The 144179-nt window shown below is 34.8% G+C and overlaps 3 protein-coding genes across 4 annotated transcripts; 1 reads left to right on the top strand and 2 right to left on the bottom strand.

Moving 5' to 3' along the window:
• The first annotated feature begins 62414 nt into the window (after nucleotides 1-62414).
• On the top strand, nucleotides 62415-96682 carry LOC107876731 (ubiquitin C-terminal hydrolase 12-like). 2 transcript variants are annotated; one of them, XM_047397164.1, is made up of 31 exons: nucleotides 62415-62763; nucleotides 62836-62916; nucleotides 63005-63034; nucleotides 63104-63124; nucleotides 63564-63686; nucleotides 64895-64972; nucleotides 65096-65184; nucleotides 65558-65666; nucleotides 65747-65815; nucleotides 65961-66071; nucleotides 74963-75043; nucleotides 75142-75261; nucleotides 75678-75800; nucleotides 76839-76916; nucleotides 77035-77123; nucleotides 77522-77630; nucleotides 77714-77782; nucleotides 77929-78039; nucleotides 78796-78873; nucleotides 78950-79069; nucleotides 79488-79610; nucleotides 80588-80665; nucleotides 80786-80874; nucleotides 81274-81382; nucleotides 81464-81532; nucleotides 82369-82479; nucleotides 83536-83602; nucleotides 83943-84087; nucleotides 84180-84337; nucleotides 95868-96037; nucleotides 96353-96682. In XM_047397164.1, exons 2-30 carry the CDS (start codon nucleotides 62836-62838, stop codon nucleotides 96014-96016), a joined length of 2787 nt encoding a protein of 928 aa, XP_047253120.1. In that variant the 5' UTR covers nucleotides 62415-62763; the 3' UTR covers nucleotides 96017-96037; nucleotides 96353-96682. The 2 variants fall into 2 exon arrangements, with proteins under 2 accessions (XP_047253120.1, XP_047253119.1); XM_047397163.1 differs by having other exon boundaries at nucleotides 63005-63124.
• A 9702-nt stretch (nucleotides 96683-106384) lies between these two features.
• LOC107878241 (putative late blight resistance protein homolog R1A-10) lies at nucleotides 106385-112202 on the bottom strand. The gene is made up of 3 exons (XM_016725160.2): nucleotides 112070-112202; nucleotides 108388-111109; nucleotides 106385-107804 (listed from the first exon to the last, which is right to left on the bottom strand). Exons 2-3 carry the CDS (start codon nucleotides 111078-111080, stop codon nucleotides 107672-107674), a joined length of 2826 nt encoding a protein of 941 aa, XP_016580646.2. The 5' UTR covers nucleotides 111081-111109; nucleotides 112070-112202; the 3' UTR covers nucleotides 106385-107671.
• Nucleotides 112203-136438: 24236 nt separating this feature from the next.
• LOC124887170 (zinc finger MYM-type protein 1-like) lies at nucleotides 136439-137067 on the bottom strand. The gene is made up of 2 exons (XM_047396355.1): nucleotides 136914-137067; nucleotides 136439-136854 (listed from the first exon to the last, which is right to left on the bottom strand). The coding sequence occupies exons 1-2, from the start codon at nucleotides 137065-137067 to the stop codon at nucleotides 136439-136441; spliced, it is 570 nt and encodes a 189-aa protein (XP_047252311.1).
• Nucleotides 137068-144179: the final 7112 nt, after the last annotated feature.

The raw sequence follows: 144179 nt of genomic DNA, 5'->3' as shown, positions 1-144179 counted from the left end.
TTGCAATATATGGGTAATATGATGTAATATATTATTAATTTGTTGTGACATACAGATCAGTTATTGTGACAGAAAGATCATCTATTGCATAAGTTGTTTGTGTTAACATGTAACCCAACTAACTACAAATTATTATATGATTTAAATGTATATGTCTTTTTTTATAGGTTGTGCATTCATGTATTGTGCCTACTGAGCAAGAGTTGGGGATGACTTCTTTTATTACTCTATGTCTTATTGATACAATAGCAGACCCAATGGTGGAGTTAATAAAGATGGAATTAGCTGGAGAAAAATCCATAAGAAGAGCAGTTAGGAAAGGTCAGCCTAATGTTGAGGCTCTTCATGACCAACCCACTGTAACAAATTTGGGTGCTTCTTCTAGGGGTGTTACTGGTGGAGTTGTTGATGTTGATGGCAGGCATGCTGATACTACTACTAGTCATGATATTGAGCATGTTGATGCTTTAGAAAAAATAAATATGTTTGAAAACATCCCTTTCACGGGTCCCTCTCACCCATACACAGGTCCCACTCACCCTTACATCGGTCCCTCGCATCCCTCTTTACCCTCATGATCTTGTTGTAAATGGGAAGAGTGCAAGAACAACTAGGATAAACTCATTGAGAAATTAAAGGATATCACTAAAGCTGTTGAGGAATTGAAATCCAAGAGGGGTGTCAAACCATCCAAAAAGGTGAGGGAGCCATACACTCATACAGTGGTGGTTGGGAGGAAGAAAAGAGCAATTATCCAAGTACTCTCCAATCAGAAATCCATAAAAATTGCAACTCCCCCCTCTCCAAAAGTTGTTAAAGTTCAGGAGCCATTCAAGAAGGTGGACATATACGCGGAACGTGGCGCCAACGAGAAGAGGGATCTGCGATAGGCCAAGAATTCCAAGCAAGGCGCACAAGATTACCCTATCCATTTTTTTTCCACCCAAGACTTTAGAAGTATGACAGATATGCTTATACAGTACGTGGATAGAGTAAGTTTACTTTTCCTAACCTAGCCTTCTAATCTACTCTATAAATAAGAAGCTATGCAATAGATGTATCAGCTGTTGCAACATATGTGTATTCTGGTTCAACTTGTGATGGTTCCACTGCAATATATTATCTATCTCTTATATAAGTTTAGATGGGTAATCTATGAATAGATTCAGAGAAACCTCTGCAACAGATGGACCATCCATTGTATCTTTCCACTATGTTTTCCTTGTTTATAGTTACTAACCTATTTAAAAATTGACTTCTTATATTAGAGTATGTTGAAGAAATTCTCTGCCTTATGAGGGGCAGGCTATTAGCGTACCCAAAAGCTTATGATGTAGTCGATAGGATAACAGACCTCGAGTTCTACAAAAATCTTAAGGATAGGTACGCTGATATCAATAAGCTAGCTTCAACTCCCGGTGGCGCAGGATTTGATTCGTTACTTTTTGGGTTCCAATGGGATGAAGAAATGATAAAATTTGTGAGAGGGGAAAGTCCAAATATACATGGCAAGAGCTGAACCGAGACAAAGAGGATTCTCGGAGTCATAAACATGGATGACATACATTATTGGGATGTTGAGATACTATTCAAGGAGGGAAAGATCAAGGTTTATGACTGTAACTTACCTACCTTGAACGAGGCCAATTTTTTTATCCACATGCAACCATTGTTAGAGTTGTTCCCCATCTTGTTGAGGCAGAGTAAGCTGATGGATCGTTTGCCAACAAAAGTGTTGATGAAGCAACTATAGGATTTTAAAGGTCGAAACAAGGACATAGACCTTTTAAAAAATAAAACCGATGCTGTTTGCGGGTCGCACGCTCTTGCACATATCGAATGTTTGTTGACCGACACAAAAATAGTTGAGCCAATAAATTTTCTATGCAACAACATTGTGGCAAACATGCAAGAAGTCTGGGCTTATGGGGTACTAATTGGACACTTGGAGCCTGTGAAATAATAATTTTTTATTTCAAGCCACTTCACTTTACATACTTTACATACATGTAGTGGCAATTTTTTTTGTCTGATGAAAGTTGAATTTATTACAATACAATAGACTGTCCATCTGTTGTAAAATATATTCTATCTATTCTGACAGATAGTTTATCTATTGCAATAGGTTGGTCATCTGTTGTATTATGCTGATGTTTCTATCTAAGTCTTATCTGTTGCAACATTGGGAAGACTTGTTTGATAATTTCCAACAGATGACCTAGATGTTGCAACATATGTCTAAATCTATTTGATATTTTCCAACAATTATGTTGAATATCCATGTGCTCAACAACACCAAACCAGTAGCAAATACAAATACACCACCATGAAAATTTCAGCAATTAGGCTTGAATATCCATGTGCCCAACAACACTAAACCAGTAGCAATAACGCCAATAATGTAGTATCTTCTTTCTCGATTTTTTTCTCTTCAAAATCCTTGACTTTCTTTAACAAACCTCAAATTACACGATTTGCTTATGAAGGGTTTCGTTCTTTGTACCAATCAAAGTAATCACATCCACCCAACTTTTACAAAAACAAGACCACAATTACAAAATAATTACAAGTCAATAATTAATCAACTAATTAAATAAAAAAATATTACTTTTGAAATCTTACAAGTAAAAAACCTATGACCTAGATTTTGTTGAGTCCAAAAAGTCTTCAATAAAACTTCATGACCACACTTACAATATTGAAAATATTTATCGCAAAAAACAGTGGAAGATGACCTCGACATTGTCAAAGCTAAGTTGGAAAAAATGAAAAAAATATGTAGAAAAATCAAATACAGATAATTTGAAGAATTTGGATAGAGAAAACAAGATGATGAAGAAGAAGATTTGGGAATTTAGGATTAAATTTTAGGAAGAAGATGAATATATAAGACAATGAGGTAAAAATAACCGTTGGGGGCCAAACCAGATGTCAAGTCAGCAAAAATAAGGGTTCAACGAGTCTTGGCTGCGTGAATTACACGCAAGCTTCCAACAGGGCAAAAAGTGTCAAACTGACACCTTTGATGCCTATTTTACTTTAGGTGTTTAAAATGAACACTGTCTACTTGATGCTTATTTTATTTTAGGTGTTTAAAATAAACACTATCAACGGGTTCTGCCTTTTTTATTTCAAGTCACTTCACTTTACATGTAGTGGTAATTTTTAATGTCTAATGAAAGTTGAATTTTTATAATGCAACATATTGTCCATCTGTTGTATTAGATATTCTACCTGTTCTAACATATAGTTTATTTATTGCAATAGGTTGGTCATCTGTTGCATTATGTCGATGTTTCTATCTAAGTCTATCTGTTGCAATAGTGGGAACACCTGTTTGATAATTTCCAACAGATTACCTACCTGTTGCAACATATGTATAAATATGTTTGATATTTTTCAACTAACATGTCGTCTGTTGCAACAGATATCTTATTTGTTGTAATATTGGAATCTAGTATTCCATTTTACTTAATAAGTTCAAATCAAAGGATAAAATAAAATTCATAGATAAAATAAAATAAATTGAAGCCTTCAGAAATTATAAAAATTAAATCAACAAATAAATGAAATGTAAAAAATTGTTATGGGTACAGATCCCAACAAATAAACCAACAATTTAAGTTTTGATGCCAATAATTCCTAAGAAGGGGTGAGGTTATCACTTTGACAGACTCAAGTTATAAAGATCTACTCAATATGGACACGTTGTTCTTCATCCGGTGCTATGAAATTTGGCGTTGATTGTCGTAGATCTTTAATGTCGCTTGCGTACGATTTCTAATCTTCTTGTTCTTCGTATTTCTATAAAAAAGTAGCATATTGTCAATGTTGTTCAACAATAGCTCTACAGTGACATCCACCTGAAAAGGCAGAATTGGTCAATGCTAATCATGGAGATACAAAAAACGAAAAAGGATAACTCATCTATTTTAGCAAATAAAACAGGTCTTTCTTCTATTTTAAATTGTCCCAAATAGATTATATTTCTGTTGCAATAGATGGATCAACTGCTGGGACAAATTATAACATAAGGAAGACTTGTATGATAATATCCAACGGATGAATCATCTGTTGCAACATATGACTCGTCTGTTTGAAAAAACCAAAATTATAGAAAGTCTTGATTTAATTCGTCCCAACAGATGACCCATCATTGCAGAAGATAGGTCATCTGTTAGTACAAATAAAAGTGGTACGTAGAGCTGTTTGATTTATTAAAATAGTTGTGACATATGTTGTAACAAATATTATATCTGATGCAATAGGTAAGTCAACTATTGCAACAGATGTATATATCTATTTGATAATTTTTAACAGATGTGTCATCTGTTGAAATAGATATGTGTCTATTTGTTAATTGTAACAAATGATATATATTCAACTTCTTCAGCTCGTGCTGCTCTCCTTTGGCCATTGTACATTGCTCAATTGTGCAACACACGAACAGAGGAATTGCAATTTTACTTTCTTTTATGCTTGATAATGCCTTGAAAATTACTTTCCTTCTCTTCTTAGACTTAATCTCTAATGGAGTGGATGGATACAAAATCCTCTTTGATGGAATGAAACCTCTCTTAGATGTCAATTCCTTTACAGAAGTAGTTAGTATTAATTGCATTAATCACTACATCATGTTTTGTCTTGCAGTCTTAACATTTGCATGCAGAACATTCGCTAGGAAATCTGTATAATCAGTATGATCTTACTCATAATGGTTTGTTTTAAAAATTATAAGAGAAGCATCATTAGCACCAACAACAGCACACTACCATCACCAACAGCTCCAGCACCACTAAGACCATTAACAACAACAAGTCCACCCTCCAAAATTGTTTTCTTGTGATGGTTGTTGCTCCAAACAATTCCATTTCTATTTTGTCAATGACCTTAGGGTCCGATAAAGTTTGCACAGACCGTAGAGTAAGAAAAAATGGAATCCTCAACTCTCGATTGATCGACGGATGCGTAATCTAACATAAATCATTGCATATATTAGAATAATGATTAGATCATTCAAAAAAATCATTAATTAAAATAAAAACTTAATTATAATTATACTTACTGCATCCTTCAGGTTGTGAAGAGATCAAGAAATTTTACATTTTTATCAGTTTTGGCCAACAACCATCTCAAGATTTTTGGACAGAAAACTTCTTCCTGGTATTTCACTTGTTGTCTCAAATAAGGAATGGCTTCAAATGCCCAATCCTATAAAATAACGCCAATAAATCAAAACCATCATTGAATAAAAAAATGTATCATATCATAATAAAAGAAATATTTATCATGAAAACCTATGGAAAGTTATATAAGTTGATTGTCTTTGGCATTAACGGAGTCAACAAATATTTAACAGTCATTTTAAAACTTTTGTAACCCCAAGAATAGCTCTTAAATGTCTCAAGATCCTCGGAGATCTTTATTAAACCAATGCTTATGTTGTTGTTAATGTCTCTCGCCCAAAGAATATTATGTACAAACTAAATCAAGCACAATGATTGCTTGTGATTCTTTGAAATTCATCTACCTTTCAACAATTCTATCAAATTTTTGTTTTTGAAGCTTGGACCAACAATGGAAACCAGGTCATCACGATCACACGACTTGCCTTTACATTTTTTAAGTGTGCAGGTTGCTTTTTTTGGTTTAGAATATTATAACCTGAGAAGGAGAATCACATTTTAGTCCAGTAACTATGTCAAACCAAAACAAACAAGAATTCCATAGTAATTCATCCATACCTCATCCATCTTATCTTTATTTTCATACATAAACCTACGCTTGAGAAAATCATATACCATTTTTATTTAAAAACGAGCATTGTTGTCCTCCGACAAATCAAGATATTTCCCAAAGTAGCTGTCCCTGAATAAGCATTTAATTTTTATTCTTGAAGTATTTTTCTGAAAGCACCGAAAGATTTTCCCATGACTGACTTATCCACGAAATTACCCATTAAATTTATGGCACCATTGCACTGTATTCTCACAGGATAACGATCAACGGTGAAGGCTTTGACTAACTCTCCAGTTGAAGGTCTATTAGTATTTGGATCATCTTTTGAAACATTCCTCCTCCCCGTGTTTATCATCTCCTTCTTTTGATTGAGATAACGCTTGTAACGCAAGCTCATAGAGTGGTGGATGTAGCCTAGTTGCTTCATTTGTTTCTTTACTTGGACTTGATTCTGTTTCTATTCTTTTGAGAGCCACATTGTCTAAAATTAAAAGGAACATAAAATAGATTATAGTTGATTAATGCATCATTAAAAAAGGATAATAGTAAATCTAACATGCAAAATAGTAAAATAACAGCTCCAATAGATCACACATTTGTTGTACCAGGTAGGCTATCTGTTACACCAAATAACTAACATGTTGCAACGAACGAGTAATTTATTGCAATAATACAAAATATATCACTCATCTGTTGAGACAAATGAATGGTCTATGCAACAACTCACACATTTGTTAAAATATATGAGTGATATGTTGGAACAGTTAACTAACCTATTGCAATGGATGAGTAATTTGTTGCAACAATACAAAACATATTACGCATTTGTTGAGACAAATGAATGGTATGTGATCTATTGGAATAGTTATCAACGGTCAATATTGTTTAGATTTCTTCCAACAGAAGGATCGTCTATCATGACAAATGAATGATGAGTTGGAAAAATCAAGTCTTGGGCATGTCCTGTTGGAATAGTTGATAGGATTTTATCCAACATGAGGTTCATCTATTACATCAGATGATTAATATGTTACATCAAATTTTTAATTTGATGGTTCGTTTATTGCATCAGATGGTTAATCTGTTGCATCAGATTTTTAAGTCGATGGTTCCTTTATTGCATTCGATGATAAATCTGTTGCATCAGATGGTTAATCTATTGCAATATATGGTTAACCCATTACATTAGATGGTTAATTTGATGTATCATATAGTTAATCTGTTGCATCGGATTTTTAATCTGATGGTTCCTCTGTTATATCAGATGGTTAATTTATTGCATCAGATGGTTAATCTGTTATAATATATGATTAGTTTTTTGCTTCAGATGGTTAGTTTGTCGCATCATATGGTTAATCTATTGCATCAGATTAAAAATCTGATGGTTCCCCTGTTGCATCAGATGGTTAATCTTTTGCATCATATGCTAAATATATTGCATTAAATGGTTAATCTATTGCATTAGATTGTTAGTCTGTTGCAGAAAAAAATAGTAGCATGATTTTGTTCAAAAGAACAACAAAAATATCACCATTTTTACCAAGAACAAAATCAAATTAACCCAACAACGGGCGCAACACGAATAACACCAACATTGTTGTTTTGTTTCTATAAACACAAACAACAAAAATCAAACTTCAAAAAAATATAGCAAACAACAAAATATCATAATTCACCCCAAAAAGAGAAAAGAAGAAATACCAAAAATTAGGATTTTATTCAAACTATATTTCAAATTGAAGCAACAAATATTAAAATTGTTAACCAATAATAGAAGAAAAGTTGGCTCAAGTTCCTCATTTTCTTCAAAATTAAAAAGGTCATAATTTTTTACCTGTGAAAGAAAAAAAGGGACAATGAAGAATTCGAAGCTGTTGTGGCCAAAGAGCAAGATTGTCACGTCGATTGACGATTGAAAATAAAAAAGAAACTCGAAGTCCAACTATTTATCGCCAGAGGTTGGAGTCACCGGGGATTGAAAGGAGAAATTTTCAGAACTATTGGTTGGGAGAAACTGTCTCGAGAGAGAGAGAGAGGAGAGACGGTTGATTTGGAAAGGAGAGGAGTGTGGGTTGATTTGTATTTTTGAAAATATTAGAAAGTTTTGAAAATACTAATCAAGTCCACAATTAACTTAATCAAGTTTTCTAATTATGTTTGACCCTTTAAGTTGGTTAATGTCACCAATCCTTCATTCAAGACTTAAATGACACATTTCCTTCAATTTTCTCTACTTTCTTGGAACTTTACAAACTTGTTTTTACACTTTCAAAGAGTATTAATTATAGGGTAAAATGAGAACATTTTAATCAATTTTATCTTGATTTAGTAAGTTGACAAGTAATTGAAGACATGTATTTTTAGTAAGGTAATCAACTTATATGGGATGAAGGGAGTAGTAATTAGTAGCAAGGATAAAATGAACATAAAATAGTAAATTATCAACTAATTTCTTAAACTGAACAAGTATTTTTGTAAAAATCATTTTCGGGCCCCAACTTTTCTTAAAACTCAAACTTTTTCCTCAACTTTGAACAATAATCACCCTCCCCCTTTTGCCATTTGTAATGTCCATTTTACCATTCTTATATTAAATATTTTTATGGAATACCTCTTTATATTATATATTAGTCAGGTGTACGTGTGTTGCACGTGTGTTTCATGTCGAGCCGTCAATTAATATAAAATATATAAAAAACGATAGTCACGTAAATAAAAGTTTATTTTCAAATGTCACATAACAGATAATAATAACAAAAACAACATATATTAATGTATTAGAAACTACAACAAAACAACATGATTAAACCTAATCTTTACACAAAAATCACAAACATTCATCTACCACTTGTAAATTATAATAAAATAATACGATAATCAAGATATCAGGACAATACAACTAAATCTAACTTTTATGCAAGAATTCCTCGAAGCCCGACTGGACATTCATCTACCACTTATATTAGATAGAAAAAACAACATTGACTAATAGAGTGGAAAGTAAAATAATCGAGATATTAGAATAATATAATTAAATCTAACTTTTTACACAAAAAAATTCTCAAAGTCAAATTGAACACTCTTCTACGAATATAAACTTGAATAAAACAGAAACAACAACAAATGATATGATAATTGAGATATTAGAACTATATGATTAAACCTAGCCTTTACATAAAAATTCATCAAAGCCCAATCAGACACTCGTTCATCTACAATATAGAATCAAAATTGATGAAACGTTATGGATGTTACTTATAAAAGTCCTTATATATATATATATATACACACACACACACACATATATATATACATACATATATATATATATATATATATATATATATATATATTAAAAGTGTGAAGCACTTTAGAAATATTCTTTGAACTTTTTGTCCTTCATTAGAAGTCCTTGTTTTAGACAAAATCATCTTTTCATTATTTTTCCTAATATTTAAGAATTAAAAATTAATTAAATATATTTATGGTAAAACCTTTGCTTATTAGAAATCATCAGAATTTCAATATTTATTCCTAATTAAGAGTTAAAAATTAATTAAATATATTTATGGTAAAATCTTTCCTTATTAGAAGTCATCAAAATTAATGACAACTGATACTTTTTTCAATAGTTTAAGAATTCTAAATCAACTAATTTGATTTTAAAAGGATTTGAAAAATCTAAAAATAAATATAAAATTAAAGAAAAATTTAAGAAGTATCAAATTTTTAAAAGTTTTAAGTATGTAATAAAAATGTAATCAATGATTTCGTAAAGATTTTACTTTAAAATAAAGAAAGATTTTGAATATATATATATATATAAATCAACTAATTTATATTTATATATATATATAATCGTAATACAAATAAGGTTCAAATTGATGCATCTCTCTTAGTCTGTGACAATAAGGGAAAGAGGTACATAAACACAAAAGTGATGACCCATCAACCACTTAGAACTGATAAAACATATTTGTGTATATGTTTATGCTTATATTATTATATTAAAGTTTGAAAGGTTTTTGATAAGTGATTTGAACTTTTACACTTTATTAAAAATCTCCGCACTAGATAATTTTAAATAATCAAACATTACATGTGTGAGGCACATGCGGTTGAACTAGTTGATGTGAAAGTGTTGACTATCATGATTTCTTACCTAGATCAAAATAAGGACTATTTTTAATGTTTATGTACGATTAGAACTTTTTACTGGTGGAATATAAAAATATTATAATTATAAAAAAAAAGAATCCCTTTAAAAGCAAATCATCCTTGTTCTGTTCTATTTTTTTTTTTGGTTTCCCATTCGATGTCTGGTACCTGCATTGGACTCTGACTAATTCAGATTCGTTCCAAGTAGGGAATCACTTGGGGGGTAAGCACTCCTTACCAAGGATTTTTCCATACCTAGAGCTCGAACCCGAGACCTCTGGTTAAGGAAGGAGGAGCCCCATCTGCTGCACCACATCCTTTGGTGTTTCTGTTTGAATTTTATTCCTGAAAAATTGGTCTTTATTACATACTGCATTATTTAATGGACTTCAACTTAAAAAAATATATTAATTAACGGACATTACCCTCTTAAAATGAATAATATAGATACGTTATAGGTATCCTAGCTATTGCATTATTCTTTTTTCCTTTGGATGGCTTTTTCTAAAATACATACATTTCAATAAGTTCCCTACTTCTTTGATAAAGGAAAAAAAGATTCCTACTTGTAATAACCTACTACAACCATTAACCTTTTTTTTTTTCTTCTTCTTCTTCTTCTTACAGTTTTATTTTTATACCATAAATAATTAAATAATAGTGTTTGCAACCAATTTGCATAATGCTGAAAATTAACTGCAAGCAAAAATAAAATAAATAAAAAGAATAATTTTATATAAATGAATTTTACGGGTACAATTCTGTTATTCTCTCCTAAGCTTTTTCGTGGTTCGAGGGCCTTTGTAGCATAATTCTCAAACTTCAAGATGATTCAAGCCTCCTAGAAATGCATTTAGATCTCCAGGAATTGTCGGACAACACTTCGTCTTATCAAGTTGATCTCTGGGCAAAACTCCGTTAGTCAATTCATTGAAGAGTTGTGTAGTCAATGCAGAAGATTCCTCCAATGCTTGTAGAATGACCCCAGAAAATTATGTAACCCTCTTATTTATAGTTGTAGGGGGTAGGCAGTCAAGTGTAAATAACCTCTTCTGCCTCATTCTGATTGGTTCATTCAGTTTTCAAGCTTATCACAAATGTTGCGTGACAAGGTTGCTTGTGATTGGCCAAAAATATGTCATTTGGGACACTTGGCAATGTTTTATTTGCTCTTGAAGTTGACTTGGATTGCCACATCATTTGAGTGAGTGGCCTTGTTTTAATGGTCTTTAATTTGACGGGGATGCCATGTCACTTGACACGTGGCGTGAGTTTGGGCCTCAGTGTGAGATGGACCTTGATGAGGAATAAAATAGGCCTATTATTTTTTATATCCCAAAATAATTTTAGACCCAATAAAATATGGATCGAATTTAAATTTTATATGAATTTGACCCAATAAATTTTACGTGTCTACAGATGCCCATTATTTCAAGGCTCGTTGAGGTGTTTGATTTGTTGGACCTATTAGAGACGAGATTTGAAGTATTTGTGGAGCCCCTTTTTTTGCAAGACGTGAGCATTTTATCAAAATATGACTCATCAAAGTCATCATAATTCGGGTATAATAACGTGAATTCCTTTCTTAGGAGTATAAATTCTGTTAAAACTAAATATATCCAAATAACGTAGGATCTAGGTATTAGTTTTATATCGAATTTTAATAGGATTGAATAATGTTTTATCTCACTTCAAAAAGGATTTGGAATTTAACTTATTTTGGACACTTGGACGTCTCAGTTCTTCATGAAGACAACTTGTTCAGTAGATTTCTTTTTGAAATCAAACTGGGGCCCTTCAGAGTCTATAAAAGGACATCACCACCCCAATAAGTCATTGTAATTCATCCGGAGCCGTAATTCAACTTGCGTTCTTCTTATCTTTTTGTTTTTTTTTCACAATTGAGATTCTGGGCACTTCGGGGCGTTTGTGGGAGAATCTCCATAATGCATCGTGGAGGTGTTTAAATCATGAACGGCTTGTAGTGTTGGAAATTAGACTCATTAGGATACGTTCTACATGAAAACGATGCTCATATTATCTCCAGATCTTCCCAAGTATCCTTTCAAAATCAAGCCTTCAATTCTGTTTCATCACTTTTTATTTGTTTTGTGCAGTCTCACAAAAATTCTCATATCTTGACTTAGGAACATCAAAATCAGGATTTATTTTTTGCGTTGGAAACAAGAATCTTATAGCTATGTATATCGTAGGAATCATAATAAGATTGCATCCGAATCGTCCCAGATATTTCTCCAAAATTGGTTTTCTAATCTTGATTCGCAAGTTTTATCAGTTTTGCACAGTGTCACGATAAATTTCATATTTCGATGTGGAGTATCAAAATTAGAAGGATTTTTTGCATTAGAAAGTAGACTCATAGAGCTATATCTATCTTGGGAATCACAATTAGATTGCATCTGAATCATTCCAGATATTTCCCCAAAATTGATCTTCTAATCTTGGTTTGCTAGTTTTATCAGCTTTGCGTAATGTCACGATAATTCCATACCTTGGCGTGGGAGTATCAAAATCAGAAGCAATTTTTTACATTGGAAAGTAGACTTGTAGATATACGTTATACGTGAAAACCACAGGCATAGAACTTTTATATTTTCTAAGGTAAATTTTTGAAGTTACAGCCTAAATCTTGCGATACTCCTTTTTTCCTTTAGCAGACTTACCATTTAATTTAATTTCTTTGGCAGGTCTTCAAACACAAAGAGGATATCTTCAGTACTTTGATAATATGGTGAACTTCCATGATCAAATAACACCGTATCCTCTACTTGAAATAGAAAATGATGAATGATATTCTCTTACTAGTGTCCTCATCTTGAAATTTCATCCTCCGATAATAGGCGCCTTCCCGCTTGATAGAGGATCGCCTGACATATTCTTTCATCTAGACGAATGGTCGACTAAAGAAGAAATTGACATCCTTGACTTCAATAAGTTCATTAATACTACTTATTTTGTGTTGCATTCATCTACACATGACAAAGAATCTGCTGCTACATATCCCAAAGGCTCGAATAAGGGCCTTGCTATATAGAATTGTCCCCAATCAGGCCTTGGTAAGTTTCGGTATGTTATTTTCTATTGGGAATGGGGATAGGATGTCCTTAGTCGTAGGAAAGAGGTTCTGGAACAAACCAAGATTTACGATGTTGTTTTTGCCTCTTTATTTATGTACGACTTAATGAGAATGTTTTGTAGGCCTTTTGTGAACTTTGGCATTCCTCGACTAATACAATATGTGTCGGTATTGGTGAGATTTCTATTTCATCATGGGATATGCGTATGATTGGGGGCCTTTTAGTACATGGAACTTTCTTTGATGACTTCGTCCCTTCGACCCAAGAATTCACATAAATAGATCAGCAAGGGAAGTCGTTTTTGCCTATAACTTATGCTTACTTATTTTCAGCATTCTATCAGCTTTTAGATAGTGCATCTAAAGAGGTTTCTATCAGTGATTGGGTGAATTTTTTATTCAAAGGACTGGAGCGGTGAAAGGAACCTCCACCACGGGGCCCTAAACAATAAGCTAAACCAAAGTCAAATCACATTCCCAACGGCTACATTGATATATTATTTTTACCTCAAACAGAAGAAGTGAATGTCCCTTTTATTGAGTTAGGCGTGGAAGCGTCTCTTAGAGAAGAGACGAACTTGGTTGCTTTTCTTGCCTTCTCGATTTGCAAGTTTGTTCTTCCAATAAAGAAACTTGACCACATTCGTCCTAACGTCTTTAAGATTGCAAGTCTAATGGCTCATGGGGAGAGGTTTGCACTAGCAATTCTCATTTTGGCTAGTATCTATAGAGGCTTGACAGAGATCTCAACTTCAATAAACTTAGGTGCAGGCAACATAATTTTCCCCACACAATATGTCCGGATGTATTGGTGTGTATTTTAACTCTTACTATCAAGCATGTCATTACAATGGTGCTCGTATATGTAAGATTGTTAGGGGAAAGAATGGCTAGAAACTTTGATCTTTTTGGTGCAAGATGGTTATTTAAGGATGTTGATATCTGTAGGCTCCCCACCTTGGCCATGCGACAACTTAAGGAGTTGTTTATAGCAGACAAGGGAGAATTGTCTAGTTCTTAGAATGATTATTTCATTAGTCTTTATTTGAGATACGTTACCCTCAGGTGTGATGATCACTTTGTCATGGAGCCTTATAATCCCCATACATTCAGCCGACAGTTTGGATTTGTTCAAGACCTTCCTGGAAACTTCATCAAATGACCATATGATGGCACACTAAAAGAATTATCACAACCTTTAGACTCTTGCACCTGTCTTAGTAGTTCTTCAATCGTTAGTATATCACCACGTCCTGAAAGTCCTCTAATGACCCGTAGGTATGCAAATTGGTGGTATATTGGTCGAACAAACCTTTTTGGACAGAATAAAATTATCTTAAAAGTTCCCCTTAGACCATTGGAACAAGGTAAGTCTTCTACTTTATCCCTCATTAAGTTAAAGACGAGCCCGCTGTCTTCTAAGTTTTCACCTTCAAGGGGTAAGTTAGTGAAAATTGGAAAAGGATCAAGTCTTCCTTCATTAAAATTGAATAACACTCCTCCTGTGGCTTCAAACAAGACTCGCAAGTGAAACGACGATTCTACTTTTATTGAGACTAATACTGGAAAGATGTCAACCAAAATAGTACTCAAAGATAAGATTCTGCCTATCCACCTAGTTAATAAAGTTGTAGATGCTAATGGTGACACTATCTCAATGGAAGGAGATCAATACCAACATTGAAAGTGTAAAAGAAAGAAGGTAAAATACCAATCTAGCGAGTTTGTTGATTTGGACATTGCTACTATAGATAGAGAGGCATTTCTGTTAATGACCCTAGCTCCATTATGCCATTGCCTGAACTCGTAGAACAAGTAATATTACTTTCTTTCATTTAAAATAATAATAATAATACCACCTGCTAAAATTTCTGTTTTTGAAGCTGGATCTCCAAGGCATTTCTACCGATACGCTTAATGGCATTTTTATGGCGTTACGAGTCGAAGTTGCCTTGATACATCTTCTACTCCTATCAAAGAAGATTTGATAAATAACACAGAGGTTGTGGCTGCCCAAGCTAAGTTGCCTAAAGTTCATGGACCTTCATTGTGTTTATCGTCCTTTGTTGCCCCAAATTTTGAACCACAAGAGATGATCTCTACTTTTAAGAAGTCTTACATTCTTCAGATGTGTGGTGAATTACATGAATGGCTAACCATGTTCTCCGTTGAATCTTCAGACAACTTTTTAAAGTTGAAAAAGGGTGTGAACATGCTTATGGAGGAACTCAAAGGGATTAACGCCATCAATTTCTCTATTCTAGAAGGCTCTGTTAATACTTTTATAAAAACATTTGAGGAGTATGATGCTATGAAATCATCTTTATCCCTGAAAATAACTAAAAAAGAACCATCAAAAATTGCTCTCTGATGTGCAACAAAGTCGTGTTAATGCAAAAGAGGAAAACACCAAGGCGAGAGAGTGCATGGAGGATCTACAATCAAATCTTGCTAAGTTTGATGAAAAACTGAAGCTCTTGTGTACGAAGAGAGAGAAGACCATTTAATGCATAAAAGAGCAGAAAGAATAGTTGTCTAAAATCCAAGAGAAGATTATCACTTTCGAGGGCGAGCTTCATGCAATTAGAGAGAAACATCTATTATCTAAAGATGAAGTAGAGACACTATCCAAACTGAAAGAGGCGGTTGAGGCGAGTCGTCGGAAAATTCTGGAATTTTAACCTTTTCCATTGTTTAGATATTTTCTTAGGATTTTTTTTATTGCTTATTACGATGTAGTGACATTTTTGCCTTTGGTGCAATAAAAGTGACCTTTAGCTTTCATAGGAATTATTTCTCTTGAAATTCAAATATTGTTGCATCTGTTTTCTTTTTTTAAATGATCAAGCTAGATGAATTTTCCCCCAATCATGAATAAAATTTGGGCTTTGTTGACAACATGTATCAAAATCAAAACTGTTTCCAATTAACCGGAATTAATTGTTTTTGAAGTTAACCATGAATCTGTCCAATTTCATAGTTCTGCGCGGCTACGGTAGAAAATCCATAACTCGACGTACAAGTCTTTGAATTATGAACCATCTTTTTTCTTACAAAGCTAACACAAATAGGTACAACATCTGTAAAAATCAAGACCGTATCCTTTACGGATTTGTATATATTCATCATTGATCTCAGATCAGCTCAGTTCGAAACTTGTTGGTCTCTTTTGCAGCTTTGAGTGGATATAGTAGAAAATTCATAACTTGACGCAGAAGTCTTTGAATTATGAGATGTCTTTTTTGTTGCAAAGATAACAAAAATATCTACAACATATGTAAAAATCAATACCATATCCTTTACGTATTTGTACAAATTCATCATTGAAGTCAGTTTAGTTTGAAACCTGAGGGTCTCTTTCACAGTTTTGAGCGGCTATGGTAGAAAATTCATAACTTGACGCAGAAGCCTTTGAATCACAATCCGTCTTTTTTATTAAAAATATAACACCAAGAAATAACAAATATGTAAAAATCAAGACCATATTCTTTACAGAATTGTACTGATTCATCATTGAGTTCATCTTAGTTCAAAATCTGGCGATCTCTTTCGCAGCTTTGAGTGACTATGGTAGGAAATTCATAACTTGATGTAGGAGTCTTTAAATCATAAGCCGTATTTTTTGTTACAAAGATAACACCAAAATCTACGACATATGTAAAAGTCATGGTCAACACCTTTATGAATTTATTCAGATATGTCGTTGAAGCTCAGTTTAACCTTACTTATTTCTTCACCTTTGCACGTCCGTCGTAAACTAAGTGAAGAAACGTCTAATTCATGTGATATATATGTCACTTCAAGGTGTTATTATCGTTCTCAAGTAATGAAACACCCTTTTCCTTTTTTTTTAAACTCATATGACTGAACTTAGAGTAAAATAAAATACTCTAAGCTGCTTGCGTACCTAAGGAGAATCAAGTCATAACGTAGTTCAGGATGATGAGTTTAATTTTTTTTAAATTTTTTTTGTTCAGTTTCTTAGAGCCGTTCACATTTTAGTTTTTTTCTTTTTTATTCATTTTTTTAGAGCCGTTCACAGTTTAGACTCATGCAGGCCAGGAGTGACATGCGGTTTAAGCTTGTGCATTAAGGAGCATAAGCGACATTTATGGAAAGTACTGCTTCAGGAACTTGCCGTTGATGGACCAAATCTTACACCATCTTGATCGAAGATCTTTTAAGCACTACTTGAATATAATTATTTCATAACATATGGCCTATACCACTTAGACATAAACTTTTCACCGATGTGTTTGCTGAGGATTATGGGTCTTTGAATTGCTAAGACCAAGTCTTCTACTTGAAATGATCGCAGTCACACTATCTTGTTGAAACCTCTAGCAAGTCGAGCTTGATAACACTCCAACTTTTGTTGTGCTTCTAATCTCTTCTCGTCCAATGCCTCTAACTTTGCTAGATGAGGTTAAGCATTACTTTTAGTTGTAACACCTTCTTGGATCGCTATTCGTTAGCGATGGAATTTGTTGTTCTAGTGGAAAGACTGCTTTACATTATACACTAACGAATATGGAGTCGCTTAGGTAGCAGTTCTGTAGGTTGTTCAATATGCCCACAAAGCTTCACCAATTCTCTCATGCCAGTCTCTTTTATTTTTTGCAACTACTTTCTTCAATAGGTTACCAAGTATTTTATTAAAAGCATTGGCAAAACCATTGGCAGTTGCATTGTGCATTGAAGACTTATGCTGCTTAAAATTGAACATCTCGGACAAAGTCCTCATGACTTTTTTGTTGAAGGGTATTCCACTATCAGTAACTATGTATCTTGGTATGCCATACCTAAAGATGATGTTTGACTTGATAAAATCAATGATATTTTCTTTTTTTCCTTCTTTTAGTGGCATGGCTTTAGCCCATCTCGAGAAATAGTCGATAGCAGCTAAGATGTATATTTGGCCTTTTTACGACTTTAGGAGAGGTCCAACAACATCAAGTCCCCACGCGTCGAAAGTCCATGATGATATAGTTGGATGAATATGCTCTGGAGACTGATGTATAGAATTAGCATGGATTTGACATGCTTGACACCCTTTGGCATGCTCTAGAGAGTCTATCACCATTGTTGGCCAGTAGTAGCCTATTATTTTTATGCGAAAATAAACTTTAGGCCCTGATTGGTGTGCTTCACATATGCCAGAATATGCTTCCACCATTGTTTGTTGATCTTTTTCTTTGTTAAGACACCGCAAGAGTAACCCCTCAAAAGAATGATGAAATAAAATCTCCTCATAGAAGATGAACTATGGTGCCCTTCTCCTAATGTCTGCTCTTTTTTGTGGCTCCTCGGGTAGCCTTCCATGTTCGAGATACTCAGTTAGTGTTTTTCTCTAATATTCTTCTTCAACTACACGAACAGATGTATGGAGGCTTTCATCTAATTGTAGATCAACCGGGAATAACCCACCGATGACTCACTTGCACCTTTGTTGGCTCATTCTCTTTGAGTGCCATTGTCGTAGCTAAGTTAGTCAGAGTATCCACCATGTGATTTTCTTCTCTTGGGACGTGGTTTAGGAACACTTAATCAAACCTTTCAAGCAAACAAGTAGCGTATCGATGATATGGTATAAGATTTTCCTTCTTCACCTTATAACTTCCTAAAAGTTGATTTATGATCAACTTAGATTCACCATAGATATCCGATTGTGGAATATTCATATCCAATGCCATTTCAAGTCCAATAATTAAAGCTTGGTACTCTACAATGTCATTGGAATATGTTTCACACAGAAAAACTAAAAATGGCAAGATTAGTCTTTCTGGTGATATCAACACAACGCCTGTCCCATACCATCTTGACGTGTTGATCCATACAAGAGCATTGTCCATGCTGGAAGTTCTTCAGTAAATAATGTGTCTTCATTAGGAAAATCATCTGAAATCTCCCATTCTGCTAGAAGGGGGTGATCAGCGAGAAAATTAGCAAGTGTTTTCCCCTTCAAAGCCTTTTGAGGCGTGTATATGATCTCATATTGGTTAAACAATATAGACCATCTAGCTAGACGTCCTGAGAGAACTGGATGAGTTATTACATACTTCACAGGATTAGCTTGAAATGTTTCAAAATAATGCCTTAATTTCTTTATCGCATAAAGCAAAGCCAAACACATCTTCTCAGTGGGCGTATAATTTAACTCAGCTCCTATCAAAGTTAGACTTAGATAGTACAGTGTATGTTCTCTCTTAGATTTATTATCTTAAGCTAGCAGTGCCCCAAGTGATCGCTCTTATGATGTAATGTAGAATATCAATGGTCTCCCAGGAGTTGGTGCCCCTAATACAGGTGGATTCAACAAGTATCTTTTGATGATTTCAAAAGAATTTCAACATAATTGATACCAATAGAAAGGGGCATCTTTCTTCATTAGATGACTGAAGCGTTGACATAATCCAGCCAAGTTAGAGAAGAACCTCCAAATGAATGCCAAATTCCCTGTAGACTGTGGAGGTCTCTCAAGTTCTTTAGCTCCAGCATTTTTTGAATGACATCAATCTTTGTGGGATCAACATCGATTCCGAGGTGACGTACAATAAAGTAAAGAAACTTTCCTGAGGTAACTCCAAATGTGCATTTGAGTGGGTTCATTTCTAAGTCAAATTTTCTTAACCTCTCAAAAATAATATGAAGATCTTCAAGATGGTCATCCCTACACTTTGTCTTCAGCACCAAGTCGTCGATGTAGCATTCCACCTTCTTATGAAATGTATCATCAAAAATATTTTGCATTGCATGTTGGTAGGTGTCACCCACATTCTTTAGACCAAAAGGCATCACCTTGTAGAAATATACCCCCTTTTGGAGTTTGAAAGGCAGTGCATTCTTCATCTCTTGGAGATATTTTGATTTGGTTATATCTGGAAGACTCATCCATAAATGACATAGCTTCATGTCCATTCATCACATCAACCATGAGCTCTATGATTGGTATCGTAAAATCATCTTTCATACATGCCTTGTTCAAGTCTCAAAAATCAATGCAGACACGTATTAGGCCATTCTTCTTTTTGATAGGTGCAATATTTGAGATCCATGATAGGTATTTCACCTCTTGAATAAATTCATCTTCGATGAGCTTACTGACCTCTACTTTAATTTATGTTACTAACTCAGGGCGAAACACTTATTGTGACTGCTTTATAAGACGTTCCCCCATTTTGATCCCCAATTGATGAATAGCTACTTTAGGACTAAGGACTGGCATTTCTTTGTATGACTTGGCAAAGACATCTTTGTACTCGATCAATAACTTGAAGTAGTCCCTCTCTTTTTGCTGTGTAAGAAGTGCACTAACAAAGGTTGGGCGCAGATTATCCAACATACCTAGGTTTATCTCCTTGAGTTTATCTACAACCGATTGTACTCCATCCTCTAGTTGGGGGGTTCTTCTTGAACATCATCATCGTTTTTATCATGGTACAGATTTTCCTCCACCATTATATGATATGATGTATTGACTTCCTCTGGATCCTCTTTTGTTTCTCCAAGATGTTGGTTGGTGAAAATAGACTTTCTTTTCATGCGTGATGGGAAAGCACTATGAATTTCCTTGTCATCAACATCCCCAGAAAAATATTATTGTTCGTTCTCTAATAATATTTTTCTAGATGATGGTTTTTTTGTGGTTCCTAAGCTAAGAAAGACAGAGGCATTCGCAGCGATGACACCTCTTTCTACACAGTCAGAAGCTCCACTTCCATATTTGCCTCCTAATCTATCAAATTTAGAGACACAAGGTGTTGATTTTCCTATGCTGTCAAACACCGAGGTCTTTTATGGTGTTTTCGTGTCTCACCCTTCTTTTCCCCTTCTGCTGAGAATGGTGAGAATAAGTTAGTTCCTTTACCTTCCTAGCTAAAATTTGAAGAGGTTCTAGAAATTTGAATCCCATCTCAAACTTAAGAATGGAAACGTAATATACTTGCTTTCTCAACTTTATTTGGGATGTTGTTTGAGCTATACTAGTCTGGTCGGATTGGAGAAGTCATAACCTAATTTTTCAAGTAATGTGAAAGACTTTTGATCAAATTGACCTTTTATCTTTTCAACTAAGGTATCATTTCTTGACGACTCAAGAGTAATAGGTTGGATTTGTATGACTGGGACAGTCATACTCTTCTTCAAATCTTGAAACATTTCATGGCTTATTTCTTTTCTTAGATGGAGAACTTGTTAAGTACATGACTCTAGCAAGGGTTATTCCTCTCTTTGACGCTCAAGTGGAATATAGCGAAAGACTAAATGCTTCTTATCTGTCTTTGCTTTCATGTCTCCTTCAGATGATGAGAACTTAGGGTTGATTTTTTCAGTTCTTTCCTTAGACATCTTAACAACACCCGATTGCACCCCTATCTCTTGTTTTGAATTGACCTCAGGTGGGTTAGAGGGCATTGGTTTTTTCATATCTAATTCACAAGAATCCAAGTAGAATTTTCCATCTGCAAAGTACGCCTCTGTCTCAGTGAAAGGATTGATATCCGAATCAACCTTGATTACCTCACTATCCTTCATATACTTCATCCATTGATGCAAAGTAGATGTCACCATTCCATTTTCATGAAATCAGGGGTGTTGATACAAAAATCAGCCAACAATACAAGGAAACAAGATTCAATAACAATATAGAAACAACAATGCCCGCATGGCTTTACTGGAACAAGATGGACAGTAAAAAGATTACAACAAAATAGATAGATAGTTTGACATTCAATATCTAAACATCTAAGAACCCTAACATGTATCAAATAAGAGGACCTTAAGATCAATATATATCTACACCAAACTCTTACTTGGACCAAGAGGAACTCAAGCTCCTTAAGACTCAAGTTTCTAGCCAAAGAACAACATAAGTGAACTACACTAGTTGTAGTTTCGGGTAGCTCACAAGAATAGAGAGGGAGTGAAGTCTCAAAATTTTACAAGTATTAAATAAATGATAATAATGAACAAAAGACTAAAAATAACCCTAATATGTTCTTTTTATATTACATCACAAAATAAGTGCAAAATGACCATCTTGTCCTTGTTCTTGAAGGGAATTTGACCTCAAATTCAATGGTTTTTCATCCTTAACCGTGGCAATGGGAGAAATATCACATAAGTTGAAGGTGTCGTGCACTTGATATTCCAGAGGAAAGTTAATTTTGTATGCATTGTCATTGATCCTTTCAAGCACTTGAAAAGGACCATCACATTTTTACACTCGACATCAACTTGGTTTTCCTTTGTGATGGAAACCGGTCTTTTCTAAGGTGCACCCAAACCCAATCTCCCAATTCAAGAACAAGCCTTCTTCTCCCTTTTTTGGCTCTCTTAGAAATCTTTTGATTCTTCCTCTCAAGTCGTAGCCTCACTTTCTCATGTAATTTTTTCATGGCTTCGGCCCTCTTGCTTCCATCTAAGCTCATCATAAGATCACTTGGAAAAGGTGTTAGATCCAAAGGGGTAAGGAGGTTGAGGTCGTATACACACTCAAAGGGTGTCATACCCATACTTAAATATATAACACAATTTTAAGCAAATTCAACCAAGGGTAGGTGATCCTCCCTAGAAGTCATTTTACCTTTAAGCATTGAACGTAGCATGGAACCCAAGGTTCTATTTACTACTTCCGTTTGGCCATCAGTTTATGGGTGGAAAGAGGTGGAAAATAACAAATTTGTACCAAGTCTATCCCACATCGACCTCCAAAAGTGACTAAGGAACTTACAGTCTCTATCACTTACAATGGCCCTTGGAACACCATGCAATTTGACAATATTTTCAACAAATAAAGAGGCCACACTAGATGCATCTTCACTTTTAGAGCATAGAATGAAGTGTGCCATCTTAGAAAACCAATCAACCACAAAAATAATACTATTCCCTACCTCTTCTAGTCCTTGGAAATTCTAACAGAAAATCCATAGATATATCAAGCTAAGGATGTAAAAGAGTGGGAAGCAGGGTATAAAAACCTTGAGGGAGGAGCCGAGACTTAGAACTCCTAAAATCCATACATTGGCCATAAATTTTAGCAACATCTTTGTGCACCTTAGGCCAATAGAATTGTTCCTCAAGATTTCGAGGGATTTCTCAACCCCAAAGTGTACCATTAGACCACTATCATGTTCTTCTCTTACAAATAGCTCTATCCAAGAACTAAAAGTCACACACAACTATCTTCCTTTAAACAAGTAGTTGTCAAACTTGGAATAAGGATTTGAACCCCCATCCGTAAGCCACTTCTCCCTACCCAATTCTTGGTATTCCCTAAAAATTGGAGTAAAGTGAGGGTCCTTGGGGTACAATGATTTTAGGCTTTCAAATCCCAATAATTTAGAAGACAAGGTTGAAACAAGTACATGTTTCCTAGATAATGCGTTGGCAACCACATTTTCCTTACCCTTTTTGTATTTAGTAACACAAGGAAAGGTTTCTAGGAATTTAATCCACTTATCATGCCATTTGTTGAGCTTGTCTTGGGTCCAAAGGTATTTCAAGAATTCATGGTCCGTTCGTATCCCGAATTCTTTGGGCCAGAAGTAGTGTTTCCAATTACCCAAAGCTCTAATCAAAGCATATAACTTTAGATCATAAGTGGAATAAATTAGTGTAACGCTACGAGTTTGTACCCTGGACGATACACGGTGCTTACGACCTCGAAGGAACACAAGCTAACCCATGATTAATATCTGCTGTGAGCACTGAATAATCACATGGTAATAATAATAATAATATTGAAACAAATGTGAAAATTAGGCTAAAGTTGCCATAAGGTTCACAACTTAAAACAAATACTAAATACTGATAGATGAATATTGAAAACTAAATATCTATCTAAAATTCTCTAATCTGAAAGCCTTTAACTGTCTGAATATGGAGTTGATGGGAAAAACCCCCAACGAACTCCGTCTACTGAATATGTTGAACTACTAAAATATTGAAAGATAACATCGTCCTCATACTATGAGGACTCACCACTAAATCTGCTACTTATAATCCGAGCTGCTAAGTATGGTTAGGAGCCCATGCGTCTGAACCTATGATATAAGACATCATAGTGCAAAAGAAAAGTATACGTCAATACTTTGAATATATTGGTATGCTAAGTGAGGTAGGATGATATGCATGGTTTCATATGCATGAACAATAACTGGTTGAGTAACATGATCATAACTTAATGAGAGTACATGCATGAATACATAAATTGTAATCGAGGTCATGATAACACCGAATACTGAGTTATGAATACTGATTAATTGATATCTGAGTTTACTGAGACTGTATTACTGATAGTAGAATGACTGATAGCAGAATGACTATTTCTAGCAATCCTAATTCTGAAGAACTAAGAAAAGTTCTACACTGAGTTGGATGACTATATCTGATAGTCCTAAATTTGTAGAACTAAACTGAGTTTTGTACTGAGACTGAAACTGAAATTGAAACTATGGGAGGTAGTCATCTAATCGACATGCCCCAAATCTAAGCTAATAGGGGTCCAACGTGTGACCCAGTTGGAATGATGTCAATATCGTGCCATCGGTACTGACATTGGCTATGTGGATCCACTAAATTGGGTACTATATTTCCCCAAAGGACAAAGAGTGTCAAGCCTGAACTGATGGGTGACCCCTGTGAGAAAGTCAAGCCTAAACTGATGGGTGACTTCTCATATCCTATGCTAGTTGCGTAGTTCTAGAGTACAGGGACTGCAACTAACGACTCTACCTATCTGACGGGAAATCCATCATCTCTACACTCGCTCGGTGCTGAATCCTACTCCCAACTAAATAGACACTGAACTGATTTCTAGACTGCACTAGGCTTGACTAAATTGTTACTGATCATGATGTCTAACTGAACTAAGTTCACTGATTTTCATTGACTAACAGAATACTACTGAGTTCTATTAACTGACTGGGTTTACTTGAGGTCTGAACTGAATACTGAACTAAAATTATGACTGATTACTGAGTACTACTATTCATGACACTACTGAGACTATTCTATAACTATTGTATCTCTAGATAAACAGCTAGATTTTCGGGTATTGAATACACCCAGGACTCGATAACATGAAAAGTAAATCATACCATAACTTGAAAAGCATAACCATGTGCACTTGTTCCTAACTCATTCATAGAGACATTTTATCAAACACTTGTAAGATATAAACTTACACATAAGCTAGCATGACATGATTTTTCTCTTTTAGTTCACATGAGCAATTCATCAAGCACTTGGGGAAACATAATCTATGCACATGATACTAAGCAACATGTAGGCATCATAATTTCAAATCCTAATTTACAATTTCAAGGATTCAACATGAATTCACATGATACTACACACATGATAAATAATTTCACATGAAACTTATAATAACCCATGGATTAGAAATTCAATTAACATACAAATCACGAATACATTAAAAATCCAACATGGAATTCGCAAATTCATCTAACTTATAGTTTAAAAGAGTTTCTTGAACTCCAAGGGTGGAAGGAAATCCTTGGATGAACATTTCTCATACCTTGGTACTTGATGTAATGAAGGTTAATGGTGAGTTCTTGAGTCTTAAATTTGAAATCAAAGGCTCTAGGGTTTGTTCTTGAGAGCAATTTGTGATGAATGAATGAATTTTCCCTAGGAATGACTTAATTTCATGTTTTGGGGGATGAATAAGGTGGGAAAATGACCAAATTACCCCTGAGAATGCAGCTTTTTAATTACTAAAAATGTACCCAGCGACACATAAATCGATGCACCGTATCAATGGGGTCAATGCGATGGCCGGTGCAACGTATCGAGTTCGTATCGACTCACTAGAATTTGGCACTGCGAGCTGAGGAAAATATTTATCGACGTGATAGCTGATGCGGTGCATCGAGATCATATCGATCCACTATTTTGCATTTCCAAATGTACCTCAAACGATGTTCAAAAATTCTAAAACTCGTTCGAGAACACCTATTAACGTATCTGATCATGAACCAACCTAGAATTCGATATTTTAAGGTTATAAGGATCGTAAAAATAGGATCGCCAACTTATGAAGGCTAAATAAATTCTAAGTGCAAACACTTAGCTGAAATTTCTAAGTCTGGGACCCCTTTTCTAGCATTAACGGACTGAATTAAGCTTAGGATTTTGTGGGCTCTTACAACATCTCCCCCTTGGGAACATTCATCCTCAAATAAGACTGACTAAGCTGAGAATACTAAGAGATTGAACTTGCTTATCGAGCGTGCATAACTGAAACATGGTCTCATGACTGAATTCTGGAGACGTGACACATGACTGAGTTATGTCATGAAGATATGCATGATATGAGGATGCTATACAACTGGATCGATATCAAATTTATAAGGAAGACCTGAAAATGGAACTGGGTAAGTTCAAGGAAAGACTGTCACCTTGAGCTGAGTCTGAGTTTGAGGAGAAGAGATGAGGATACTTGGCTGCATATCGTCTTCTACTTCCCAAGTAGCTCCCTCAACGGACTGATTCTGCCAAAGAACTTTGACTAGGGGGACTTCTTTGTTCCTCAATCTGCGGATCTGATAATTAAGAATTTCGACTGGAACCTCTTCGTAAGAGAGACTATTCTGAACTTAAACCCTCTATAGGGACTACAACTATTGGCTCACCTAGGCATTTCTTTAGCAAGGAGACATGAAACACTAGATGGATTAAAGTTAAGTCTGAAGGCAACTCAAGCTCGTAGGCTACCTTTCCAAAATAACTAAGAATTCAGTAAGGACCGATATATCGGGGACTGAGTTCCCCCTTCTTACCAAACCTTTTCACTCCTTTCATAAGAGAGATTTTCAAATACATAAAATCCCCAATCTTAAACTTGAGCTCCTTTCTGCCCACATCGGCATACAATTTCTGTCGGCTCTGAGTTGTGTTAAGCCTTTCCCTGATCAACTAAACTTTTTCTAAGGTATTAAATACCAAGTCAGGACCTACCACTGCAGCCTCACCCACTTCAAACCAACCAATGAGAGATCTATATCTCCTCCCGTAGAGTGCCTCAAACAGAGCCATATGAATACTGGAACGGTAACTGTTATTATACGCAAGGGCAAGTGGTCATCCCGACTACCCTTAAAGCCAATAGCACACGCCCATAGCATATCTTTCTAAGTCTAAATGGTCCTTTCTGCTTGCCCATCTATCTAAGGATAGAAGGTTGTACTGAGGTGAACTTGGGTACTAAGACCCTTTTGGAAGGCTTTCCAGAAATAAGAGATAAACTGCTACCTCTATCTGAAATAATGGATAACGAAACTCCGTGTAATCTAACCAACTCTCTAACATAGAGCTTGGCATAATCCTCGGCTAGATAAGAGGTATGGACTGGTAAGAAATAAGCTGACTTAGTCATCCTGTCTACAATAATCCATATGGAATCATGCTGACGACGAGTACGATGCAAACCCATTACAAAGTCCATGTTCATTTCTTCCCATTTCTATGTGGGATTACTAAACTTCTGCATGGACCCGCTAGGCTTTTGGTTCTCAATCTTAACCTGCTAACACGTCGACCACTTGGCTATAAACTCAGCAATGTCTCTCTTCATCCAAATCCACCAATAGACTTCCCACAAGTCGCGATATGTCTTGGTGGCGCCTGGATGAATCGAGTAGCATAAACCATGCGCTTCTGCGAGAATCCGCTGCCTCAAGTCATCTATGCCTGACACACATAGCAGACCCTGGCAACATAACACACCATCTACCCCTTTGGAGAAAACCTCTACTTTTTAATCTTTGACTAACTCTTTCAACTTGACTAGACTGGGAACTCTATCCTGCTTTTCCTTTACCTCTAAAACCAGAGATGATTTTGAACTACTCTGCACCCATATATTACCTTCTGCTGAATTGACTAAGCGAACACCTAGCCGGTCAAGATGATTAACTTTTTGAACTAACTTCTTCTTATCATCTTTCACGTAAGCAACACTGCCCATAGACATCCGACTGAGAGCATGAACGACTATATTGGCCTTGCCCAGATGATATAGAACACTCATGTCGTAGTCTTTCAGCAACTCCAACCACCTTCTTTGACAGAAGTTTAGGTCTTTATAAGAGAACACATACTGCAAGCTCTTATGGTCAGTGAACACATCAACGTGCACTCTATACAAATAGTGCCTCCAAATCTTTAAGGGAAATACTACAACTGCTAACTCAAGCTCATGAGTGGGATAGTTTTTTTCATAGGTCTTAAGCTGTCTAGAGGCATAGGCTATGACCTTACCTCTTTGCATCAAAACATACCCCAAACCAACTCTGGAAGCATCACAGTACACCATAAATCCGTCTGAACCATTTAGTAGAGCCAAAATTGGGGATATAGTGAGTCAAGTCTTCAACTCCTGAAAACTTTTCTCACAAGAATTTGACCAAGGGAATTTGACTTTCTTCCAAGTCAATCTGGACATAGGAGATGCAATAAATGAAAATCCCTCAACAAATCATCGGTAATAGCCAGCTAACCCCAAGAAGCTCCTGATATCTGATGGAGAGATGGGTTTGGGCCAGTTTCTCACTGCTTTGGTATTTTAGGAATCAACCCTAATTCTATCACCGGAAATGATATGGCCAAGGAAAGCTACTGACCTTAGCTAAAATTTGCACTTACTGAATTTGGAGAACTACTGATGGTTTTTGAGAGTCTGTAATACTATTCTGAGATGTTCTGCATAATCATGCTCACTGTAGGAGTAGACAAGAATGTCATCAATGAAGACTATGACAAACATATCCAAGTACTGCTTGAACACATGATTCATCAAGTCCATAAAAGCTGCTGGGGCATTGGTAAGACTAAATGACATGACTAAGAATTCTAAGTGACAATACTGAGCTCTGAAGGCTGTCTTCAAAATATCATATTCTCTGACTCTGAGCTGATGATAACCTGATCTGAAGTCTATCTTAGAAAAGTAACTGGCACCCTGAAGTTGGTCAAATAAGTCATCAATTCTGGGAAGTGGATACTTGTTCTTCACCATGACTTTATTTAGCTGATGGTAGTGAATGCACATTCTGAAAGAACCGTCTTTCTTACGCATGAATAGAACTGGTGCACCCTATAGGGATACACTGGGTCCAATGAATCCCTTATCTAGGAGATCCTATAACTGTTCCTATAACTCCTTAAGTTCTGCTGGAGCTATTCTGTATGGTGGGATAGAGATAGGCTGAGTATCTGGAAGAAGGTCAATTTCAAAGTCAATTTCCCTTTTGGGAGGAACTCCGAGAAGATTTTCAAGAAACACATCTGGGAATTCACATGCTACTGACACTGATTCAAGATTAGCGGTATCTAAACTAGAGTGCTGAACTTGAACAAAATGATAGACACATCTCTTAGATATCATTCTTCTCTCGGTAAGAAACAAGCTGACCCCTAAGTGCTGAAGTACTACCCCTCCACTCGAGGACAGGTTCATTTGGAAACTAAAATTGGACAATTTTATTTCTGCAGTCAACTGAGGCATAGTATGAATAAAGCCAATCCATGTCGAGAATGACATCAAAATCTGTCATCTCTAATTCTACTAAGTCTGCTGAAGTGACTTTTTGAGATACCATAATCGGACAGTTCCTGTATACCCATCGGGCTATGATAGATTTACCCACTGGGGTAGAGACTAAAAAAGCCTCTACTAAAATTTTGGAACTGACTTTGAAGTCAACAGCTATATAAGGAGTCATAAAGGACAAAGAAGCTCCTGGATCTAGTAAAGCATAAATATGTAAATGATAAACTTGTAACGTACCAGTGACCATATCAGGAGAACTTTCCTGATCCTGTCAAGACTGAAGTGCGTATAATCTATTTGGATGCTGACCACTGGTAGCAATGGAAGCGGCACCCTACTGAGTTGGGCGACCGGTTGGAACTGATGACTGATGAGACTGGCCCTGTTGGCGCAACTCCTTACCTTTTTGAGAAATTACCCAACACTCTTGAATTCGATGGCCTAGCTTGCCACACCTGAAGCACACCTCATTGTTAGCTCTACACTCACCCTAATGGTATCTACCACATTTTTGACATAGAGGATTTGTACGGGCACTGTTAACACTACCTTGGGACTTAGAGCCTGGTGCCCTACCCCTATTATCATTTCTAAATTTGGGTACTGGGGCACTGGATGAAGAGGGTGCTGGGGATGAAGACCTATGATAAAACTGAGGACAGTTACCACCTTCTAACCTAGGCTGAGCAAAGTTAAAGCTACCTATTCTAGCTCTTTTGTCCTCTCTCTCTTTCTCTTTATTCTTAGCCTCTTCTATTTGTTGAGCATGGACCATTAGCATAGATATGTTCATCTTCTTAATCAGCATTATGGTCCTACACTCTTTGACCACACTATTAGACACACCTAGAACAAACTTACTCATCTTAGATCTGTTATCTGCTACCACGTGAAGGGCATATCTGTCTAACTGAGTAAACTTGAAAGGATACTCTTGTACTATCATATTGCCCTGCTTCAGATTTATAAACTTCAAAACTCTAGCTTTCCTCAACTCCAATGGGAATAACATATCAAAGAAAGCAGCGACAAACTTCTTTCATTCTATGGGCCCTGTATCTGCGGCCCTTTCTGCCTTCCACTATTTGAACCATGAGTGAGCCACATCCTACAACTGATATACAACTAACTCAACACTCTTACTAGCCATCACCCCTATAATATCTGTAACCTTCTGCACCTAATCAAGAAATTCCTATAGGTCCTCATCTGACTTAGACCCGATAAAAGATGGAGGGTTCATTCGGGTGAAGCAAATTCTAGCTGCAGCAGTATTAGCCATTAGGTTGGCCGAAATGGTAGCTGGCAATTTATTTTGGGTTGCTCCTAAATTGGCTAGAGTGGTAAATACAGCCCTGAATTTCTCATGGGAAACATACTCGTCCAGAGGATCTGCCTGAACAGGCTGAGGGGTTGGCTAATTTCCTGTTCTTCTTTCATTCTTCTTAGGAGGTATGTTCTGTAAACAGAAAGAAGAAAAGGATTAGACTGAGAGTTTAAATTGAGCTTATGCTCACTCACAGGATATGAATACTGAAATAAGGAAAACTTTTCCAAAAATATCTCGTAGCCTCTTGTCCATAAGTGTGGCACGCTACACACCCATGCACAAGACTCTACTTGATGTGGCTTTCAGACTCCCTAGGAATTTATTGAAACTTAGGCTTTGATACCAAGTTTGTAATGCCCCAAATCTGTACCCCGAATGCTACACGGTGCTTATGACCCCGAAGGACCATAGGCTAACCCATGACTGATAGCTGATGTGAGCACTGAATAATCACATGGTAATAATAATAATACTGAAACAAATGTGAAAATTAGGCTGAAGTCGCCATAAGGTTCACAATAGAAAACAAATACTGAATACTAATAGATGAATACTGAAAACTAAATATCTGTCTCAAATACTCTAATCTGAAAGCCTCTAACTATCTGAATATGGAGTTGATGGGACAAGCTCCCAACTAATTCTGTCTACTGAATGTGTTGAACTACTGAAATACTAAAAGACAACATCATCCTCGAACTATGAGGATCCACCACTAAATCTGTTGCTGATAATCTAGGCTACTAAGTATGGTCAGAAGCCCGTGCAACTGAACCTATGAAATAAGACATCATAGTATAAAAAAATTATGTGTTGGTACTTTGAATGTATTGGTATGCTAAGTGACGTAGGCTGATATGCATGGGTTTATATGCATGAACAATAACTGGTTGAGTAACATAATCATAATTGAATGAGAGTACATGAATTAATACATAAACTGTAACTGAGGTCTTGATAACACTGAATACTAAGTTCTGAATACTAATTAATTGATATCTGAGTTTACTAAGAATGTATTACTGATAGCTGAATGACCATTTCTGCAAGTCTTAATTTTGAAGAACTGAGATGAGTTCTACACTGAGTTGGATGATTGTATCTGACAGTTCTGAATCTGTAAAACTGAACTAAGTTCTGTACTGAGACTAAAACTAAAACTAAAACTAAAACTGTGGGGGTAGTCATCTAACCGACATACCCCAAATCTGAGCTGATAGGGGTCCAACCTGTGACCCCAGTTGAAAGGGTGTTAATACCGTGCCACGGGTACTGACACTGCTATATAGATCCACTAAATTAGGTACTGTATTATCCCGAAGGACTAAGGGTGTCAAGCTTGAACTGACGGGTGACCCCTGCGAGAAAGTCAAGCCTAAATTGAAGGGTGACTTCTCGTATCCTATGCTGGCTACATAGTTCTGGAGTACAGGGACTGCTACTAATGACTCTACCTATCTGACGGGAAAGTTGTCATCCCTGCACTCGCTCGGTGTTGAATCCTACTCCCAACTGAATAGTCACTGAACTGATTTCTAAACTGCACTAGGCTTGACTAAATTATTACTGATCACGATGTCGAACTGAACTGAGTTCACTAAGTTCCATTGACTGACGAAATACTACTGAGTTCTATTAACTAACTGGGTTTACTTGAGGTCTGAACTGAATACTGAATGGAAATTGTGACTGATTTCTGAGTGCTACTGTTCATGACACTTCTGAGACTGTTCTATAACTATTGTAGCTCTAGCTAAACAACTAGATTTTTGGGTATTGAATACCCCCAGGACTCAATAGCATAAAAAGTAAAGCATACCATAACTAGAAAAGCATAACCATGTGCACTTGTTCCTAACTCATTCATAGAGACATTTTATCAAACACTTGTAAGATATAAACTTACGCATAAGCTAGCATGACATGATTTTTCCCTTTTAGTTCACATGAGCAATTTATTAAGCACTTGGGGAAATATAACCTATGCACGAGATACTAAGCAACATGTAGGCATTATAATTTCAAATCCCAATTTTCAATTTCAAGGGTTCAACATGAATTCACATGATACTACACACATGAAACTTGTAATAACCCATGGATTAGAAATCCAATTAACATCAAAATCACGAATACATTAAAAATCCAACATGTAATTCACAAAATCATCTAACTTATAGCTTAACAGAGTTTCTTGAACTCCAAGGGTGGAAGGAAACCCTTGGATGAACACTTCACATACCTTGGTACTTGAATTAATGAAGGTCAATGGTGAGTTTTTGAGTCTTGAATTTGAAATCAAAGGCCCTAGGGTTTGTTCTTGAGAGCAATTTGTAATGAATGAATGAATTTTTCGCACTAGGAATGACTTAATTTCATGTTTGTAGGGCTGAATAAGGAGGAAAAAAGACCCAATTACCCCTAAGAATGCGACTTTTTAATTACTGAAAAATGTACCCAGCGACACGCAGATCGACGCGATGGCCAGTGTGACGCATTGAGTTTGCATTGACTCACTAGAATCCTGAGGAAAATATTTATCGACGCGATAGGTGATGCGGCGCGTCGAAATCGCATTGATCCACTATTTTGGATTTCTAAATATGCCTCAAATGATGTTTAAAATTTCCAAAACTTATCCAAGAACACCTATTGACGTTCCTGATCATGAACCAAACTATAATTCAATATCTTAAGGTCGTAAGGATCATAAAAATAGGATTGCCAACTTATGAAAGCTAAATAAATTCTAAGTACAAAACTTAGCTGAAATTTCTAAGTCTAGGATACCTTTTCTAGCATTAACGGACTGAATTAAGCTTAGAATTTTGTGGGGTCTTACATTTAGAGTCGCTCCCTTGAGATTTTCACTCAATTAGGCAATGGGTTTGAGATTTTGCATCAAAAGGGCCCCTATACCTACCTTACTAGCATCACATTTAACTTCAAACATTTTATCAAAGTTGGGTAATTGCAACAAAGGTGCATAGATGAGCATAGCTTTCAAGGCTTCAAAGGCCTTAGCTTGTTCACCACTTCGCTCAAAAGGTTAGTCTTTTCTAATGGCCTCGGTCAAAGAGGCAAAAATGGTGCTAAACCCTTTGACAAACCGCCTATACAAACTAGCCAATCCATGGAAACTTTGGACTTCACTAATGGATTATGGAGTTGGCTAATTTTTAATATCGTATATCTTGGATTCATCTACTTCAACCCCTCTTGAACTAATCTTTCTTCCCTTAGGATCACATTCTGTCAGTTTAGACATTTATTGGCTTTAAGTCACCAACCTTGACACTTGAAACATTGGAACCCTTTAGGATTAGGATACATACGAACTTCTTTCCTTGGAGTATATTTGTGGATTGTTTTGGGATCGAGAAGCCTTGTATTGGCGGGTTGGTCCTTGTTCTTGGGCTAACCCAAGGAATATTAAGTCGTCTCTTTGTTTCTATGCCAACCCAAGGGTGTTTGTCCCTTTTCCTTGTATGTCGACCTCTCTTTTAGTTTTCTTTCTATCTCAAGTGCCACTTGAAAAATGCCATCAATGATATCAAACTTGTGGAGATTCAAGTGAGTGGAGATTTCCTTGCACAACCCAACCTTGAACCTGATGATGTCATGACCAACTTGTTCTCCCTGATGATCAATCTTCAACATGAGTAGTTGGAACTCGTCATAGTAGGCCATAACACTTTTTCTCCCTTGCCTCAAATTATATAGCTTGGAAAGGAGCTTGTTTCTATAGCTCTCGGGTAGGTATCTTTGTCTCATGAGATAGCTCAATCTAAACAAAGGTAGTGGCTGCCCATCAACCAATTCATTACCAAATCGGCTTGACATATTCCCACCAAATGTTAGCATAACCCTCAAAATAAGCCATGGTATAGTACTTTTCTTTTCCTCAGAAAGTTCATTGACTTGGAAGATTTTGTCACAACATGATTCCCACGCAAGGTAGGCCTCGGGGTCACTTTTTTATTTGAATATTGGAAGATTTAATTTGATGGTATTGATGCCTACATCTTTCTCTTGGTGATGATTCACTTATTGGTTCCATGGACCAACTCTTCCCCCATGCCCTTGTTATCCCCTTTGATCTATACGGCCTCCTCTTATCTCTTCCTCCCTTATAAAAGCATCATCATACACTTCATACCCTTCATATTCCTCTCTACCATATTTCTCAAAGTGGACGGATTGGTTTTGGTTAAGTGGAACTTGGTTTCGAGGAATTGGATTTAGTGGCGGTGGTGGTCTTTAGTTGTGTGGAGCTTGGAAAGGAGGGTTTGGATTTAGCGTAGGTAATTGACTACCAAGTTCTTCTTATAGTACTTGAAGATATTGTGAATGAAAAGGCCTATTGAATTCTCGATTTTGGGGGTAGGGAGTAGCTTCGATTACGGCATTTACCGGTGGTTTAAGTGGATTGAGCATTAGATGTGAGGTTTCAGGGGAGAAAGTGTTTTGGTCATGTCCACTTGAAGAAACATGGTAGTGTAGAGGAGGAGTAGGGCGGGAAATCCTTTGAATCTCCACATGTTCCAACCACCCACTCGTGGTTGTCACTTCCCCTTTCAATGTGTTACATCCCCCTTCACCGAAGACACATCCGTTTCTAACTTCCCAAGACTCACTTGTATTTTTTCAAAGTTCGGTTGAGGCCCTCAATAGAAGACATGAGGATATTGGTATCATTGTTGCCCATAGTTAGGGAAGTTGTTCCCTCCATTGCAATGTAGCTAAGAAAACACCTACAAAACAATAACAAGTTAGCTAAAAAATAACCTCACCACTCTCCCACACTTTGGTTACCTCACACTTAGCTCCACAAGTGTTGTAAGTTGTCTAGAAACCCATGAGTATTCAAGGGATGAATATACTCTTGTGCAGAGTATATTCTTGTTTGAAGACTCAAACAATTCTCATAGGACTTTAACCAAGAGTTACAACAAATTCAAAAGATAAAAGCACTCAAGAAAATGTAGACACGAACAACAGATTCAAGGACTAATTGACAACCTAGTAGGAGTTTACTAGTTCGTTTATTAGTTCTAGGATCAATTAACATAACCAAGGATCAACAATTAGAAACCAAGAATCCAAATTTGAGCTTAAAGTTGATGTGTGAACAGTACAATGATGATAAGGCAGTCCACAATTGGCTTCGATTCTACACAAATTTTATTCACCAATTTAGAGTTTTTGTCAATTCACAATTTGGAATGGATGAGATTGGTATTGGAGGGGAAGCACAAGTCTTAGAGATTTTTTCATATTCAAACACAAACAGTGAGACTTTACTTGTACTACTTCCTCAAAACAAGGTCTTCAGAATATGAAAAAGTGGTTGAAAATTGGTAGTCAAGTCTATGAGTGATGTGATCAAATCCTTTAACCAACAAGCTTTACAACTCTATTTGAACCCTTTTTAGATCTATTATGCATTTTATGTTAGTCAATATAGTATAAGATGTGAAGAACAACAAGAACACAACAATAACTTTTCAAAAACAACAACAATTCAACCAACGTTCCACACCAAGATTCAACAACAAGTCACAACACATGGCCAAACTTCAAGTTCACAACAACAACATCAACTATATAAGCTCAAACTTTAGATTTAGACACTTTTAGTGTTAGTGAGAAAGAAAACAACACTATAAACACTCGAGACAAATAAAATACTACTAGATCTAGTCACAACCTTCAGCCAAGACACTTCAAGAACACAATCAATTCTTGGCCAAGATTTAACAACACAATGTTACTACTTTTGGTAAGATCTTCCCAAGATTTGATTTTTTTGGAACAAAATCAAGACTTGATATTTGATACCAAATGATACAAAAATCATCCAACGACACAAGGAAACAAGATTCAATAACAATATAGAAACAACAATGCCCGCATGGCTTTACTGGAACAAGATGGACAGTAAAAAGATTACAACAAAATAGATAGATAGTTTGACATTCAATATCTAAACATCTAAGAACCCTAACATGTATCAAATAAGAGGACCTTAAGATCAATAGATATCTACACCAAACTCTTACTTGGACCAAGAGGAACTCAAGCTCCTTAAGACTCAAGTTTCTAGACAAAGAACAACATAAGTGAACTACACTAGTTGTAGTTTCGGGTAGCTCACAAGAATAGAGAGAGAGTGAAGTCTCAAAATTTTACAAGTATTAAATCAATGATAATAATGAACAAAAGACTAAAAATAACCCTAATATGTTCTTTTTATATTACATCACAAAATAAGTGCAAAATGACCATCTTGTCCTTGTTCTTTGGAGTGTAAGTTTATTACACTTCAAAGTCCCTCTTCACACTTCAAAATATGTAATCTCTTAGAAGAATTAATAACACACTCACGCACGGCCATATTCATGAATATGCCTTGGAGTTTTTGTAACTCCCAAGCTTGACTACGTGTGAATGGTTTTGAGCTTGGTATACCCATATCAGGCATCCAAGAAACAAGTTGTATGAGGTATTGGCGTCTACGGAGTGGATCAAAATGTTTGATTTTATTTTACCAATGGACAATTCTACAAAAATCTTTCTCATGGCTCTCTGCCCTTCTTGATTGAAACCTTAGATTGTTAGATTACTTTTGTATAGTTCATCAATAGAGATTTCAAGCTTTTGAGCACTGTCTTTGGCATGATATTAAATGTTGAACCATCATCGATCAGAATGCGATTGAGATGTCATTCTCAAATAGCTCCTACGATAAAAAAAAGGCCGATTATGCATTTTGGAACCTAACAACAAGTCACCATATGTGAAGGAAATTACAGCAAAACATGGTGCAACTATTGGCTTAACATGACATTCTTGTTCTATTGTTAGATGATGCTCTTGTTTGCTTCCTTGGGTTCTTCTATGCTGGAAATTACATGTGTCACCCTGACTTAGCTATCTTCAAGGATTTTTTTTTGGAAAAAATTCATGCAACGTGATAGGTCTTCGGGCCTTCCGTGATAAGAAACCATTAATCCTCTTGCTATCATTAAACATATAACTTTTTGATGGTCGTAGCTCATCCATATTATCCCCCTTTACTTTTTGCTTAAGAAGTTGTATTCTTGGGACCGCTTGATGTCTTCTTTTCTTATGAGAAACCAGAGTCCAACCTCCATTCTTATCATCTTCAGAATTATCGTCTAGATCTATCGGACCTTCTAAAGTTCTTCTTGGAACATCAATTTCAACTGGCTTGAGTTTCTCGAATCGCAAAGAGACAATGCTTCGCATAGTCTACGACATGGAGCATTTTTGTCGATCGACAATACTAGCATGATTTGCATCCATGGTTTTTTCCATGTCAATGATGATTTTCCCTTCACTACTAGTGTCATGATTTTCTCCTTCAAGACGAAGTATTTCCCCATCGGGTGGCCAATGACGTGATGAAACTTGCAGTACTTGGGATCATTAACCCTATTAATTTCCTTGGGGCCTCATTGATTTAGGAAGATTGATGACTTTCTTGGATAACAACTCATCAAGGATCATAGGTACGTCTGAATCAAAAAATGGATAAGCCTTTACTTCTAACTCTTTTAAAGTTGGGCGACATTTTTCTTCCCTCACCTATTGCCTGGGGGTTTCGTCTTCTTTTACTTTTTACTTTGTCGTGAACTTCACAGAAATCGCTTTCACCCCCATGGATTCTTTAGTCTGGATCTTTGACGTTGCACCTTTCTTGAATTCCTTTTTTTTGTAAGATCAATAAAAGGAAACGTCTTCCCATGACTTGTGATGCTTAACTCCATGCCATGTGCTCGTGTAGCAAGTTTTTCAAATATTCGTGGCTTGATTCCTTGTAGTATGTGTAGAAGGCCCCAATGCATTCCTTGAATGCATATTTCTACAATAGATATTTTAGAAAGGTGGTGGTCTTTGCAGTCTAGACTCAACGATCTCCAATGATTAATGTAATCTACCACAGGCTCCTCCTTTCTTTGCTTAGTGCAAGTCAACTCTATCATACTAACAGTTCGTTAAGTACTGTAAAATCAATTAAGAAATTCCTTTTCAAGCGGCTCCCAACTATCAATTAATTCGTGCTCTAGGTTGATATACCAGTCGAATGTGTTCCCTTTTAATGCACGGATAAATTGTTTTACCAGTAGGTCGCCATTTGTTCCGGCATTGCTATAAATTTCGACAAAGTGGGCAATGTATCGGGTCGGGTTTTCCTTGCCATCAAATTGCTGGAACTTTAGTGGTTGATAGTTCGTTGGCATGGGTAGACAATCAATTCGCCTTGTGTAAGGTTTGGAGTAATAGAACGAACTTTGTGGTACTCCGCCATATTGAGCTCTGATAGAGTTAGTTATCATGTCTTACAATTGTTGAACAAACAAAGCTGTAAATGAAGTAGACTACCTCTCTTTTGAGATTTGGTATTTCTAGGTGACTCATCGACATTCTTATTTTGCAGAGTAAAGCCGGGTGGATAAGCAGGGTCGTGGCTCGATTCTCCAGGGGTGAAGGACTCCAACTTGTTCATCAGTTGAGCGATTTGAAGATCTTTATCCTCAATAGATTTCTTTAAAACTCAATGGTTTGTTCCATTATTGAGAACTTCTTATCCATATCAATTGCGTCAGCCATCAAGGTGTTGACCTTTTTTTAAACTGGAGAATCAGTCGAATCTTCAAATTCATTAAAATTGACGCCAGTCTGAGATAATTCATCACATAGCAAGGATGTCAAATTGCCTCCAAGAGTTGCAGTTTCAGCCACCATATTAGATTTGCTCTTTTTTGCCTTATATAAAGAGGTGAAGTATTCACATCCGTCCCAACCACTGGTCTTAAATTTGCACCGAGTGAGTGGACCAATATGGCTAAGCTCATCTAACAAAGTTCTTGCATGAGGCATCTTTAGTATTTTTAAAGTACAAAGTAGTAGTTGAATTTGATTTGCAGGAAGAAGAGATGGAGAGCAGAACTGGTCCCACTGGGCGTGTCAAAATTTATTTGCAATAAATTTTTGTAGTGCTGAAAATTAACTGCAAGCAAAAATAAAATAAACAAAAAAAATAATTTTATATAAATGAATTTTGTGGGTACAATTTTGTTATTCTCTCGATTCTTCTCTCCTAAGCTTTTCCGTGGTTTGAGGGCCTTTTGTAGTATAATTCTCAAACTTTAGGATGATTCAAGCCTCCTAGAAATGCATTTGGATCTCCAGGAATTGTCGGACAACACTTCGTCTTATCGAGTTGATCTCTAGGAAAAACTCTGTTAGTCAATTCTTTGAAGAGTTGTGTAGTCAATGCAGAAGCTTCCTTCAATGCTTGCAGAATAACCCCAAAAAATTATGTAACCCTCTTATTTATAGTTGTAGGGGGTAGACAGTCTAAGTGTAATAACCTCTTCTACCTCATTCTAATTGGTCCATTCAATATTCAAGTTTATCACAAAAATTATGTGACAAGGTTGCTTGTGATTGGCAAAAACATGTCATTTGGGAAACTTGGAGATGTTTATTGGCTCTTGAACTTGACTTGGATTGCCACATCATTTGAGTATGTGGCCTTGTATTGTTGGTCTTTAATTTGACTGGGATGCCACATCACTTGACATGTGGCGTGAGTTTGGGCCTCAATGTGATATGGATCTTAACGAGGAATAAAATTGGCTTATTATTTTTACAGCCCAAAATAATTTTAGACCCAATAAAATATGGATCAAATTCAAATTTTATATGAATTTGACCCAATAAATTTTACGTGACTCCAAATAAATGATAATTTTATCTACTACAGAGATTTTTAATGAAAGTCAAAAAGTTCAAATCACTTTTCTAAGGGTCTTCATACTTTTAATATATTATAGATTATAGATTATAGATGTAGATATAGACAATTTTTTTTAACGTACATATTTATAACTTTTTTTTTAAGTTCATTAACTTATAAGTAGAATAATATTTTATAAATTTGTCACAAAATTTAAAGTTAATTTTATGATTTTTATTTCAATATTATATGCATTAAACGTGTGTATATGTATGTATATACATGTGCGTATTTTTTTTGTCTTTCCCCATTCTCTTATTCCATGCGTTTTATATTACTTGCCCTTCTGGGTATGACACACCCCTTTAAAAAACTTTAATTAGAGTGTATTTTACTAAACTAATCTTATTAATAACTAGTTTAGCCGCACGAGCCTTGCAAAGATAACTTTTGATTATTTAAAATTAGACGATTTTGTCTATTACAAAGGTTTTTAATGAAGCGAAGAAAGGTTCGAATCATATATTTTATTGTTAGCACATGTATATTTTACCACCAGAAGTTTCAAGTGGTTAATGGATCATTACTTTTGCATTTGTCATGTAGTACCTTTTTTTCTTGTTGTTGGAGGTTAAGAGAGACGCATCGATTTGAACCATATTTATAGTACGACTTTTTTTTCAATATTTATTTTTAAAGTTAATTCCTTAAAAAATCTTTGATTACTTACTTAAAACTCTTACAAATTTGGTATTACTTATATTTTTCTTATTCTAATACTTTCATATTTATTTCTAAACTTTTCAGGTCTTTTTAAAATTACCTTTAGTTGATTTAGAATTCTTAGACTAATGAAAAAGGTATTAATTGTCACTAATTCTAATGACTTCTAATAAGAAAATATTTACTATAATTATTTACTTAGTTTTCAAACTCTTAACTATTAGGAAAATGGTGATAAAATGATTTTATCTAAAGCAGGGACTTTAATGAAGGACAAAAGGCAAATAATATTTCTACGGTCCTTCACACTTTTTATATATTATAGATTATAGATTATAGATATAGATAAATATAAATATAAATATAAATATAAATATAAATATAAATATAAGTATAAGCATAAATATAAATATAAATATAAATATAAATATAAATATAAATATAAATATAAATGTGTATCAAACAGCCATGGTGAGGTGATGGCAATTTATATGCTACTGCCATTCTCTTTCCATAAAAGTTAATTAACGGAAAGAAAAATATATGAAAAGAAAATATATGCTGGTGTCATTTCATTATGTAATTTTCAAGTAAATTTGATAAAACAATTAAGGTGAAGTGTAAAACATTAAAAAAAAAATGCAACGTACACGCGGAGCCCATGAAACAATAAAATTAGGAGTCCTTTTTGCACGTAAAATTTACTTACACTATTCATAATATTTTCTTTCATACTATATATTTTAGGACTTTAAAGTTGCAAATAAGTTAATTTTAAATTATTAATTGCATATGAATCATCAAAAATAAAAATCACAAAATATTTATCAATTAACATTTATCTATTAAGAATACATTGTTAATTATTAACTTTTCAATTAACAGTTATTATCAAGGATATATGATAATTTATTTATCGTAAACTTCAAAAATATACTAAATTTTTAAGAACTTACCTCAAATCACACATAATTCTTTTTTCTTAATCATAGATGCTATCAAGATTTCATTGAATAAGAAAATTCTATATATAAACTTGTTTTCCCCTACATATGTTTTGAAACCTGCAAAAATAAAAACAAAAGAAAGAAGTAAGTGAATTGAAAATCAAATAAATAAGGCAAAATGACCTTCTGGACCACTAGACTATGTCAGTTTTATAAGTTGGACACTTTTACTTACATATTTGTCATCTGCACCCTTGAACCCATCAAAAAGCAATATTTTGCACCCTTTGACCGTTGACTTTGCCTATGTGGCAAGGTCATGGTGATTAGGATAAAGAGAGTGTAGCCACTCGCCTGAGGTGCGAGTGGGGGTCAATTTTTGACCAATTTTACATTAAAATAAGTAAAAAAATAAAAAATATTAATTTTTTTTTAAAAAGAGTCCTTTTTTTTCATCCATCTTTTTAAATTTAAAAATATTTTTAAAAATTTAAAAAATAAAATAAAAATAATTTAAAAATATTTTTAAAAATTTTAAAAAAATAAAAATATATTTTTCCCTCCCCACCCCAGCCCATCCCCAACCCTACACCCCACCCAGCCACATCCCACCTCACCCCCAGCCTACCCACCCTACCCCAACACCCGTCCATCCCTTCCCCACCTCCACCCCGGCCCGTCCTCACCCCCCACACCCTACCCAACCCCATCCCACCCCACCCCAATCTTTCCACCCCACCCTGCCCCATCCCCACCCCCTCACACCTCTCTAGCCCCGTCCAGCCCCTCCCCACCCCACCGCCAGCCCCCATACCTCTCCCAGCCTCATCCCCACCCCAGCCCCTTCCAGCCCCCCCACCCCAACACTCTTCCAGCCCCCCCTCCCCCACACGTTCACTTTTTATTTTTTTATTTTAATTTTTCCTCTCAATTCAATTCTTTTTATTTTTTAATTAAAATTTAAATTTGAAATCTTTTTATTTTTTGGGGATTAAAATTTAAATTTAAATTTAAATTGAAAGTGAGTGATAGTGAATATTGAAAAAAAATAGTGAATTTCGCATGCAAAAATTAAAATTTTTGTGAATTTGTTAAAAATATTCAAATTTAAAAAACAAAAATTTATTATGTTTGTATATATGAATTTGTAGTTAAAAATTTAAATTAGTTGGAGAAGAATTTAAATTATTTGGAATGGATTTGATGTTTAATTTGTGAGAAAAAAATAAAAACATGATTATTCAAATTTTTCTACAATTTATAAATTTTTCTTATTTAATTAAATTAATTTTAATATTTAATTTATTATGTAGCATTTTAAAAATGACTTGGAATTTAATGTAGTATTTTTTATTTATTTTTCAAATGACGTGGCAGATGATGTGGCAGGCGTGGCAACTGACATGACAGCTGGCGTGGAGGAGAGTATGTTACACTCACCAAAAAAGGGTTTAACATGTTGTTTTTTAGTGGGTTCAGGGGTCCAGATGACAAACATGTAAGTGTCCAACTTACAAAACCGACATAGTACAGGGGTCCAGAAGGTCATTTTGCCAATAAAGAAAGACAAAAAGGATGATGGCAATGAACGCAATAATATGACTCGAATCAAAATCAAAATAAGAAGAGAACTAAAAATAGAATAAGCCAATGTTTACGTTTCTTGTAAAATTTGATTGAAAATACTACTTAAATAGAGTTGTAAAAGTTCTTTTTATATAAGGTGAAATTTTAATTGATTTAGAAGTATTAAATATTATGATTTCTTATCTAGTAAGGACTTTAATTAATTTCTAAAATATAAATAATGTATAATTGACTTATTTTTTTAAAAAGTCCCAACCTAAATAATGTATAATATTAACTTAATTAAAAACAATAATCCCAAAACATCTTTGATTTAAAAAAAAAAATCTAAAAAAGGAGACATAAAAAGCATTTTTGTAAAATAAATAAATCAAGTCCTAATTCTACACAAAACAAAAACAATATACATCACAAATAGTAGTAACAGGTATTATACTAATATTTGGGCAACTTTACAAAAACTAAAAATTTAGTTGGTTTCAAACTATTACTTTGCTAAGGGTCTTCACACTTTTAATATATTGTAGATGTAGATGTAAATGTAGCTTTATAGATTTTTGAAATCTTCTTAAAATCAAATTTAGTTGATTCAGAATTCTTAAACTAATGAAAAAAATATCAGTTGTCATTAATTCTGATGACTTCTAATAAGGAACTGTTTTATCATAAATATATTTAATTAATTTACAACTATTAAATATTAGAAAAAATAGTGAAAAGATGATTTTGTCTAAAACAAAAATCTTTAATGAGGGTAAAAATTTCAAATGATATTTTAAGGCCCTTCACACTTTTAATATATTATTGATATTTTGAAACTTTAAATTTGACTACTATTACTTGTAATACTCCGTATTCTCCCCAGTTCAATTCAGCTCAGAACGGGCGCACTAGAGACTTAGGACCTGAAGTTTTAGCTAAGTGTTGGAGACTTAGTCTCATTTTTGGTCTCGAAACTTTATGACTTTATTTTTGACCTTTCCGACCTTGAAATGTAAATTTTTAAGTTGTTTCAGGATCGGGGTAGTCCATAGTACCTCTTGGGTGACTTTCGGAATTTTTGGAGAAGGTTTGGGGCATGTTTAAATGGCCAAAACAGAATGTCAACGCGATATGGACGCGTCGCATTGGTGGTCACATCGAGGAGGGCAACACGTCGCAGTGAGCGATGCACCGTGCCACTTATCTCATCGATGCCCAGTTTTTTGTTGTTAAATGACGGGTCCATGGGGGTATTTGAGGCATTTACCCTCACTGAAATCCACCCAAAACATAATAATTTGAGCCCCAAATAGCATAGATACTTTGTTATTCAACTTTTTCCTCTCTAAGAACAAAACCCTAGCTCTAAGAAATCAAGAACAATTTCATTACTCCTTCTCCAAAAAAGTCAATAATCCAAGCTTTCGGGTTCAAGAACTTCAAGAAAAAGCTTCAAGAACACCATTAGAGATTTAAAAGTTCAAACTTTTACATTCAATTAATCCACCAAGGTATGTGGGGTTATTAACAAGGATACTCCTTTCATTCTTGTGCCCAAAACTAGTTTTAAAGATGAATTTACATGAATTGCAATTAGGGTTCATATCCAAAGTATCTTGTTTTGAGGTTTGGATTTATAAAGTGATTGAAGTATAGAAGTCCACATTTGTCTTGATTTAAAGAATTCTCTTTTATGATTTGAACACCATGAGTATAATTTGAGACATTGATTACAGATTTCCAACTGAGTTTAAGCATGATATTGTGATTTTGATTTCATTATCTTAATATTGTTGAAGTATTTTAAGAAGTATATTGAGCATAATATTTTGCTATGAATTTGCATGAGTTTAAAGCATGGGTTTTAAGCCCTAAGATTAAGTATTGATATTTAAAGAAGACCACGATTTTAAGTCTCTTTGATGATTGTTTACTAAGATTTAAGAAAGAATTGATCTTTTGACCCTAAGCTAAGATAAGGAATCCACATTATTTATATAGTTTGTGATTAAAATAAAGAAGCATAATTGGTTTTCATTATAAACCCTTGTGCTATTTTAAGGTGTATTTCCTAAAGTCTAAGCGAAAGTATGGGAGTAGTATTTAACACCGAGTTGGGTATGATTCCAAGGTCACATGCCCCAGAACTACGTGCCACCATAGGATTAAGATTAAGTGCCCATAGTGGGCTAAGTCAGTGATCACTTGAGATAAGGTTATACTCCTTGGCAAGAGTACGACACCTCTCCCCAACGTGAGGTTTTCCCCTTACGGGAACATTGGATATCATGATAGCTCACATGGTGTATGTCGGTTGGAAGAACCTCCCAAAGTCCCTAAATTCTAAAACAAATTGTCAGAACAGTTTTGAGGAAACTAAGTGTAAAGGCTCACAAATTTACTCAGATATTGTCTTACCTAAGACTTCAGTTATCAGATTTCAACTTTAAGTTTTTACCTTGATAAAGGTGAGCCCTTTTCACTTAGCCTGCATGATTTAAAGAACAGACTTGGAGTACAGTTTTATTGGAACTAAGTGTGGTGGCTCACAAGAATTTCTTTTATACTTTATCACTTATGATCTATCATTTGTCAGTTTTGATCATTCAGGCCAAGGTGAGTCACTCACATTCAGCATGCAGTTATGAAAGTTTATTTGAATTATTGAATTATTATTTTACTTATGCATTCACCCCCATATGCTCAGTATATTCCAAAAGTACTGATCCACATATACGTCTATGTGCTACATTGTTTAATAATGTAGGTTCAGGTGCTCAGCTCCAGCAACGAGATTAATCTCGAGCATCTCTGTTTACGTCCTAATAGTTGGTGAGTCCTCATAGTACGAGGACCCAGTTATTCAGATTTTCAACTTTATGCAGTATTTGATTAGTTGCTTTCAGTTCAGATCAAGTCTGCTGGGGGTCTGTCCCAGTGGCTCTTTAGTTGTTGGCAGCAGAGGCTTGTCAGACTGCTAGTTATATTTCAGATTTCAAGTATTAGTTGTCTAGACTGTTTAGTTAAATACTTTCATACATTATGTTCAGTTAAACTCAACCCAGTTAAGACGGTAAATTCAGTATTTCATATGCCTAAGTTATCTTTATTATGAGATCCAAAATTAGAAGAAGTCTCAAAGGGTTAGCTTGGAGCTACTCGTAGTCCTGAGCACCATGTGACATCTCGGGATCCATTTTCGGGGCGTAACATTACTCTATGTGGTTATATAAAAAAATTTAAAAAATTATTAAAAATTCTCCCGATTTCATAAATTGGACAAAAAATTAAAGAAGATCTTACAGAGCGAGACTTTGCTGCAAAACTCACCATCCATAGCCACACTTTACAATATTACCATTTATAGCCGTTGTATTCAGTTTTACTCAATATATAGCTGCAAAAAAATATGACTACATCGAATACAAGCCAAGAATGATGACGAAAACATCATAACCTTGCATTGTATTTGTATTTACCATTATTTTTTTTATTTCATTTTGTTCTCTTTTTTGATTTTTTTTTACTTTTTTTATTTTTTTTCTATTTTCGTTTTCTTTTTTCTTTTTCGATTCTTTCTTTATTTTTTGTATTTTTTTCTTTTTCATGTTTTTTCTTTTCTTCTTATTTTCTTTTATATTTTTATTTTTTTCCTTAGTTTTGTTTCTTTCTTTTTGTTCTTTTTTTTTTCTATCTCTATCTTCTATTTTTCTTTTCTTTTTTTGTTCTTCTTTTTTCTTTTCGATTCTCTTTTTTTTGTACCTTTTTCTTTTCTTTTCTTTTCTATCTTATATTTGTTGTATTTTCAAAAAATATGACTACTCGAGTACAAGTCACGAATAATAATAAAACTACTATAATTATTTATCGTATTTGTATTCATATCATCATTTATATTTTTTTATCCATTGACACAATTATATTTGTATTGACATTTTATAGTTCACGCTTGTTTGTGTGTGTGTGTATATATATATATATTATATATATATATATATATATATATATATATATATTATAGTTTGCATTTGTATTTGTATTTTATAGTTCGCACTTGTATTTATGTTTTTGTGTTTGCTAGTTCGTACCATCATTTATGTTTTATACAATTCACACTTGTTTTTTAAAGAATTATTTTGTATTTGTATTTTATAATTGACTGGACATTGTATTTATATTTTGTGGTTATATTTTATTTGTATTTGTGTATTATTTTTATCGATGCACTTGTATTTTTAAAAAAGGGACAATACTCACAAAAATACCTGAAATTTGATCGAATTTTTAGTTGAGCATACTGAACTTTGCGAGGGTCCTATTACCCTCTAGACTTTTTAAAAGTGGAATTATTACCCCTCTCTATACCCAGATTTGGCTGCCGAAGGTGTGACACACGCGTCCTTTCTTATCCATTTTCATTATTTTCACCATTACAGACATATTACTCCTACAAACAACATTGGTAATACTACAATACAAATTTCACCATTTTTTCACCAAATTCTTGATTCTTCATTCTTGAAATTTGACTTTTATTTAGTTCATTAAGAAAATCTTTTCCCAAATTTTAAATTCAAATCGAAAATTCCCTTCAATAATTTTATTCAAATCGCAAACAAAGGGTCCCAAAATAACTAAGCATTATCCCTATCAAAGCTCCACATCTCCAATATTTTCTTGGTCCTCTCCTTCATTGCATAAACATGTTCCCTAAGCTTCCAATTCCTCTCCTGCGGATCCTCCACTAATCTCAATATCAAGTTCTCCACAAATTTCATTATGAATCCCATCCTTTCTCCTTTTCCCGATTGATTACAAATCCCAAATCAAACACTAATCATATGTATATAAGTTAAAATACAAATAGATATAATACCTAATAAATCACAATTCATACAGTAAAAGCTCAATTTTGCTAAGGTGGTGGTTGTTGTTGCCGATGGTATTGCTGCCGACGGCAATGGTGGGTTGGTTGGTGGTGGCAATGGTGGATTAATTTTGCTATTTTTGATGGAATTTGAGAATACCCATTTGGTGTGTGTGTGTGTGTGTTGAAATTGGGTAAAATTGATGTAATTGAATTGAGTGTGTTGAAGATGACTCATTTGGTGTAGGTGCATATGTGTGATGAAATTATTTTTAATTCAACAATGGAGCACCAATTTAATTCCATTAAAGAGAAGAAAGAAAGAAGAAAGAAAGAGAAGAGAAAGAATGAAAAATAAATAAAAAATATAAAAATTTTAAAAGTCAACAAATTGAGGGGTTATTTGACAAAAAAAAAAGTTTTTAACGATTTTAATCACTCTCACGCGCTCAAGAGGCGTGATTACATGCACTTGTCAAAGTGGGCTGATATATGCCATTAAAATACAAAAAAAAAAGTCTAGGGGGTAATAGGACCCCTATAAAGTTCAGTATGTTCAACTGGAAATCTGATCAAACTTCAGGTATTTTTGTGAGTATTCTCCCTTTAAAGAAATATTTTGTATTTATATTTGTAAATTGATCGCATATTGTATTTTTATTGGTAATTTTATTTGTTTTATTTTTTTGTATTTGAATTTGTAGTTAACAAGATCATTTGTATTTTTAAACAATTGTAAAAGAATTTTTCTTTTTCTTTCTATGAATACTTGTATTTATAAAATGATAAATTATACAAAATCAAATATTACATTAGCATATCATGATACATGTTTATACAACTTGAACCATATGCATACAAAATGATACTTGCTCATATTTGAAATACAAGTACTAACCATACATTTATATTGAAAGACATATTGCATATTTATATATTTGAAACTCAAACAAATACAATTAATCCATATACTTTTTTTGTATATAAATACAAATGATAAATTATGCATATTCATGGTTAAACTATTCAAAAGAAATAGAAAAAATGGAAAAGAAAAAAGGAAAGAAAAAATGAAGAAAAAAAAACTGAAAAAGAAAAAAGAGGAGAGTAATAAAAAATAGAGAAAGTGAGAAAATAAATGAGAGAGGTTATGAATTATAATTAGCGATAATTAATAGGGAAGAAGAGGCTATAAATTGTAATTAATTGAAACTTAGGCTAAATAAGATAAATAGAGGTCTATGTTTGCTAAGCCATATAATTATCCCATAATTAAACACAATTATTTTTAGTATAGGTTAAGTAATATGAAACAGCGAAGAAGTTGTCTATTATCTATAAAAATAAACAAGTTTTGATGGTCATTAATGAAATATTACATAAATTATAGTTCGAAATAATGAGATAAGACACAAGTATCTCAAACTATAACCGAACTTGGCATGACACACCTAAAATTTACAGAATCTTATTACCACTTAAACTCATTTTTTTCTATATTTTTGTATTCCTTTTATACTGATATGTCAATATAGAAGGAACACAAAATTATTCTATTGGACAACTATTATTGAACCTATGGATTATATGTACTAAGGGGTTGTTTGGTTGGGAAATAATTATTTTAAAATAATTAATTCTGAGATTAGTTATTCCATCATGTATTTGAGATAACTTATCTCATCACTATGATGTAAATGATGAGATAAATAATCCTGATACTAACTAATACCTCCAATCAAAATTAAAATAAAATAATTATTTATTTTATACCAGAAATACTTATTCCTTATACCTTAGGCAAACAACCTCTCACAGAGTATATTTGACTGTTTTAAGGAAAAAGGCATCGTTTCCACTCCAAACTATACAAGAAAAGGCTAAGCCACATCTAAACTATCGAAGTGACCTATTACACACCTAAACTATATAAAAGTGATACTATTACCTCCCCGCGACACCCATGCCCAAGTTGAGTGCACTTCACTTGCCCTCTTGTGATGCCACGTGTCTAATCTAATTTTTCTATTTTATTAAAAACCTAACCCGACCCTATTACTCTTTTGACCCATCTAACCCGACCCAACCCAACTCTAATATTTTACCCTAATCTGATGAAAATGAAAGGTTAAACAAAAAGTCATCTGATGAGAGCAAAAATTGAAACCCGATAGAAGATTCACCTCTCTTTTCTTTTCATTTTTATTTAGCAAATTTAAACTCAATAGAAAATATAAACAATAATTTTGTTGTGTTTTTCGTTGTTGACAAGCAAAAATTATTTTTTATCTCTTTTCAGTTGAAGTTGATTCGATTGATTTCAACGAAGGTGGTACGATCTAGGATAAACACTAAGGGTTACAATCGTTTATGTAGGAACTACTAATTTTTAGTTAAAAGGTTAGCTTTTTTCTTTCCTAAATATAGTAGATCTAGGATTTATTATCATTCCTAAATTAGATCTAGGATTTTTTGAGTTAGGATTTTGCCGTCTTTAATATGTCCACATTAATTTATTTTAGTTTATTTAGATGCTCAATATGTGATAATATAACCCTTGACATTTATAATTGTCCGATTTTACTAGGGTTTTGACTAGGGTTTTGAATTAGGGGTTTTTGCTGTCTTTAATTTATCTTGAAAATTAACGTGTTATAGTTCGTTTATGTGCTTCAATGTATAACAATATGAGCTGTGAGGCTTTGTGATAAATAACCTGTGAGACTTGTAATTGTTGCATAAATACTATAATTTTTTGCTCGTGTACTGTGAGACTTGTATCTTTATTGTGTTTTTGTGCTCAATAATTTCAGGTTTGTAGAATGAGTTTTGAACTGATCACTTTGAGATTTTATCATAGTGGAGAACTTAATAAGGGTAAGGTGAAGGGAAAAAAAGAAAAAAGATATGAGGGTGGACAAGTTACTGAATTTTTAGATATTGATGTAGATAGGCTATCTTTTTTTGAATTTAGGGATTAGGTAAGGTATTTAGGGTATGATTCGGGACAATGCTTATTATATGGTAGACCGCCTATGTGTTCTAATTTAAAATAAATTAGGTCAGACAAGGACACAACTGAGATTTCAAATAAATTGGGTAATGGGCAAATTTTGGAAGCTTTTGTGTGTCACATGGTTGGTGAACCTGAGTTGGCCCCACTTTTTTTGGAATTTGTAAGTGATGGGAAAGGGCATGTGGATGGGGAAAGTTGTGTGTATTTTAATAGATACTGAAAATGACATTGGGAGTGTTGACAGGGCATCTAAAAATAGTGAAGATGTCCTTCCTTTTGACCAACCTACTGTTCATACTTCTTCTCCTCCTACTATTCAACCTACTGCTCATACTTCTTCTCCTCCTACTATTCAACCTACTGCTCATACTTCTTCTCCTCCTACTGTCCAACCTACTACTTATGTCTCTTCTCCTATAGTTGCTACTCCTAGTAGTTCTACTGATACTTCTAGTAGTTCTACTACTGCTCCTACTAATTCTATTGCTACTCCTAGTAATTCTAATGTTGCTCCTAGTAGTTCACATGTTGCACCTTATAAATCTGTCATAGATTCAAATATAGAATCTATTGATGGAGGTGTAGAGATTGGGAGTGATGTAGATAAATATGTAGATGAAGAGTTAAAAGGTCTTAGGAAAGAGAAGACGAAATGAAAGAGAAGAAAGAGGGAAGAGAGACCAGTAATTTTTGAACATGTTAAGTTAGGAACTGGAAGAAAAGGATTAGATACTGCCTATGATTAATCTGTATGTGGTGATAGAAATAATTTGGAGGGTAATTTAGCTTGTCATGAACCTTTTTACCTATCAGATGAAATTGCCAGCTTTGAAACTGATTCAGATGATGTAACTGATGAAAAAGATGAAGTGGAACAGGTTGAACATAGAGATAAGGATAGAAGAAGGAAAACGTTAATAGAGTTATATATAGTTCAGACTGTCAGAAAGTTGTGTGGGAGTTAGGACTAGTTTTTGAAAGTGTTAATGAATTTAGAGTTGCTGTTACTAAATATATTGCAATTGAAAAATGTGTTAATGAACCTACAAGGGTAAGGGTTAGGTATATAACTGGTTGTCCATGGCTTCTTTATGCTAGCATTGATTCTAGGTCCATGCACTTTGTTGTGAAGACCTACAATCTAGTTCATAAGTGTGATCCTATCAACAGGAACAAACTTTGTAATACCAAGTTCTTAGCTAGCCACTTCAATGAGAGGATAAAGGAACAACTAGACATTAGAATTTTTTAGTTTTAGCTGCTTATTAAGAAGGAAATGGATTTACATGTTGGAAGAACAGTGTGTAGGAGAGCCAAAAATAAGGTAATTGTAGAACTAATGGGTGACTATAATCAGGAATTTGAGAGACTTTTAGATTATAGAGATGAGTTGTTAAGATCAAACTCAAGTAGTACATGTGAAGTGAAGCTTCATGATGAAATATTTGAAGATGGTAGAAAAATATTTCAAGGCTTCTATATATGTTTTGATGAAATGAAGAAGTCCTTCCTAGATGGTTGTAGGAAGTGCATTGGCTTGGATGGATATTTTTTAAAAGGAGTGACAAAAGGGTAGTTATTAGTTGTTGTGTGTAAAGATGGTAACAATCAAACGTTTCCACTGGCATGGGCAGTGGTTGAGATTGAAAATAAGCACTTAGAGTTGGTTTATCAGGATTGTAAAAAAAAGATCTTCAGCTGGGAGATGGGACAGATATGACAGTGACAACAGACATGCAAAAGGTAAAAAATTGTTGTTTTTGCTTCTATTTTGTTTTTGTTTATGTTCATGTTGTAACTATTACTGTTTTTATTTTTCTTATAGGGATTAGGAATTGCTATAACTGAATATTTACCATGTGTTGAACATAGAATGTGTGCAAGGCATATCCTTGCAAATTGGTCAAAAGATGCTATATGTATAGGTAATGAGAAAAAAAGATATTTTTTGAGTTGTGCAAGATCTATATTTGAGGCTGAGCTTAGGGACAACATTAGTTATATGAAGATTTTGGAGTGGGGGTAGAGGAAATAAATACTAGATAAGTTGATGTATTTTAATCCAGAGAGATGGAGCAAAGTTTACTTTAACTTTGGAACAAATGTGATGTTATAGACAACAACAAGGCAGAATGTTTTAATGCATGGATATTAGGAGCTAGGCACAAGACAATAATTATAATGTTAGAGGAGATAAGGGTAAAAATGATGAAAAGAGTGGGACAGATGAGGAATTTTTATGATACTTGAATCAGTGACATTTCTCCAATGGCTATGAAAGTACTAAATGATAATACAGCAAGGTTTATGAAGTGCAACATAGAATAAAATTCTAATACAGGGTATGAGGTGTTTGATAGAGGATATAGGCATATTGTGGATCTTCCTAGACAATATTGTAGTTGTAGAGCATGGATGTTGAAGGGTATACCCTGTCCTCATGCAGTGGCTACTCTTCACTACGAAAAATCGGAACCAGTAAACTACATCTCTCACTGGTATAATAGAGAAACTTACATGAACACGTATAGTTTCTTCATTCAACCAGTTTTGAATATGAAGATGTGGCCACAATCACAGAATATCTCTGTTATGCCATCTTCTGTTAGGAAGATGCCAGGTAGGCCTAAAAAGAATAGAAAGAAAGAAGAAGGTGAAACTAAAAAGAAAACTGAAAATATGTCCAAGAGAGGGAATGAGATTTCATGTAGCACTTGCCATAGCGAGTGTTACAACAAAAGAAATGTCCAAAAGGTATAGCTGCTGCTGGAACTAATGCAAATCTCAGCCCAAGTTTATCTACTAGTGCAGTTCCAAGTGTAGGTCCAAGTGCAGTCCCAAGTGCAAGTCCAAGTGCAGCAGCACCTACTGTTGGAAAAGGGAGAGGTTTAACTGGAAGAGGAAGGGGTAGACCACCAAAGAATTCTACAGAAAAGGTATTTTATGTGTGCTATAAACTAATTATGTTTACCTTATACTAAATATCTTTTTTTCTTTGTTTTTAGTGTGCTGGCAGACCAAGAATGGTTAGAATGGGATTACTTCACACACAAAGTAGATGCACAATTCTTAATCTAAATTTACTACTACATTTACTGTTGGTTCCTTTACTATCTAAATTTTATTTACTATAATTTATATAAATGTTAACACTTTCTTCATTTAAGCGGCAGGAAATGCCTAGTGAGAGATTCAAAACTGCCAAGCCTTCAGCAGTTGTGACTGGAATTCTCGGATATACACCAAAAACTGGTGTGAAATAAAAAGAAAAAAAAGCTATGACCTCCAAGCAACTAAAAGAAATGAGAGGAAAAAAAACAAATGAAAACAAGGTCCAAGGCTGCACACTTGAGTCAAGAAAGCTCCAATGTTCAATCTCTATAAGAAGTTGGTGTAGACTGATAGTTTTTCTTGTATAAATGTCAACAGTTGTGACTACATTTAAGATTATGTTTTTGATAATTCACTGATGTTGGCAACTGAGTTGCCAGTTGTGACTGCATTTTAGACTACGTTTTTGGTAGTTTATTGATGTTGGCAGTTGTGACTGCTTTAAGAACAATTTATTGGTGGTAGCTTTGACTATATTTTGTAACTGTAATTAGTTTAACAGTCTGATATTTTTGTAAATATATTTGACAACAAGATGTAATTGCATTCATTTTTGGTTAATGATTATACGGCTGTAAGTTTATTGTTGCTGAAATTTTTATTTGTGCATGTGCAGCAACTGTGACTGCATTTATTAATGTTAAATTTTTATTTGTGTTTGTCCGTAGTTGTGAATGCATTTAGTGTTCTGATATTGCTGAAATTTGTGTTGTGGTGTTGCTGAAATTTGTGTTTGTGCTTGTACAGCAGTTGTGACTGCGTTTATTGTTGTGATGTTGTATACAAATTGCAACACAGAACCACAGAAAACAAAGACAAAACTATCAAGTTCAACCTTGCAATTTCATTACATAATAATTTAATTACACAACCTGGCAGTTTTGCCTAAGGTAACACCTAATAATTGATACAAATTTCAGCCCCTTAAAACATAGCAAAAACAAAGCAACTTAGTGTAACACCCTGCATTTCGGGCTAGAACGAAAACCATCGTTTCTATTCGTAGATGATCCAAAAGCCATAAATCCTATGAAAATTTGGCATGTTCATCAATCTTGTAGTTTGGGAACCTATTTGAGCATGAATTGAGATCATAGAGGTCCCCAAACTCAAGGACGAGTTAAAAGTTTTCCAATCGTTCGAGTTTGAGTGAGCGTCGAAACTTGGGTCAACTTCAATCAAAGATAACTTCTTGTATATGACTAAATGGGTGTCCTACTATATATCAAATGAAAGGTATTTGAGTCTTCTTTCCAACGATACCAATTTATCCAAAATTTGGTAATGGAGTAAAAAGTTATGACCATTTTACAGTGAGCTATCCGTACTGCCCAGGTGCGATGTCGAGGTTTGATGGACCATCGCACATGTGACGGACTGTCTCCCAGACCATCGTAACTGAGGTAGTAAGCCTGTTTTCTAGCCAAAATGTGATGGTATAAAGCGACGGTCCGTCCCAGGTGCGACGGTCCGTTACCCAAGCTGTCGCGGACCTCCGTTTAGCGATCTAAAGCCGTTTTAAAGGGGTTTTGGGGTCTTTTTACACCCTATTTAACCCCAAATTCGATCAATATATTCACCTTAACTCATCATTCATCCATAACATTAAAAACTCCTTCTTCACTCTCAAAATAGGATTAAATTAAGGATTTTCCCAAGAACAAGGAATCAAAAATCAAGCCTTAAGTCCAAGATCTCCAAGAAACAAATCAAGATCCGGGTTTCATCTATTAAGATCTGGGTTCCATCTTTCAGATCTGTTAATCTAAGGTATGTGTTACTACTCTAAAAATCTTAGGCATAAGTTTAAATATTTTATCAAGATTACAGATCCCCAATTACGATTTATGTGAAGTTTCGAAATGATTTTCGAAAAGTATGCATCATGGGACTGTTTTGATGAAAAAAATTATGGTCTTGAATCACTTTTCATGGGAATTGAATTATAACTATACGTGAATACTATCTCATGTATTTTTAAGATTTATTGAGAGCATGAGTATGAATTCCCTCTCTTGTTGCTAACTAAAGTTTATATATTCATTGTGAATGATTTGAAACACATGTTTTAAGATTTGAAAGTGATCTTCTCAAATATCATGGTGTTTGACATGGATTTTATATTTAATGAGAGGGAATTTCTTGTTACACTATATTCTTGCTTTAAGGGTAAAGAATCACATGTGATAGATTAAATTAACATGACCACCATATGTTTTGAATCTTGTAAAGAGAAAGTGTTCTTGAGGTTTCAAAGTGATGACTCTATTGTGATGTTATGAATCTTGGGTAGCCATGTGCATGTTTTGAATATGATGGGTTGTGAATGGATATGTTATTGACTTGCAAGTCGGGGTATGACGATACCCGGTGATAATATGCCCTTAATAGAAAAAGTATGGATATTTCAAAAGTAGGAAACATATTTGTTTCAAAGAACTAAAAGTTAGGCTTAAGAGAGCTAGTAGGTTACCCGAAGAAGGCGTTTGAGTGCAAGGGCTCATCGCTGAGAATCGCATTTGCCGATGCGGGATTTATGATGTTGTATCCTGTATGGAAGGATAATGAAAATACTTAGGACATCTCACATGGGGGGATTCCTACGGTGTGCTCACATGGGGGGTATCACTATCTCCAATCCTGGCGGCTACTTGGATTGGGGGCTTGGCCACCGAGTTAAGGGCGGATCTAATATAGCCCGTGGGATTACAGATTTGCAGGGTGTACTGACTAGCTCAGAAGAATAATAAAGAGTGGGTCAAGGTTGCGAAGAATTGTTTTGAAATTATTAAAGTATGCCCATGTATTTTACTTATGTACATGATCATTATTTTTATGAAAGGCTATCATCTATTTTGTATAAACACATGTATTTTGAGTTATTTCACATACCAGTACATTTGTATTGACCCCCTACCTCCTAGGGTCTAAAGCTCAGTTCAAAGGCCCTGCTAAATAGTAGAGTTTTCAGACAGCAGAGAAGTGTGCAGTTGGTAAGCCTTCTTTATTCCAGAAGGCCTGTGTTTTTCAGATTATGTTATTTATTTTGATTTAGGTCTACTGGGGGCCTTGTCCCAGTTTCAGACAGTTGTAATGTTCAGATGTAGTAGAGATTTCGCAGACTAGTTCAGATGTTGTTTAGTTGATATTGGATTTCATTCTTTATAGTAAATTTGAATCAGAGTATGACCATGTTTTCGTATTAGATTATAATTCTACATTTTCTTTTATTATATGAATATTGTGCATGATTATCAGATCGGATAGAGTAGGATGTCCGGGCCTTCATGGTTCGGGATGTCCGGGCCTTCATGGTTTGGGATGTCCGTCACGGCCAGGCCCTAGTTCGGATCATGACACTTAGTTTAGGGCAGCCTTCTTGGAGCTCCTTTCAAGAACATGAATTGAAATAGAAAACTAACACCCAAAATATATACGTAAATAAGAGTAGTCCAAAGTTGTTTTTCCCTTCTCTTAGACTTAGCCAACTTGATCTTCCATTTCTTCTCATTTGCCTTCATCATCTTCAAGTCATCGTGAAATTGTCCATTTGGAACTCTATTTTGTTCATGTCTATTTTGCTTTCCACAGATTTGGTTGTCCTAGTAGTCTTGTCATCAACTATTTTGTGTTCATAAAATCACAATTTGTCGAAGATTTAACTCTTTCCTCAAACTCCCCAATTCTTTCCAACAATTTAGGAATAACAAATTTGGATCGTTCATCAATAGAATCATCCTTCCAAAGCCAGAAATCGCATGATCTAGTATTCTAATATGAAAGCAATTAGATTCGTATATACTATTCATGATCAATATTTGAAGGGAAAACTCACTTACCCCATAGTAAGGACAAGTCCAATATCGTCTATCCGAATTTCTTGAGGTCCATGAAGTCATCAAAGGCAAAAGATGTCATATTTGCATCGAACCTCATCCAACTCATGATCTTCTTCTTGCTTACAAAGTTTACTAAAACTTATCTTAGCCATTAAAGTACCTTGATTAAGAAAACAAATTTTAAGAGAGGTTGAACAAACACTTAAGGAAGAAAAATTATCAAAATTGCAACAAAATTAAGACAAAATAATCATCAATATAGCAAAAAATCGAATGATTAAAAAGATTTAGTAGTCGTTTGGCCATGAAAATTACTTTTTCCGGAGTTGGAGTTGGAGTTGTGTTTGACCATGTCTTTTTGAAATTTTTTTTTTAGACTTTTGAAAAAATCTTTTTTAAATATAATTTTATGCACTCAACTTTTAAAAATTATCAAAATCACCCAACTACTAATTTACCTACTAACATACAACCAAATGTTGAGAAAATAATTTATATGTCTTCAATTGACAAAATAAATAACAACAAACTAATTATTATGATTGTTATTCTTCTAAAATTTGAATAAAAATATTACAAGCACGAGCTAAATAAGTTTATCTAACCATAATTGATTAAATAGAGAAAAATATATTTTGATAAATATGATTGATAGATATAAATATATTTTATATATTCTTAAATTTGTTGATAAAAATTCTTAATTATTTTCACTTGAATTAATTATTTTATTGAATTTGATCTTTTTAAAAAAATTACGGAATTTAGTTAATAAGAAGGATTTGTGTAAAAATTTAAAGATTGAAGTTATATGTAATAATAATGGGAGTTGAAATTGGAAGTGAAAAAAAGGGAAAACAACAAAAAGTCGTTTTCCATTTTCGAAATTTTATTCCCAAATTGTTTTTCAAAGTTTCATGGCCAAACACCATAATTTTCAACTCCGGAATTTTTTTTCGGAAAAAACGGAAAAATATCCATAGCCAAACGGGCCCTTAGTTACCAATTCTTCAAACAAATAATCTTCAATTTCGATTTTGAAAGACAAATTTAAAAATTAGGGTTCTTAGTTTGGAGCCCCAAATTAGCTTAAATAAGAATGGGATAGATCCGTGGTGTACTTTTAATGTTTTTAACCGTTTATTTTTGTTATTCAAAAGGCTGAATGCGCCTAAAATGAGTATAAGAAACACGCCTAAAATGAATATAAGAAATGCGCTTTAGAATGAGTTTCGCGGGAAGGTAATAATATCACTTTTATATAATTTAGGTGTATAATAGGTCACTTTAATTTAGGTATATAATAGATCACTTTAATAGTTTAAGTGTGACTTAACCTTTTATTGTATAGTTTAGAATGACGATTTCTTTTGTCACTGTTTTAATATGGAAAACGCACCGGGAAATCAAAGGACCATCCAGTTTAATTTAAAACCTTCTCCACTTCCTTTTTCGTCTTCTCCAACTCAACTAAGTTGCCGCCAGTTTACCCTCCCATTTTCCAGCAATGTCTCTCATCACTCCTCCTCCGGTTAATGTAATAATTTTCCTCTTCATCTCTCTATAACTTATGTCTCTGCAATTCCATTTGTTTTTAGCGGTCGTTTGGTAGAGCGCATTAGAAGATAACACATGGATTAGCATTACGTATTCCTAGGACCTTATTTGGTATACTTTTTCAGCATGTATATAACTAATAGGCATAATGCATAAACAGAACCTTTAACTTGACACCAAATTATAACTATGATCTTTTAACTTTATTAATGCACAAGTAGCGCTTTAACTATTTAAAAGCTTGACAAAAAACACTCTAATCCTGGCAAAATGTATGTATACACTCAAAACCACGCGCGTTAGAGTTAGAATTAGAGTGTTTTTTTTGTTCAGTTTTTCTATAGTTAAAAAGAGCCTATTTGTGCACTTACGAAGTTAAAAGGTGATACTTATAATGTGTCTTTTTTATTAGATGGCAACATGTGAGTGAATTACTAATACACGTAGGAGCGATTGAGATTTACGCATGTAAGTTACTGAATTGGAGTGTATTTTTGTTCAGCTTTTATATAGTTAAAAGGCTTACTTGTGCATTGACAAAGTTAAAAGGTCATAGTTATAATTTAGTATCAAGTTTAGTGTCAAGTTAAAGGTCATGTTTATATATTATGCCTAACTAATACATGGAATTAGTAATGCATGTCTGAAGACGGTTGTCCCTCAAAACCTCTTCCACATACTTTCCACTTTGAAATTATGCAATACCTGTTATTTTTAATAGACCAAACCAAACACTGCATAAGAAATCTCACAATAACTAATATCAACATTACTTTTCCTAAAATAGCATTACTAAATATATCATATTCTGTAACATTTTTATACGCCCTACCAAACAATTCCGAATATAGATTTTACTCTACTTTTCATATTTGTTTTTGCTTATAGTAGCTTTTTATTGGTGTTACTTTTGAACATTAATGTGCTGAATATAGTCCAATGTGAATGTTGTGTGTTATTGACCTAAAATTTCTTATACATATCAAATTTTTGTTTTTATTCAGTTTCACTCTGTTTTTGCATATTTTTTTGCTTACAATAGCTTTTTCGGTGTAGTTTTGAAAATAAATGTGCTGAATGTAGTCCATTGTGATTTCTTTCTGAAGTTGACCTACAACTTCTTTTAAAAATGCGATTGTTACTGAATTTATTTTGTTATGTTGCTGTGTGTATTCATTTTGTTTTATGGTTTCTCTTTGGTTTGCGTATTTTTTGTATACAATAGCTTTTCTTGGTGTAGTTTTGAAAGTAAACATGCTAAATATAGTCTGATGTGATCATCAAGGTGCGCAGTTGACCTAAAATTTCTCCTTAAAATGTGATTGTTACTGAATTTATTAGCTGTGTTTTTCTGTGTATTCACTTTGTTCTACAGTTTTACTCTGTTTGGGTATTTTTTGTTTCATTCAAAATTGTTGTGTTTTGTATAGTTTTGAAACTATTGATTTCTTGGATTTATAACTGCTGAATTTATTTGTGTGTTGTTGTGTTCATGTCACGATGCAATTCTTAAAGGCTCTGATCGGCACTTAACGTGCACTTCTTAATAAAACTTATGCAAAAATAATATTAATAGAGAAAGTTAGAACGACAACATCCATGTATACACTGTATCATAGAGCATCTAAGACTGTCCATTCGTAGGGCCGTCTGAAATTCCATAAATTGAAACGTGTATATTCTTTTTTTATATTTGAAAGTTACAAGGAAACAATTATATGCTGTTGGAGTCCTACATCGGTAGGTTAAAGGGTCATTGGTCTCCTTATATGATCTTGGGCAATCCTCCCCTCATGAGCTAGCTTTTGAGGTTGAGTTAGGCCCAAGGTCCATTTCTTTATCATGGTATTAGAGCCAGGCCCACCCAGTTCATTGTTTTCGATGTTGGGCCCCCATCTTATATTGTCTACGCTCCAGATGTCCAACCCTGGGTGTGCGGGGGTGTTGGAGTCCCACATCGGTGGGTTAAAGGGTCCTTGGTCTCTTTATATGATCTTGGGCAATCCTCCCCTCATGAGCTAGCTTTTGAGGTTGAGTAACTCAACCTCAAAAGCTACAACCTCAAAAGCTAGCTCATGAGGGGAGGATTGCGCAAGATCATATAAGGAGACCACAACCTCAAAAGCTAGCTCATGAGGGGAGGATTGCCCAAGATCATATAAAGAGACCAAGGACCCTTTAACCCACCGATGTGGGACTCCAACACCCCCCGCACGCCCAGGGCTGGACATCTAGAGCGTAGACAATATAAGACGGGGGGCCCAACATCGGAAACAATGAACTGGGTGGGCCTGGCTCTGATACCATGATAAAGAAATGGACCTTGGGCCTAACTCAACCTCAAAAGCTAGCTCATGAGGGGAGGATTGCCCAAGATCATATAAGGAGATGAAGGACCCTTTAACCCACCGATGTGAGACTCCAACATATGCCATGTGGATGAGAAGAATATAGTCAAGCATATCGGGGTAGGTTTCTATTCAATACTATTGATTTAGTTTCTTTCATAATAATCTTTTTCATAAACCTCAAAATTTCAGATGAAACTGAAGCAAAAGCAAGAAGAAAAGGAACAAAAGAGAACGGAAAAATCTGAGGCTTGTCTGTACACAATCATCAAGGTTTCTCAACTTTTAATTTTTATTCTTTACTTCTTGCATAGTTATATTTAGAAAATGTTTTAACTGAAATAAGTTATTTCATTTTCAGGTATCTCGTGATGAAGACCTAGGTGAACAAATTGGAAAGGAAATTTATTTTGATCTTGTCGATCATGATAAAGTGCATATATTTCACATTGAGAAACAAATGACATTTACTAAATTCAAGGTACATTTATCATTCTGTTGCATTTCTTTTTCCCATAAATTTGAAAAGCTATAGCTGTCTTGTTCTTACTAAAAATGGCATGCAATAGTGTGTGCATGAGAATGAATTCAGTTTGCCCCTGTTAATAAAGAGGCGTCATGTGAAATTTCATGCTTCTACAACTTGAAACATGGACTTCTAGGTTTTTGTATACTTGTGGTTTATATTGAGTTGAAAGATAAAACTTTGAATTCTGAGTGCTATTGCAGGTAAAATTGAAGGATACAATAAACAATCATAAAAATTGAGAATACGGAGTTCTAGTTGCTAGGGTGTGAGAGTTCACCAACTTATTTGTGCTCTCTCAGCAAACAAGATAAATATATTTGTTATGAATGTCAATGGTCGATTGCTGTAAGTATTAAGTATGGCATGTGTCTAATGGTACTTCTGTTTCCAGGAGGAAGTTGCTAAGGCATTTGGTGTACCAGTGCAGTTTCAACGTTACTGGCTATGGGCAGAACGCAAGAACCATACTTATCGGCCTTATCGTACATTGACAGCTCAAGAAGAAATTCAACCCGTAAGTTCTGTCTGACAACCCTGTCTTTCTGCAATTTACTCTTTGTTTGAGTTATGCTTGAAGTTTTATGATGATGTTCTTTGTATATTCCATATTTTCTTCCACATAAAACTTATTCTCCTTGGCTTATCCCGTCACATGAAAAAAGAATGATCTTAGCATGATATTGGCATTGGCGTGAAGCTATTGGCCATTATCAGAAATTCAATATATATATTGTAAGAGTTTGTAACCGAATTCTGTTGATCCGGGCCTGAAAAGTTTGCGGTGCAACCAATGTTTGTGATTTTTTGTGGGGTATCCTGTATGTTTTTGGGCCTAAGATTTATTTGTACGCACATATTATATAAGTGCATTTAGTGGGCTGTTTCGAGTGTTTTTTATATACACGAATTTGAGACTATCGTCTCCACCTTGTATTCCTCTCCTTCATAGTGAATTTCCTCTGCCTTTGTCCGTGGTTTTTCCCGTCAAGGGTTTCCACGTAAAATCTGTGTTCTTGTTGTTTTTCTTTTGTTTGTGGTTTGCTTATTTTGTCCGATCATAACATATATATATATATACACACACATATAAAATCTTACCTATAGTTTTTTTTTTTTGGACGAAGACAAATCCAACACAAGAAATTATTTGTCTTTGCCCGAAAAAGAGACTTATAGGTAAGTTGACAGTTTCATCCGTTAATTGCTTGTGCTTGATCTGTCTTCGTCTGAAAAAAGAGGGTTATAGGTAAGGTTAAACAATTTTTATGTTTTCAAGAATAACGAAGGTAATATAGTTATGTGGATTCAACTTGGTACTTGTGCTGGTGAGAGAAGTCGTATGGACTTCCTAAAAGTTCTGATTATGTACTTGACATCCTTCAATTTCACCTTACTTAGTAAAATAAGTTTCTTCAGTTGTTAGTGAATAGAACCAATTTTCCTTATCATGTTTGTTCATCCATTGCTGGTCCACAAATCTGATTTTCACTTAACTCTCTCTTTAGCTCCCTCCGTCCCACTCTCCAGACATGCTTTTTGGCTGGACTAAGTACTTGGGATCCATCAAGCCCGATTTTCTTGAATTGTGACAATTGTGGCAAGTACTTTGATCATTTTTGACTGGAAATCTTTCTTCTGCTGTACATGGCTTTTACAATCTGTTAAACAGAGGGAGTGCTTGAAATAACTTGGTGGTAATGATCATCTATGATGTGTTTTCAGGTTGGCCAACTGAGAGAGGTTTCAAACAAAGAGAATAATGCTGAGCTGGAACTATTTCTGGAAGTAGAATTATGTTTGGTAATGCATATTCCTTGCCTACTTGTCTTACCTTTCGGTGATTCACTTGCTGCATGTTTCTTTGTGAGGCTTTAGTTAACATGTTTTACTTTTGGACTTACTTTATTTTGTGTATCCTTCCAGGATTTGCGACCTTTTCCTCCACAAGAGAAGATCAAGGAAGATGTTCTTCTCTTTTTCAAACTGTATGACCCTTTGATAGAGAAGATAAGGTATTACATCTTGCCTCTCTATAGATGGATTACTTTAACTGTAGTAGTGATTTTCATGTTTGAATGTGGAACCTCATTCGTTATAAGGAAACACGACTACATATAGGAATCTCTATTAGGTGCTTTGTACTTTTGACTTTTGTGCAATGAGACTCTGGAGTTAGCATATAAAACATAAAGGGTTAAAAAGAAGTTTAGGTCAATGTTTTGGATTTGATGAGGCCATCATGTTAATAAGAATAGTTCAAAATTTAATGAATTTGAAACTTGAAGTGCTGTTAAAGTCCAATTGCTTGGGGCTGCATGTATGAGAAGCCATGCTGCGGATGAGGTTTTATGGTCTTTCTCCGTTTAAGATCCTTTTTCTTGTTAGATACGTTGGACGACTTTTTGTAAAAGAAAGTGACAAGCCACTGGATGTATTAACAAAGATAAATGAGTTGGCTGGCTTTTCGGCTGATGAAGAAATTGAACTTTTTGAGGTACGTTTTCTTCTTCTCTTGCCATCAATTTTCTTAACTATAAAGATATGATATGTGATTTTCAGGTTTGTTCTTCACAGGAAATAAAATTTGAACCCCATGTGGTGTGTGAAAACATCGACAGTAATATGAGTTTTCGTGAATGTGTGGTATGTGCAATCATTTGCCAGTGACACTTTGGGTGTTTTTTTTTTGCATTTGCTGGGATAGTTGATTTCCTTCAGTAATCTTTGTTTCTTCTGGTGAATTTATTTGCAATGAAAAGATTTATGCTACACTCCTCTGGCTTTGCAGATAGGAGACGGGGATATAATTTGCTTTCAGAAATCTATTCGAAATCAATGCAGTGAACAGTATCGCTTTCCTGAGGTTCCTTTGTATTTGGACTATGTGCTCAATAGACAGGTATGTGCTGCACACTCTTATAGTAGAGTAACGGAAAAGGAACAAGGGTTAGACAAGAAAAGATGGGGAAGAAAGGGAACTGGTTGGTGTTGGAATCTATCCTCATGAGCTAGTTAATTAATAACTAATCAAATAATTAGTTGCTGTGATGCACACTCAGTTAGCTAGAAGAGTTACTGTTACCTTGGATTTTACTGTACATCTTTGAGAGAGTTAGTTTGTTAGTCGGATGGTGAGCTGACAGCTAAGTGGTGTAATTGAGTTGATAGCTGAGAAGCTTCTAGATGATTCTAGAATATGTACCCTCATCTATATATAGATGCTCAGGTGAAACACTACATACACACTACAGTTACTAAAACAGCTTTTCTTCCTCTTTCCTTCTTCTCTGCTAAATGTAGCTTAATTAGTCTATCTTTTCATTCGATAGTTAGTAAGATTTTCACATGTTATCAGAGTGGGTTCATCACAGAAGTTAGAAGGAGAAATCCATGGAGTTCTGGATCTCTGCTATGATGAAATTTTTCAATCTCTGTTCTCAACTTAGTTCTGAATTGATTTTCTTAGCTGGATTCTGAGTATATAATTCCTAGATCTTTCTTACTATTGTAAGCGAATGCAATTGATTGTTATTTGATTTTAGATACATATATCTAGCTGATTGATTGATAGTAGTTCAGAAATGGCACTAAAAATAGATCCTGGTGATCCTTTATTCATAGTAATGTCAGATGTTTCTGGAGCTGTCTTAATTCCAATAAAACTGGTAGGCGTGGAGAATTACAGTGTATGGAGTAGATCGATGAGAGTTGCCCTATTAGGGAAAATGAAGATTGGATTTGTAACTGGAGCATGTAGTAAAGAGATGTATAGAGAAGAGCTACATGAGCAATGGGAAACTTGTAATGCAATAGTATTGTCTTGGTTGATGAGCTCGATTAGTGTAGAACTGCTGAATGGAATTGTTTATGCAACAAATGCTCATGAGGTGTGGGAAGACTTAAAGGAGAGATTTAATAAGGTAAACCATATGAGGTTGTATCAGCTACACAGGGAAATTAATACATTGTCTCAAGGGACTAATTCCGTGGCTACATACTTTACCAATTTGAAAGGTTTGTGGAATGAGTATGATGCAATGGTTCCTACTCCATCATGTGACTATCCAAAGTCGAAAGACTATGCAGATCATCTATCTCAATTGAGACTGATGCAATTTTTAGGTGGTTTAAATAATTCCTATGATCAGGCTAGGAGACAAATTCTATTGAAGGGAGTTACACCTACTCTTAACCAAGTGTATGCTATGGTAGCAGAGGATGAACTTCAGCAACTTGCTTGTGCATCTGTCACAAGTGAAAAATTAGATCCTGTGGCAATGCAGGTCAGCAGAAACTAAGACAGGAATCAGAACTACAAAGGCAAGAAGTGTGATTATTGTCATTTCAATGGACGCACCAGAGAAAATTGTCACAAGTTAATAGAGTATCCTACTGACTAGAAGCAAAAGAGGAAAGTAAATAATAAAAGTGGGGGTTCAAGAGGATTCATGAATCAAAATCATTCAAAATCATACTGGTGAATATAATGATGGTGGAAATCATCAGGATCCTAGTAGGTTCAAAGCTAATGGACATCATGGAAATCAATTTGCAGGACAAGTCAATACTCATAATAGTTAGTTTCTTGGTGGAGTTGCAGGTCAGTCAGCTTTAACTAGCTGTGAAGGTCACAAGCAAGCTAATAATGTAGTGCTTGCCAAAGGACAAGGGTTCACTGATAGAGAATACAAGCAGATCATGGAGCTTTTGAACAAGGATCAACAAGACCTGAAGCAGGTTAACATGTCAGGTATAGCCACCTGTCTGTTCTCTAGTATTGAGCCACAAGAATGGATAGTGGACTTCGGTGCTACTTATCACATTACAACAAACAAAAATGTATTTACAAGAAAGAAAGTAATCAAAACAGGAATGGACAAAGTGAACCTACCAAATAGAGCAAAGGCTGACATATCACACATAGGAGAGGCTTTGGTGTTATAAGATGAAATTGTGAAAGATGTACTATTTGTGCCTGATTTTAAACTGAGTTTTCTATCAATTTCCAAGGTCATTAGACAGTTGTATTGTTTTGTATCATTCTATGCTGATTTCTGTGTGTTTAAGGATCTCTGCAATGGCAGAGTGTAGGGGATTGGTAGAGAAAAAGGAGGCTTGTATATTCTAAAAAATGACATTAAAGTAAGGAATGAACCTGAAGGTCAAAAGCAGCTGGTAGCAGGATCAACTGTGCATGACACAAAAGACTTGGAAATCCATCTGCACAAATATTGAAATCATTGGATCTTCTAAGTCATAGTAAGGATTTTGAATTTCTGAATAATTGCCAGGTCTGTCCACTAGCCAAACAGACTAGATTACCTTTTCCTATTAGTGAAACTAAGTCAGATGTATGCTTTGATATGTGCATATGAATTTGTGGAGTCCTTATAAAACTCCAACTTTTGATAAGAAATTCTATTTCTTGATAATTGTGGATAGTTGTAGTAGATATACTTGGATCCATTTATTGCAGCTCAAATCTGAAACTATTGTGGTTATCAAAGATTTTCTCTTAATGATTAAGACTCAGTTTGGGACTAATGTGAAGGTTATAAGAACTGATGATGGGACTGAGTTCCTCAACAATGAGTGTAATGCCTTGTTCAAGTCTTTAGGTGTATTACACCAAAGCAGTTTTCCTTACTCATCATAGCAAAATGGTGTGGTGGAAATAAAACACAAGCAAATTCTGAACATTGCTAGGGCTATCAGATTTCAATCACAAATGCCTATTAGATTTTGGGGCCTGGCTATACAAGCTCCTGTTTACCTGATGAATAGGCTACCATCATCATCAGTTAATGGTAAAAGTCCTTGTGAAGCATTGTTTTCAAAGGCTCCTTCCCTGACACATCTAAGGGTATTAGGTTGTTTATGTTATGCTTCGACACTGCCTAAGGGTGATGAGTTTTCTGAAAGAGCTAAACCTGCAGTATTAATGGGATATCCACTACTCAGAAAGAGTACTTGTTGGATTTGACCTCCAACAAGCTATATGTCAATAGAGATGTTACATTCCAAGAAAATGCGTTTCCCTTTGCTAAGTTGAGAAGTCAGAATCTCTCAAATGAGTTAATACAACAACATGCAGAATATAGTAAGGATGCAAAATCAGTAGTTTCAGTTTCAATAGATACGGAAGATGATCATTCCTTAATTGAAGACCTTCCCTCACATACTCCAGTATTTGTTCCACCAGTTGACACTACAGAGTATTCTGTTGATCAATCATCTTAATCAATGCCTTCATATCCAGACAATATGGAGTGGAGTCTGTATCTTGCCCACCTAGAAGAACACCTAGAGTTCCAAAATAACCTTTTTGGATAAAGGACTATGCAGTTCCAGGGAGGAGAAAAGGTACCAGATATCCCATTGCCAACTACCTATCTTATGACAATACTACTCCTACATATCAAGCTATGTAAGTAGTTTTTCCAATTTGATAGAGCCACAATTCTTCAGTCAAGCAGTTAAAGATGACAGATGGATCCAAGCTATGTAGTTAGAGATTCAAGCACTTAAGGACAATAACATCGGGGAGATAGTAGACTTACCTCCTAGTAAAAATGCTATTGGTTCAAAATATGTGTATAAAATTAAGTACAAGGCAAATAGAGAGGTTGAGAGGTTCAAAGCAAAGGTTACAACCAACAGGAGGGACTGGATTACCATGACACATTTTCACCTTTTCACCTGTGGCAAAGATGGTGACTGTCAGATGTGTTATTGCTCTTGCTGTCTCAAGAGAATGTTGCTTGTACCAAATGGATGTCTATAATGCTTTCCTACAAGGAGATCTAAAGAAGAAGTATATATGAAGATGCCTAAAGGTTTTCAACAGAAAGGACAACATAAGTGTTGGGGAATTGAAGAAAAAGAGGAGCAATGTATAAGAGGAAGAATATAGTTGCAGAGAACTTCACATGTATTTTTCATTCATTCAACTAAACCAGGTTACATAGGACTCTTTAAATAGGAATTAGAAAAAACCTAACCACTTATTGAAAAACATACCCACTAACTCAACGATTAATTATCTACTAACCTTAATATTAGCAACTAATAGAGATATGCTTTAACTAAACGAGGACTCCTAACAAATGTGTTACTCTGCCAACTAACTAGGAAACACTAACGACCTTTGAATCAATATTTAACAATAAGGTATGTAGGTTGCTTAAATCACTTTATGGACTTAAGCAAGCCTCTAGACAATAGAAAATCAAGCTCACAACAGCACTTATAACTGCTGGTTTCACTCAAAGTGCTTATGATTACTCTTTGTTTACTTTGAAGAAACCAGAAGGGATGGTGATAGAATTGATTTATGTGGATGATTTGCTCATCACTAGAGACAATGAATTTATGATTTTTAAGGCAAAAGAGGTGTTGCACAGGCATTTTAAGCTCAAGAACTTGGGAGAGCTTAAATGTGTTCTTGGGATTGAGGTTTTGAGATAAAAACAAGGGGTTATACTGAACCAAAGGAAATACATCCTGGAGTTAATCTCTGAGACTGGTCTTGCAGGTACAAAGCCCGCCCTTACACCGCTGGAGTCTAATTTCAAGCTAACATCAATGGAATATGATAAAGTTGTAGGTATTTCTGGTAATGTGGTCTTACATGGTCTTACAGGATGTAACTTCATATGAGAGACTAGTTGGAAAACTTATGTATGCAACTATTACCAGGCCAGACATTAGTTATGCTTTTCAAACACCGAGTCAAGTTTATGCAAATGCCTAAAAGATCTAATCTAGAAGCTGCATATAGGGTGGTCAAATATCTGAAAGGCTTAGTTGGTCAAGGTAAGGTATCTGGTTGAAGGCTCAGACTAATATAGACTTGGTGTGTTGGTGTGACTCAAATTGAGCAGCCTGTCCCAATACCAGAAGGTCTGTCACTGGCTATGTAGTACAATTTGGTGTATCCTTAATATCCTGGAAGTCAAAGAAACAACACAGTGTCTAGAAGCTCAGCTGAGGCTGAGTACAGAGGCATGGCCTCAGCTATTGCAGAGCTCACTTGGCTAGAAGGGTTGTTTGCAGAGTTAAATGTGCCTATTCTAAGCCTATCACCTTGTTTAGAGATGGCAAGTCAGCTATACAATTGGCGGCCAATTCCATCTTTCATGAGAGAACAAAGCATATAGAGATTGATTGTCACTTCATTAGGGATGAAATCAGGAGTGGTTTAGTGCAAACTCTGTACATTCCTACACATCTATAGATAGCAGATATTTTAACTAAGAGCCTGGGCCATGATCAACATTCTCTTCTATTAAGCAAGATTGGTGTGCTGAACATTCTGCACCCTTCAGCTTGAGGGGGAGTATTGGAATCTATCCTCGTTAGCTAGTTAGTTAATAACTATTCAACTAGTTAGTTACTGTGATGCACACTCAGTTAGCTAGAATAGTTACTGTTACATTGGATTTTACTGAACATCTTTGAGAGAGTTAGTTTGTTAATCAGATGGTGAGCTGACAGCTAAGTAGTGTATTTGAGTTGATAGCTGAGAAGCTTCTAGATGATTCTAGAATATGTACCCTCATTTATATATGTTGAAGTTGTTTTAAAGAAAAGAAAACCTCCCACATCGGAAATTTACTTTGATTGGGAGGAGGTTGAGAGTTATAGATAAACTTCCACCTCTTTCATTGTTGATACACACAAAAATATTTTTTTCCTTGTTTACTATTAAAGAGGTTTAGAGATAATTCTCTTGGATATCTCTTTGAGAATGGTATTTTAGGAAGTGAGGGTGTGTGAGAAAAATATTGTGTATTGTATGGTGTAATAATTTTCATATAGTGAATATTTTTCTGGGAGGCCCGTGGTTTTTCTCCAATTGGGGAGTTTTCCACGTTAAATCTTTGTGTTGTTATTCTCTTTAATTTCTCTGTTATTTTCTACTTGAAAGCGGTTCGGAAGGGGCGGGAAAAATAGTCCATTTTTCCCAACAAGTGGTATCAGAGCCTTCGGTGTGGAATAATTCTTTTGAAATTTTAGTATTCTCTGTGGTTGCAGCTTTGTCTGATCTTCCACATCAGAAAAAAATTCTGAATTAGAATTATTGTTCTCAAGCAGAAGTTTCGTCCCGGTGGAGTAGCAAGTGGAGTCTGATTCCGGTGGAGTTTGCTATTCTGGTGGAGTTACTTTGGGGTACTTCTATATTTGGTAATAGTGGGAATAAGTATCATCTAAAGAGGTTCTGGCTAAGGAAAGACTTGGTACTTAAGTGTATCCTTTGTGATCCACCTCTCTTTCCTGAGAACTAATTTAATGGGTACTTTACATTACTATTGTTCATTTATTAGTACTGATAAACAAAATGGGGACAAAATTTGAGATTGAGAAATTTGATGGGAGAATTAATTTTGGCTTGTGGCAAGTGCAAGTCAAGGATGTGTTAATCCAATCTGGATTACACAAGACATTGAAAGAGAGACCAACTAGCGGAAAAGGTGAGAAGGATTCAGAAAAATCTGAAAGCAGTAAAGACTCAGAAAAATCCAGAATTAGTGATAAAGAATGGGAAGAGCTAGACATGAAAGCGGCAAGTCAAATTCGCTTGTGTTTAGCTAAAAATATTCTTGCTAATGTGATTGGATTGTCTACAACAAAGGATTTGTGGGAGAAACTTGAAGAATTGTACCAAACCAAAAGTATTTCAAATAGGTTATATTTGAAGGAGCAATTTCATAAATTGCAAATGGCTGAAGGTACAACTATTTCTGATCATCTGAGTGTCTTGAATGAGATTGTTTCTGAATTGGAATCTATTGGAGTGAAAATTAATGATGAAGACAAGACACTTTGACTCATCTGGTCTCTTCCATCTTCCTACAAGCACATGCAACCCATTTTAATATATGGGAAGGAAACTGTGATTTTCTCAGAAGTGACAAGCAAATTGATTTCTGAGGGAAAAAGATTGAAGAATGGAGATGAAAAATCTCTAGAAGATTCAGCTCTTGTTGTTAAAGGAAAATGGAAGCAAAGCTCCAAGAAGAAGGTCATCTGCTGGAATTGTAAACAACCGGGACATGTTAAAAATAATTGTCCAAATAATGGGGCTAGTTCGGCTGGAAGCTCCAAAGAAAGTGCTGCCAATATTGTCTCCCTAGAATAGTGGGATGATATTTCTTTGTAAGAAAGATGAAAATACTCATGGCATGAATGCTACCTTTAGAATTGCCATGAAAGAGGATGTTTAATTGGTAGCTGGTCCACAAGTTTGCACATGGGCATTGGTTGATAGGTGATGCAAGGTGTGTGGTGGAAAGGATATCGATGGCTAATGAACTCTCAAAGAAATCAATAAGAGAGTTGGACCATAAGTTATTAGCAAGTTTTTCGACATGTGCCGAAAATGAAATTCTTGAAATTAGGAAGTGATTTCAAGTGAAAATTCTTGGACTGGTTTTTCAATCTGAGTGGATGTACTCTTTATGGTGGGGGTATGATAATTCTTGAATTTAGAATTACGATTGTCAGTAGCAGACAATGTGAAAGCTGCAGTTACACATGGTTGGCCGAGTTTAGAGTCAGGTGGAGAACTGATTTTGTTATGTGTAGCTGGACAACTATAAAGGGCCAACGGATTGCATTTTCTTCTCTTCAAAAGGTGGAGATTTGTTGAAGTTGTTTTGAAGAAAAGAAAACCTCCCACATCAGAAATTTACTTTGGTTGGGAGGAGGTTGAGAGTTATAAATAAACCTTCACCTCCTTCATTGTTGATACACACAAAAATATTCTTTTCCTTGTTTACTATTAAAGAGGTTTAGAGATAATTCTCTTGGAGATCTCTTTGAGAATAGTATTTTAGGAAGTGAGGGTGTGTGAGAAAAATATTGTGTATTGTATGGTGTAATAATTTTCATATAGTGAATATTTTTCTGGGAGGTCCGTGGTTTTTCTCCAATTGGGGAGTTTTCCACGTTAAATCTTTGTGTTGTTATTCTCTTTAATTTCTCTGTGTTGTTATTCTCTTTAATTTTTCTGTTATTTTCTGCTTGAAAGCGGTCCGGAAGAGGCGGGAAAAATAGTCCATTTTTCCCAACAATATATAGATGCTCAGGTGAAACAATACATACACATGACAGTTACTAAAACAGTTCTTCTTCCTCTTTCCTTCTTCTCTGCTCAATGTAGCTTAATTAGTCTATCTTTTCATTCGATAGTTAGTGAGACTTTCACAGTTGGGGAGAGTTAATAAGAAATTGTTGACAACTAGTAATACATTTCGGAATGTCAATAACTATTCAGAACCAAATTATTTATTTAATCAGTATTTTCCTGACAGCTAGCTTCCTGAAAAAGTACAACGATTTCTGTTTTACTGGTCAGTTTTTCCGATGGATTCTGATGTCTGTCCATTGCCAATGTCTTAGGCCGTTGGAAATTTGATAAATACCAGTAGTCTATAATTTGGCAATAACTCACCATGCTTTCTACTAAAGTATTCAAATGCCTAGTTGCTTGCTTAAATATGTGAAAGTGACAAGGAAATTATTATGTGCAATGTGGATGAAAACAACATAGCCAAGCATCTTAGGTGTGTTTCTACTCAATTTTGCTTATTTAGAGCCTGTTTGGATTGGCTTATTTCAAGTTCTTCTTAGCCAAAATATCTTTTAAACACTTTTATAGTGTTAAGGTAAATTAAAAAAGTGCTTATAAACACTTGTTTTTAAGCCAAAAACTACAAGGCTATCCAAAAGGGTTTTTTGTTTCTAATTGCTTCAGTGATAGAATTCTTTATCTACCTCAACTTTCAGATAAGACTGAGGAAAGAGCAAGAAGAAAAGGAACAAAAAAGAAAGGAGGGTGAAGAGGCTCGCCTCTATACAATCATCAAGGTTTCTTTCAACTTTTAGTGTTGTCCTTTGCTTTTTGCATCACATCTTTCTATCTTGGAAATGTTTAATTGAATTTTTTCATTTCATTTCATTTTCAGGTAGCTCGTGATGAAGACCTCGGTGAACAAATCGGAAAGGAGATTTATTTTGATCTTGTGGATCATGATAAAGTGCGTGCTTTTCATATACTGAAGCAGATGCCATTTACTCAATTCAAGGTATATTTGTTAGTCTGTTGCATTTTTTTTACTCTTAGGATAGCAAAGTTTATTCCATACTGCTCTTACCAAACATGACAAGCAATGTTATACACTGCAGGAGAATGAATTCAGTTAGCCCTTTGCTTAATAAAGAGCTGTCATGTAAAATTTGCTTCTTCTACAACTTGAAATTTGAATGTAACCTTCTATACTTGTGCTTTACATTGAGTTAAAAGATAAAACTTTGAGTTCTGAGTGTTAAGGTTGGTAAAAGATTAAGGAGAACATACACAATATTAAAAATAGAGTTCTGACGGTTTGGGTTTGAGGTTCTCAATTTTATTGCTAAGATAAACATATTTGTTATGAATGTCATTGGTCATTCACCATAAATCTTAAGTACGACATTTGTCTGATGGTACATCTGTTTCCAGGAAGAAGTTGCTAGAACATTTGGTACACCGGTGAAATTTCAACGTTACTGGCTATGGGAAAAACGTGAGAACTCTACGTATCGACCTTATCGTGCATTGACAGCTCAAGAGGAAATTCAATCTGTAAGTTCTATCCGACAATCATTTTTTCTGCAGTGTGCTCTTTGTTTGAGATATTATTATGAGAGATATTATTATGACTTGATTTTCTTTGTATATTTCATGATTGGTCTTCCACATGATTTTTTTTACTCCATGGCTTGTCCCCTCACACACACACAAAAAGAAAGGATGGTCTTAGCATGAAATTTTTGGTCAGTGGTGTAACGCTATCGCCCATTACCAGACAATTCCAGATATGTTCTGCAGTGACATGGGACTGTTTGATTTATTAATTCCCGATAGCCTCTTCTACCAAAAAAAGAGGCTTTTGTTAAGGTTGATCAATTTGTTTGTTTGCAATAATAAAGAAATTAATATAGCTATGTGAACTCAACCCGATACTTGTGCGGGTGAGAGATAGCAGGTACTCGGCGTAATTGTCTATATTTCCCCCAACTTCCACCATCATCACTAAAGAAAAGTTACATGGACTCCAATCCACTAAAGAATGTTATAGTTATTTCAATCTTAATGAATTCCTGAAAATTGTGATTAAAAACATGATAGCAACTGACTTCACGTTGCTTAGCTAAACATATTTCTTCAGTTGCTATTGAATAGGTTCAATATTTCTACTGTTCATGTTGGTTCATCCATTTGCTGGTCCACACGTCCATTTCTCTCTCTCTCTCTCTGCCCCCACCCACCCCAAGACATGTTTTTTGACGGGACTTAGTACTGGAGCCTCTCAGCTCCCCTTCAGTGGTGTATTTGTTGCTCTCTCTCTCTCTGTTCCCCAAACTCCCTCTGATCCTCCAGACATATCTTTTGATTGGACCGAGTATTGTGATCCCTTATGCCCCCTTGAGAGTGCATTTCTTGAAGTGTGACATTGTGCCGGATATTTTGATTATTTTTGTCCGGCAGCCTTTCTTCTGTAGTGCGCGGTTCGTGCAATCTGTTAAGCGGTTAGAGTTCTTGTTTAGCTTGGTGTTAATGATCTTACATTATGTGTTTTGTTTATCTTGTGGTTAATGATCTTACATTATGTGTTTTCAGGTTGGTGAACTGAGAGATGTTTCAAATAAAGGGAATAGTGCTGAGATAAAACTGTTTCTAGAAGTAGAATTATGCTTGGTAGTACATCACTTGCCTATTTTCTTCCCTTTTGTGATTCACATGTTTCATGTTTTGTCCGTAGCTTTATTCGTCATGTTTTACTTTTGCGATTATTTTGTTTTGTGTATTCTTGCAGGATCTGCGACCTTTATCTCCACCAGGAAAGGTCAAGGAAGTAATTCTTCTGTTTTTCAAACTTTATGACCCTTTGGAAGAGAAGATAAGGTATTACATCTCGCTTCTTAAAAGCAGGAATACATAACCAAGGCAGTAATTTCATGCTTGAATTGGAGATCTCCTCATTATATTTTGTGAAAACTCGGGTACATGGAATGCTGCTTTGTACTTTTAATCAATCTAGAGTTCTAAAACAGACATCATAGAGTACTGAATGTTACACTGTAGTTAGCATGAGATTACAACCACAAAGGGCCAAAAGAAGAAAGACTAGGTCAAAGCTTTTGAACTTAGTGACGATATCATATTAACGGGGTTAATTCTCCAAATTTAATGAATTTGAAACTTGAAGTGTTGTTGTAGTCCAATTTCTTTGGGCTGCATATATGAGAAGCCCTGATTAGGTATTTTGGTCTTCCTCTGCTTGATTTCCTTTTTGTTGTCAGGTATGTTGGGCGAATGTTTGTAAACAGAAGTAGCAAGCTGCTGGAGATATTAACAAAGCTGAATGAGTTGGCTGGCTTTTTGCCTGATGAAGAAATTGATTTTTTTGAGGTTTGTTTTCTTCTTCTTCCTATCAATTTTTCTTTTAACTCGTAACGTATGATACATGATCTTTCTGGATTTGCTACTCACAGGAGATAAACTTTGAACCGAATGTGATTTGTGAACACATTGACAGTAATACGAGTTTTTGTGACTGTGAGGTACGTGCAATCAATTGCCAGTTGGCACTTTTGTTTTTTTATGCTTTTGCTGGTGTTGTCGAATTTTCCGTAGTTTTTTCATTTTGTTTCTTCTGCTGGATTTATTAGCTATGTATCTTTTTTGCAATACTATTTTGGCTCTGCAGATGGGAGATGGAGATATAATATGCTTTCAGAAATCCCTTCGAAATCAATGTGGTGAACAATATCGCTTTCCTAAGGTTCCCTCTTTTTTGGAGTATGTGCACAGTCGTCAGGTATGTTCAGCACACTATTATAGGACAAGAGTAATGAAAGGGGACTAAGGGCAAGGCAGTAAAAAATGGGGAAGAAAGAATACTGGTTGGGATAGGTCACGGGTTCAAGCCTTGGAAACAGCCTCTTGCTAAAATGCAAGGTAAGGCTGCGTATAATAGGTCCTTGTTGTCGGGCCCTTCCTATGACCCTGCGCATAGTGGGAGTTTTAGTACACTAGACTATTTTTTTTTTTTTTTTTGGGTTTAAGCATTTCCGACAACTAGACATCATAGTTTAAAATTCTCCATTGGGAGTCACTTATCTCAACAAGTATGCCATGGCTTGAGGCCGAAAAATTCTAGACAATTATATTATTTATGTTAATGCTTTTCAGGTTGTAAATTTATTTAATCGTAGATACTTTTTTTTTCTAGTTAATATCCATCGGGTAGTCACCTGAAAAAGTAGCAGCCAAATTTTCCCCATGAACTGGCCCCATAGTTCTTTGTGGATTCTGGTTGCTATCCATAGGTTACGTAGTATTTCTAGATGTCAGAATTGTGTGAGATCTTAGGTCTTCTGAAATTCGATGAATTCCTCTATAGTTTGCAACAACTGTACATATTTTTATATATGAGAGTGACAAGGAAAAGATTATATGCAATGTTGATGAGGACATAACCGGGCATCTCAGGATGGGTTTCTACTCAATACTGTTGATTTAGTTTCTCTTTTTATCAGTTCAGTCATAGTCTTTTATCATCATCAAATTTCAGAGGCTGAAGAAAGAGCAAGAAGAAAAGGAACAACAGAGAAAGGATAAAACAGAGGCTCGTTTTTACCAAATCATCAAGGTCTCTTCAACTTTTTTCTCTATCCTTCACTTTTTGCTTCTTTATTCTTCGACAAAATTAGTCATTTCATTTTCAGGTAGCTCGTGATGAAGACATCGGCGAACAAATTGGGAAGGAGATTTATTTTGATCTTGTGGATCATGATAAAGTGCGTACTTTTCGTATTCAAAAGCAGATGCAGTTTATTCAATTCAAGGTGCCTATCATTCTATTTCAATTCTTTGCCTCACAGATTTGAAAAGTTATAGATGTACTGCTCGTTCCAAACATGATCAATTTTATGTACTTTGTGAGAATGTATTCAGTTTGCCGTTGTTTAACAAAGAGGCATCACATGAGATTTGTTGTTCAACAACTTGCTATATGGAATGTTAACTTTCTGCATTCGTTACTAAGTTAAAAGATAAAGCTTTGGATTTTGAGTGCTAATGTAAGTAAAAATTGAGGAGCATACATTCATAAAAGTTGAGCAAAAAGAATTCTAATTGTTAGGGTGTGAGGGTTTATAAAACTATTGTGAGCACACACGATAAACATATTTGTTTATTAATGTCATTGGTTTGTCTTCAAAAGTTTTAAGTATGTCATGTGTCGGATGGTATATCTGTTTGCAGGAGGAAGTTGCTAAGGAATTTGGTATAGCTGTTCAATTTCAACGTTTCTGGTTATGGCAAAAACGCCAGAACCATTCATATCGGCCTCATCGTGCTTTGAAAGCTCAAGAGGAAATTCAATCCGTAAGTCATGTCTGCATATCCTATCTTTCTGTAGTGTGCTATTCGTCTAAGATTTACTGGTGATATTCTTTGTTTATTTCATGTTTATGTCTGCCAATTAAAATTTGTCCTCCTTGGCTTGTCCCATCAAATGAAAAATAATGAATGATCTTTGGATGATATTCTTGTGGTGGTATGAAGCCATCCTCCATTACTAGTCATTCTGTAAAAAAAAATGAATGTTGAACCTAACTCAATCCCCAAAGGTAGATCAAGTGGTGAGGATTGACCAAGCCATATTGTAAGCCATATTGTAGTGACTATCCATCCCTTAAAGGATCGATATCAGACTATTAATACGCCACTTCACGCCCAAGGTTTGACATATGGTGCGTGGGCTATTTAATATGGGGGCCAATAATGGAATGAGAATTAGAATTGGTCCTTCTCTAATATCATGATATGGACTTTGGGCCTAACTCAACCTCCAAAACTAGTTTTTGGATTGATTTAGGCCCAAGTTTATATGATCTGCAGCTATAATTAAGAAAGGTATATAGTTATGTGGATTGTAGACTCCAATCCACTAAGGATTGTAATAAATATTGCAATATAATGAAATTTCTGAGTATGAACTTTGACATCCACCATTTTTGCGTTGCTTAGAAAATAGATGCCTTCAGTTACTAATGTATAGAATCGATTTTTCCAATCATGTTTAATCCACTGTTGGTCCCTGTCTATTTCTCCCTCTATGTCTCTTTCTCCCCCCGAACCCCTCCACCTCACCCTCCAGACATGTTTTTCTTTTATTGTACTAAGACCTGAGACCACTGAAGCACCCTTTAGAGTGATTTTCTTGAAGCGTGACAATGACTGGTATTGTGATCATTTTTGTCTGGAAATCTTTCTTCTGTGGTGCATGGTTTCTACATTCTGTTAAACGATGGGAGTGCTTGATTAACTAAGTGTTGTGATCTTACATGATGTGTTTTCAGGTAAGTGAACTGAGAGAGGGTTCAAATAAAGGGAATGATGTTGAGCTAAAGCTATACCTGCAAGTAGATTTATGCCTGGTATGTATCACTTGCGTAACTGTCTTCTTTTTTGGTGGTTAGCATGTTGCATGTTTATCTGCGAGTCTTTATTCTACATGTTTAATTTTGAGTTTTATTTTATTTTGTTTATTTTTGCAGAATTTGCGACCATTTGCTCCTCCGGGGAAGACCAAGGAAGAAATCCTTATTTTTTTCAAACTTTATGACCCTCTGAAAGAGAATATAAGGTATCGTTTCTTGCTTATCAATAGCTGGATTAGTTTCTTTGGAGTATTTGTTTTAGCTTTTGAATTTGGGATGTCATTTATTTTGAGAAAATACTCGTATATGAAAAGGTGATTGTACTTTTACCCAATCTTAAGGTCTCTATCAGACATCATGGAAAATTGAATGAGACACTGTAGTTAGTATGAATGTAGTACAAACAAGGGCCAAAAGAAAGAAGACACTTGGTTAAAACATCGAATGTGATGAGGTTGTCATTTTAGTTGGGTTCATTCAACATTTAATGAATTTAAAACTGAAAGTTCTGTTTAAGTCCAACTGATTGGCGTCACATATATGAGAGCCATCGTGTGGATAAGGGTTGTTGAGCTTTGTCCGTTTAATTCCCTTTTTGTCTTCAGGTATATTGGACGACTATCTGTAAAAGGAAGTGGCAAGCTGCAGGACATATTATCGAAGCTAAAAGAGTTTGCTGGCATTTCGCCTAATGAGGAAATTGAACTTTATAAGGTTAATTTTCTACTTTCCGTGCTAGCAGGTTTTGATCTCTTTGCATGTGATATGTGATTTTTCTGGTTTTGTTATTCACAGGAAATAAATTTTGAACCCAGTGTGATGTGTGAAAAAATTGACAATATGTTGAGCTTTAGTGAGTGCCAGGTATGTGCATTCAATTGTTTATTTAAACTTAGGTGTCCTTTGGTAGGGTAGTATGTATAGGGTGTATTAGTAATGTTGGTATTAGATATGTTGACGTTAGTTATGCTGAGATTATTTCTTATGTTGCTTAGTTTGATTATTTAAACATAACTTGCATTGCATAGTTTTTAAAATAAATTATTTATTTACAAAATATACTCTACATGAATACAGTGGAATAGGAGTGGAGAAGGTTTGTCTTTAACCATGCTAATACCGTGGTTTGCCAAACATTAATTTATATATTAGTTGAAAAAGTGTACCACAATGTATTAGTGATGCACAAAGTTAATGCAAGTATTATTTTTCTGTTGCATCTTACCAAATGGCCACTTCAGGCTTTTATTTGCATTTCTTGGTGTATACAATTTCTTTCATTAGTTTTTATCCTTTTTATTTCTTCTGCTGTATTTATTGCTGATGAAACTTTTTTCTGCATTGAGCACTTTCTCTGTTTTCTGCAGGGAGCTTGCCTCTAGTTGAGACCACTTTATATGCTCCCTCTTACCCTTATTATCGTATCCCTCTATTGTTTTATTGGTGTTGTTCATTTTACTTTGTTTATCCGAACTATTTAGCTGTCAATACTTCTTCTCTTCTTCATTTTTTTCATTATAGCTTTTTGCTATTGTATCTGTCAAACTTGTGCTGAGGCTCTTATTAGTACAACCTCTCTATCTCTCCCAAAGTAGAGATAAAGACTGTGTACACCCCAACTTCCCCATACCTCACTTATGGGATCAGATTGTGTATGTTGTTCAATTCTCTTTTTCTGCAATATTCTTCTGGCTTTGCAGCTAGAAGACGGGGATATAATTTGCTTTCAGAAATCCCTTCAAAATCAATGCATTGAACAATATCGCTTTCCTGAGGTTCCTTCATTTTTGGAGTACGTGCACAATCACCAGGTATGTGCCTGCCATTCTTCTTGTATATTGCCCTTGGTGTATGCAGTATATTTCAATGATGTCTCTCTTTTTGGCTGTATGCCTGCTGTACATTATTTTTCTCACTTTGACTTAACTAAACTACGGAACCTGACATACAACATAGTCAAGAGAAAGAAAGATTCAAGGACATGTAAATATGCTGAAATAGTCTGTCAGGACATGTTTATATGCGGAATTGCAGCAGCACATACCGAAGCCGGAGCCACTAATCACCTGTGAGGCAGAGAGCTCCATCTTAATTTGGTTCTGGAAGAGGAAGTCTGGCTATTAAACGGCTTCCTTGCTAGTTTTGAGGGGTTATTTTTCAGGGAATGGAGGTTGAGATTGTACTAATCGGATGGTAAAGATGGTGGTCAGTAGAAGCTAGTGAATGGCTGAAAAATCATTTCTTGGAGGAGTTTATCAGAAGGGGAGTTAGGGTTAGTGAGGAAAAATTGGGTAACACAGAGGTCTTGAAAATACTGTGTAATCTCACAAGAGGGTGGGGATGGGTATAGTGTACACAGCGTTTCCCCTATCTCATAGAATAGTAGCTTTTGTTGGTGTAATGTTGAAAATACTAATTTTTTTTATTTATAGGTGCTGAATGTACTCCACTGTGATTGCGGTGTGAAATGATCTAAAGTAAAAATATGATAGAACTGAAGTTATTAGCTGTGTTGCTGTGTGAATTTACTTTGTCTTTGTTTGTTTCTGTCACTTTTTTTTTTTTTTTTTTAATGTTAGCCTTCTGCAAATTTTTGTGATGTACAGTTGTTGTATTTGGTGCATTCTGTTGATCTCTGAATTCACTAATTTGCAGTTTTACACTTTTTTGTCTGTTTTTTGGTTCAAAGGTGCTTTGCTGAGCTGATTTTCCAAAAGATATTATTTTTTGGATGAATATGCCTGAGTTTAATAATATGGTGTTACTGCAGTGGAATCTTTACCTAATTTCTATCTTTATGTGTGAAAGGTTAATCAAAATTGTCTAGGTTAATTGGATCTATTCTTACAATTCTTCGTATTTTGCAGCAAAAAGAGCACAAAATGCTTGCTTCTGGTTCCGATTTTCCAACTAAGAGACCTGAGCCGCATGAAGGTATCTCACCTACTTTTACTCACGTACACACCCACCCGGAGTAATTATGTATGTATAGTCGTTTTTTTTTTAATTATTTGACATCACTTCTTACTCACTAGTGGACTATATGTGAATGGCTGTTAAATTGTAGTATGTGTTATTTTGCATTAATCACTTATCAGTATTAGAATGAACTGGAGCCGTATTGATCAAACCATGTAAAGGATTTCGTATCACTGACCCCATCAAGTTTGGTGTTGTGGTGTTGATTTTTTTGACTTACAGTGTAATCATTTTTTTTTACTGATATGGTATTATATTTCAGTTGTTAAATTCTTTTGCTTGTTTTTTGTGTCAGTTACACCAACGGACACAGCAAGTACAGTTGCTCCTCAGGATGTGGATGATGCGGAATCAACACGGTTCACATGGACTGTTGACAATTTTTCAACGTTGAATGTGAAGTTGTACTCTGATGTCTTTAGTGTAGGGGGATGTAAATGGTAATTATTTTCAACTTCCCTTTAGTGGATTGCTCTACAAATTTATCGAGGTTATGATAATGATATATTATACGGTGTATTGTGTCTTGCAGGAGGATACTGATGTTCCCAAAAGGAAATAATACAAATCATTTGTCAATTTATTTAGATGCGGCAGATGCTGCATCATTGCCTTCTGGTTGGAGTAGTTATGCTGAGTTTAGCTTAGCTGTTCTCGATCAAGTTCATGGCGAATTCACAGTTAGAAAAGGTTAGATATGTCATTTATTGTACAAATGATAGGGATTTTAATTTTGCGCGTGAATTTTTGATGAGAGAAAATCTATTAGTTTATCTAACAATTGCACATTTTAAACCCTTTGGGTAATTAGCTTTGCTGTGTTAGATTTTCTGATTTTCCCCATTGTCAGCTGTGAAGAGTAGTCTTTTGAATTTCTGGATAATGTATTTCAGGTAGTGTGATGCGTGTACTTCTGTCTTTTAAGGGGTTGGGAGTGTAGCTCCTCGGCTCAGGAACCTGTTCCCAGGTGCACTCACACAACAAGAACTAAGAGATATGTATAGTAAGAAGTGCAGGAATGCAGGAAAATAAAGGACACGAGGTTTTTACGTGGAAACTCCTTGCTCAAGGGAGAAAAACCATGGCTTGCCTCCAGGATTTCTAAGCTACACTATACTTGAGCAACTTCTTGAATACAGACTCCAAGGATTAACCTCCTAATCCTTCATTTCCTAGCAACAACTCTATCACAAGGAAACACAAGCAGTAACACTACTGCTTCAACTTCCAACTAACTCTAACTGGACTCCACAACCTAACTCTAGCTTGAACAATCACCTAACTCTAAATGATTACAAGGAGAGGGGTTACAACACAACACCTACTACAATCATAAGCTACTATAGGCAAATGTGTAAGAATAACATACAAAGACTCAATTGCAACTAGGAGGTAAAAATAAAACTCGATGGACAATGTGTTTCCTGCTGCAGTGGGTAGCCTTTGATTCACCACTTCAGAAAGATATTTAGTTGTAAGTATATGGAAGTTTTGGTTTTCTTGTTGAGGAAGATGAGCAATATATATTGTGACACAAATAAACCTAGGAAGATCCCATTGGTTAAGGCAAAAAGGTGGCAACAGTTTTTCACCAACTTTTGTACTATGTGTCAGCTGTGACAGTTTGAATGTGACAGCGACAAGTGAGCCCAACCTATTTCCTAAGTAGCAGGAGCTTTGTCATCACAAAAGTTCCAGGGAACAGGTCCCAAATTACGAATTTGTCAATCATCAAAACTAAGGACTTAACAATTTCTCTCTTTTTAATGATGACAAACCCATATCAGCAATCAACATACTCAGCATCTTCAGTAGTTTTCACTCAGCACATTCTTCACCTTAGTAACACAACATAAGCCACAAGACTATGCCAAACAACTTGCCCAACCAATTCCCCCTATCACTGATGCCTATAATAGTATAAACATCTTATACCTTATTCCCCTATCAATAAGCATTGAGTTTCCCCTAAGAGAACTCGTATCTTGATCAACACAACTACACATATCTCAAACTACACATCATGTACATTCCAGCTCAATTGCATCTCCTAAACACATATACAAGCTACACATCACAACACACATGTCACATATACAGGCTACACATAACACCTTCCCTTTTTTGGCACCATCAAAGAGGTTAAACAGTAAACCAGACATAGATAAGCATGCATGTTAATTCATGGCCATTGAGGCAACACTGACATGATCAAGAAGAGATTAAATAGAGAAATAAAAAAAGGTGATAGCACAAGCAAGGTTTCATTCATTCATGCCTAAATCAGTATCAAAAACTATTCAAACACAACGACCATTAAAATTTTCAGAAACAACAGTGCCAGGTACACATCAGAGACAAATGAACAGGGATAAGACAGATCACGGGGATTGATAATTGAACTAAAGTAAGGGAAGAAGTAGGGACCATAAGGAAAGGATTTAGGAAGAAGTTCTTGTAGCTCGATCCAGCTGCCTGAGGAGCATATTTAGTCTTTCATGTTCTGCAACATAAGCCTTGATAATTTTTTGTGGAGTAAATTTCCTAGATGGTCACCATGTTTGGGAAATTGCCTACAAATATCATTTTTGTCCTTTTAGGACAAGAATATCACCCAACTTTTTTTATTTTCCTTAAAATATACTTAACATCTCAAAAACCTTCTCTCTCCTACTTGGAATGCCATGTCATTAAAATTTCTTTCTTTTTTTGATAAATAAATCTATTTAATTTATCAAACTTATTTAACTAAAGTTTATCCTAATTCTTTCTTTTAAAAAAAAATTATAACTAATCATTGAAGATTAATTTAATTACACCAAAAGCTTGAATTATTTTATTTGCTATGTACTTTTCAAAGTTTCTTTATTTACTTATTTATTTCACCACTTAATAATATTTAAAACTCAAGTACTTATAAAAATTGGTACTCATTTATTTTTTTTTGTTATTTATTTTATATATTAAAGATTCTTAAAATGTAAAAGAAATAAAAACGACGGATTTCATATTTTAGACATTAAATTTATTATTTATATGAGGATAAAAGAATAAAATCCACTTTTTTGGATTATACAAAAGAATTTTTGGATTAATATGATTCAAAGATATCATATTGCCTTCAAATATAGAGTAATAGAGAATAAAAGAATATAATTTGTTATCTACGGTATTTTTTATTGCCAAACAAAATTCAATAAGAAAATTTAATATGTATTTTTACCTGAAAAATTTAATTTGGACATAGATTACTTGCAACTTTTTATGCAAGATAATTTTTGATAAATATATAGTGAATAGATGATTTTTTTTTCTTGCAGATTTTTTACAAGTAATTGCCCATAAATAAATCAAGTAAATCCGTAAGATAAGACATAAACAATTAGAAAAAAAATTATTATTTTTAATTTAGTTTCTTCACTTTTTTTGTGATCATTATATTTATATTTTATTTTATTATACAATTAAACGCTAATTTATATCCATACTTCATTCTAAATCCATCAAAAGCAAAGAATAATTGATTGAGTAATATTTTAAAAATCCATTTATAGTAGCACTAAAGAAGGTATGATTTTGTTGATATTTCTTAAAAAATTTAATTTGTTTCAAGACTACATAATTTTTCTTTCCTTCAAAAAAGGAGATTTAATTCTTTTATTCTTATATAAATAACAAACTTAATGTCTAAAATATGAAATCCATCGTTTTATTTCTTTTACATTCTAAGAATTTTTAGTATATAAAGTAAACGACAAAAAAAAATTATTGTATCAATTCGTATAAGTACTTGTATTTTAAAATTATTATTAAGTGGTGAAATAAATAAGTAAATAAAAGAAACTTTGAGGATTACATATCAAATAAAATAACCAAAGATTTTGGTGTAATTAAATTAATCTTCAATGATTAATATATCATGCATATTTTTTTTTTGAAAGAATTAGGATAAAGCTTTAGTTAAATAAGTTTGATAAGTTATACTTTTATCAAAAAAAAATAAAATTAATGACATGACATTCTAAGTAGGAGAGAGATTTTGAGGTGTTAAGTATATTTTAAGGAAACAAAGAAAAGTTGGATGATATTCTTGTCCTAAATAAAACAAAAGTGATATTTGTAGGCAATTTTTCAAACATGGGTGACCATTCAGGGAATTTACTCTTTTTTGTGTCAAATCTTCATTTTTTGCAGTCAAGACTTCAACTTGAGCTTCCAACTTCTTTACCCTCTTATGCAGGGCAACATTTTCTTCTTTTAATTTTCCATCAGAATATGTTCCCCCTTGATAGCCTAATGGAAGGCTAAACACGAAATGGACACTTACAAGGCAAAAATCAGCAAGCACACAAAGAGAAAACAACACACTAGAAAAGGGATGAAGAAGAAGATTGCATAAAAAATAAAGATAGGTAGAAAGACCCTTACTTTTATCAAATGAATAGCACAAGAAGGTGTCTCAAACCTTCAAACACACCTCACCAATAGAATCCCAAACCTTCCTCTTAGGTGGACCAAAGGACTCACACTTCCTCAATCACACCTTTCTCGCCAAATAACCCAATACAAGTGAAAACCAATTTCAATTGCATTCAAGGTTCAACTTTCGATTTTCCTCTCTTAAGGAGAAGGACAAGACTACAATCTAACACTAAGATTATAATCTAAAAAGTCACTTAATTCATTATGTCCAAAAATAATGAAAATAGAAGGCTACTTGTCTATTTATACTATTACATAACAAATGTCAAAAATGCCCTTAATGAGCGCTAGGCAAAGGGCGCCTCTTGAGTGTTGAAATGTAGGGTATAAAGTCAACTTTTCCCTTTACTTGAGGCGCCTCTTGAGTGTAACAACCCCTCCTCCTTTCTCCTCTTGATCAAGGCTTCAAAATTCTCCAAAAGGGTCTTCAATTGCTTGGCAATTCCGAAGCTTGAACCTTGGACAATGTCTTGTGCTCTTGTAGCTACTTGTGCTTGTATCATCCTCTCCATCTTAAAAGGAATTTGTCCTCAAATTCAGATGTTGCGAAACCCAAGAGAGAGCAAAACAAACACACAATCCTCTTAGTAGGAGGGTTAGCATTAGCACCACAATTATATCATTACTCCAAGGTGGTTCACACTGAACATACATCCATGTATCCTTAGTATTTGGCATGAAAAGCTTGGCATAAAGGATACAAATGAATTGAATGGCATCAACATCAAAAGTAATTGAGCATAACCCGAAACTACAACTTTCACATGTCAAAAGTATTCCGGGGTCAAAGGGAAATAGTAAGCAAGGGTCTAGGCCGTGGTTAAGCATCCCTTGCACTAGATTATCATGCCAAGGGGGTACATATTTGACATACAACCAGAAATCCCTTGTTTTGTCCATGAAACAATTAGTATATGCATCACAAAGGATAGGGCTAAGGTAAACATCAACGGAAAATAAGCACAAGCCAAAACAATCCCTTCCCCACCCCACTAGTACACCAGGATCAAATGGGTGAAGTGGCCAAGGGAATAATCCGAAGCTACTCATTCCATTTATTAGGGTATCACACTCACCCAAAGCATTTGTTCTTAAGGGAAGACTATCACACAAGGATAAGAACCTACGGCTTAGTAGGCCTCCCCTAACAACATATATTTCATCATCCGCAATCTCTCCATACACATGATCACCAAGAACACAATTAATAGCAAGGTTCTCACCACACAAGAAGTTTAAGGGACCATATTCATAATCATGATCAACATTATAAACATCAACACTAACTTGAGGTTTTTCAATCCCATAATTCCCATATTTAAGTAGTAAACTAGTTTTAAGAACAAGTTGATCATTATTCACAACAAAAGAGTTACTAAGGAAAGAGGTATGCACTTGCAAACCCAAAACCACTTCACTAAACACTAAATCACAATATTTTGAGTTCAAAGAAGTGTTGAGAGTAGCAAAGTCACCCCGGGTAAGGCTTGGGCAGTCCACTTTTTTGGAGCTCTTGGTCAAGGGAGTCTCTAGTTCAATTCTCATGCTTTCATGTGGAACTTCTTTTGGATCTTTCTTGGTTATCATATCATCTTGTACCTGCACATAAGAAGAATCAATGCTAGGTAAAGTGCTAGCATTTGGGTTAGTGGATAACAAGGGTCCTTTGTGAACAAGATCCACAATCAAGTGTTCTTTTTTCCTTTCAATTTCATTACCCGTGGCTTCCCTTTCCTTTCCTCTCCTTTCTTCACATCCTCCTTGTACCTCACCATTCATTTTCTCTCCATCTTGAGGCTTAGCCTCACTCTCCTTGGGCTTTAACTTTCCCTCATCTTCTACTTGGATGGAGGAGTCTCGATTTAGTGTAATTTGGAGAGGAGGTATCGATTTTGGTTGAGGATGGATTTGGGTTGGTGGCTTTGTATTTGGGGAAGTATAGAATCTTTGGTTTTGAGGGATTTGAACTTGTGGAGATTTTGGTGGACATAGTCTATCAATCTCCGCTTTCATTGTAATCATGTCACCCCTCACAACATCCATATCACCCTTCAGAGCATCATGATTATCCTCCATTTTCCAAGCAAAGGCCTCAAACCGAGCCATCAAGGCTCCAATAGCATTATTCCCAAAGGTTGGGATGAAGAACCCTTGGATTCCATGGTCAAAAGTACCTAATAAGAAGCAAAAACAGCAAAGAGAAACCTACAAAACGAACAAACAAGTTCAAGAAGGCCTCACCACACTCTCACTCAACCTCACCTCACCTCACACTTGGCTTCACAAGTGTTGGATAATTGGCAATACTTGGCAAGTTACTTGAGTGGTGAGAAGCTTTGGTCCGGAATTGATCTTTGTTTGAAATGACTCAAATAAAGTGATGTACGAACTTGAACCAACAAAACACTATGAATTAAAAATGAGAAAAGGCACACAAAAATCGAAGACATGAAACAAATGGACCCAAGACTAATTATCAACCCAGTAGGTAGTTACTAGTTTGCTAATTAATGATAGAGTTTAACACACAAGAAACTAGAATAAAAAAAAAGGAGAAACTAAGAAATCTAGTTTAGAGCTTAATTAGGTTGAACAACTAGTGATGATGTGGCACAATGTGGTTGGTTGTCGATTTGCAAAAAAATTTTCACTCTCCAATTTTGAGTTTCGGCCAAAGATCCACTTAGGAGAGTGTTTTGGACGAAATTTTGGGGAAAAATGATAGGTTGGAGCCTTTTTCTCACGTTCAAATGGATTTGAATTCAATGGTGCCCCCCGCCCCCCCCCCGTTACTTTCAATTGTACTTTGTTGTCCCCTTGCCCCTCTTCTTTTTGGAAGACTTGAATATTTTTGGAATATGCTTTTGGACAAACAACTTTTTCACTCTCCCTTTTTATTTTTGTGGATCTAACACTCTTTTTGAATATTCTTCTTCAACAAGACATGAAGATGGTGAAGAACAATAGGAATATTCAAGAGTTGACCGAAGTTTGACCATAAGGCAAATGAACCCTAACTTCAATTTTTCTTTTAGATCTAGGTTCCTTGGGTCAAGGAAAGCTTAAATATCCACAAACCAGCCACAACACGTCACAAAGAAGATGTTCACCACGAGATCCACCTCAAAAATGCTTCAAACAAGGCACAACAATGGTGGATCTAGCTCAAATTCAACCAAACCTTGCTCCAAACTTATATCTAGACTCCCTATGTGCTAGAGAGAAAGGATGTAGCACTAGAAACCTTCAAAACACAATAAAAACTTGGAGATCTAACTTGGAAATTTCGGATCTACAACAAACACACAAGACAACACTTTTTTTTTTTGTATTTTCAGATTTTTGACTTTTTTTGTTGAGATTTTCTTAATAAGAACACTAAAACCAAGATTTAGAGATGTAGGAACACCCTTAAACAAGGCTCTGATACCAAATGATAGTCTAATGGAAGGCTAAACATGAAATGGACACTTAAAAGGCAAAAATCAGCAAGCACACAAAGAGAAAACAACACACTAGAAAGGGGATGAAGAAGAAGACTGCATAAAAAGTAAAGATAGATAGAAAGACCCTTACTTCTATCAAATGAATAGCACAAGAAGGTGTCTCAAACCTTCAAACACAACTCACCAATAAAAACTCAAACCTTCGTCTTAGGTGGACCAAAGGACTCACACTTCCTCAATCACACCTTTCTTGCCAAATAACCCAATACAAGTGAAAACCAATTTCAATTGCATTCAAGGTTCAAATTTCGGTTTTCCTCTCTTAAGGAGAAGGAGAAGACTACAATCTAACACTAAGATTACAATCTAAAAAGTCACTCAATTCATTATGTCCAAAACTAATGAAAATAGAAGGCTACTTGTCTATTTATACTATTACATAACAAATGTCAAAAATGCCCTTAATGAGCGCTAGGCAAAGGGCGCCTCTTGAGTGTTGAAATGTAGGGTATAAAGTCAACTTTTCCCTTTACTTGAGGCGCCTCTTGAGTGTAACAACCCCTACTCCTTTCTCCTCTTGACCAAGGCTTCAAAATGCTCTAAAAGGGTCTTCAATTGCTTGCTAATTCCGAAGCTTGAACCTTGGACAATGTCATGTGCTCTTGTAGCTACTTGTGCTTGTATCACCCCTTCTCCTCCCTTCATTGTTGCATCCTTTAGAGCAACTATTTCAGCATCCTTTATGGCAATTATGCCAGCCATGGATTCCGATTCTTCTTTCAACCTCTTTTGTGTTTCCACAAGTTCAGATATAAGGGATTTGGACTTCCCACCACTTCTTCTAAGGACACACTCATTGTCCTCCAAGAGTGGTCAAGTTGAACGCTTGCTTAACTGATCCAACCTTTCCCTTCTCACATACCACATTGAAATAATCAAAGATTCTGTTGAGCCAGAACCAATATGCCAGCCAATGTTTACCATCTTTTGTAGTCATCACTGTATGCATGTGCTCAATGACGAGAGCCTCAATACTGATAGTCTTAAATTTGGCCAACATTTCCATGAGATATAAATCAGGACCTGTTACAGTAGTTCGTTTTTCTAATCTGGAAAGAAGACACTTATTTACCAACTCAAAGAGGAGTTGGTACTCACCCTAGCTATTTTATGCAGGGGCAGAGGGGAAAACTTAGTAATAGCAAACCTTTCTTTGGCCCATATGGAATAGAGGGAGTATTATTTTTAGGGGAGTGGGTTTATTTACTTTGGAGTGTAAGGATGAATTTGACATTGTAGAGATTGAGTGATCTTGTGAAAGAGTAGATGGGATGAGATTTGAGAGTGTCAGGGAACTGATAAGACTTGTGAGAAAGGGAGAGAATTCTTTAAGGATGGAGAGAGAATCTGATTTATGATTTTAAATAGGACGAGATTGAACGGTTTAGATTTGATGAAAAAATGTGTCTAAAGTGATGTGTTTGGTTGGATGAGGCGTCTCTTGGACTTAAAGTACACGGATAATCTTTTGGAAGGGCGGGAGAGTGACGTGGCACATATCATAAATGTTTAAATGAATAGCATATGATACCGACCTAATTGAGGACCTGGTCCCTGAATGATTTTTTACAGACAACATATTGTGCTATGTCACCTTTTTCTTTTCATCTTTTCTTTCTTGCCAAGGGTGCACATCTGTAGAAGATATGAAGCTTAAATAGACATGTAGATCACTATCTATCCTGGATACCTGCTTACCATTTCATAGCCATTGAGATAGAATTATGGATGCTGCCACTATTAATCTGGATCTCATAGGCTTTGTCTTCCATGCTCTTCTCAACCAATTTCCTACTACTATTCTTGAAGTAATCACAAGTATATACAGAGGAGACTTTAACTCTTTCAAGGGCCTAATGCAAAAGGTATCTTTCCAACCCTTAGTTATACGCTCTGAGTAGCCATCTTTAATCACCCTTGCATTAGCTACTATCTTTTGCCTTGCCCTGCATCATAAATCAGTCATTAGTCTTGGGAACCCATTTCAACTTGAGTTCCCAATAGGAGGATAGAGGATAGATTTGCTTATTTTTGGTCCAGCTGGGTAATCTTCTTTTCCCTTTTCTTGGAATGATGAGTATTCCCATCTCTCTCTGATTTGCTACTTTCAACGGATATATTTCTCTCGAGATCTTGACCTTTCCATATTGTGAGATGAAGTAATCATCCTTGTCCTTTTTGTATCTAACAGTGTAAGTCAAAATCTTCTCCTTGACAATTGTACTCTGAACCACTCCTGCTATGCGAATCTTGACAGTTGAGGAATAGTGAGAGTTTGTGGTGAATAAGTCCACTTAAGTGCCTTTGCAAGCTCAGTTCTTACTCTAGCCAATTCCCCTTCAAGGATAGAATACCTTTCAAGGAAAGCAACCATATTAACTTTAGGTTCAACTACTTCTTCTTCCAACTGAAACTGTGTACTACTTCCCTCTACTTTTCCTTTGGGGGCTGACCTGGTAATTTCACTTAATTGATTACTCAGGAGATCATTTTCACATAAGAGATTTGTGCAAGTTACTTGATGCTCAGCCACCTGCACACTTAGTTCCACCAACTCTTCTTCACACTTACTCAGATCATCTTTCAGTTTTCCCTTATCACAAGTGAGTTCTGTCACTTGGATGCTCATCTCAGTGGCTTATTCTTCACATCTCTCAAGGGTTTTTTTTAGATTTTTTTTTCCAGCAATCTCATTTAAGGTGTCAATCAGTGCGAAGGAAAGAGATCTCAGCTTGTTGAGGGAGTAATCCTTCAGATTTTCCTTGATATTTAGGAGGGCAGTGGGTTTATCTTTATTTTCATCAGTATCTGCCATCAAAGCAAGGAGTGAATCTAGGACTTGCACCTCTTCTTCTATTACCCCTGTAAAGATGCCTTCTTCTTGCTCAGACTCACTTGAGTTGCTTGATGAGTCACTCCAGCATGATCTATCTACCTGACTTGCAATCTTGTCAATTTAAGTTTTCATGTTATACTTCATAGGAACCTGTTTCTTTCCTCTCCCCTTATCAATAGTTTCTCTTACATTTTCCTTGTAGTGTCTGCTAGATTCTCCCTTTCTGAATATTTTCCTGACATTTTCAAGGTTTTGAACACCCTTGCAATGTGAGTTGTTTCATTTTCTTCAAAAAAGTAAGTAGCTTGTGTGAGTGGCCTTCAGAACTAGTTTTGATGACACCTCCATTTCTCAAGATCCTTCCAAGGTGTTAGCCTTTTAATGGAAGGCCTGCTCTAATACCAAATGAAGGGATGAGAGTGTAGCTCCTCAGCTCAGGGACTTGTTCCCAGTTGCAGTCACACAATAAGAACTAAAAGATATGTAAAGTAAGAAGTGCAGGAATGCAATAAAATAAAGGACACAAGGTTTTTACATAGAAACTCCTTGCTCAAGGGATAAAAACCACGACCTGCCTCCAAGATTTCTAAGCTCCACTATGCTCAAGCAACTTTTTGAATACAAACTTCAAGAATTAACCTCCTAATCCTTTGTTCCTAGCAACAACTCTATTACAAGGAAACACAAGCAGTAACTCTACTGCTTCAATTCCCGCTAACTCTAACTGGACTCCACAAGATAACTCTAGCTTGAACAATCACCTAACTCTAGATGATTACAAGGAGGGGTTACAACACTACACCTATTATAATCATAAGCTACTGTAGGCAAACGTTTAAGAAGAACATACAAAGACTCAACTACAACTAGGAGGTAAAAATACAACTCGATGGACAATCTGTTTCCTGCTGCAGTGGGTAGCCTTTGATTCACCACTTCAGAAAGATATTTAGTTGTAAGTATATGGAAGTTTTGGTTTTCTTGTTGAGGAAGATGAGAAATATATATTGTGACACAAAAAAACCTAGGAAGATCCCATTGGTTGAGGCAAAAAGGTGGCAACAGCTTTTCACCAACTTTTGTACTATGTGTCAGCTGTGACAATTTGAATGTGACAGCGACAAGTGAGCCCAACCTGTTTCCTAAGTAGCAGGAGCTTTGTCATCACAAAAAGTTCTAGGGAACAGGTCCCAAATTACGAATTTGTCAATCATCAAAACTAAGGATTTAACATTTTTCTTTTCATCCTAACGGAACGAATTAATACACCATGTATTAATAGATTGGACATTTAATTATAAAACACTTGGCTTAGGTTTTCAGTTAGCTGTTTGTTTCAAGTACACTATAACAGTGGCAGTGCTGACTTTTGTTTAATGTTATGGTCCTTTGGCAGATACTAAGCACATGTTTGATGCAAGCATGGATGATTGGGGTTTCACCTCATTCTTGCCTCTTATTGAACTACATGATCCTGGTAGAGGTTATCTTGTGGATGATAAAGTCATACTTGAAGCCGTTGTTTCCATGCCTAAAAGTCATTGACTCCGTGGTTTCGACTTTAAAGTAAGTATCTATGTGTCACCAATATAGTAAAATTCCTTTATGTTTATATTCACTCCCATTGCATAGTCGGTATATAGACTGGCTACTTTACAATCCATTAAGGTCTCACCACTTCTTTTGGTTTCTCGTTTGGTATCCGGTACTTGCATTGGGTCCCAACTTAACCGGATTTGCGTTCCATATAGCTCAATATAGGGGAAAATGGTTCCTATCAGAATGTTTTCCTTACCCGGGGCTCGAATCTGGTACCTTTGGTTAAGAATGGATCCTTGGTAATATGTACATTACTTATTCATCCATTTTACTTGAATACAGGTCATTGGTAATAGACTTGGAAGACCACTGCTAGGACATTGTTATCGAGAGCAAAATGGGGTAGCAGACTTCCTTGCAAAGAGCTGGAAAGAAACTTTTTGATCATTTTGCTTATGTGCTATTTCCTTGTGTGGCTGCTGTGGAAGCTTTATTAGCAGAAGCAGAAAACTTAGGAACTACTTTTGTCAGCCAGTTTTCAGATATTCCTACTACTTCAGTTTATGACTAGGCTTCGCATGACCTAGGTTGCATATTTATATTTACAATTATCGTTTTCCTACCAAAAAAGTTCGTTCCTCCACAATCATTTGAAAACAAACTGTTTAAAAGTACTTTTCGCTGGCTGTGGTTTTTCTTTATGAATGGTTGTTGGGAGTACACTAAAATCTGTTTCAACTAAGAAAATTAAAGCCCCAGCATTGGCAATTAAATCAACATAGAAGTTCAACAAGCTTGTTCATTTTGTTTCTATTTTTTCTGGTTATTCACACAACAAAGCACTGCACCGCAGCAGCAATGCCAAGACTTGAAGTTTATGGTCCAGAATTTTGGTTGGTTCTAAATTTATAGTTAGTTGAAGGGGAGCCTTGGAGTAACTGGTAAAGTTGTTGCGTACAATACACTCTTGCGGTGGGGCCCTTCCCCGGACCCTGCGCATAGCGGAAGCTTTAGTGCACCAGGAGATCCTTTTTTTCTAAATTTATAGTTGGTACATATCAAGTGAATTTTCTTAAGACAAATATAAGGTTTGGACCAAATTATTGGATTTTGCTGAACCAGCTTCCTATACTCTAGCTCCGCCCCCATCTGTTGGTTTTCAGTTTTCACCCTAGTCAAGTAGGTACTGTTGTGTGAAACTAACATCTTCAATCTTGATAGAGATAGGGACCAGGTTCATTGTCATTGGCATTCCTACATAAGTAGTCTGTGGAGTTAGTGAATAATATAGGAGTTTGATTGCGAATTCAGTTACTATTGCATATTGAGTTGACTTCAGACCGTTTAAGAATTCTTAAATTTCGAATCATTATCATAATGAAACAGCACTATCAATTGCTTCATTATTTCCCTACATATTTTTTTTCTACATGAGCGGTGTGTGTTTTAAACGGATCAGCTTCAATATGAACTAGGTTTTGGGACTAGAGAGAAGCTAAAAGAAACTAAATAATTTTATTCCTTTCCCCAGGGATTCAAGTTTGTCTGATCCATTTATGTGATAAGGTTTCTTCATATTCAGGTACGTACCCAACCTTACTCCTACCTTGCGGAAGTAGAGAGTGAGTTTCTGCTAGACCCTTTTTTATCCCTCTAAAATCTAGTCACGATAATGATGTACTTGTTCAAGCATCTTTTCATGACACTTTCGAAAAACACGATTGATTTCATTTGTAATTACTGAAACCAAATTCCATATGTCCAATATAAAACTCATGAGTAGTGTTCTACGATTGAACAAGAGAATAATTCCTGATCTGAATAGCCAAATAGTGGCCCAAATACTTAATGATATAGGTACTTTTTGAAATGTGGCATGGCATGTTAATAATAAAAGGGAAAAGGCTCAAATATGCTACTGACTATCAGAAATGGCTCATTTATGCAATCAGTTAAAAGTTGAGTTCATTCATGCCATCACCGTTACAAAACCAGCTCATCCATGCCATTACATTTTAACGGTGGTTTTCAAAAATAACTTTGCTGCCTTTTATTAAAGGTCCACGTCATTAATTAAAATAAGCAAAAAGGCTCAAATATGCCATTGAACTATCAGAAATGACTCATTTATGCCATCAGTTAAAAGTTCGGCTCATTCATGTCATCTCCGTTATAAAATTAACTCACTCATATCATTACTTTTTAATGATGGGTTTTTAAAAATAGCTTTGTCAGGTGGTCTTTTATTAAAAGTCCAGACCATTAATTAAAAGAAATCACTATTAATTTCAAAATATCTGAAATTAGTTAGTATCGGGATTATTTACTCCAGCATTTATACCATAATGATGGGAGAAGTTATCCCATATACATTGCGGGATAATTGGAATAGCAGATTTCTTTTAAGCCGTTATTTGAAAATGATTTTTCAACAATGTATGCTCCACTAATTCGTGATGGGAGAAGTTATTCCATATGCATGGCGGGATAATTGGGATAACAGACTTCTTTTAAGTCGTTATTTGAAAATGATTTTTTCAATAATATATACTCCTCTAATTCGTGATGAGAGAATGGAGAAGTTCTATTGGTACACCTCTTTCTTTTTCTTGTTTGCCCTAATCGTTCATTGATTTATTTTCTTGCAACTTCGGAGTATATATTGGAGTCACTGAAATTAAAATTAATTAGTTATTTTAGGATAGAATTTTTGAGGTTTCTGTTAAGTGTAACATTTATAATGATTTAGAATCAACTAGAAATAGCCAGAGGATATACATTAATCACTATTTTTTCTGATTAGAAAAATAGTTGTTGTAGGGAAAAAAATATTTTAATGGGTGGGTTGAGTTATGTTAAATGAATCGGTTGTTTTTAATAGGTTTAAGATATTTTGAAATTAATGTTGATTTATTTTAATTAATGTCGCGGACCTCTAATAAAAGGTCACATGACAAAACTATTTTTGATAACTCACCATTAAAAAGTAATGACATGGGTGAGCTGATTTTATAACGACGATGGCATGAATGAGCTGAACTTTTAACTGATAGCATAATGAGTCATTTCTGATAGTTTAATGACATATTTGAGCCTTTTTTCTTATTTTAATTAATGGCGTGGACATTTAATAAAAGGCCACGTGGCAAAGCTGTTTTGAAAACCATTGTTAAAAATTAATGGCATGAATGAGCCGATTCAATGGCATATTTAAGCCTTTTTCCATAATAAAATTTACATATTTAAAAACTCTGTTAAAAGTGTTGTCTTTTACAATCATTAACGATTCAAGATATTTAAAAACATATTAATAATGACAATAGAAAAGTTTGTTTTGAGGTAAATTTATTTGCAAAGGTAATCTCTTTTGGCCATATTTACATGATAGTCTTCTTTCTCTTGTTGCTTTTGAATTATCGGGATATTATTTCTGATTTACTCTGTTTTGTACTCCCCCATTCTATTTATGTGAATATATTTGATGATTATTGTTGGTGTTATTATGTATTTTAATATTAAAATTTTAATTTGTATGATAATTTATGGACATAAAGTAGAGAAAGTGGTGTCATTATATTTTGATAACTCTTGTAACTTCTAACACTTTATTTGTCCACAATCTACCACATTATGTCTTGTAACTCATATGACCATTAGTTGTTGTAACTCCATGGTCATTAGTTGCATGTATCATATGCAATAACAAGACTATTTATCTACCCACATTACTCTTATTGTTAATGGTGGTAGAATGTGGCCATTAGTAATTTGTAACTTTTCTCATTATTTTGTTGTAACTCTCATGGCTATTAGTGTCATTAGCTTCTTGTAACCTAAAGACTATTGATCTTTCCTCTTTACTACCCCTCTTTATTCTTTCTATTCAATACAAGAATGAATACCTTGCCTATAAATAGAGGTGGTCTTGCATATTATTGCATGGACAAGGAAATATGACAAGTGTGAAAAAGACTATAGTGTGTAGTAGTGAAAGACAGAATTGAGACAGAAAATATTCTAAGTCTACAACTATATTCACTATATAAAAGAGAGTTATTATATTAGTGAAAGAAAGAGTTGAGATAGAAAAATATTCTCTGTCTTTAACTATATTCGCTATACAAAGAGAGTAAATATATGTTGAAGAAAGATGTTCTTATGATGGATCTTTATACTCTTCAACTAATCCAGAGTTGCTTCAGTTGTACATTATTGATGAGCTATTGTATCCTGGAGGAGACAAGTTAAGAGATATGCTGCTGGATAGGTCTAGATTATGTCGCAGTGGGCTTGAATCTCCTTAAAGAGAGCGAGATATCCGCGCCTCAACCAAGAAGAAGATTGTTTTATTTTCTTCACTTTTGTTCATTTTATTTTCAACTGTAATCATTTATTGTAATTTGTGGTATTTTGTTACTGTTTGAAAAAATTGCGGATATAAAGATGAGAAATTTCAAAAGATGAATGGCAAGAGATAGCCACATAAAGTATCTTTCTACTTCTCTACTCAAGCGGAGGAAAGGTAAAAACTTTTCTACTTATTGCAGAAGAAAGATAAAAAAGTTACCTATTATTTTTCATGAATAAAATGATACTTTTCATGAAAGTTTATTTTCTCAGAGTCTCAAAATAGTGGGGGCTAATGAAATGAGAAAAAATCATCATGAAAAGTGATTTTTGCATTTTTGAGAATGCTTTGAAAAAAGTTACAAATGCATCAATTAGTCTTGGAATAAATCACATGTTACGATTTGCATGTGACTTGATGTCTTTAAATTTGGCTCTAACATATTATCAAATAAAGGATAAAAAATGTTGAGTAACCATTTGACATTAAATATTTGAGTAAGATAAATTTCATTCTAGGAATGAAAAATACTTAAATTATGTGATGAACTTTTCCGTGACATGTCACATTATGGTGAAAAAGAAATTGTGAAATACATTTTGTTGATTGTATGAAAGTGGTGTGATAAATAAAAAAGGAGTTTACTAGATTAATAAAATATAAGATATGTGGCTAGTTGCACTTGGTTGAAATTGTGTAAAAGTACTTAAGCAGGTTATTACAAGCTAATTGGGTATATTTACTTGAAAAAAGTTGTGGCTTGTTTTATTAAAATAAATCTTGTTGTACTTAAATATGTTTTTGATGCAAAATGAGAAAAAAAAAACTTAGTGCTATTTGTTGAAATGAAAAAATAAATTATGATTTGCTAGCTAACTTTTTTAGTTTCAATTAGTGAAAAAGTTAATTAATCAATCATTTTACATTGAGAAATTGATTTCTCTAATTTTGAGTTATTGTGATAACACTAAAATTTATTGATAGAGTATAAATTATTATTATAATGATAAATTCAAACCATAAGGAGAAAAACACAATATTGTGAGATCATATTGATCAATAGTATACCAATATAAATTGTGTTAATTTTGTGATAATCTTGTGGATGAACTAGGCTTTGGCAAGATAAAAGGTCTGAAACGCATCGAGGGAGAGGAAGGAAGTCTATAAAAAATCATGAGTCATATATGAGGAAACCCAACCTGGGGACTAGAGATCCTATAACCAGGTTTAATGGAAAGAACGAATCATATGATGACTTGGTGTGAGATGCACTATTGTTTAATCTTTCATATGATGTGAGTGCATTTGTTGGTTGAGTCTAAGAACTCTTAATGAAATTCTATATCTCGTATGAGTGGGGTGTTGAAATTACAGGACCATCCTTAACAGATTTCACCTATGTGAGTATGAAAGTAGGTCGCTTCCTATGAGAATGAGGCTTATTCTCAAAAACGTTCATGAGAAATCGAGATAGCACATGGCCGTAATGTGTTGGCTAGTAAAGTTTATGTCAACACCTTGATTGTTGTGTGTAAGAAGTAATACTTTATTTCCCTTAAGCAGTCATAGTTCAAGTCTGAGACCACTACTGACTATGGAGCAAAGTTTCTTGTTTTACTAAGTGAAGTTCAATGCAGAGCACACCTTCATTATGCACAATAGTCTCTCTTCAACTAAATTGGTGAACTCTCTTATTTAAATATTAAAATGAGTGGGGAAATGTTGGTGTTACTATGCATTTTAATATTAAAATCATAACTTGTATGATAATTTATGGACATAAAGTGGAGAAAGTGATGTCATTATATTTTGAAAACTCTCGTAACTTCTAACACTTTATTTGTCCATAATTCACCATATTATGTCTTGTAACTCATATAACCATTAGTTGTTGTAACACCATGCTCATTAGTTGCATGTATAATATGTAACAATAAGACTGTTTATCTACCTACATTACTCTAGTTGTTAATGGTGGTAGAATGTGGCCTTTAATAATTTGTAACTTCTCTCATTATTTTGTTGTAATTATCATGGCTATTAGTGGCATTAGTTTCTTGTAACTCTTGTAACCTAAAGACTATTGATTTTTCCTCTTTACCACCCCTCCTTATTCTTCCTATTCAATATAAGGGTAAATACCCCACCTATAAATAGAGGCGGTCTTGCATGTTATTGCATGGACAAGGAAATATGACAAGTGTGAAAAAGATTATAGTGTATAGTAGTGAAAGAGAAAATTGAAACAAAGAAAATATTCTAAGTATACAACTATATTTACTATACAAAAGAGAGTTATTATATTAGTGAAAGAAAGAGTTGAGACAAACAATAATATTCTAAGTCTTTAACTATATCACTATACAAAGAAAGCAAATATATGTTGAAAAAAGGTGTTCATGGTGGAGCTTTAGCTCTTCAACTAATCCGGAGTTGCTTGAGTTGTACATCGTTGATGGGCTGTTGTATCGTATAGGAGACAAGTCAAGAGATATACTGTTGGATCGGTGCAGTGGGCTTAAACTCCTTAAAGAAAGCGAGATATCCGCGTCTCAGCCAAGAAGAAGATTATTTTATGTTCTTCACGTTTGTTCATTTTATTTTCAACTAAAATCATTTATTGTAATTTGTGGTATATTACACCAACAGTTATAAAGTTGTGATAGTTTCGCGCCTTTTTTTTCTCTGGCATTGGTTTCTCGTTTCTTCTTTGATGAATGGTTGTTGAAAGTAAATTGAAGTCCCTGTTGCAACAAAGGAAATTAAAGCCATTGAACCCATTAACTGTACTCTAGCTCCGCTCCTCACTGTTGGGTTTTAGCCCTAGTCAAGGGGGTACTGTTGAGTGACATTAACATCTCAATCTTGAGAGAGTCAAGGACCAGGATCAGTGTAATTGGTGTTCCTACAATAAACAGCACGTGGAGCTATTCAATAATAATAGGAAAATTTCAGAAATAGCAACTATAAAACCTTAAATGTAATTTTTATAGCAATAGTTTCATAATTATGAAAAATAACAAATTGTATTTTGTATTTAAGTAAACTGTTGCTAACATATACAAGAAAATTTACTGTTCTTATTTTACTCAAATTAGTTGAGTTAAATAAGGAATAATTATTCCATCTAATTAAATTCTCATAAATTAGTCTTATTTAAATTAGTAGATTCTTTTTCCAAATAAAAGATTTACTGTTCTTATTTTACTCAAGTTAATTGAGTTAAATAAGGAATAATTATCTCATCTAATTAAATTCTCATAAATTAGTCTTATTTAAATTAGTAGATTCTTTTTCCAAATCAAATTCAAATATGAAAGATTATTATTTCTGTAATCTTCAAAATTTCAAAATATCGTTCTCTTATATCTCTAACTATTTTTTCTTGTTAGTTTTTTCATTTTTTTAGTTTTTTTTTATTCTAATTTCTTTTTCTTTTCCATTTGTTTTTCTTTCCGCTTTATTTTCTCTTCTACTTCTCTTCTTTTTTTTTTTCCTTTTTCGTTTTTTTATTTTTTTCTTTTTTCTTGTTTTTTTTCGTTTTCTTCTTTTTTTTAAAAAAAATCGCTTTTTTTTTTACAATTCTATTTCTAGTTTCTATTTCTCTTTCTTTTTTTTTCCTTTTTCACTTCTTTTTTTTTTTTAATTTTTATTTTTTGTTTTTGTTTTTTTCTATTTTTTTTTCTTTTCTTTTTTTACTCTTCTATCTCTATCTTTTATTTAAAAAAAAAAAATATTTGTATCATATATACATATTCAAAAAATATACAAAATAAATAGACATACAGATCTATATATGTATTTACAGTAAAAAAACATACATATATATCTGCATATGTATTTACAGGAATACATATCCATATATATATTTTTATTTTATATGAGTCACCTTTGTATTTCGCAAATACATATGAAGATATATATTATAATTATGTTTGTTACTGTTTAATATGAATATGATATGTATTTTATAAATACATATGTATGTTTTGTATTGATATACATATCCAAATCTGTATGACTATGTATTTTATATATTTTTTGGATATGTGTATGTGATATATATATTTGTCTTTTCAAAATAAAAGTTAGAGATAGAAGAGTAATATATATATATATATATATATATATATATAGAGAGAGAGAGAGAGAGAGAGAGAGAGAGAGAGAGAGAAAGAGAGAGATAGATAGAGAGAGAGAGAGAGAGAGAGAGAAACACGAAAAAAAAGGAAGAAAGAGAAATAGAAGTATAAAAATAAAAGAAAAAAAACAAAATAAAATAGAAAAAAGAAGAACAAAACAAAATAGAAAATGAAAAAACAAGATACGAGAAAGGAAAAAACAAGAGAAATAAAAGAGATAAAATAAAGTGGAAAACAAAAGAAATCAAAATAAAAAAATAAAATGATAAAAAAATAAGATGAAAAAAAACTAATAAGAAAAAAAAATAGAGATATAAGAGAGTGAAAGACATTAATAATGTTTTATATTGAAATCTTGAAAATCATGGAGATAATTATCTTCAAATATGAAAAAGAGGAAAAAAGAAAATAAAAAATTAAAAAATAAGAAAAACGAAAAAAGAAAAAAAAGAAATAGAAGAGAGAAAATAAAGTGAAAATAAAATAATAAAAAAAATAAGATGAAAAACACCAGCAAACTATAGGTATTGCTATCTGCATTGTTGAAAAACACCAAAACACCAGCAAATACTCCACTAAACTACATATACCCCCCTCATTAGGAATCTGTGCCACTACTTTTTTTCTCCACTCCACCACACTATGAACCTACGCCACCAGTAATTCATCCATCGCCACCAATACTGCCATACAGAAACCTGAGAATGTTGTTTGGCGCGTAGCAAAGCCAACGGCACCAGACTTCTTACTTCAGTCGACGCTGGACTATGCATGTGGTTCTGGGGCTGGCCGTGAGGCCATACAACGTAACGGAGTGTGCTCTGGCCCGATACAGTACTTTCTCGAGCTTCTTATGCTTTCAGTAGCTACTGGCAGAAGACTAAACAGGGTGGAGCAACTTGTGAATTTGGAGGCAGTGTCATACTTCTTACGGTTGATCCAAGTGTCTCAACTCCACAAATATTTCGTTTTATGACAAATACGTAATTACATACATTGACAGTAGAAAAAGTTTCTCATGTTACGCCAAGTGTCATCTTGTCTACGTCTAGTCATTGGAAGAAGACACCAAAGCATGAAGAGTTGTGCGTCCACAGCAAAAGACATTATATTTGCAAGTTAATTTTCAATGATGAGTGATAAATATGATTATGTGATATATACTCTTTTTTCAGGAGATTCACATAGCATAGTGTGTGGCGGTCTATAGCTAAAGCAGTCGGGTTGTGGCCTAGAAGTTAATGAAGCAGGTGAAAATCATTGGAGACCAGGGTTCAAATCCAGTAAAGACAACCCATAAGGTGATCTTTTTTCCATCTTGGTAGTTGGTGGGCAAAGCTTTCCAGTAGCTCAAAAAGACTATAACAAAATATTGGACTATGATAGTAGGGACTTGCAAATACACGAACAACAACCGGAATGTTTGCGGCTTTATAAAACCTACTTTTTAAGCATTCTGACGTGGCCGAAAAAGCTCCCTACAATCCTCAGAGAGGTCCTTGAGGACTTTTTTAAGTGGCGCCACTGGCTGGAATTCAATGGGTTAGCTATAGCTTGTTGGAGGCAACAGGTACCCGGTGAAATAATCCAGGTCTAAGGTTTAGTATCAGATCACATTTCTGCTTTAGTACTACTATCTTCTAGTTCTTTAATTTAAACAATATTAACCAAGCCAAAAAAATAGTGGTATCAAACTGCATAACAGTTAATTCAAAAGAACCATACAATTTGTTTTTTCTAAATAAGAGATCATGTGTTTTAAATGGATCAACTTCAGTTCGAACTGAGTTTCGGGACAGCAAAGAAGCCGAAAGCAGCTAAACAAATTGTCAAGCCAGAATGCCAGTAAACTACATATTCAAAGCAATGAAAGTGCAAAAGAGGAAGCAAGGCCTTTCAGAGTTTATTGTTCATGATATAGTACAACTTGAAAACAATGTGAAAGTAAAAACGACGACAAAACTCTGACCTAAATTGAAATAATAAAGCACCTTTTACCAAACTTTTAAGACGAGGAACACCAAGACTTTTATAGAAGTGCGACAGGTAATCATTAATTCAGTAATTGGAAACCTGTTATCATTGATTACTGAATGCCCTTGAGACCTAGACATGAGCAGTGCCTTCAGTGAACTTGGGATTCTGACATCTGTACCTTCCATCAGGCCCAATTCCAAAGCCCTTTCAATCAGCAAATACGATTGTTATGTTGGTAGTTTTGATGATTTGAGAAACCTCACTAGCTGGTACCTGGTGTGTGCCACTTTATCCCGGGTCAACTGTACAACTGGATTTCGTACTATTTGACAGTTTTACTGCAGAGATTGCTGCAGTCCTTTCCAGCTGTGCCCTATAAAGAATAGTATAAGAAAAGTATAATTCGGGAAACCTTCTGCTAGCCTAACCTAAGATTGTTAATTAAGATCGAAAGATTCAACTAAAGAAGAGAAAGCTGGGAGAACTTGATTATGGAAGAAAACCTCTTGAATTGGATTATTTGGTTCGTTTGGGGTTTGTTACAAATGTGCAATGTCACTCCTATTTATACTTGTCTATGGATGATTCTAGATAGTCTTCTGGATACAACAAGAAGGAAATTCTAGTGACTTTATCTTCTACTCTAGATATTTCCACAAGGTGCTTATCCAAGTGACTGCACTAGACTATTCTAGAAACTTAACTAGAAAACTATGACATTCATTCACTAGACTATTTTAGAAAGTTAACTAAAAAACTATGATATTCATTCTTCCAAAAAATCCCACTTTTGATATTTTTCGCACAATAGCTGCGTCCATACAAAAAGTACCGCAGAGACTGCTGCAGTCCTTTCTTGCCAGATTGTTCTCAAACATATACTTCTTCAAAGCACTGATAGGATCTTGCAGCGTAATAGTTCTTTTCAGCTGCCAAAATATACATATTTAAGGTCAAATCATTGGCTAATAAACTATATACTCTGCACTGGATGCTAGCTCTGTAATTTCAGCTTCTAAGTTTTTGATTGCCTCAAATCACCTGTTATTGTACAGGGTTTCTCTGGAAAGTCTAGGAAATTGCAGTGCTTGCTCATAAGGGATGTAATAGAAACATGAGCCAAAGGCTAATTCCCCACAATAACAACTAAGCAGAACTCTGAATTTGATAGTTTATGAATTTCAACAAGTCCTATTTGAAATCTGTTGTGAAACTTCCACCATCAACACCACCACCATCATGACTATCATCACCACCATCATCATCATTGTCGTCATCATCACCATCACCGTCACTATCACGATCATTATCTCTTTTTTTCACCCTACAGAACAAGACAACCACAAAAGATGAAAAATGAAATGTTACACTTCCCAAAATAACAGAACATGAGAAAATTATATTAAGAATGAGCATGCCAGTATAACATGTTATACAATGTTGTAAGCATTTAAATCATATACAATGACAACATAAAGATCTTTTGCACTATATCGGCGCAATTTAATTTATTAAAACATGTTATTTAGGTGATTGTATCGAGCTTGCTATGAAGAGTTATATGTTAATGGTATAAAAATATAAACCAGTTTCCAGAACTTAAGCACTTAGTAGACATGTCTGCTCGTGAAAATATGGCTACAAGAGCAGCAATCTAAGAATCTAACTTAGAGAATATAGAGAAAATAAGAGAAGGCAGAGCAGTAAAAAAATTAAAATGAAAACTTATTTTGGAAATATATAATTTGCATTAAAAGTCGATTTTCTGTAGAACAGATCTCTAGTCGAACAGAAAATAGAGTTAAATGTTCTTCACCAAACAAGCCTTTAACCTTAGCATATACAAATTGGAAGCACAAAATCAAGAAATGATTTTAAGAAGTATATTATCAAGGAAGATGTCTTACAAAGTATCATAAATATGGACCTCAATAGAACCTCCATAGTTGTCTTGAATGTCCTGTTTAATTTGATTGGCGGAATTCTCAACAGATTGTGCACAGTATCTTATATTAATAAGCTGAAGTGTGGTTATGTCTGCAAAATCTTGAGGGATTGAGTCCAATTTCCAGCAATATTTAAGAAATAGTCGTACAAGGCATGGAAAGTGACCACTACTTGCTCTCCAGTACCGAATGTGTGAATTTTCCAGTAGCAAGAACTTCAAGTGAGGAAACCCTTGCTCATCCACTTCCCACTCCTCGCCCGTGCAGGCATAATCAGATAGTTTAAGGGACTCAAGGTTGAGCAATTTACCAAGAATGTTCAAATCCTTCCATGGCAAAAAGAAACGTCCGGTAAAAGTTAAATACTTAAGGTTTTGTGGAAAAGCATCTGGAGGAGGTAAGAACAAAAGTGGAACATCATCTGCAGGAGGTAACCATGGAAATTTCGTCTGAAAACGCAGAGGATATTGTGGAGTAGAACCTGAAGATGCATTGCTCTCCAGAAAGCAAGCATTATATTGATGAGAAAGAAAAAATTCCAATTCCTCGAGCTGATCTAGGTAGCAAAAATCATATAGGTCCTTGTGACTGCGAAAGTCTTCTGGGACACCACATATTTGTAACTTTTTTAAATTGGGAAATAGTTTAAAGAAAGATCTGGTGCAATACCAAGGATTCAATCCAGAGAGACATTGCAAATTATTCAAATCCAAACTTTTCCCAGTAGGCTCATGATTCCACAAGTAATTCCAGTACAAACAGAGGTGCCTCAACTGCGGCATCGCCAAAATTTCCAATGTCAATATTAAAGGATAGCTCTGAAAATCAAGAGCTGATAGGTTAAGTATAAAAGTTTGCAGATAAAATAAGCTTGATATTGATGGAGGAATGTCTATTACTGATGAGGGAACCTCTTCTTCAGATCCAACATACTGCCATAAGTGAGGGTAAAAACACAAAGCTAGGTATCTCAAGTGAAATAAATGTAGTATTTCACTGGGAAAAGCTGGACAGATAATTGAAGCAAGATCTAGTACTCTTACTAGCTTGAACGGTAACTCTGGCATGAAGTATCCAAATCGACTAAATAGGATAACAGAATGAGCCTCACTGTTACGACACCTGGCCAATTCTTCCTTATTGTGGATACTGGTCCGACCTCGATTCTTAGAGGAAAACTGCATGGATTGGGCACATGGATTTTGATCACTCTTTCCTCCTAGAACATTCACAAAGTTCAGGTTTCGAGCTTCTCTCAAGCAGAGTTCACGGATCATGTCATGCATTCCACAACTCTCTATTTTTCCATCAAATCTCGAATGACAGATGGAAATTAAACTTCTATCAATAAGATCTTTTATATTCTTTCGTGCAACCTCTTCTATGCTTTTCATCTCTACTACCTTCAAAAATCCCTCTACAACCCATAACTCCACAAGTTTATCTACAAAAACCAATTCATCCTCTGGGAAAATTGCAAAATATAGAAAGCATGGTTTTAGGTGGTGAGGCAAGTAGTGGTAACTTAATGCCAACACCCTCATGCATTGGATATCAACATCTGTGCTTACCGCTGAACCTATGTTCGCAGCAACACTTTGCCATTCACTCAATGCTTTGCCTAGTTTGGAGAGAAGTCCCGCGATTACAACAATTGCTAGAGGCAACCCTCCGCATTTTAATGCAATTTGTTTCCCGAGCTGTTCAAATTGAGGGGGAAAAGAATCTTTTGCAAAAACCTTTTCATACAATAAGCTCCAACTTTCATCAAAATTCATGAGGCGCATGTGATAAAGAGGCTTACCTGAGCTAGCATATTCAGCCACTTCCACATTTCGAGTAGTCAAGAGTATTCGGCTTCCTTTATTACAGTCTGGGAAACATAGTTTTATATCATCCCAAGCTCCTGTAGTCCATATGTCATCAATGACTACCAAGTATCTCTTGCCCTTTAGAAGCTTTTGTAGTCGATCTGCTAATTGATCATAAGATTCATCACGCGATGAAGATAGAAGGCCTAGGAGTACATTTCTCGCACAATACTCTTGCGATACAGTAGCTTTTGCAAGTAAGTCAAAGTGAGGCATAATGCATGGATCTCTATAGAGTTTTGTAGCCAAAGTTGTCTTCCCGATGCCTCCCATCCCTACGATTGAGACAACTTCTAGTTCCCTTTCTCCTCTAACAAGTTGATCCAGGATCATCTTATATTCTGTTTCATGGCCAACCACTATATTCTCGGGCTGCTCTCCATCATGTTCAGGTATACCGGAAAGAGTGTAAGTTTGTGATTTTAGATCTTTCATGCTGGCCAATGTTGCCATCGACTGTTTCATGGTGGAATCAACACATTCTAGTGCTTGTTCCAAGACGAAAAAGATCTCCCACATTGCTCTGCTTCTTTCCTCCACAACTTGTGCTAAAAAAACATGTCTTGATTCCGAGTCAACCATATCTTCTGTTGTGTATGCCACCTCTGCGATTTCAGCTTCCAAGCTTGTTAATGCCTCAAGATTTCCAGTTATACTGCAGGATTTCTCCAGAATAACTCTCAAAGATTCGAGTTTTTCATAGAACGGTTGCAAATCATATCCCGTAAGTTCCATTGATTGGTGTATGGTCCTCATAAGGCAAGTAATAGCAGCATAAGCCATATGTCCCTCTTCCTCTCTTAAGGGAACTCCTGCACAGAGATAAAGCGGAATATCTCTCAGCATGAAAATGGACATATTGTCACAAGTTGTGTAGTTTCTCGATTTAAAAAACAGAAAATGCAAAGGTCTTTCTTTCATTATTTCCTAGAAACAAGTTAGCTTCCATCACATTTCCAGCTTTATCCATAGTTTGCTCTAGTCTCTATCGACTATCGAGCAGGTAGATGTCCACGATATTAAGGGCAAAATGGAAAATGACAATTAATCGTTGGTAACGTCCAATCCTACACCTTAAATGAAATGTAGTACGGTCGTAGCAATAATAAAACCCAAGAAAGGTTGGGATTGATCCCACGAGAAGTGTGTGCGTGTTAAGACATCAAACAGTGTGAGAATTTGTAGATTTCCTAATTTTATGTTCAAACAACAGATTGATTGAACAATTACTTCTAAAACTATACTACTTATTGAGCTAGGAATTTTAACGAACAGTTGGAGTGCAAGAAGATTGTTTTGTTTTCAAATTCATTAATCAGGTACTAAAATTCCTTAATATACACTAATTCCTTGTTACTTGTTAAAAAACCAGTCCAGTTTCTAATCTTCTGAGCAAGAAATAGACACTTAGGGCTTAATATAGTGTTTGCAACAACCAAATTCACAAACAAGACTGTAAACAAGTAGATGAACAACCCAAGTAATAATAAGCAAAATAACTACTCATTATGTTCTAATTGATGCATCACTTTTCGTTTTTCCTAAGTCAAACAGTTCAAATTTAACCGTAAATGTGGGCACCAAATCTTCCGTTTTTTAAAATAAAACTAATATATTTGAAAATATGTTAAAAGTATGTAGGTCACAAATAATAACAATTCAAATTTTTTAAAAGATATATGAAAAAATTACTGTTAAAGATAAATTTGTTTAGATCTCTAAATTTGAAAGACGAGACATAAATTGAGACGGAGAGAGTGCTATTCAATCACCATTCAATCATATAAAAGCCCGGATTTAGCAATTTACAAAGAAGAAAATGCAAACTCTATAGTGAATTTCTCTAACTCCTTCCAAATATGGTCTATTGTTGCCTCTCAAGGCTCAAAACATCCAAAAGCTCCCTTAAGAAAATGACTTAATTCCTATTTATAGGTGTTAAGATATCAAGACAAAAATGCCCTTTCGCTCCAATTTCGTGGAGATGAATTGAATTTTGTCTAGGATGTGTAAAAGTCGAACCGATCAATAAATTAAATTGATAAAAATTACTCATTTGTTGTTATTTATCAATGATTTTATAAAAGAAATTATCGAGTTATTGGTTCGATTTTGGTTTATTCTTATTGGGTTATTAGGTAAATCGATAACACAATAAGAATACATTAAATTACTATTTTACTCAACTCTTATATATAAAAAACACAAATAGCAACAAGATAAAAAAAACTTACAAATATAAAGTTCAATACTAATTTTGGGCCTAGACTTAGCACGATCCAGCTGCGACTCGTATATTTATATATATACACACACACTAATTTTATCTCACGTGCCCCGCACGTGTAACATAAAAAGTTGTGAAATTGGATTTCAGGGGTCAACTTTATGAAAATGATATTTTTTCAAAATTCTGATATCTCCATTGAGTTTGGTGCGTCAAATTTCATAGGGTAGTATAGTCCGTTTATGTACATGGGATTTTAGATAAATCTCGAAGGGTCTGAGGAGACTTGGAGAATTCCAAGTCTCTAGCTCGTGCTGGTGCCATAGCAACCGCGAGTGGGTGGTTGCGTATACAACTCGGCAGATCAGGCGCGAGTGACGTATATGTGACATTTAGGCCACGATCACGAGTTTCGTGTACGCGAGGACTAGGCCACGATCGAGATACCCACCATCAGGACAGGTACCGCGGTCGTGTATGCGATGCCTGAGTTCCTATAAATACCTTGTTTCTCTATTTGCGGTACCTGATCGTGTATGCGATGCCTGAGTTCCTATAAATACCTTGTTTCGCTATTTTTTACCATTTTTGAGACTTAGAGCTTAGAGTTTCTCAATTTTGAGCAATTTCTTCCATTTTTAAGCTTGGGTAAGCTCCTTAACATGTATTCCAACTAATTCTTTCCAATTCTATCATGTAATTCTTGTTTTAAACAAGGATCAAAAAGTAGAATTTGAGAATTTTGTTCCGGAAGGCTTAAAAACTGAATTTATTTGATTTTAACCTGTTTTCACTTGTGTGAGTTTCTTATCTGATAATCTTTTTTTTTCGATTTCATCTTAAAAACAACTTCTATTCTTGATTTTAAAATGAATTTCAAGAATTTTTGTCGGTAAAGCAAACCTTAAAAACATGGTTTTTCTTCAATTTGGACCTCATTTGTAACTCGTTTTACTTGGATTTTCAGATGTAGACTCCAAAAAATATGGGGAACATGTTTCAAAAATAAAATTATAATTTTTCTCTTCTTTTTCGAAAATTCATTTCGGGAGTCTGTTTTTACCCAACTTGAAAATAGGCAATATGGGTATCGTTTGCTTTCTTTTGATGGATAGATTCTATATTTGTATGATTTAGTTTATTCTGATTCCATTCGTGACGAGTAAGGCTTTGTATTGAAAGCTTTCTAATCAACTTTTGGCATTCGAGGTAGGTTGTGGCTTAACTTCCTTCAGACTGGGTTGGCTAGTTAATGTCGATACAAAAGCATGTTAAGGGTGTGGGACTAAAATGACTATAATTATTGTGTTGAGCCCTTGTGGGTGCGTATATATTGTTGTATTTAGTGTTTTTGGAGTATTATTTGCTATATGTGATCATGTGGGTCCTATATGATAATGTTTGTTATGTATACATGAAATTAATTGTGTCTTATATAATGAAAAAACCTAGTGTGGTATCCATGGTGTATTTAACTGTATTCTAGTATCTTGACATATGGTTTATGTTGGCATTCATGGATGGTTGGAAATATTGAGTGGATTATTAACTCACTTGGTTGGTATATTGGTTGGATATGAAAATACACAATATGATTGGTTTTGAGCATTATATCTTCATATCATATACATTCAGGAAACATTGGTACCACCATGGAAATACTGGAAAATACTTAAAATACTAGCTTTTACTGACAGAAATTTAGCTCTTAGGTGTATACAAAAGTTGTGCAATAACCTCAGGCATCATTATCATCATCATTATCATTATTACCATCATCTCCATTGCATTTGTATTTACATTGTACATTTCTGTGATGTGTTTGTTTTTCTTGATGTGATACGTGTGTATGTGTATTTCTTTCCTTCATATTCGTATTGTCTGATACCTGTCTATTTGTCTTTCTTTTTTGTGTTGCTATGGAGTATGTGGATATTATAGAACTGTTGTGGAGACGGTGTGGGCTACCGTTATGGAATATTTTCTAGTTGCAGGTGATGTACCCTTAGTGTGTACTTTGTATGCTTTATTTTTTCCTCTGTCAGCCTGTGATTTCTACTGAGTATAAGTGGACCATACTCACCCCTACTATGCCCATTCGATACAGATCTAGGTTCAAGTGTACCTCATAGTGGTTGACTTGTGGATATACTTTGGAGCTATTTAAGGTAGCAGTTGGATTATTGCTTCCAAAGTCTATTACTACCTTTCTTTATTTAAACTATGTCTCTATTTCGCATTCTGAAATAGAGTTGTTCCTATTTTGGATATCTTATATACTTTGATCTCGAGTTGTACTAGTGATGTTCTTACACTGTGACATTAGATTTTGGGATTATGGTATGACGTCGTTGGTTATGTTCTTTCGCTTTCATTATATTGTATGGTGTCACTTTGTTCTATAAGCCTCATTTTGGGTTATTATTATTTTTTCCCTTCTTGTATCAGTTTGCGTGATAGGCTTACTTGTTATGAATGCTGCGACAAGTACCATCATGACACTTAGTTATTGGATCGTGAAAAAATGGTATTAGAGCAGCCAGGTTCATTGGTCTTAATAGTGTAAGAACAGAATATTGAAAAGAGTCTCGTGGATTAGTCCATATCTATCTTCAAGAGGCGATAAGATGTATTTAGGAAATTTCCCTCATTTTGTTCCTTATCGTGCGGATTTCCTTCATACCTTGTGTTCTAAGTCATATTTCACTCTTTCTGCGCAGATGGTGATAACTAGATCCCATGAGGTTAAAGATGTCGAGCCTTCATTTGAGGAGAGAGCCAAATCTAGAGGGCGAGTTACGAGTCATAGAAGGGCTCAAAGTAGTGGTCGGGCACATGGATCTTCTGCATCTAGGATTAGTGCTAGGGGACTCTCCCTGAGTGTGTTGGGGATATAGGTCGTACTTTGATTCCACTGAGATCTTATACCCAGTCTTAGAGGGTTTATTGATTCACTTGTTGACCCATTTGGAGGGTGCTTCTTTGGGTGCTCCTGTTGTTCCTCTAATTCTAAGTATTATACCCCCATCTGTGCCAGAGTCTGCTTATGGTGTTCTCCAGCCCCGAGTGTGGATCCTCTTATAGTACCTACTTCTGTTTTTGGTACTCCACAGATTTTGAGTGCTATTCCTCCTTCAATGTCGGCATTTAAGTATGGTATTTTGAGATCAGGAGTTCAGTTATCATCTATGTTACCTTCTCAGGTAGGATCTCAGCCTGCCAGATTCACCATACTTCCTCTTATCGTGAGTACAGTTATGTCGTCTGTGAATTAGAAGAGGTTTGAGAGATTCTCTCATTTGGGTCCTCCTAGGTTCAATGGTGCTATGGGCAGGATGCCTACGAGTTCTTAATTAACTACCGTGAGAAGTTTCATCTGGGTTCGCTTGAGTCACATGGTGTTACATATACTATTTATCAGCTAAGGAATGCTGCTACAGATTGGTGAAGGTCACTTGTTGATTGCAGACCTCTCAATTCTTTTGAGGTGACTTAGGATCAATTTGTTGAGGCCTTTCTAGAGAGGTTTGCACCTCACAGTCTGAAGGATCAGATGAGGGATGAGTTTGATCACTAGAGTAGGGCTCCAAGACTGTTGCAGCCTATGAGGCACACTTTCATGCCTTGTCTAGATATTTCTATGCCAGCATTGCCACCAAATCTAAGAAGATTTAGAAGTTTGTGAAGGGGCTAGATGTTTCTCTTCAGCTAGCTAGATCTCAAATGGTAGTATTTGGAGCATCATTTCAAAGTTTATTGGATTATGCTAATATGACTAAGGGTATTCTTCGAGCATCTCAGGGAGGCTCCAAGAGGGTGCACTATTTTGGTGAGTTATGAGGTCACACTCCTTGAGGTAAGGATTCTAAAGTTTTTGTGGTAATCATGGTAGACTCGTGAAGGAATCCTTGCAGAGTTGAGTTAGTGGGTCTTCTAGTTCAGTAGTTTTAAGTGGCCGCTCCAGTCCAATCATACCTCCTCCTATCGATTCGGGTCGTAGAGGCTGCTATGTATGTGATGAGACTGGTTATTTGTCCACGAACTATCATCGTTGTGTGTTAAAATCTACTCTTATTTTAGTTGTGAGAGGTAGAGGTTCTACTAGAAGTGCGCAAGGTAGAGGTAATGGAGCCTGTGATAGTGGTCGCGGGGTTGTTCAGCCAGTTAGTGGTCATGGACAATGCTATGCTATACCCGCCAAACCAGAGGCAGAGGCTTTCGATGCTTTTATCATAGATATCCTCCCTGTTTGTTTCAGACCTACATTTGTACTATTTGATCTGGGATTGACTTTTTTCTATGTGTCTACATACTTTGCTTTGGTTTTTGTAATACCCCGAAGTTTCCTAACTAATTTTTTTTTGTCCCAAGAATGTTAGAAACTTACTTTGGAAGATGAATCAACTTTTGTACACATGGAATTTTTAAGATTTTTACTTTTGTCATGTGAAAAATTCAATAAGCTTTCCATCGATATAAAATTCACCTAAATCCGATAACCGGGTAAGAAGTTATGACTATTTCAAGTTTTCATCGTAAAACAGCGCCATATTAGTCAGTGGCGTGCTGGGCCACAGGAGAAAATGGCAATTGTCAAATTCCAGTAGGGGTCCGCAATAGTGGCGCATCGCGCCAAACTTCCAGGTCGCAAATAAAGTGGCAACGCGATGGCTCCGCATCACGCCATCCCTCAATTTCCAAGTTGTCAAATTCCAGTGACATGGCGTGATAGCGCCGTATCGCGCCAATGGTCCAATTCGGGAAAATTTCACTGAAATTAAATACGCATCCAGGGTTAAAAGGTCAATTTTCCACCCCTATTTAAGCCCTTTAACACGAGATTCAGCTATTTGGAACCCAAAATATACTAGTTTCTCTCAATTTTCTCTCAAGAACAATCTAGGGTTTCAATTGGGGATTCAATTTCAAGAAAGTCTCTCCGTTAATCTTCACTAAACCAAGTACTAAGGTATGCGTTGTGTTGATTTATGGATTCCTTTCATCCATAAAACTCAAGAACCCCATTTCAAATTGCAAATCATGATATTTATGTTGTGGGTTGATTGTAACCATGTTTATCTTGTTATATGATTCCCAAGTTGGAATATTTATGTGTTTTTCATGAAACTACATTAGCAAGTGAGTGAAATCCATAAATTGAGTTATTTATAATGTGTCAATTTGATGATTAAGCCTATGCCCTATGGGTGCATGCAAGGTGTTTGATAAAATGCCTAGGAAGATAGAAATTATGCACTATAGCTAAATTGTGATCCAAAATGATTTCCATGTTATTCTTATGTATTGAAATTTATTTGTTGGATTGCTCATGAGTTAACCTTATGAAATTATGCTATGTATACATGTAATTTTATTCACGTACCAAGCTATGATAATCAAATGCCCATGAAATATCTCCAATTATTGTATTATGGATTGTTGATTATTGGTCATACATTCAAGAATATCATGCCTTGTCAGTTTCCTTCCATCGAGTCCTAGGGGTACTTGTATCCAAAAAATATAGATGTGTGCCTAGTTTAGTGTCATGTTTTCACGATATCCATAGTCAAGCCATGATTTGTAGAAATCAGTCAGTCATGTGACTCAGGAAATCTTAGTAATTCAGTAATCTCAGTACTATTTCATCAGTCAATGAAATTCAGTTAATTCAGTCTAGTTCAGTTTAGTAATCCATGTTTAGTGTCTATTCAGATGGGAGTAGAAATTAGCACCGAGTGAACCCAAGGATGGGAACTCACCTGTTATATGAGGGTGTAATTCTTAGAAGCAATCCTTGCATTCTGGAACTACGTAACCACCGTAGGTTGAAACATCATAGCCTGCTATATGAGGGTAAATGAGGTGGCTTAACCTGTTATATGAGGGTTCCTACCGTTCTCACTTGAGTTACTTGTTATATGAGGGTTACTCACAGATTGTCCTTACTAGTGGCGCGGTATTGACATCCTTCTAATTGGGGTTACAGATTGGACCCCAACTTAGCCATAATGGCATATTAGGGGCATGGCGGTTTGATAAATACTTCCCACAGTTTCAGTTACAGAATTTAGGACTGTCAGATTCAGTCAACTCGGATACAATATGGAACTCAGCTAGTTCCATCAGATTCAGGACTGTCAGATACAGTCACTCATGTCATTAGTTATATCAGTCATCAGAATTCAATTATCAGTCATGTTAGTTATCAGTAAATTCATGTTATCACGATCTCAGATATAGTTACTACGTATTCATGCATGTATTCTCACGTTCATATAAGTTAGTTAGCCAGAATTGTTCATGTATATGAACCCCATGTATTCAGCCTACCTTCCATGCATACCAGTATATTCAAAGTACTGACACATTTGCGCTATGATATTTTATACTATAGGTTTAGAAGCACGAGCTCCAGAGCATCAATAGCATTCCAGTCTCAGTAGTTAGAGTTAACAGTGAGTCCTCATCTCTTGAGGATATAATTATTTATTTATTATCTCATTAAGTAATTTATTAGTTGGAGTTAGTTGGGAACATGTCCCATCAACCCCTCATTCAGACAGTTCAATCAGTTAGAGGCTTTCCAGACTATCATGTTCAGATTATCATGTTATTTTAGTTTTTTTTAGGTATTTTATATCCCATTCAGATGTTATACCTTTATCAGTTATGTTACAGTCTTGAACCTTAGGGCTTTTCAGTTTATGTTTTCGCAATCATACAATATATTATGCAGTATATAGGTACAGATATCAGTCATGGGTTAGCTTGTAATCCTTCGGGGTCATGAGCACCGTGTAGCATTTCGGGTATCAGAACCAGGGTGTTACAGGTTTTGATTTAGTTTGTGAGCCTCTTGATGTGCCTATTCGTGTATCTACTCTCATAAGAGAAACTGTAGTGGTGGATCAGGTGTACCAATCTTTTGTGGTGACTTTTGATGGGCGTGAGACCTGGGTAGATCTAATTGTATTGGATATGGTAGATTTTGATGTCATCTTGGGTATGGATTAGTTGGCTCCTTACTATGCTGTCCTAGATTGTTATGCTAAGACCATGATTTTAGCTTTGCCAATTATGCCAAGGGTATCTTGGAAGGGTATGGTTCATTCGGGTCCCAAGGGGGTTATATTATATGTTCAGTCTCGTAGCTTGGTTGAAAACGGATATTTATCTTATTTGGTGAATATTTGAGATACTAGTGTTACTTTACCTCCTTCTTTGGATTCTATTTGTGTGGTTTGCGAATTTGAGGATATCTTCCCCATGAATTTGCCTAGTATGCCTCTGGATTAGGATATTGACTTTGTTGTTGATGTTGAGCCGAGCACCAAGCCCATTTCTATTTCTCTCTATAAGATGGGCCGAGCAAAGTTGAAGGAATTGAAAGATCAGTTATAGGAGTTGTTGGATATCCGACCTAGTATATCACCTTGGGGTGCGCCTGTTTTATTTATGAAGAAAAATGATGGGTCTATGTGTATGTGTATTAATTATCGGCAGTTGAACAAGGTAACAGTCAAGAATAAGTATCCTTTTAGTTGTACTGATGATTTATTGGATCATCTTTAGGGTTCTTTGGTGTTTTTAAAGATTGACTTGAGGTTTGGGTATCACCAATTGAGATTAGAGCTTTGGATATTCCCAAAATAAATTTTCAGACTCGGTGCGGTCATTATGAATTCTTGGTCATGTTCTTTGGGTTGACCAATTCCCTAGCCTCTTTCATGGTGTTAATGAATTAGGTATTTTGATCGTATCTCGACTCCTTTGTTATTTTATTTATAGATGATATCTTGGTTTATTCTAAAAGTGAGGACAATCATGAGGAGCATTTGCAAGTTGAGCTTCAGAGATTGAGGGATGAGAAGTTATATGCAAAATTCTCTTAGTGGGAGTTTTGGTTGGAGTCTATCTCTTTCTTAGGTCACGTAGTTACCAAAGAAGGTATAATGGTTCATCCAACCAAGATTGCAGTGGTTTATGATTAGGCTAGGCCTACTTCACCCCCTAAGATTCAGAGTTTTATTGGCTTGGCAGGTTACTACCGATGTTTTGTTGAGGGTTTCTCTTCTATTACAACTCCGTTGACCAAGTTGACTCAGAAGAAATTTCAATGGTTCGATGCTTGTAAGGCGATCTTCCAAAAGCTCAAAAATTTATTATCCTCAGCTCTTATCTTGACTTTGCCCAAGGAGGGCGTGGGTTTTACCGTCTTTTGTGATGCTTTAGGGGTTGGGTTTGGTGTTATGTTGATGCAAAAGGGTAAAGTGATTGTATATGTTTCTTGTTAGTTGAAGCCCCATAGAAGAACTACCTACCTGTGATTTGGAGTTGTGTACAATTGTTTTTGCTTTGAAGTTGTAAAGGAACTACTTGTACGGAGTTCGTTGTGAGATTTTCTCAGATCATCGTAGCCTTCAGTATTTCTTCACCCAACGAGATCTTAACATGAGGCAGTGCCGTTGGCTTGAGTTGTTTATGGATTATGACTTGACTATTCTCTATCATCCAGGCAAGGCCAATATAGTTGTGTTGTAGATATCTTGGGCCAAAAGTCGACTAGCGTACATCTTTTGGCCTAGGAGAGGCCCTTGCTCTTAAAGGTTTAATCTTTGGATAACATAATGGTTAGGCTTGATATTATGATACCTAGGTGTGTTTTGGCATTCATAGAGGCTAGGTCTTCTTTGATAGAGCAGATTCGTGCTCATAGTTTAATAATGTTGGATTGAGATTGATTCGGGATAAGGTGTTGAGTGGTGAGACAAAGGAAGCCTCACTTGATTCAGATGGTGTTTCGTGAAGATTGGAGGTCGAGTTTGTGTATCGAGAGTAGGTGATTGGATTAGATTGATCTTGGAGGAGGCCCATTGTTCTAGGTAAGGGTGTACAAACCAAACCGTAAGTCAAACCGAACCGATAAATCAAACCAAACTGAGGAAAGAAACTAACTTATGGTTTAGTTTGATTGGTTTGGTGTTGGCAAAAAAAATTCGATCATTCTTGATTTGGTTTGGTATTAGCAAAACCAAACCGAGGAAAAAAACTAACTTATGGTTTAGTTTGATTGGTTTGGTGTTGGCAAAAAAAATTCGATCATTCTTGGTTTGGTTTGGTATTAGCAAAAATAAAATCAAACCGAACCCAAACCGAACCGACATAATATATATATATATATATATAATTTTAATTTTTAATACGTAAAAAAATATTACTTATAATCTACTTTCTAATTATTTTTATTACTTTTTTATATTCAGAAAATAGATATATATTCTTGGGCCTTTAATTATAATATTTGTCCATTAGTAACAAATTAATATAAAGCCCAATATTAATATAAAAAGGAAAAATTATATATTATAGACAAAATACTATATTAATTACATGGTATGGTTAATGTTTTAAAAAATTACAATTCATAGTTATTTGGTAGTTTTAAATTTTATTTTTGTTCTATTGGCAAAAAAAAGGCAACAATGGGAACATCAAAACGCACGATTATTGAAGATATCTTCTTCAACATTTTTTTTTCTTATTTTTCTCTCAAAATCACTCTAATATCCTTGATTTTACATTGAAGAAACAACAACATTGGCAACATCATAATAGCGTTCTTCAAGAGACCTTCTTCAACTTTTTTTCTACTTTTTTTCTCTCAAAATCACTTTAATATCACAAGATATCATCCTTGATTTTACTTTGGTGAACTTTTTTTGCGGATTTGTCACCACATAAAATCCGTTTAGAATATTTATTGAAGATTTGAGGTAATTTTCAGTATTTTTGATATTAGATTTAATTTTTATTTTTTTTTTATATTTTGCAATCCTTTCTATCATAAATTTTGATTGAGATAACTTAGTTCAATCATTATTTTCTCAATTCAACTAAATTGTTATCAATTATATATTATGTGTCAATTATATATGCGTATATGTATAAGTTGTATATTAATTGTGTATATGATGTAATTGTATAAGTAGTATATGTGTAAGTCAATTGTATAAGTCATATATGTCAATTATATAAGTCATATATGTATAAGTTGTTAATTGTATATATATATATATATATATATATACATATATATATACACGCATATGTATAAATTTTATATTAATTGTATATATGATATAATTGTATAAGTCGTATATGTATAAGTCAATTGAATAAGTCGTATATGTATAAGTCATATATGTCAATTATATAAGTCATATATGTATAAGTTGTTAATTGTATATGTACATTTATTTTTTTCAATTGTATATCTGAATGTTTGAATATTATTATAGTGTATATTAAATAACTATATATCTGTATATCTACAGTTTACAGAATTTATATTGAGTGTGTACACATACATTTTGCATAGTTTATATACAAATATACAATTCTTGAAATTATAAAAAATAAAAGAATGAGAAAGAAGGGGGAGACCAATAGAGGGAAAGGAATGGAGGAGGGGAGAGAGAAAGAGGAGAAAGGCGAGAGAGAGTGAGAGAAAGAGAGGAATTTAAGGTATATATATGTTTTGTAACTATGCAAACATTAACCATGGCTTGTAATTATGGACTAAAAGTAACCTATATCTGAATTTTTGCCATATAAAAACCAAAACCTCTTCATTGCTTCACTTTACATTTTGTTCATTCATTCGTCAAGTTATGATTTAGGTTTGTTTCTTTTCTTTCCTTTTTTTATGGAATTATGTTATAGTTAATTACTTTATGGAGTTAAATTTTTAATAAGTTGTCTCCAATTCTTCATTCTTTTGTTTGCTCACATTTTATGTGAAGGAAACTTTCAGACAAGTTACTGTGACCAGTGACTAAGAAATTGAACCACTGGATATCCACATAATATTACTTTGAGAGATAGTAATTTAGACGTCTTATTAATTTGCCAACTTAATTTTAATTGAAACTACTCTATGACCATTATTTTTTTTTTATCTTTTTGGTGAAAACATTTAATTTTTTTCTTCAATCACATTATAATTGTAAATAATTGAGCAAACCGAAAAACCGAGAAAACAAAAAAAGACTAAAACCTAGATTTAAAAACCAATTGTATATTGGTTTGATTTGGTTTATAAATTTAGAAAATCGACATTATTGGTTTGGTTATATTTTAATGAAAAACCAAACCAACCCGACCTATGTACACCCCTCGTTCTAGGTATTCCATTTTCCCGGGAGTGACTAAGATGTATCGTGATTTGAGACAGCATTACTGAAGGGGTGGTATATGGAGAGATATAGCGGATTTTGTAGCTCATTTCCTATGTTTCCAGTAGGTGAAGGCTGAGCATTTGAGACCTACTGAATTACTTCAGAGGTTACCCATTCCCGAGTGGAAGTGGGAACGATTTACTATGGACTTTGTTACTAGGTTGCCTTGCACTTTGCATGGTTCTGATAGTGTTTAGGTCATCGTGGATCGATTGACCAAATTTGCTTACTTCATTCCCGATCAAGTCTCTTTTAGTGTTGAGAGGTTGGCCCATATCTATATTCGTGAAATTGTGCGTTTTCATGGTGTGCTAGTGTCTATCATCTCAGATCAAGGTTTAGTGTTCACATCTTACTTTTGGAAGACTTTTTAGGATGAGTTGGGAACTTAGGTTGATCTTAGCACAACATTTCACCCCCAATTGATGGCCAGTCTGAGTGGACTATTCAGGTTTTAGAGGATATGCTCCACGTTTATGTGATGGATTTTGATGGTCACTGGGAGAAATATTTAGCCTTGGAGGAGTTTACGTACAATAACAGCTACCATTTCAGTATTGATATGGCTCCTTTTGAAGCCCTGTATGGTAGGTGTTGTCGCTCTCCAATTGGCTGGTTTGAGGTTTCTGAAGTTAAACCTCAAGATATAGACTTGCTTCGTAAGTCTTTGGATAGAGTTCAGATCATTTAGGATAGACTTTGAGCGGCTTAGAGTAGGCAGAAATGCTACACAGATCGTATACTTTGTGCCTTGATATTTAGCATTGGTGATCGTATTTTTCTTCAAGTTTCTCCCAAAGGGTATGATATGATTTGGAAAGAGGGGCAAGCTTAGCCCCAAGTATATTGGGCCATTTGAGATTCTTCAGACTATTGGTGATGTGTCTTATGAGTTGGCTTTGCCCCCAGCTTATTAGCTGTTCAGCTAGTTTTTCATAGTTTCTTGCTTCACCATTACATTTCGAACGAGTCTCACGACATTTGTTTGGATTCAATTTAGTTAGATGAGATATTGTCTTTTGTTGAGGAGTATGTTTCCATCTTGGATGGAGATGTTAGATGATTGCATTCTAGAGTCATTCCAGTGGTTAAAGTCTAGTAGAGACATCAACCTGTAGATGAGGCTACTTGGGAGGTTGAGTCTGATATACATAGTTCTTATCCCTAGATTTTTGCTGATTCAGGTATTTCCCTTGCCTTTAGTTTGAGGACGAACTAGATTTTAAGAGGGGGATGATGTAACGAGTTAACTTTTGATGATTTATGTGAAATATTCATTTTTGTGTGATTTGATCATTTTACCTCTCTCCGCAGTTGTGTTGTGGTATTTCTAGGGTATAGGGATGCTTGGCACAATTCCCAATGCATTTCGGTGTGATTATGTGAAATTTTAGTTTTTGGTTGCTTGAAAAGCCTTAAAGTTGACTTCAGTCAACATTTGTTGATCTGTGCGTTGAATAGGAAAAGGGACTGCACCAGCAGATCCAAAATGCCGAGTTTAGGGTGAAAAAATGGTTGATATTATTTTGTGGTTGTTATATCTCATTTCAACTCTCGGTTTAAAAAGTTGTGAAATTGGATTTTGGGGTCAACTTTGTAAAAATGATGTTTTCTTTTTGAAAATTTGACATTGACATTGAGTTTGAAGCGTCGATTTTGATACAATAATATAATTTATTTGCGTACATAGGATTCCGAATGAATCTCGAGGGGTCCCCGAAAACTTGGAGAATTCCAAGTCTCCATCTGGTGGTGGTGCCATCACAATCGCGAGTGGCTGGTCGCATACGCAACTCGTGAGATAAAGCTCGAGTGTCGCATATGCGACATCTCGGCCACGACCATGAGTTTTGCGTATGCAAGGACTAGGCCGCAATCGCAATAGTCGGCATCAAGCTAGGTACCGCTTACGCGACACCTGATCGCGTATGCGATGCCTGGGTTCCTATAAATACTTTGTTTTGCCATTTTTGCTATTTTTGAGACTTGGAGTTGAGGATTTCTCGATTTTGTGTAGTTTCTTTCATTTTTAAGCTTGGGTAAGTTCCTTAACACCTATTCAGACTATTTTCTTCTAATTCTATCATGTAATTCTTGTTTTAAACATGGATTAAAAAGTAGAAATTGGGAATTTTAGCACGGAAGGCCTAAAAATTGAATTTCTTCAATTTAAACCTCGATTTCAACCTGTTTTCACTTGAGTGAGTTTTTAATCTGATAATTAGTACTTTTCTTATAATTCATCTTCAAAACAGTTCTATTCCTGATTTTAAAATGAATTTCAAGGATTTTTGTCGGTAAAGCTTAAACATGATTTTTCTTCAATTTAGACCTTGTTTTAAACACTTTTTTTGCTTGGGTTTTTAGCTATAGACTCCTAAAAATATGAGGAACATTCCAACAACAAAATTATGATTTTTTCCTTCTTTTTCAAAAATCTATTTTGGCGGTCCATTTTGACCCCTACTTAAAATAGACAATATGGGTATTGTTGACTTTATTTTGACGCATAATTCTATATTTATATGATTTAGTTTATTTAGAGTTCGTTCATGAGGAGTAAGGCTTCATATTGAAGGCTTTCAAATCGACTTTTAGCATTCGAAGCAGGTTATGGCTTAACTTTCTTCAGAATGGGCTGGGTAGTTAATATCGATACAAAAGCATATTAAAGGTGTGGACTAATCACAGAAATGTCTATAATTATTGTGTTGAGCCCATGTGGGGGCCAATATGTTGTTGTATTTAGTGGTTTTGGAGTATTATTTTTTATGTGTGACCTTGTGGGGTCCTATATGATAATGTTGAGTGTGTATACATGAAATTAATTGTGTCTTGTATAATGCAAGAGCTTAATGTGGTATCCATGATGTATTTAATTGTATTCTACTCTTTTGGCATATGATTTATATTGGAATTCAGGAATAGTTGTAAATATTGAGTGTATTATTGGCTCACTTGGTTGGTATATTAGTTGGATATGAAAATACTCATTTTGGTTGGTTGTGATCATTACTTCCTCATATCATATGCATTCATAAAACATTGGTATCACAGTGTAAATACTAGAAAATACTTGAAATACTGACTTTTTTCAACAAGAAGTATGACATCTTTAAAACCCTCTACCGATGGATGTACCGAAAAGGAGCTATGGATATAGATATTGGTATTGGATATTAGTTGTATACAGGTTAACGAACCCTCATGGGCCCTACACCGGAAAGCTTTAGCTACGTAGGTGTATACGGAGGTTGTGCAACAACCTCGAGTATCACCATCATTATCATTATCATCATCATCATTATCTCTATTGTATTTGTATTTACCTTGTACATTTCTGTGATGCGTTTGTCTTCCATGATGATATACCTGTCAATGGGTATTTATTTCCTTCATATTCATAGTGTGATACTTGTCTATTTGTCTTTCTCTTTCGTGTTGCTATGGTGTATGTGAATATTATTGAACTATAAGTGGAGACGGTGTGGGCTCCCATTGTGGGACATTTTCTGGTTGCAGGTGACGTATCCTTAGTGTGTATTTTGTATGTTTTTTTTTCTACTTTGCTCAGTCTAACTATGATACCTACTTAATACAAGTGGACTGTACTCACTCCTACTGCGCTCTTTCGGTGCAAATCCAGGATCGAGTGCACCTCACGGTAGTTGACTTTAGGCGATACTTTGGAACTATTCGAGGTAGCAGTTGGATTCTTCCTTCCAAAGTCTATTACTATCTTTCTTTATTTAGACTATGTCTTTATTTCGCATTCAGAGATGGAGTTGTTTCTATTTTGGATATCATATGTATTTTGATCTCATGTTGTATTAGTGATGTTCTTACACTATGACAACATGTTTTGGAATTATGGTATGATGTCGTTGGTTATGTTCTTCCATTCTCATTATATTGTGTGGCTCGGCTTTGTTCTAGAAGCCTCACTTTGGGTTATTGTTATTATTTTCCCTTCTCATATCAATTTGTGTGATAGGCTTACTTGTCAAGATTTGTCGCGACAAGTGCCATCATGACCCTTAACTTTGGGATTGTGATAGCAAATGCGATAAAGGAATAAGTAAAAGTGATACAGAAAGATAAATAACATAGTAATAAAAGACAAGCGAACCATAACTTAACTGAGCCCCCATAAACACGCCAAACACATTGAAGAAGATAATTAATCCAACCGCGCCCCCTTAAGCCAGTGGGACACAAAACAAGTAATTTTAATGAAAAATGTAAATAATCTATAATCATACCAATCCCATGAAACAATAGTATCCCTCCAAATGTTCACCGAGCTCAAACCGGCACCAATGGATAGTAATGAGAGGCCATACGCCGGGCTTAAATCAATAATGATGGATAATAACAACAGGCCATATGATGGATTTAAACCAGAACTCAGATGAATAACAACTCCTAGAACAACAATATCCAGTACCAGAACACTGTCATCATTATAACCAGATGCCGAACTCGAACCGAAACATATAGTAACCATACTCAATTGTAAAATTAAAATCCAAACTATATGTGACTGATGCCAAGTGGTGCCAAATTTCACAATCAGTGACAGAAATAAAGTACATGTTGACCCTAACCCGTCATTAAAATACTATTTAAATAACCATTCATGTAACTTAGTTAAAAAGGGATGACTCCAAGGTTTTGCAACTTAATACCGCATCCTAGGCTCATAAATACTACATCATACTAAAACATAATGAAACTGAAATTTACTAGAATAAGGTCGTAATCGAAAAAATAAGGCATGATATATCTATCAAACGATATGCAAATTACAACTACCTGCCTAAAACTAGCATAATAGCACACAATTACCATAGATAAGCTCAATCTAAAGATAGGATAAGTCTAGCCTACCTGGATGCCAAAGTTAAAAACCTCTCCAAAAAACCTACAAATAGTGCCCCTCTAAACCCGAGTTTGAATAACTTGACGTAGATAATTAATTTTTCTCTTAATTTTTCACAGAACACATATGTTCATATATGCACAGATGTAATAAGAGAAATAGCAATAGAAACGTGTTGACTTGTATTTGCAAAGATAAGAACCAATATTTATATGAGTGATACAAGAAAATCAACAGAAGTAATCCTTAACACTTAATGAAAAGTGATATGAAACATCACTAATACCCACCTACTTTTATTTTCTGCCACCACATTATATGTAATTTGCTGGCTACATCCTCCATATACGCATGGTGGAGGCGACAGTATAAAGGAAAAATATTTGTCCCGCTATGTATGTACACGGATATTGCATAGGTTTGTGGTAAAATAGATATTATATTTTGAATACACCATAATTAATAAAAAATTATCTATAATAAAATCTCTATCTCATAATAGTAATAATTACAACATATCTAGATTTACTATCTTCGCTTAAAATATTAATAAATTATAAAATCATATAAATGTATCGTAGTTAGAAGTTTTTCATAAACATATAAAATATTTTTGAAAAGTAATTGACTTATCTTTTTACCAAATTCTAATTTAATTTAAATATTCTACAACATGAAATAAAATTCTCAAACGACTATTTGATAACTGAACTATCAATCCTTACAAGCCATAAATAACTTAGGACAGTGATAAAAAAAGCTCTAAATATTGAAAATGTATAAAAATAAGGAAAATGACCATGAGTGTCATCACATTATTTAAGGTATTTTGTGTTTACAAAGAGTTCTGATGAGAAGATGTAAAATCGAGGCAAAACGGAGCTAAAATGAAAAAATTGAAGAACTGGATGAAAATACCCATCACGATTGCAATGAGGAAAGGTCTTGATCACCCTATCTTAGTCAAAGTTCAAGCCCTAACAAAAAAAACACATCGTGACGGGATGCCCTATTCTCGCGACAATAATGAGTAATATTGTTAGGCATGAAGGATAGATTTGAAACTTTGTAAATTCAATCTCAATTCATCAAAACTTGATCATATGCCATTCCAAGACTATCTTTGCCATATTTCTCAATGTTAGGGGCTAGGTTCTTGAATCAACAACCTTGGAGTGAAGGTTAGAAGCTTTCTGTTGTCAAATTCTTAATCCTTTCTTTCTTTTCATTGCTTTTATAAAATATTTGGAGGTAGATAAATTCATACACTGATATTGTAGCTATACATATTGCAATGTTCGTGTATTGAATTTGAATTTTGATTCTATCTTATGCTTTTGTATTAATTGATTATTCTTTAATTTATGAATGAATTTTGCTTGTCTAAATTAATCTCTTGCTTCACTTGATTTTTTAAGGGAGCAGCTAATCCAAGAACTCACCCATTTACTTAGAATAATCTTAAAAGAGTTAATCGAGGTTGTAAAATATAAATTTAGTGTGATTTAGGACATATGACCCATCTTATGAATTTAAACTAGGCATAACGAAATCCTTGATTAGCCAAAAATTGGTTTTGTAATTTCTGCTTTTTAGATTTGTTTGAAACAACAAGTGAGTACGAAATCCTCAATGATAGAAAGATGTTGGTGGGTGATTTCGAATTGAAGACTAATTAGTTAAACCCATGATTAAATTATGTGTAGTTAATCGATTATGATGTATCATTAATAGAATCGATTCCCCGTATCATTTTTCTTATTTTCCATCATTGTGGAAGTCATTGACCAACTTATTCAAATTTTAACAGGTTCTATCGATGTTACATTTTTATATAAAAAACCCTAGAACATATGTATCTTTGGTCAGATTTTAGTGAGGTTCTTTTATTTCGTTCTTTCTCGATAATTAGTCACATTATTTCTCATAGATTTGACTCTAACTATAAGTTGAGTAAATACATTTCTAACAACCGCATACATTTATTTCTAGGGTGTTTTGAGCATTATAAAAATGGCATCATTGTCGAAAAATAATTTAGCATGTTGAGATAGTTTGAAATTTTAGCTTACTTGCTTTGATTCAAACTTGTGAATATGCATTCGTAATTTTCTATTTTTTTGTGTTAGTTAGAGATTTTTATTTGTTATACTTGTTATTATGGCATTATGGGATGAAAAAGAGTTTGGTGGTTGCAAATATTACATTGATGATCCATGTCCTTTTAATGAAAGACCTCACTTTTGATTAGATTGTACAAATACCTCCGGGAGAGAGTTGTGTGCACCATCTCGATCCTATAGGGAGTATAATTGTTATTTATATAGTGGTCAAGATGTACATCGGAGTGATTGTTCTAATTATTGTACGCCCTTCCTTAGATCATGATATGCCAAAGGAAGAACAACGTGCTGGACATAAAGGTATTGAAGCAATGCTTCAAACTATCTTGGACCAAGTGAGTAACGTGGATGAGGATATACATATATTGCACCAATTCATGGCAACATTTGGAAAGGAATGTGAAAAAAAAAAAAGAACCTTGTGAAAATGCCAATCTCTCAAGTGCCATGGATTTGACTAATCCTCAAGACAAAGTTGTTGAAAAATAGATTTCAAGTTATGTGGCTAAGTTTAAGATGTGTGATGACTCAAATAATTTTTTTAGAGAGAAGAAGTGGCTCAAATTGAAGAAGAAGAAGAGCAAAATTGTGAGGAACATATCTCAAATTCTCCAAGGAGACAAATAGAGGAGATAGTAAAAGGCACAACAGAGAAAAATGAAAAATATGAAAAAGTCTGGACTAAATGGTGAGACCTAATCCAACATGGTAATGATGAAGTTGTCCAAAATATTGATTTTTCCATGGGTAATTTTTACAAGCAGTGATAGAGTCCCCATATAAAGAAAAACTTAACAAAATTGTGAGCCAAGATTGACATTAAATCAAGTTCAACTAATTGGAGTCAATGAGGATCAAGTTGATAGAATGTTACTAATAGTGGATGAATCTCTCAAATTGCCTGTTGAGAGATGTCAAGTGTGGATTAAAATTGACGTAGCTTCCTGAGAATTGAAAACTAAATTGAATGCAAAAGTTGAGGCATGTGATGCTCAATGCCAAATGGTCATGAATAATTGTGATGAGATAGTTTTCAAGATGTGAGTGAGATTGACGTTAAAGAATTCATGGTGATTCACCAACAAATCAAGCAAAAAATAGTGAAGAATGTCAAAATTGAAGAAGTTATACTACAGTTTCAAGGAAAATTCAATCAAATCCTTTGTGAAGACTGTAGCTCATTTCGGGGTTAAAATGTATAAAAATACAAATTTAGAAATGGTGAAGATTAAACCTCATTCCAATCATTTTTTGGTGTTGTGATTGGTGATGAAATGGAAATCGAAATAACCAAGCAAACGGAGAATTTTGTAGACGAGGACTAAGTCCTTATATTTTGGAGTTTGTCTTCCCAAGAGGGCAAAATGATGTCTCTCACTTGAAAGCTAAGAAGTGGTGTCTAACAAGTGGCCTATTGATCTTCTTACCAATTTCCAATGAGCCTAAATGAAATTTTAATATGATGTTGGATAAAAGATTCAAGTATTTAAAGTGACAAAATAGAGTTGGTCTTGGTGCTACCTTACCGTTGCCCCACGAGCCTTAGCGAGATGTTAATTTAAACTGGATTGAAGATTCATATCTTCAAAGTGGAGATATAAGTAGTAAGTTTGTTTGCGGCATGCCGCGATGTTAAATCAAGCTCTTGATGGATTGATGGAAGGCATCTCATTATTTCCAAAATTTTACATTTAATATTAAAATTTTATTTTTGATTAGTCTACAAAATTCTAAAGTTTTATAAAAGTGACTTGAATAGGTTTAGATGCAAAAAGCTGAGTGGAATGAAGCTCGGGGTTGTACTAGCTTAAAAATAGGACTTCGCACACTTTTTGGGAGTGTCTAGATTGCCTCAGTGGCGTATCATCAAAGCTAACTAGGCATCACCAAAAATAATAAAATCTAAATAATAAGTTAGTGGCCTAAATTGCTCATCGCTATAGCGTGGGACACAAAATACGATCGCGACAAGTTAAATTCTAAAACCCTCATGATCACGTGACACCACATCACAATTCCGTAGGTTTAAGATATTTTAAATTTTAAATATCATCATTGCCTTTTGTCCTCTCTGCAATCACATATATGTGGGCCCATATGAGAAGTTTGAAAGGTTTGCTCGACATTACCTATTTGCCTATTTTTCTCTTTCTTTCATTCTCTCACATTCTCTCACAGAATCGAAAACAAAAGGCAAAGTTGATATCAAAAGGCCTTTAAATTTTAATTCTCATGTATGTAGATCAGAGGCGGAGTCAGGATTTAAAACATGTGGGTTTTGAATTTCAAATTAAGACAACGACCTCAAGCTAATGTATAACCTTAGTCAAATTAATGAACAAACAAGGATATTTAATATATTTTAAGGTTTATAAGAGGACGTACTAGTTGTGTGCGTAGTGGTAAAGCAGCTTCTTTAGTGTACCTCTAGCTTTAATTTTTTCCATCACACCTGAATTGCCCACAATCAAAAACTTATTGATGTCAAACATTAAGCCCAAACTTTGTTTTCTGAATAGTAGATTAGAAACCTCTTCACCATAACATATTGTGTTTACCATTTGAACAAATTCTTCCCATGAGAAGCATGCTACTCTTTGTTTCTCAGCTTCACTTTTTTGCATGCTAGAAATGTTTCTAAAGTTGACGTTAGCTTAAGAAAAGACATACAAATTACTATTAGGGGAACTGGAGCACTCAGAGGAGTGTCGGGATTTTAGCTACTGTAGACGTTTTAAGGTAGAAGAGGTTAGAGAGGCTGTTCGCAGGATGCGAAGGGGTAGGGCGACGGGGCTGGACGAGATACCGATGGAGTTTTGGAAGTTCGTTGAAGAGGCTAGTGTAAGGTGGTTGACTGGATTGTTTAATGAAATCTTCAAGACGGCAAAGATGCCCGAGGCTTGGAGGTGGAGTACCATGATCCCTCTCTATAAGAATAAGGGTGACATCCAGAGTTGCAATAACTATAGGGGGATTAAGTTATTGAGTCACTCTATGAAGATTTGGGAGAGAGTGGTCGAGGTGAGGCTGAGACGGATAGTGTCTATTTCGAAAAACTAGTTTGGATTTATGCCTGGCCGCTCGACGACGGAGGCAATTCACTTGGTGCGGAGGTTGGTGGAACAGTATAGGAAAAGGAAGAAGGACCTGCACATGGTATTTATCGACCTGGAGAAGGCTTACGACAAAGTCCCCAGGGAGGTGCTTTGGAGATGCTTGGAGGTGAGTGGAGTACCGCTGGCATATATCAGAGCAATTAAGGATATGTATGATGGAGCGAAAACTCAGGTGAGGACGGCGGAAGGAGATTCAGAGCATTTCACTGTCTTGACAGGATTGCATCAGGGATCTACTCTTAGTCCCTTTTTGTTTGCGTTGGTGATGGATGTGTTAACGCGGCGTATTCAAGGGGAGGTGACTTGGTGTATGCTTTTTGCCGACAATGTAGTTCTGATAGATGAGACTCGAGGGGGTGTGAATGACAAATTGGAGGTGTGGAGGCAAACTCTTGAGTCTAAAGGGTTCAGGGTGAGTAGAAGCAAGACAGAGTATGTGGAATGCAAGTTTAATGACGTGAGGCGGGAGAATGAGGTAGTAGTGAAGCTGGAATCACAAGAGGTATGTAAGAGGGATAGTTTCAAGTATCTCGGGTCCGTGATCCAGAGTAACGGTGAGATTGACGAGGATGTCTCGCACCGTATTGGGGCGGGATGGATGAAGTAGAAGCTCGCGTCGGGGGTGTTGTGTGATAAGAAGGTGCCGCCCAAGCTGAAAGGCAAATTCTACAGGGTGGTAGTTCGTCCGGCCATGTTGTATGGAGCGGAGTGTTGGCCAGTTAAGAACTCCCACACCCAAAAAATAAAGGTGGCAGAAATGCGGATGTTGCGCTGGATGTGTGGGCTGACTAGAGGGGATAGAGTTTGGAATGAGACTATCCGGGAGAAGGTTGGGGTGACTCCAGTGGAGTGCAAGATGCGGGAAGCCCGATTGAGATGGTTCGGACACGTGAAGAGGAGGGGCATAGATGCCCCGGTTCGTAGGTGTGAGAGGCTAGCGTTGGATGGTTTTAGGCGGGGTAGGGGTAGGCCGAAGAAGTACTGGGGTGAGGTGATTAGGCGGGACATGGAGCAGTTACAGCTCACTGAGGACATGACCCTAGATAGAAAGGTCTGGAGGACGCGAATTAGGGCAGAAGAATAGGGCCGGTTTGGGTCGCTAGTGTAGGGAATAACTTGGTGGGAGTTTTATTCTTGTTATGATTCCGTGTTCCATGTTTTATTACGAATCTGTGTGCTTTCCTCTGTTTTCTAATACTTATGGGTGTCGTATTTATGTTATGTAATCTAGTGCTGTGCTTTACTATGAGTTTGTGTGGTATCTCGTGACTTGAGCCGGGGGTCTATCGGAAACAGCCTTTCTACTTCTTTAGAGGTAGAGGTATGGACTGCGTACATCTTACCCCCCCCCCCCCAAACCCCACTAGGTGGGAATACACTGGGTTTGTTGTTGTTGTTGTAGTATAACAAATAAGGCATTGCAAATACCAGAACCTGTTAGAAATATTAATGCATTGATAATTAAGACAATAAATGTATAACCTTAGCCAAAGTGACTAACAAATAAGGATATTTAACATATTTAAAAAAGTGATGAATTACTTAAACACTATAAATATAAGCATTATCATTACAATTGCATTCGACGAGTTGTCATGTTTTGAAAACGATCAATGATCGCATCATTAGGTACACTGTCAAATATTTTATCCTCTATATAACAAACTAAACAATCATTCAAAAAATCATCGCTAATCCTGCTTCACAAATCATTTTTTATAAACTTCATAGAGGAAAATGCTCTTTCCACTGTTGTAGTAGCCACGGGTAATATCAAGCTTAATTTCAAAAGCAAATAAACAACTCCCCATGTCTTGTGCATATTTGTTTCAACCAATTTCATCGAAAGATCTCCAAGTACTTTCAAATTTGAGAAAGCATTATCCACTTCTCTCACATAGTAAATATAATTGTCAAGATCCAAACTAAGATCTTCAAGCTTGGAGGCACTGAACTTATTTGGATAATATGTAGCAAGCTTCATGATCTTGTCTTTATCATAATTTGAAAACAATTCTCAGGACTCAAACTAGTCATTCCAAGAAGTAGATTAGTATTCACTTCACTAAAGCAATTGTTGAGCTCTGAAAGTTGCAAATCAATAACAGCATAGAAAACTTCCACACGCAAATGATGAGAATATGTAACACTTGAGGTCTTGCGCTTCGACTTTCCAAGACCATATTTCTCATTCATTTCAGGAATCACAATATCATTCTTTTCATAAAATAAAAAGACATCTTCTAACAAAGAATTCTATTTACAATCCCTCATCAATTAAAATTGTCTCTTTGAGAAATCCACAAGCTTCATAGCATTAACGATATCTTGATTTTTTCGTTATAACGCCATATTCAAATCATATGTAACTCCCAAAATTTTCAACATCAAATGTAACATGTAGATAAAATCATAAGATCTAATATTTTCCACTAGACTTTTTGCCAATGTTTTCTCATGATAATTTACACCTTCTTTTTCAAGAACTTCAAGTACATGAACAATTGGTGAGAATAAGGAAATGAAGTTATGTACTGTCTTAAAATGAGATCCCTAACGGGTATCACCGGGTCTTTGAAGTCCAAGTTCTTGATTTAATCCACTTCCCGTATGAACTTCACCAAGCACTAGTAATTCCTTTAATTTTTCAGCTTGATCATCTGGAAGCATCTCCTTGCGCTTAAAAGAACCTCCAACAATATTTAAAACATTAGCAAGAATGTCAAAAAAATTATTCACATCATCATGTTTCTTTGTAAAAGCTACAAGAATCAATTGCAACTGATGAGCAAAGCAATGTATGCAATATGCTGAAGAATTATCTTTCAAAATCAAAGTTTTAAGGCAATTAATCTCTCCCTGCATGTTACTAGCTCCATCGTAACCTTGTCCCCGTATTTGGGATCGACTCAAAGAATGATCTAAAAGTGAATAGTAGATCGCTTCTTTCAACAACTTTGCGGATGTGTCTTTAACATGAACAAGATCAAGAAATCACTCAATAAGCTTACCCTCTTTGTTGACATACCGCAGAACAGGTGCCATTTGTTCCTTATGAGAAATATCTTTAGACTCATAACCAAAATTTCAAAGTAATCCCCATTTAAGTCTTCAATAATTGCTTTCACCATTTCTTTTGCACAAGAACTTACAATATCTTTTTGAATATCCGGAGAAGTCATGGTGCTATTTTTTGGAGCTTTTTTTAATACAACATTTTTTACTTCTTTTTTGTCCGCATACCACTTTAAGAGATCTAGAAAATTGCCTCTTCTTGTTGAAGTTACACTCATTATGACCTCGAAAAGGCAAACCTTGTTTCAAAAGATATCTTGTCACATCAATCGAAGCATTCAAGCGAATACGATGTTTACCTTTAATATTCTCGAATTGCTTATCAAGTGAGGCTAAAATAGATTGTTCCGGATTTATCAAATCTAGCATCATCTTAAAACATCGACGGTGAACACTATTCACTTCACTCACATGTTTTTAAGCCTTTCTATGCCTTTGTTCCAACTTCAAAAATCTTCAGTTGTGAAAGATTTACTCTTTTTTTTTTCATATCCTCCGAGCTCATTTTTAAACAAGTAACAACATAAGCAAAAGGCTGCATCTTCTTTAATGCTATATTCTAACCATTGAGAATATGGAGGTTTAAACCATTCAATATTAAAGTGACGTGGTGTACCTCCAAAATCCTTTATGGGAAACTCAAATTTATCTGGTTGGCAAGGTTGTTTTTGTATGTAATATCTCCTCATCCGGTCACGTATATTTAGAGGAAATTCTGTAATTGGTTTTCTTTTAGCGGAATCTGATTTAAGATCCAACTTTCCCAAATCTTTATCGTTATTCGATACTCCAAAAAGATTGGCAGGCAATGGAGAACTTGGTAAAGAAGAACTAGGAGCAGTATCTGAAGAAGTTTAAGGCTTGAAAAAATTTGTAATCATATTGTCACTTGCTTAAAGTTCCTACGTACGAATGACAAAACAAAAAAATTTTTACAAAATTATTCTACTGCCTTGCAATCACAAAATACAAAATACTAAAGCACTTTAACCCAAAATCTAAAGCAAAATTAAAAACTACTGATCAATTTGGTAGAACCTTGCTTAAGCAAAAGAAAAGAAACAGCAATGTTGATAGTTAAGTCCAAACAAATGACAAAGAATAATGATCCTAGGCTCTTAGCAATTTAGCATATTCTGGTTTTTTACTTTTAGATGAGAATTTGGGAAACAAATCTATCGTTCAATCAAGTTTAAACCTCTTTCCACAAGTTTATTACCACTAGCAGTCAGGAGAACACAAATCTGATTAGTAATTGCATACCTTGGCACTTGACAGAGCAGCAGATGCAAGTCTTGTTTGAACTTTGAAGAAATCCGTTTGAAGAAGAAGAAACCCTTACCCAACAAAAGGTTTTTGAAGAAACCCAGAAACACTTTTTTTTTTACTCTTTTTAATTAGTAGTTTATGTTTTTTTGGGGGGAGGGGGGTTGTTGGTAATTGAAATTTGAAAACACGTTGACTTTCTTTAATTAGTACTATATGAATTTTGTAAAAGCAAATAAAAAAAAATTAATTAAAAAAACGTGCACTTGCACTGATAACACTAAAAATTAAAGAATAAAGAGTAGAAAAAACAACGCTCTTAGTGGGGTTGGAACCCCCATTTTTGGGACGCAAAGGTGACGCACATACCACTAGGCTAACAGCTAATGTTTGTATAGGGGTTTGGACATATGTAATTATATATGTTTTCAGAATTTTTTAATTACAGGTATAGGATCTACACAAAAGCTAGTGGGATCGGTTAAACCCCCGTGAAGCCTGTAACTTCGCCCCTGATGTAGATCCCTCATATAATCAAGGATAACTTACATAAATTTCTGAATCTTTAAGTGATATTACATAAAATTTCGACTATTTTGTTAATTATATTTTATCCCAGTTTTAGAAATGGTGTTACATATGTTATAAGGTGATTCATATAAAAAAATTGATATATTTTAAACTGACAAAGATATTTATTTAAGAAAATAATAAATTTTCTTTTATTCATTGTATTCTTTTATTTAAGAAAAGGTATCTAATTTTTTTATTTTTTTTTAGATTTAATTTAGGTGTTTTAATTATGTTTTTCTTTTTTTAAGTAAATAATAAATTCTCTTTTATTCATTGTATTCTTTTATTTAAGGAAAAATATCTAATTTTTCTCTTTTTTTAGATTTAATTTATCTGTTTTAATTATGTTTCTCTTTTTTCGTCTTTAATTATGAAAGTAAGTTTTTCGTCTTTTTTCTCTTTTTTCATCTTTAATTTTAGTCTGTATTTTTAGATTTAATTTTAATTATTTTTCAATTCTCCTTTTAGTCTTTTTTAAAAAAAATATATTATTACTTTTATTTCCTACACTGACTACACCATTACTTTTCATTAATAACATATAAATCACCCAATAATTAAAATAAATAATTGTATTTACCATATGAATCACCATAATACATATATATGAATCACCTAATAATTAAAATAAATAATTGTATCTACCATATGAATCACCATAATACAATATGTATCACCCATTAATATCATATGTATCACCCGTTAAAATCATACAAAATATATCTATCATATAAATCACCATAATACTCATATAATGATATCATATTTATCATTCGTATGAATCACTATTAAAAAAATTAACATGTATGAATAGCTAAATAAATTTATATATGTATCAATAGATTTTTTTTCAAAAAGAAAAAATGGGAGAGATTTTAGGAAAGAAAAAAAAAAGTTGCATGCGGTAATGGAGGAGAAAAAATCAGGAAGAAAGATGATTTAAGCATTAATGGAGGAAAAAAAATTAAGATGATTTAATTGTTGATAATTAGGGAGATATTTTAGGGAATGAAATCTTTGAAAGAAAAATAGCTTGAATGAGTTAATGGTAGAGTAAAAATAGGATGTGGAGTTTTGTTGATATGTGTAAAGTTAAAAGTTAAAATTTTATGCAAATTTTTAAAATATAAGGAAGATTAGGTAATATAATCTCTTTTAATATAGTATTTGTGGAATTTATCCTATAATAAATTTAAGGTATGAACTTTGACCTCTCTTTTTGATCCTTCAAATTTCTTACATCTTGAGAAATAAAGAAGCGATTTTATTAGAATATGATTCTTGCATTGAAATTGGTGAACCACGTTCTTAACATTATGTTTGTTGATGCAAAATTGATGGGTGTGAGTATATGCTGAGTTGTTGGGAAAGACTAAGCCTTAATTTATCTGCAAGAAAAGTTGATGCCCACAACCTATTTGACAATATGCTTGAGTGAAATTTTCTGCTAATTTATTCTCTTCGTGATCGTGAGGCCAAGTGTCGCAATCATGATGCATAAAATTGTTTGAAAAGAAAATGGTCTTGGCTATCGCGATGTCACATGACACTATTGCGATGAAGTAAAACATGGCGATCTCAAGACAAAAGTTTCGCCATCGCAATGAGTAAACTGAAATTCTTTCAAAAATAGTAGCTTAGGGCTTTCCGATCCCCATTCTATCCATTTCTTTGGCCATGAAATCAAATGCTAACGTGCTCAAAAATATGGGACAAGTGTTGAATGATGACTACTATGATGAAGAAAGCTTCATCTCACTAAAACGTTTGCAACTATACGACCACCTTTTGACCAAAAAAATTCATGAAGAAAAAAGACATTCTTTTAGAGAAGCTCCAAACCCAATAGCTGATATTGGTTAGTAGCGGCTGGATATGTTTCATCGAGGAGCTGATAAAGGCTAATTTTTCATTTTACGTGATTTCTATGCTAAGGCCACCAATACAGACTTTCCCAATGATTTGATAGTGATATAGTTCGAGGGAAATAAGTAAGGTTTGACCCTTCAATCATCAATGGTCACTATGTTCTTCCCAATACAGAAAATGAATTGTATAAGGCAAGAATGGGAAAAGAGGGACGCAATTTGTATGTGAGACAGTTGCATGGTGGACAGTTGCCAAAATTGATAGCCAACAATCTGTTGGTTGATACCTCAAAGGTCACTACAAAAGCCAAATCTTGGTTTTCTATTATTTGTGCCCATATCATTCCCTCCAAGGATGAGACAGATGTCTCTATTGTGCGAGCTCAGATTATTTGTGCTATTATGAAGGGTATCAAAGTTAATGTCGAGGCAATTATTGTTCAACACATTCAGAATATGGTTACTGAGTAGTCTAAGAGTTTGTTTTCCCTTTCATTAATCACATGGCTATGCAAAAGGGCTAGGGTTGAAAAGAAGGGTAATGACCATGTGAAGTGTACAGAAATGAAGATTCACCGTTTAAAGAAAAATAGGTTTGGGAATAAGAGCAAGATTGACGTGGCTTCTTCAGCATTCGGCACATTCACGAAGGCTAGTGAGAGCCTTGATTCAGCTAGAGCTTTAATGTCCATTTAGCCACTCCAGACTCACCCCCTGCATTCCGATACAGATTTGACTAGGTGCACGCCATGGATGCCTAAGAGACCTCCTCCACTCGCTCAGCACCTGATGCCCCGACCTTTTTCACCATAGCTCGTGGCTAGAAATACGTCAAAGAAAGGTTGGTGAAATTGGAGAGAAGGCAGCAAAAGATAAAGGAGTATGAGAAGACAAAAACCAAGTTCTTTAAAAAGATGATTGGCATACTTCAGAAGTTGTGTGGTACCAAAATTGATTATGGTGAGGAGGAGCAGCAGGATGAGGACGACTATGTCCTAAAGGATCCTAGCAGTTCCAATTCTGATTGATACACTTTTCCGGAAGTCGCCTTTATCACTTTATTCTTTCATGTTATGTAGTGAGGACACCGCAATTTCTTTCGTTGAGGGTGGCTTGTGTTGGTACTGTTTACGTCTAATTTGTGACCTCCATAAATTAGTTTAGTTTTGAGCATCTCCAATTTTAAATAAAATTAGAATATTTTATTTATTCAGATTATGAATTTTCTAAGTGATTCTGGGGTTAGTTTTATCATTTTGAACAGTGATTATGTGTTCTCGTATTCAAATGATAAGGATCATATGATTTTTGTTATTTAAATGCATTTTTAAGAAAGATCAACTTCTGATCAAAGTGTTCCCTTTAAAAAGTGATTTAATCAAGGATAATTTAGTTTTAATCCAATTTCTTCGTGAAATAAATTATTTTAGAAAAAAACAATCTTTTGAATTTTATTTAATCGAGAAGTTCGTAAATAAATTATGTGCCAATCTGTCTTAATCTATTTAATTTTGGGTGTGTTTGGTATGATGGAAAATATTTTATGAAAAATGTTTTCTTATTTTTTCGTGTTTGGTTGTAATAAAATATTGGGAAAATATTTTCTAAAATGACTTATTTTTCAGAAAAAGGGTCAAATATGTCCCTAAACTTTGTGAAAATGTTCAGATATACCCTTCGTTAAAAGTTTAGCTCACAAATGTCCTTGTCATCCAAGTCATAGGCCATATATACCCTTGTTGTTAAGTTTTGGATTATATATATCCTTGTTGTCAAGTTTTGGGTTATATATACCCCTTCGTCGTTAATTGCTTTGTTAGGATTTTTCAACCCACTTTTTCTTTTTTCTTCCTTAAAAAACTGTATTTGCCCCATCATTTTTTTATTCCAATATCACATATAATTAAATCCACTCATTCTTCTACATATTAAACTTCCATCAAATGCTCTCATATATCTCACAAACTCTTTGAATTTTCTCTAATTTGTCGAAACCCTTTTGTTGTATTTTCAGATTCTTGCATAACTGTTTCTCTCATACATACATACCTACAAAAGATGTCCTCTTAATTGTCAACTTGTTTTTGTTGTGTCTATATGGGTTACCTCTTTTATACTTCTACATCCCAATTTCTCACGTGAGTTTTCCTTATTCTTCTTATTCTTGATATTGGAATTGACTGTGGTGTGAAAGATGAAGTCGGTTGATATGATACTAAAATAATTTGCAGTTAGTAAGTACTTTAATTCTTGATTTTTATCGCAATTGTGCATTGAGTTTTTATGTGGTGTTTTTGACCTTTTTCATTTTTTACTTCATTATTCTTCGGGTTATGCAAGCATTGAAAAACACAACAAAGAAATTTTGGTAAATTAGAGAAAATTTAAAGAAATTGTGAGGTAGATGATAGCATTTGACGGATGGTTAATGTGTAGAAGAATGGGTGAATTTAATTATATGCGATATGACAATTAAAAAGTGATGTGGACATATGATTTCTTAAAAAGAAAAAAAGAGGGGGGTTTGAAAAATTTTAGCAAAGCAATTAACGGCAACAGGGGTATATATGACCTAAAACTTGACAACAAAGGTATATATGACTCAAAACTTGACAATAGGGGTATATATGGCCCAAGACTTAGACGGCAACGGTATTGTGAGCTAAACTTTTAACGGAGGGTATATCTGAACATTTTTACAAAGTTTAGGGGCATATTTGACCCTTTTCCCCTCATTTTTCTCTATTTGATGGAAAATGACTTCCCTTATGGGCCAAGGAATATCATTTTCTGGAAAATGATAGATGTTACTTTTATGACCCTACCCCCACTCCTCTTTCCTATCCCAACAACACTTAAATTTACATTATTCAAAAAAATTCACATTACTTAGAAATATTTTTCACCGTGCTTTACTCTAATTTTTCACTATTTGAAATAAAAAATAGTGAAGCCTGAATTTTTTCCTGTTTTCAATGTTCGTTGAATGTATTGTTATTTTCATGTGCATAGAGGAAGATTTACCTCTGTTACTTTTACTAATCGCATATTCCATTTTGTCATCGTTGTAGCTTGCTTCACAAGGTTGAATAAGTTTGTCGTTCAATTGTATTTCTATTAATTGTAGTATTTTGAGATTGTCCTAACAAAATGTTGAAAAGTATCTCCTATGCTTGCCAATTAGTAGTTGCTTAAAATTTAGTTACTTGTAATATCTTAGTACTCGATATTGATATTATTTGCTATACTCGATATTGATATTATTTGTTATACTTAAATTAGTTCTTACAAATTGTTGAGTTGCTAAAGGCAGTGATATACTAGTTAACAGTTAATAGTATTTTCTAAAAAATAATTTTTCACTCATCAACCAAACACTAGAAAATATATTTTCGAAAAATATTTTCTATTCACCAATCAAACACCATAAAATATTTTCTGAAAAATATTTTTACTCACCAACCAAACATGAGAAAATAAGTAAAAAACCAACTTGTTTTCTGGGAAAACTT

The sequence above is a fragment of the Capsicum annuum genome, chromosome 9 (genome assembly GCF_002878395.1).
Source record: "Capsicum annuum cultivar UCD-10X-F1 chromosome 9, UCD10Xv1.1, whole genome shotgun sequence".
Taxonomy (NCBI): Eukaryota; Viridiplantae; Streptophyta; class Magnoliopsida; order Solanales; family Solanaceae; genus Capsicum; species Capsicum annuum.
Note: the sequence above shows the minus strand (reverse complement) of the source record. Positions and strands in the feature narration are given on the sequence as shown.

Bases quoted from the DNA above. Each gene is read 5' to 3' on its own strand.
- LOC107876731 (XM_047397163.1), top strand. From the start codon at position 62,836: ATGAAACTGAAGCAAAAGCAAGAAGAAAAGGAACAAAAGAGAACGGAA. The intron at 65,185-65,557 runs GTATTACATCTT...TTTTCTTGTTAG, and splicing joins CCTTTGATAGAGAAGATAAG to ATACGTTGGACGACTTTTTG. The intron at 79,070-79,487 runs GTGCCTATCATT...ATCTGTTTGCAG, and splicing joins TGCAGTTTATTCAATTCAAG to GAGGAAGTTGCTAAGGAATT.
- LOC107878241 (XM_016725160.2), bottom strand. From the start codon at position 111,080: ATGGCTTATGCTGCTATTACTTGCCTTATGAGGACCATACACCAATCA. The intron at 107,805-108,387 runs GTAAGACATCTT...CTTGTTCTGTAG, and splicing joins GTCCATATTTATGATACTTT to GGTGAAAAAAAGAGATAATG.
- LOC124887170 (XM_047396355.1), bottom strand. From the start codon at position 137,067: ATGACTTCTCCGGATATTCAAAAAGATATTGTAAGTTCTTGTGCAAAA. The intron at 136,855-136,913 runs GTATGTCAACAA...TTCATGTTAAAG, and splicing joins CAAATGGCACCTGTTCTGCG to ACACATCCGCAAAGTTGTTG.